Source organism: Saimiri boliviensis, chromosome 1, assembly GCF_048565385.1.
Source record: "Saimiri boliviensis isolate mSaiBol1 chromosome 1, mSaiBol1.pri, whole genome shotgun sequence".
Classification (NCBI taxonomy): domain Eukaryota; kingdom Metazoa; phylum Chordata; class Mammalia; order Primates; family Cebidae; genus Saimiri; species Saimiri boliviensis.
Genome location: NC_133449.1, coordinates 64755676 through 64895275, shown reverse-complemented (window position 1 = coordinate 64895275; position 139600 = coordinate 64755676). Strand labels below are relative to the sequence as shown.

The window sequence follows — 139600 nt, the reverse complement described above, 5'->3', positions numbered from 1 at the left end:
TTCTTAATTATCCAGCCTCTCCAGACAAAAAGAGGGTGGCATGGTAGGCGGAGGGAGCCCATCCTGAGTGTCCACCACACCGCTCTTGGGAAACTCATACCAGGTGGAGGAAACAGAGTAAGAATGCAGGCTACACTGTGACCAGGATTCCAAAGGCTACAGAAGTTCTGGGAGGGCAGCTGGCCTGACTGGCTGTGGCGTTCAGAAGCTTCCCAGAGGCTTCCCAGAGTGCAAGCTAACAGGTATGCACATTCAGGTGGGCCAGCCTGGGCTTGCTTTACCTGCACCAGCTGGGTCAGTCTTCTCACTCACCTCATGAGACAGGCCCCATGACAACCCCATTTACCCACAGGGAAACTAAGGCTCAGGGAGGTGAAATCACCCACCCAAGAGCACACCCCATAAAAGGCAGAGCTGCGCTCTTTGGCTAGGTGTGAAGGGATGGGTGGAAAGAGAGGAGACAGGAGGTGGGAGGGGGCTGAAGACCCTTCAGGTGAGGGCCCAGCAGGAGCAGAGGCAGCAGGAGGATGAGAGTGGTGAACAGGGAGAGCAGGAGGTCTGGTGGGGAGTGGGCAAGCTGAGGAGCAGGCAGACAAGGCGGGAGGCCGTGCTCAGGTGGGGACTTCCCGCTGCACACACCGTGAGGGGTGGTAAGGGAGCCCCGAGGGAAGGGCAGCTGCAGGGGCTGGCTTCAGGCAGGAGCACATGGGAACAGGGGAGGGACTGGGAGGCCGCACTGGTGAGGAAAACAGCAGGGCCAGGACCCAAGGAAGAGGCTAAGGCCAAGTGAGTACCACAGCAGCGGGGAGCTTCCCCCAAGTGGGAGCTGTTCTTTCCACCACCAAGTAAGCATCATCTCTTGGCTGACGGATAGGCATCTTCAAAGGGAAACCCCCTTCAAGGGGAACAGCTGTGCTGACAGCTATTCAGGCGCTGGGGTGCCTGCCTACGGCACCGCTAACCCCAGGGGCTAGCCCTAGTCAGCTGGAACCCTCCCCGGGGTCTCAGAAACCGCTCTCCTCACTCGAGAAGGGCTTCATTCCTCCTTCAGAAGGCCGCCTTAGGTTACCTCCACCAGGTTTTGAGGCTGCCCCTTAGCTGCTGGAGCTGGGCCAGCTCATGGGTGTGTGGCCCGTGCAGTGGCCTGGGCCCCGAGCTCAGAAGGTGCCCCTGTTTGGTGTCATAATGTTCCGCCACGACTATCTTGAAATTCTCCATGATTTTTGGACAAGTTGCCTTGCATTTCATTTTGCACTGGGTCCTGCAATTTATGCAGTGAACCCTGTCTGGAACAAAAAATAAGAAAGTTTTCCATGATTCTTGGGGGCAGCGGGTGCTCCCCACAGACCCTTCATGGAGGATGGATTGAAGGATATGAAAGGCATTTCTCCTGTTATTTCAAATTTCATGTCCTTCTACCCGCTGCTTCCCTGAGCCCCACATACACCAAGCATGTTCTTTATAAACCTGCCATTCTCCAGCTCCTGCGCCCAGTCCTGCTCTAAGCCCTGAGAAGCAGGGACTGTGTCATCTGTTTAGTGCACATTGACCCTCAAGCCTCTGCAACTCTACAAAGGACCATGCACACAGAAGGGGCTCCATGGGGTGTGCTGACGTCAACCCGAAGGCCAGGCTGGGTGGAAAGACTGATGGCCCTCGCGAGGGTTCCCTTCTGCAGCTGTGTGTATGTGTGTGTGTGTGTGTGTGTGTGTGAGAGAGAGAGAGAGAGAGACAGAGACAGAGACAGAGGAAGGGGGGTGCATAAAACAGAAACAAATAAAGAGTTCAAATGTGAAGCGATTAAAAAAATAAATGGAAGGGAGTGAGATAAGGCTGTGGAGCCTCTGCTCCCTAGTTAACATTCATTGGATTGAATAATCAGGCTTCATTATCTCAAATTGTCTGCATATTTGCCCTCAAAATGCTAATTTACAGTTGGCTGGGAGCAGTCTCGGCCTATTTTGACTAAAATATTATTTCACTTTATTGAGCATTGTTCTTAGCTGTCGGGCATCTTGGTTTGCGAGGGGAAGAAATAGAGAGAGAGAGGAAAACATTTTCTATCAAAGCTCTGCCCCGCTCAAGTCTGATTATGGGCTCCCTGTTTTGCGTAGAAATGGCATTTCTAAGCCTCCAAGTAAAATTAGAGTCTTTATCATTTTCTTTTAGGGGATAGACAGTTTATCATTAATCTCAGAGAAGGAAATAGGAGAAATAATTTTTTTTTTGTTTTACTGAAAGGGTGAAAAACCTTGCTTATCACTTCCCCTTCCCTCCTGGGTGTGGAGGCATCAGCTACCTCCTCCTCCTCCACTTTCTCTGTGACCTGTAAAGGCTGTAATTCTCTGCCTCTTGCCCTTGTCTGTCCTCTAGACCCCAGTGACCAAAAAAAAGGGTCCCATGCTGCTTGCATCAGCTCTGGAGTTTGGCTGAGTTTCCCAGAATCTTAGTCCTGGGAATCTTTTTTTTTTTTTTTTCTTTAAAGATGGGGTTTCTCCATAATGGCCAGGCTGGTCTTGAACTCCTGACCTCAGGTGATCCACCCACCTCGGCCTCCCAAAATGCTAGGATTACAGGCGTGAGCCACCCCTCCTGGCTTTTCTTTTGTAAGTGATGGGGGTCTCACTATGTTGCCCAGGCTAGTCTTGAACTCCTGATCTCAAGTGATCCTCTTGCCTCAGCCTTCCAAAGTGCTGGGATTACAGGTGTGAGTCACCACACCCAGCCAAGCTCCTAATTTGATTCTTCCATTGAGTGAAGAAAAACATAGCCCTTCGTGGAACTAAATGTCTACAGTAGTCAAGCATCTTTGCTCACACCTGAACATGGTGTTTCAGACAGTAATGTGTGGGTCTTGACCTGGGTTTCTGGTCTGAGGATGGACTACACGAAGTCGTCCACACTCTACCCCTGACCCAGCTCCCCTTGGGAATGAGGACAGGAGTTGGTGAAAGGCCAGCCTGGGTCAGTCCTAGTCAAAAGTAGAGACTTAAATTCATTTTATTTCAACCCTCATAGTCTGACAAAAGTGAGGCCAGAAAGTAGTAGTTGGAGGTTACACATACAGCTGGTAGGTTGCTGCTACTACTTAGGAGCTTCTCTCCTCTCTTTCAAGCTTCTTTCTGAACACTCCTTTCTGGTCTACCCACCCCCTGCTGTTTTGTCTTCTCTTCTTGGTAGTCATTATAGTCCTGTTGTGGCTGATGAGTGGCCGTTCTAGCACTCTGTGGAGCAGGAAGGTTGTGGCTTGCTGGTACAATTTTGCCCTGACTTTGCTGTCAAGACCAGCCCAGGATCCAGGAAGCAGGATGCCCAGCCAATAGGCCTCCAGCTATCCTGCTGCACAGCCAGTCCCTTCTGGCCAGGCCTTCCCTCTCCTCCAAATCATGGGACCCTTCTTCTCAGCCCCTCAGTTCTCTGCCAGCCCCAGATGAAGTAGAAGATCACGGGTTCCCAGGCCAACATACAGGGTCACCAGGTACAGTTGGGCTCCTATAAGAGGGCACCCAGCCAGGGCGGCAATGGGACTGAGGTCCAGCTCTTGTTCCCCTCACCAAGTCCTGTGCCCTGGCATGGAGCTGCCTCTGCCCAGCAAGGTGCCATATGGATTAGCCTGGCCATCCAGAGCTGGCTCACTTCTTTCCCCACCTGCCCCCACCATCTGAGCTCAGTCTTCTCCCAGGGCTCCTCTCCTTCTGAACTGTCCTGAGCCTGAATATGTTGTCTGGATTGAGACTCAGACTTCACATGTCCATCCTTATCCCCTGCCTGAGATCTGTGTTGTGCATGCAGCCTTGCCATCTGTATTCAAATGGATTCAAGGCTTCCAGGCACTAGCCTTTGTCTACCTATTGTAGCCAGCCCCTGTCCCTGCCTAGGTCTCCATGCCCCTGGGCATAGCAATGACTGTGGTCCCTCAGCTTCCTGATAGCCTGAGACAGTGGACTTCCCAGACCCTCCCTGGTTGCTTCTAAGGGGCAGCAGCCTCTGGCTGGCACAGAGTCCACTGGGAGGGGGATTTCACCAGGCATTTTACGTCATTATGATGCAGCCTGCAGGCACCCCAGCCCCCTACATGCACACAGAGCAGACATTGCATGTAAACATCGCAGCCAGCACCACATACCCTGGAGACATGCCCCACAGACACCACTTACTCTTACCCTTAGCAAACACTATAAAGACACAGACACAGTCCAGGAGAAAATACACACACACCCAGCACACCCTCACAAACCTACACTCATATCCAACAGAATCCACACACACCACTCACATGCACACAACTCCCCAGGCACACACATTTGAATATAGCAGACAACACACACACACACACACACACACACACACACACACACACCAACAGATAGGCACACCCCTGCCCACTCATATGTGTACTGTCACATTCATTGAAGTTGGGCTACGAGAAGGGCTGAGAAACTTCTGCCAGCCCATAACTACATATGTGAGTCAGAGAATATTGCATCTTCAATATTTTTTTTTTTTTAAACATGGAGTCTTGCTCTGTTACCCAGGCTGGAGTGCAGTGGTATGATCTCGGGTCACTGCAACCACCGCCTCCTAGGTTCAAATGATTCTCCTGCCTCAGCCTCCTGAGTGGCTAAGATTACAAGTGCCTGCCACCACAATCAGCTAATTTTCATATTTTTAGTAGAGACGGGGTTTTGCCATGTTGGCCAGGCTGGTCTCAAACGCCTGACCTCAGGTGATCCACTGGTCTTGGCCTCCCAAACTGCGGGGATTACAGGTATGAGCCACTGTGCCTGGCCTAATTCTTGTATTTTTAGTAGAGATGGGGTTTTACTATGTTGGCCAGGCTGGTCATGAACTCCTGACCCCAAGTGAACTGCCTGCCCCAACCTCCCAAAGTGCTGAGATTATAGGTGTGAGCCATAGAACCTGGCCTCATCTTCATAATTTGCCTGATGTAATTACTGAGTATGAAGAGATCTCAGTCCATGCACAAAGACAGAGGCTTCTAGGACCCAGAACCTTGGCTTCCATCCAGCTCTGTCACTAAAGACACATGACCTGGATCACCCTCTCCTCAACCAGAAATAGGCATTAGGAGGACTTGTCTGAACAAAGTCTTCAGAGGTGGGTGAGAGGGCTTCAGGAGGCCGGGCGCGGTGGCTCACGCCTATAATCCCAGCACTTTAGGAGGCCAAGGCGGGTGGATCATGAGGTCAAGAGATCGAGACCATCCTGGTCAACATGGTGAAATCCCGTCTCTACTAAAAATACAAAAAATTAGCTGGGCATGGTGGCACATGCCTGTAATCCCAGCTACTCAGGAGGCTGAGGCAGGAGAATTGCCTGAACCCAGGAGGCGGAGGTTGCGGTGAGCCGAGATCATGCCATTGCACTCCAGCCTGGGTAACAAGAGCGAAACTCCATCTCAAAAAAAAAAAAAAAAAAGAGAGACGGCCTCAGGATTCATCATACAGGGCAGATAAGGAGTTCCAGGACAGACTTGGTCCCTGCCCTCAGGGAACTCAGCATCCAGCTGGAAAGAGAAACAGGACTGGCCAGGTGTGGTGGCTCAAGCCTGCAATCCCAGCACTTTCGGAGGCCAAGGCGAGAGAATCACAAGGAGTTCAAGAACACCCTGACCAACATGACAATGCCCTGTCTATACTAAAAACACAAAAAATTAGCTGGGCATGGTGGTACATACCTGTAATTCCAGCTACTTTGGGAAGCCGAGGCAGGAGAACTGCTTCAACCTGGGAGGTGGAGGTTGCAGTGAGCCAAGATAGCACCACTGCACTCAAGCCTGGGCGACAGAGCAAGACTCCATCTCAAAAAAAAAAAAAAAAAAAAAAAAAACCGGGCACAGTGGCTCACGCCTGTAATCCCAGCACTTTGAGAGGCTGATGCGGGTGGATCACCTGAGGTCAGGAGTTCGAGACCAGCCTGACCAATATGGTGAAATCCTGTCTTTAAAAAAAGAAAGAAAGAAAGAAAGAGAAACAGGGCTTAGAACCAGAAGACATAACAAGCACACACCAATTGTGCAAACTTACACTCAGGCTGAGGGGCTGAGCAGAGGGTGGGAGACATAGGGTATTTATTTTATCCGATATTATTCAGCACTCCACTGTCTGAATAGAACCTAGCTTTGGGTCTGAATAACACAGGTACTTCTCTTGGCAGTGACTGCAAGGCATGAGGTCCATGCCTCAGGCTGTTCCACCTAAGACATAGTACCAACCAAGTGAGTAGTGAGGATGACAGCTACTTCTAGGTGGTGGGGCGGGGGAGGGCTCTGACTCCCAAATCAACAGGCTATGGGAGTGACTGGAGCTGCCTCAGGCCAGGGGATAGCTCTCTTAGGCAAGATGAAGGCAGGCTGAGGATGAGAGTGAGGGGAGGAGGCACCCAGGGTACAAAATTTAAAGAGGCACTCCTTCAGGTGCTAAGCCTGCATTTACAGGGCCTTGAGAGGGAGTGCCTCCTTAAGACATGTGCCTCAGTGGAACGTTACTTGCCTTACCCTAGTCCAGCCCTGTTCAAGGGTAATAAAGGGGGGGTCACAGGCATGAGAGTCTAGATTGCTCTAATTCCTCTTAGCCAGAAGCCTGATTTCTCTCCTGTGTCTGTGCTGTTGTGTTCTTACATTGGCCCAGCCTCTACCCCCAACCCCAGCGTTTGTTCCCAGGTCTCAGGGTGTCAGAAGAGACCCCTGCTCACCAGACCCCAGAGGGCCACAGCAGCAAGCCTTGTCCCTGCACAGAGAAGTCAGGCTTTGAACTGTGGGCCTAGACCCAGGGAGGTCAACTCAGTTAGCAAACGCTCTGTTTTCCTGACCTGGGGTGGCTATTCTGGGAGGGGACAGGGGTGTAAGCTTAGGCCCAGATAGGAAGCTGAAAGGTGGGAGGGAAGAAACAAAACTCACCCCAGATGGCAACTGGGTCTTGTCCCTGTGAAGCTATTACCCAGTCATCAGTGGGTTTGCCCTCAAAGGCTCTGTAGAACCCTATTTCTCTCCTCACCTGCACTGACCTCTATCTTGTGGAATGCAACATGTTTATTTCCCAGCTCGGGGCACTTGGCATTCCACCCCGGTGAGGCCTAGGTTCCTCTGGGCAGATCACAGGTAGCAGGATCAGGCCACTGCAGAAGTACCGGATCTTGAAGGTGATTTGCGTTTGGGTGGTTGGGGACCTCCTAACCTGGGCTCCACAGTGAGCTCTCAGGGGTGTCAAGCCCAGCCGCGCTCACCAGCTTTCCGCACTGTCTCCTTTACCAGGACAGCGAGGTCTGGGGTCCCCCCCTTCTCGGCCTGGGCTCTATTGCAAGTTTTTGGACGTCCCCCTTCTCCCCAACCCTATCTTTTCCCAGGCAATCTCGCTGCCCTTTCCAGGGGCACGCTCCGGCTCCTGAGTCCGGAAAGACCCCGCGGGGGTCCTGACAGCCTCCCGGGCCCAGGGTGGGGGTTGTGGCTGCCCCTCGAGGGCTGGGCTGAGCCGGCGGCTCCCGCGCCAATCAATGGGCCGCAGCCCGCGGGAGGGGTCCAGCCCTGGGATTAGGAGCTGAGAAGGGCAATTACGCGGGTGGGCCGCGCCCCGCTCGCCTTCGCCGAGCTGCTCAAATGCCGCATTTCGGATGCAGCGCCGCGCTCGGCCTGTTTGCCTGCAGAGCCGGGGCCCCGGGGCAGGAAGCCAACTCGCAAGTGTATCGGAGATTAGGGCTCGCGGCGGCGAGGGCGGGCGCTGGGCAAACACGCGGCGGCTGCCTCAATCCCCAGTGCTCGATTCCGCCCGCGGCGGCGCCTGCCGGGGCGTGACTCGGTGGTGGGGGAAGGAGACCACGGCCCCAGCTCCCGGGAGCCCTTGGCGCCCGCCCCGGGGGAGACTCGGGGAGGCAGGCACCGGGTGCAGAGCGACGGGTTTTTCCTTCGGGAGAGGCCACCTGGGCACGGTCTTCTTTCGCCCCACGCTCCGGCACTCCTGCCGCGCCCGGGTTAGGCCTGGCTCTAACCCTCCGGTCTCCGCGCCCCTAGTTCCTCATCTGCCTGGTGGGGCGAGGGGAATGGGGAACTGGTTGGGGAAAGGAAGGAAAAACACCCAAAGGCGGAGGGGTGACGACTGGAGAGTGGCGGGGACCCGTCCGATGCACACTTAGGGGTCAGTGCCCGCGGCCGCAGGGCGGGGCTGCGGGCACGACGCCGGTGATGTCCAGGGAACTCGCGGACCGCAGCCACAGGGCTGAGTCCTCGGTTGCTCCGAGAAGCGAGACTTCGGCAGGCGTCCGGCAGCCCCAGAGTCTGAGTCCGAGTCTTAAACCAGGTCTCAGGAACCCCAGAAGTCAGAAGCACAGCCTACAACTCCAGAACCAGCTCCTCTCCTGGCTGCACCGCAGCTAGAGTTCCTCTGGCCCTGGCCTTGCCCTCCCGCCCCGCAAATCGCAAATCCCAGCTCCCTCGCGTTCATTCCCCAGGCAGACTGCTCATTCCTACAAACAAGCCTTTGCCCGGGCTTCTCCAAATCCTGCCCACTATCGGGGCTCAGCTAGCTCCCAGCTTCTCCCTCCAGGAAGCTTTCCAGTTTTCCAGCTCAGGTGCTGTAAGCAAATTTAGCATGTGATTCTATCTCAGGGTTCCTCTGTGAAGGCCTTTAGCCTCGGCCTTTTCCTTCAAAGAAAGGCGGTATGTTCAGTTTGGGCTGGGAGGTTTGGCCTAGGATAGGATCCCCATCTCCTAGAAAGACGCAGGGGATTGAAAGGGCAGTAGGCTGGTCGCTGGGGCGCCTGTGCCCAAGTGGGCCCCCTCTCTGGAGTCACGCAGGGACTCCCCACTCATGCCTCACTCTGACTGGCTTCTGGGACACCCCCAACCCAGCCCCTGGGAGGCGATGACGCTTTGCAACCAGCCCTCTTCTTGGGAGGTTATGAAGTCCTATGCTATTGGTACTTCCGAACTGACCAAGCCACTTCCCCGCTCCACACCCTCTTCTTCACCCTCCCCTAAATTCCGTAATGAGCTGCCGGGACTTCCAGAAGTGGCCGGGTCTTCCTCCCGGGAAGAGGGACAGGGAAAGCTTATTTCTTCCCCACAGTTAGCAAGCAGTGACTCCAGCAGCCCGAGCGCAGCGATGGTCATCGCTAGACACTGCGTCCCCTTTCCTCCTCCCGATCCATCCTTTCTGCCCTCGGGGCACAGCGCCCCTCCCCTCCTCCTCCGCTCCGGCTTCATTTCCCGTAGCTTCCAAGCTCCTGTGTAAGGAGTTAGGATCATCTTGGCGTCCAGATTCCTTCAAAGCACAGATCCCTCCTCTCCTTCCCGGCGCAGCCCTTTCCCGCGTGCTCGCCAGCTCTGCGGAGACCTGCCTGCTGGATGCGTCCCGGCCGGCAGCCAGGAGGTCAGGCGCCAGCATCGCACGGTTTGCGCGCGCCCCCTGCTGCCCGATGCGAGAAATGACGGCCTCCGTCCGCTAGGCCCTTCAGCTCCTGGGTCCCTGGAGCCGCCCATCGCTTACATCCCGGCGCGTTCCTGCGTCCTCTCTGGGACAGCGCCCTGAGGCACAAGCATTTACAAAACAAAATGCTGTCTCCATCAGTGGGCTCAGTACCACCTGACACTATCACCCCACTTTTCAGGGGGACTCCGTGACGTGACGTTGCTGCATGAAGCAGCAAGACTGAAGCCCAGGTTTCCCAACAGCAAGTCCAGACTTTTACAAACCACTAACCGAGGGTCTAAATTCTCCAGGGCACTGGACCCCTCGTACAGCTCTATGGAGCCTGAGAAAATGGGGTTTCTGGTCAGATATCTCCACTAGGATGTTTCTCAGAAAGCTCAGACTCATCACATAAAAAACTCGATTAACTACCCCCTCCAACTGCCTGTTGCCTGCCGCTGGAAAAGTATGTTCAGAGAAGATACACACCCAATCATCTTCCTGAAACTTCTGAATACTGATGATGATAAAAAAAAAAAAAAAAACCTTCCGAGCTTTTAAAATTTTATTTTTATTATTTATTTATTTATTTTTGAGACGGAGTCTTGCTCTGCCGCCAGGCTGGAGTGCAGTGGTGCGATCTCGGCTCACTGCAACCTCCGCCTCCTGGGTTCAAGCGACTCTTCCGCCTCAGCCTCCCGAGCTGCTGGGCACACAGTCGCGTGCCACCATGCCCGGCTAATTTTTGTATTTTTAGTAGAGACGGGGTTTCACCGTGTTGGCCAGGATGGTCTCGATTTCTTGACCTCGTGATCTGCCCGCCTCGGCCTCCCAAAGTGCTGGGATTACAGGCGTGAGCCACTGTGCCTGGCTCTTCCAAGCATTTTTTTTTTTTTTTTTTTTTTTTTTTTTTTTTTTAAATAAAAAGACTGGGTTTCACCATGTTGGTCAGGCTGGTTATGAACTCCCGACCTCAGGTGATCCGGCCGCCTTGGCCTCCAAAGTGCTTGGATTACAGGACTGAGCCACCACGCCCAGCCTCTTCCAAGCTTTTTAACAACAGAAAGGTTTTCTACAAATAGTCAACCTGACAGTAGACTTTTCTATTTTTTTTTTTTTTTTTTTTTTTTTTGAGACGGAGTTTCGCTCTTGTTACCCAGGCTGGAGTGCAATGGCACCATCTCGGCTCACTGCAACCTCCGCCCCCTGGGTTCAGGCAATTCTCCTGCCTCAGCCTCCTGAGTAGCTGGGATTACAGGCACGCGCCACCATGCCCAGCTAATTTTTTGTATTTTTAGTAGAGACGGGGTTTCACCATGTTGATCAGGATGGTCTCGATCTCTTGACCTCGTGATCCACCCGCCTCGGCCTCCCAAAGTGCTGGGATTACAGGCTTGAGCCACCGCGCCCGGCCGACAGTAGACTTTTCATCTGCAACATGAAATACTAGAAAACAGCTATTAGAAGCAATGAAACTTCCATGCATACAGCACCAGAGAGACTTTAAAAATAGTTTTAAAAAAGAAAAAAAAAATTATAATGATACCATTTATGTAAATTAAAACACGCATACAGAACAGCCATGCACATTTTACATGGATCCATAACTAATCAATAGCAAATATAGAAGAGACGGGCTTGCTAGGAGAGGAGGAGGAAATGGGGAGACAGAGGACAGAGTGAAGAGTGGGGTCTGGTGTGGATCTCTGATAGTAATGCCCACGAAAAAGCACGGGAGATTATCTCAGCCCTCTGCTCCTGAGATCCAAAAGAAAAAAAAATCATTTAAAAATCAAAGTAGGGCCCGGCGCGGTGGCTCACGCCTGTAATCCCAGCACTTTGGGAGGCCGAGGTGGGTGGATCACGAGGTCGAGGGATCGAGACCATCCTGGTCAACATGGTGAAACCCCGTCTCTACTAAAAACACAAAAAAGTAGCTGGGTGTGGTGGCACGTGCCTGTAATCCCAGCTACTCAGGGGGCTGAGGCAGGAGAATTGCCTGAACCCAGGAGGCGGAGGTTGCGGTGAGCCGAGATCGCGCCATTGCACTCCAGCCTGGGTAACAAGAGTGAAACTCCGCCTCAAAAAAAAAAAAAAAAAAAAAAAAAAAAAAAAAAAAAATCAAAGTAGGGACTTTAGTCCTGCGACGGCACAGTCAGGTTGAGCAGAGCTGGTCGGCAACGACGTTGGACACGACCTTTCTTGGAACCATGTCCCAACATGGAGAAGCTCCCAAGGCCTCTACATGGGTCGTTGCTGGCCGATGAAGTTTGACAGCGTCCCGGGCACCAGAAAGGAGGTCGAAGGAGAAGTTGATTCAAAGACGTCAGGAGGGATATAGGGTCGTCAGAGGTGGCTGAACTAGATGTGAGAATGGGAGAAAGAGTATACCCATGGATGACTCTGAGTTTTCTGCCCTGAGCAGCTGGAGGATGAAGCTGCCATTTTCTGAGGTGGGAAAGGCTGTTGGAGGAGTAGGATGGGGACAGATGAGGAGGATGTCACTCTTACAGGGTGAATGCACACAAGCCTGATGCAATCCTGTGTCTGCCTGATGTCAAAGATCTTCCTTCCTTGGCTTCTTCAAGTTGCCTGCTCCAAGGAAAAGGCAGAGCAAGAGTGGCAGTCCTATCCCTGCATTCCTCTCTCTTCAGTGAGGGCAGTGTATTCTGGGAAATTTACACATTCAAACACTGAATTATAGTTAGTTCTTTGTTCTTTTTTGGCAGGGGGACAGAGTTTTGCTCTGTTGCCCAAGCTGGAGTTCAGTGGCGCAATCTCAGCTCACTAAAGTCTCTTCCTCCTGGATTCAAGCGATTCTCTTTCCTCAGCCTCCTGAGTAGCTGGGACTACAGGTGTGCACTATCACGACTGGCTAATTTTTGCATTTTTAGTAGAGATGGGGTTTCACCATGTTGGCCAGGCTGGTCTTGAACTCCTGACCTCAGGTGATCCACCCACCTCAGCCTCCCAAAGTGCTGGGATTACAGGCATTAGCCACCACATCTAGCCAAATTATAGTTAGTTCTTGAGTCTATTGCATTCTGTGGACTGTCTTCATCTTCACAGATCTGGAGATTTAGTGAACAAGTATTATCATTTACTAAGAGACTGGAATTTGGCCTATAGTTTGAGATTCCCAAGTCATTGACCTGTCAGGACCTCCTCTCAGGGATCTCCCATTCTATAAAAGTCATACTATGTAATTTGTTTTTTTTGTTGTTGTTGTTGTGTTTTTTTTTGAGACAGTGTCTCACTCACTCTGTCGCCAGGTGCCAAGTTGGAGTTCAGTGGCACAATCTCGGCTCACTGCAACCTTCACCTCCTGAGTTCAAGCAATTCTCCTGCCTCAGCCTCCCAAGTAGCTGGGACTACAGGTGCACGCCACCACACCCAGCTAATGTAATTTGTTTTGGTTATCTACTGTTCTGTAAAAACCACTCTAAAACTTTGTGGTTGAAAACAACAACTATTTTAGTCACAATTTTGGGGGTCAGGAATTTGGGCAGGGCTCAGCTGGGATGTTCTGCTTCATGTGGTATCAGCTGGAATATCTTATAAGGTTGCAGTCAGGGCCAGCTTCACAGGCATGCAACCTGTGTAGCTGCAGAGGGCCCCACACTCAGAGGGATCCTGAAGTTAGTTTTTAAATACTTTTTGAACAATGGATTTTGCATTTCCATTGTGCATTGGGGTCTGCAAATTGTGTAGTTTGTGTTGGTTAGAATCAGATGGTGGCTGGGGCTATAATAGCCAGGACAGCTTCATTCACAAATCCAGGGTCTTGGTAGGGTGGGCAGGGAGACTGGGACCTCTCTGTCTCTCTCTCTGCATGACTAGCTTGGGCTTCTTCCCATGGTAGCTGGATCTCAAGAGTGAAAATCCCAAGCAGTGAAGGAAAGGTCAGGTCATAAGGGCCAGCCTCAAAAGTTACACAGCATCACTCTCTCCACATTCTATTAACCAAAACAAATCATAGGGCTGGCCCAGATCAAAGAAGAGGGGTTGGGGAAATGGCCAGGTCACTTTGCAACAAAGCATGTGGAAAGGAAGATTTTATCGCAGCCATCTTTAGAAACACACCCTACCACACAATGTTTATGTCTTACCTGCCCAGCAGGCCTGAGTTCCTAAAAGGACTAGGAGAAGATGTGCCTGCTACTTTTTATTATTATTTTATCTTTTAGAGTCAGGTCTCAATATGTTGCCCAGGCTAGTGTGCAGTTGCTATTCACAGGTACAATTATAGTACACCATGACCTCAAACTCCTAGGCTCAAGAGATCCTCCCACCTCAGCCTCTCAAGTAGCTGGGACTATAGGCAGGTGCTACCATGCCCTGCCCTCCGCCAACTGCCTTTGCTTCCACCCTTTGCCCCACTCTGCCACACTCCCCCACTGGGGTTAGTTGAATTGGTTTGTTTCAAGGCAGGGTCAGAGATCTTTTTTGTCCACTTAGACCTGGAGAAGGCCTACAGGACCAGCCTTGGCCCAAGAAGCTATGAGGTCTGTTGATCACTTTATCAAATAGGTGAATAGGTGCAGGACGCCTGGAGACATGGCTCTATTCCCTACCCCCTGAGCAGTGAGGACAAATGGAATAAAGAGTCCAAAGCAGGGCAGAGTCTTGCTGCTTGACAAGTGGTCCCTGGACCAGGAGCACAAGCATCCCCTGGGAGAGTGTTAGAATGCAGAACCTAAAGCCCTACCCCAGACCTTCTGGGTCAGCAGCTACAACTGAACTAGATGCCCTGGGGATCTGTGCTCACATTAAGGTTTGAGGAGCTGGCAGCCTCTAGAGCAGTGGTTTTCAGCCTTGGCTGTACAGTGTAATCATCTAAGAAGCGTTTCCAACTCCCAACACTCAGCCACACCCCAGACCAACTAAGTCAGAATCTCAGAGGTGAACTCCACCATTAGGGTAATTTGTTCCTCACTAAGGAGTTCCCCTGGTGAGTGGGGAAGCCGAACTCTAAACCCTTCCTGACTCAGGACTCCTCATGGGACTAACCCCACATGGTTCCTCTCTGGAAGAGAGGAAGTCAGGTCGGAGGCCTTCACCATATTATACAGCTTCCAGTGGGGTCCAACCCTTTATTCTCTTCAAGAGCTTGTATTCACATGTTCTAAAGATTGGGTGGAGAGGGAAAAGAAAGGGAGCTTATAGATATTGACTTTCCCTGGATTCTGGGGACTCTTGAGTTCAGCCCATAATCCCCCTTCCCACACTCATGCCTATGTTTGAAGCCCGGCCTCCAAGGGGCAGCTCTCCCTGCAAGTGTGAACAGCAAACAAATCCGTCTGGACACAAACTTCCTAACAGGAACCTCAGTTCAGTGCTGAACAAACAGCCAACTAGAGCCCCCATCCCACTCTTAGACCCCCCAGTGGTGGCAAGGTCCAGCCTCTGTGCTTGGCCGGGATAATGAGGTTTCCCAGGACTTCCAGTGCCCTCCCCCACCTATTTTCTCCCAACCTTCCCTCCTCCTGGACTCAACCCCTCTAGCCTTAGTGGTGAATGGCAAAGGCTCAGTGACAACCCTTCATTTGTGAAGGAGCTCTGAAAAGCTTACCAGGGGAGGAGGGAAGGTCTGAGCCGGTATGTAAGGCTGACAGCAAGACTGTCCTCTTGCCCCTGCCTCACACTATCTACCTGTAAGACACACACGTCACCACCACCACCACCACCACCACCACCTGCTTTTCCTGAGCACAGAAACTTATTTCTAGGTGGTTCTTGCATCCTCTCCCCTCTCTGACTCCATCTATTTATGGCACTTGGAGAGGTTACACACATTGCAACCTAACTCTCTTTGTGTCTGTCCATTTCAACAATACCCCTCAGATCAGGTTCAAATGGTAAAGATGCTGAAAAAGGAGCTGAAGTCTAAGTCAGGTAGTGATTTTTAAAGAACTCATATCTTTGTCTGCCTCTCCTATGGGAATTGGAAGTTCAGTCAGTTACGAGTAGTTAAAATTAACTGTCTCCCTCTGGGTACAGTGGCTTATGCCTGTAATCCCAGCACTTTGGTAGGCTGAGGAGGGTAGATCATTTAAAGTCAGGAATTGAAGACTGGCCCGGGCAACATGGGGAAACTTTGTCTCTACTAAAAATACAAAAATGAGCTGGGCTTGGTGGCGGGCACCTGTAATCCCGGCTACTCAGGAAGCTGAGGCAGGAAAATAGCTTGAACCTAGGAGGTGGAGGTTACAGTGAGCCAGGATCACACCACAGCACTCCAGCCTAGGTGACAGATTGAGACTCTGTCTCAAAAAATAAAATAAAATAATGGCCTCTTAAAATGATTCTCTCCCCCTTTTACAACTCCATCTCCCACTTACCCCACAAAGGAAATAAACCTCCTTCCTCACACTCTTATTGTGGGATTTGAGTCCACAGAACTATTAGGTTGGTGCAAAAGTAATTGTGGTTATGCTGGGCGTGGTGGCTCACATCTGTAATCCCAGCATTTTGGGAGGCCAAGTGGGGCAGATCACCTGAGGTCAGAAGTTTGACATCAGCATGGCAAACATGGTAAAACCCCGTCTCTACTAAAAATACAAAAAAGTTAGCCAGGTGTGGTGGCATGCGCCTGTAATCCTAGCTACTCAGGAGGCTGAGGCAGAAGAATTACTTGAACTCAGGAGGTGGAGGTTGCAGTGAGCTAAGACTGGGTCACTGCACTCCAGCCCGAGTGACAGACAGAACCTTGGTTTCAAAAAAAAAAAGAAAGAAAAGAAAAAAGTAACTGTGGTTTTTGCTATTAGTTTCAAAAGCAAAAACTGCAATTTCTTTTGCACCAACCTAATAGGTTTGAATTCTGGCAGGTCACTAGTTGTAACACAAATCTCATTACTGTTCAAGAGCCAGTTTCCTCATTTGTAAAATGGGGATAACACTATGATTGTAGGGATCAAAAAGAATGCACAGGTGTGCCCCTTGCAGTATGCCTGTGGTACAATAGGGGGTCACTGGAGGACCATTCCTCTTTCTTGTCCCTTTTTTTTTTTTTTTTTTTGAGATGGAGTCTTGGTCTGTCACCCAGGCTGGAGTGCATTGGTGTAATCTCAACTCACTGCAACCTCTGCCTCCCAGGTTCAAGCAATTCTCCTGCCTCAGCCTCCTGAGTAGCTGAGACTACAGGCGCATGCTACCACGCCCGAATAATTTTTGTCTTTTAGTTGAGATGGGTTTCACTAGGTTGGCCAGGCTGGTCTCGAATGCCTGACCTCATGATCTGCCCGCCTCAGCCTCCCAAAGTGCTGGAATTTTAGGCATGAGCCACTGTGCCCAGCCTTCTTGTCCCTTTTTCAGAAACTAGAGTGACAGGGGAGAGAGAGAATTCAACTCAACCAATATGTGCTAAGCACCATGGAAGGTATGACTAGTGGATGAAAAGTTGAATAAGGTGCAGAAGCAGGTCTTGGATTGTCACAGGGGTGTGCAGAGTGACCTGGAAGTTCACAGTCCTGGACTGAGTTTTTTCTTGGGCAAATCACTCCACACTTCAATGTCTTCCCTTTTCAGTATAAGAAAGGGCAGGCACACAGTGGCTCACACGATAATCCCAACACTTTGGGAGGCTAGGAAGAAGATTGCTTGAGACCACGAATTTGAGACCAGCCTGAGCAACATAGCAAAAGCCTATCTCTGCAGACAAACAAACAAACAAACAAACAAACTTAAAAAATGAGCCAGGGCCAGGTGCGGTAGCTTACGCCTGTAATCCCAGAACTTTGGGAGGCTGAGGCGAGTGAATCACCTGAGGTCAGGAGTTCGAGACCAGCCTGGCCAACACAGTGAAACACCGTCTCTACTAAAAATACAAAAATTAGCCAGGCCTGGTGGTGGGCACCTGCAGTCCCAGCTACTCGGGAGGCCGAGGCAGGAGAATTGCTTGAACCCGAGAGGTGGAGGTTGCAGTAAGCCAAGATCACACCACTGCACTCCAGCCTGGGTGACAGAGTGAGATTCTGTCTTTAAAAAAAAAAAAAAAAAAGGGAAGGGCTTTGACTAGTTTGCTGCTAAAGTCTCAACCAGCTATAAAGTACTCCAAGTGAATAGAAAACATACTCATCTCAACGTACAATGGTTATTTTCCCTGGCTTTCAACCTTCCTCTCTGACCCATCCTTCTTCCTCTGTCCTTGCTGTCCTTAAACATAGCAGTCCCCAAGGGATCCATACAAGACCCTTTCTCTTTTACTACAGCATTTTCTTTCTGTGTCATCTCATCCACTGTCATCCCTTAACAGGCCTCTCTCTTTTTGAATGTTTCTACAGAGGAAAATCTCCTCCCCAGAACCCTCCTGGACCTATGAAGTTACTACTTTTTAAAAAAATTATTTATTTATTTTGAGATGGAGTCTTACCTACTGCCCAGGCTGGAGTGCAGTGGCGCAATCTTGGCTCACTGCAATCTCCACCTGCCAGGTTCCAACAATTTTCCTGCCTCAGCCTACCAAGTAGCTGGGGTTACAGACATGCACCACCACACCTGGCTAATTGTGTATTTTTAGTAGAGATGGGGTTTCACTATGTTGGCCAGGCTGATCTTGAACTCCTGGCCTCAGGTGATCCACTCTCTTCAGCCTCCTAAAGTTCTAGGATTACAGGAGTGAACCACTGCACCCAGCCTATGAAGTTATTACTAATCTCTCCATCCTTTGTACTCCCATAGAATCTGTCCCTTTAGTTTGGCAGCATTAGCTAGTTGTTGACGAGTCTTTCTGTCCCCTCCCTTCACCCCCACCGTAAGACTCCCATTGGGCAGGAATTGTATATTTCATTGCTCTTTGTACCCCTCATAAAACCCAACACATAGAATAGGCCTCAAACAAGTAAATGCTTGTCGACTTCAGTCTAATTGAAGGGCATAGGATTTCAGAGAAAGTCTTAAAAGCAGCATACATAATAAAAAGTTGGGAAACACTAGGTAACTGCAAAGTGCAATGTGTTAGCTGTGCATTCCGGGGAGGGAGGAACAAACAACCAACCTTGTTTGCTCTTGGCCTGTCAGGTGCAGGGGAAGAAGGAGGGGCAGGGGAGGGGAGAAGCAGGTGTGGGCTGAAGCTTTGACAGCCCGGGCAGGGGGCAGGGGGAGGAGGCATGGGGCTTCCCCAGGGCAGCTCTGAGGCCCTCTGACCCTGCAGGCTGGGCTTGACTTAAGGCACAATGCCCGGCAGCCCTCCACCCTGTTCCAACAAACTGCGTCATCACCATTTAGCACCTTTCTTCTGCAAGAAAAGCTTCCCTTTGGAAAGATAAGAAAGAAGAAAAGAGAGAGAAAGAGGAAGCAAGGGATAGAGGGAGAGACAAAGAGAGGGGAGGGAAGAGAGATCACGAGAGAAAGAGATATGAAGAAAGACCCTATAAAAGGATAGTGAGAAAGGAAAAAATGGACAAGGATTCATGAGGGCGTTGGGAGAAAGGGCAGCAAAGGGACTTCCTAACACATCTTCCTCAGTGGCTCTGATATCTCAACCAGCCCTCGAAATGTTCTTCCCTTAGCTGGGCGTGGTAGCTCCCACCTATAATCCAAGCACTTTGGGAGGCTGAGGTGAAGGGATCAAAAAGTCAGGAGTTTGAGACCAGCCTGGCCAACATGGTGAAACCCTGTCTCTACTAAAATACAAACATTAGCTGGGCATGGTGGTGCAGGCCTGTAATCCCAGCTACTCAGGAGGCTGGGGCAGGAGAATAGCTTGAACCTGGGAGGCAGAGGTTGCAGTGAGCTGATACTGTGCCACTGCACTCCACTCTGCAACAGAGACTCCATCTCAAAAAAAAAAAAAAAAAAAAAATTTCTTCCCTCAATCCAGAGAAGGAATCCCATTCTCTACTTGAGATAACTCAAGCGCAAAGCTTAAGTGATCTGTAAATATTACCCATTAGTATTATTACCATTTACCCCTCCTTCTCCTCCTTGAAACCCAGTTCACTTGCATATTAATGGATTTAGACAAGAAAGGAAGAAGAATCATTTAGTGGGGAGAAAGGTTTGGAAAGTGGGAAGGAATTAGGTTGGAGGATAGTTTGAGAGATTCTGGACAAATTTATTTGTTCCTTTAAAACGTTTTGGCCTGGTGCGGTGGCTCAAGCCTGTAATCCCAGCACTTTGGGAGGCCGAGGTGGGTGGATCACGAGGTCAAGAGATCGAGACCATCCTGGTCCGCATGGTGAAACCCCGTCTCTACTAAAAACACAAAACATTAGCTGGGCATGGTGGCACGTGCCTGTAATCCCAGCTACTCAGGAGGCTGAGGCAGGAGAATTGCCTGAACCCAGGAGGCGGAGGTTGCAGTGAGCCTAGATTGCACCATTGCACTCCAGCCTGGGTAACAAGAGCGAAACTCTGTCTCTAAATAAATAAATAAATAAATAAAATAAAATAAAATGTTTTTACTTTATTTTGGCTGAGTCCCTGCCATGTTATGTCCATTAATACTATTTCTAGTTATGTTCATTAATGCTATTTCTGTCCATGGTAATGGTTTCTGCCCATTAATACTATTCAGGGATCTTTTTGCACAGAAATAAAAGAGCCAGTGTACAATATATGTTTAAAATAATGCTTATTACCAATTCTGTTTGTAGGGCAGAAGTGGGAAACAACATGAATGCCTTTCAGTCCAAGAAAGGTTGAATAAATTGTAGTCCACCCCTACTGTGGAACATTATGCAGACACTAAAAAGAATAAGTTAGATCTAAACTGAGTAGCTTGGAGGAATTTTCATGATTAAGTGAGAAAAAGAAAACTGTTCAAGGTGAGTGCCAAAATTAATTTCATCAGAAAATTCTGGGTTGCTTCTAGGCATTAAAGATCTACGGAATGCTTAAGTTGTGTCTAGACTTTTGCTACTATAAGAGGTGCCAAAACGTACATCCTTTTTTTTTTTTTTTTTTTTTTCAGTGCCTATTGTAAATTGTTCTCCAGGCTGGGCTCAGTGGTTCACTCCTGTGATCCCAGCACTTTGGGAGGCTGAGGCAGGCAAATTGCTTGAGCCCAGGGGTTTAAGACCAGCCTGGGTAACATAGTGAGACTCCATCTCTATTAAAAAAAAAAAAAAAAAAAAAGGCCAGGTGTGGTGGCTCACGCTTGTAATCCAAGCACTTTGGAGGCCAAGGCGGGCAGATCATCTGATGTCGGGAGTTCAAGACCAGCCTGACCAACATGGTGAAAACCTGTCTTTAAAAAAAAAAAAAAAAAGCCGGGCGCGGTGGCTCAAGCCTGTAATCCCAGCACTTTGGGAGGCTGAGGCGGGTGGATCACGAGGTCGAGAGATCGAGACCATCCTGGTCAATGTGGTGAAACCCCGTCTCTACTAAAAATACAAAAAATTAGCTGGGCATGGTGACGCGTGCCTGCAGTCCCAGCTACTCAGGAGGCTGAGGCAGGAGAATTGCTTGAACCCAGGAGGCGGAGGTTGCGGTGAGCCGAGATCGTGCCATTGCACTCCAGCCTGGGTAACAAGAGCGAAACTCTGTCTCAAAAAAAAAAAAAAAAAAAAAAAAAATGCCAGGCACAGTGGCTGATGCCTGTAATCCCAGCACTTTGGGAGGCCAAGGCAGGTGGATCACGAGGTCAAGAGATCGAGAGCATCCTGGTCAACATGGTGAAACCCCGTCTCTACTAAAAATACAAAAAATTAGCTGGGCATGGTGGCATGTGCCTGCAATCCCAGCTACTCGGGAGACTGAGGCAGGAGAATTGCTTGAGCCCAGGAGGTGGAGGTTGCGGTGAGCCGAGATCGCGCCATTGCACTCCAGCCTGGGCAACAAGAGCGAAACTCCATTTCGGAAAAAAAAAAAAAAAAAATTGCTAGGTGTGGCGGCATGTGCTTGTGGTCCCAGCTACTCATGAGGTGGAGGTAGGAGGATGGCTTGAACCTAGGGACAGAGGTTGGAGTGAGCCAAGATCACCCCACTGCACTCCAGCCTGGGTGACAGAGCAAGACCCTGCATCAAAAAAAAAAAAAAAAAAAAAAAAAAGGAAAAGAAAAGAAATACAAATTCTAAAAAATTCTTCAAGCGCTGGGCGTGGTGGCTCACGCCTGTAATCCCAGCACTTTGGGAGGCCGAGGCGGGTGGATCAGGAGGTCAAGAGATCGAGACCATCCTGGTCAACATGGTGAAACCCCGTCTCTACTAAAAAAAATACAAAAAATTAGCCGGGCATGGTGGCACGTGCCTGTAATCCCAGCTACTCAGGAGGCTGAGGCAGGAGAATTGCCTGAACCCAGGAGGCAGAGCTTGCTGTGAGCCAAGATCGCGCCATTGCACTCCAGCCTGGGTAACAAGAGCGAAACTCCATCTCAAAAAAATAAATAAATAAAAAATAAAAAAATAAAATAAAAAATAAAATTCTCCAAAAAAGTGGAACTAATTTACATGCCTACCTGTAATATATGAGAGAGCCTATTTCCCTACATTTTTACCAACACTAGATATTATTAATCTTTTTAACCTTGAGACTCAAATAGTCAAAAATATCATTTATCATATTTATATCAATTTAAGCATCTTAATGTACTTACAATCTTTTAAGCACATTAAGCATCTTTTAATGAGCTCCTCATAATCTATTTGTATGTCTTCTGCGACTTACGTTGCTCATTTGTCTTCGGGGCTATCTGCTTTTTCCTTATTGATTTGTAAAACCTTTTTTCTTTTTTTTTTTTTTTTGAGTTGGAGTCTCACTCTTGTTCCCCAGACTGTGCAATGGCACAGTCTTGGCTCACTACAGCCTCTGCCTCCTGGGTTCAAGGAATTCTCCTGCCTCAGCCTCCCGAGTTGCTGGAATTATAGACACCTGCCACAGTGCCCGTCTAATTTTTATTTTTATTTTTATTTTTATTTTTTATTTTTTTGAGACGGAGTAGCTGGGATTACAGGCACGCACCACCATGCCCAGCTATTTTTTTTGTATTTTTAGTAGAGACAGGGTTTCACCATGTTGACCAAGATGGTCTCGATCTCTTGACCTTGTGATCCACCCGCCTCCGCCTCCCAAAGTGCTGGGATTACAGGCTTGAGCCACCGCGCCCGGCTAATTTTTATATTTTTAACAGAGATTTGAACTCCTAACCTCAGGTGATCTGCCCATCTCAGCCTCCCAAAGTGCTAGGATTACAGGTGTGAGCCACCGTACCTGGCCATCAGAACTTTTTTATGCTAGGGAAACTTGTCTATCAACTGGTTCTTCTTTTGTGACATTTTCTCAAGTTGTATTTTGTCTTTTAAAAAATATAGTGGTTGGCTGGACAGGCTCATGCACCAATCCCCGCACTTTGGGAGGCCAAGGTGGGTGGATCATTTGAGGTCAGGATTTTAAAACCAGCCTGGCCAACATGGTGAAACCCTATCTCTACTAAAAATACAAAACATTAGCCGAGTGTGGTGGCACATGCCTGTAATCCCAGCTACTCAGGAGGCTGAGGTAGGAAAATTGTTTGAACCTGGGAGGCAGAAGTTGCATTGAGCTGAGATAGCGCCATTGCACTCCAGCCTGGGCAACAAAGGTGAAACTCTGTCTCAAAAAACAAAACAACAACAACAACAACAAAAAATACAGTGGCAAGGAGGCTAGGGCGAGGGAGTGGCCGGGCTAGGTGCCTCACACCTATGATCCCAGCCCTTTGAGGCCAAGGTAAGAGGATCACCTTTGGCCAGGAGTTTGAGACCAGTCTGGGCAACATGGCAAGGCCCCATCACTACAAAAAAAAAAAAACACTTTAAAAAAATTTATTTTGGCCGGGCGCTGTGGCTCAAGCCTGTAATCCCAGCACTTTGGGAGGCCGAGGCGGGTGGATCATAAGGTCAAGAGATCGAGACCATCCTGGTCAACATGGTGAAACCCCGTCTCTACTAAAAATACAAAAAAGTAGCTGGGCATGGTGGCGCGTGCCTGTAATCCCAGCTACTCAGGAGGCTGAGGCAGGAGAATTGCCTGAACCCAGGAGGCGGAGGTTGCGGTGAGCCGAGATCGCGCCATTGCACTCCAGCCTGGGTCACAAGAGCGAAACTCCGTCTCAAAAAAAAAAAAAAAAAAAAAAAAAAAAAAAATTTATTTATTTATTTATTTATTTTGAGATGGAGTCTCACTCTATCGCCCAGGCTGGAGTACAGTGGTGCAATTTTGGCTCACTGCAACCCTCACCTCCCAGGTTCAAGTGATTCTCCTGTCTCAGCCTCCCAAGTAGCTGGGATTTTAGGTGCCTACCACCATGTCCAGCTAATTTTTGTATTTTCAGTAGAGACGGGGGATTCACCATGTTGGCCAGGCTGGTCTGGAACTCCTGACCTCAAGTGATCTGCCTACCTCAGCCTCCCAAAGTGCTGGGATTAAAGGCGTGAGCCACTGCCAAAAACTTTTTTTAAATACAAGGCGTTAGGGAAAAAATGTGAAACATTTCAAGCCTATAGACAAGTATAGAGAATAATAAAGAGGATATCCATACACCCCACTATTCAGTTTTATCAAACATTTTTACAACATTTTACATTTGTGTAAGGTCAAATTCCCAGTATGGTTGTTTTGTGTTAAGAGATAAAACAATACAGAAAGTTGACAGCCCAAGTGACCCTCCCTAATCCCACTCCCTTCTCCCACCCCGCTTTAGATAAAAGTCTAAAGGCATTCTTTAGGCATGGTAAATGTAAACGTCTTTATTTTGATTGTCATGTTTATCACGCCTAAGAATGCCTTTAGACTTTTATCAAGGTATTTATGTTTTATGTTATACATGTTTAAACCTTTTTATACATGACTTTGTGTTGTGTCAACTTATCTAAGCTGGAAGGACATTTCCCATAATTTCCTTCCCTGCATGGTTTTGGGCATGATGCTCAGGACCTGGAAGTGAAGAAGCAGCCATGTTTTAGCAGTTCTGGGGAGGTGCTATGGCGGCTCATATGCCTTATGGCAGATCTGCTGGCTCATTTTGCTGATGGGGGCAACGGCTGGGCATGTAATTCCTTTAGCTCCCAACAGATTCTCTTCAGTTTCCCCAGCTCCTGGGCTAAGTGTGTACTTAGTTTCAAAATGAAGGACACCAGACTTCCTTGCATGTCACCTGAATGAACAAAATGAGAGGCTTGGAGGTGGTATGAGACTGAGGCAGGTTTTAGCTCATTCTTGCTTTTCTTCCTGGGTGCCAGTGTGTCCTCGTTCTCCCACTTCACATCCATCTTTCCCTCCCCAATGCCTGCCTGTGGACTTTATTCCCAGATCCAGACAAAAAAGTAATCCTCACAGAGACCTATTCCCAGTTCCCACAATTGTGTAAGGTCAAATTCCCATAATAAAATCCTTTTTTCTTTGGGGTTGAATATGATGAAAAAAATAAAAATAAATCCTTTATTCTGTCAGGCACAGGAATACTTTATTCTGTGTGCACCTGTCATCTCAGCTACTCAGGAGGCTGAGGCAAGAGAATCATTGAGTCCAGGAGTTTAAGATGCACCTAGGAAACATAGCAAGATCCTTATCTTAAAAACATATCCTTTATTCCTTGTCACTCCTAGTTTCTCTGATTGGATCATGACTAATAAGAGAATATGCTATTGGACATGGTTCTAAGAGGAACAGAACCCTTAGTGAGTGATGAGTTCAGTCTGGTTCACCTAGAATTGATTCTGTCACCTAATTAGATTTAAAGGCATAAATAACCCTTACCAGAGGTTGCCAGGGGTAAAGAGATCACTTGTTCTTCCTTGTGTGCCACAGAAAAAAAAAGTTATTTATTTATTTTTAATTAATTATTTATTTATGTTTGAGACAGAGTCTCGCTCTTGTTGTCTAGGCTGGAGTGCAGTGGCGCAATGTTGGCTCACTGCAACTGCCTCCTGGCTTCAAGAGATTCTCCTGCCTCAGCCTCCCAGTAGCTGGGATTACAAGCGCCTGTCCCCATGCCTGGCTAATTTTTCTATTTTTAGTAGAGATGGGGTTTCACCATGTTGGCCAGGCTGGTCTTGAGCTCCTGACCTCGAGTGACCTGCCCACCTCGGCCTCCCAAAGTACTATGATTACAGGTGTGAGCCACTGCACCCAGACACATATGGTTTTAAGCTATTCAGATATTTCCTTTTATAAAGTGCCTAGTTCATGTACTATCCTGTGTCGGTGGTCATTTTAAAGTCTGCTATAGGGCCAGGTGCAGTGGCTCACACCTGTAATCCTATCACTTTGGGAGGCCGAGGCAGGTGGATCACCAGAGGTCAGGAGTTCAAGACCAGCCTGGCCATCATGGTGAAACCCCTTCTCTACTAAAAATACAAAAAATTAGCTGGGCATAGTGGCAAGCGCCTGTAATCCCAACTACTTGGGAGGCTGAGGCAGGAGTATTGCTTTAATCTGGGAGGCGAAGGTGGCAGTGAGCCAATATGGTGCCATTGCAGCCTGGGTAACAACAGCAAAACTCTGTCTCAAAAATAAATGCATAAATAATTTTAAAAATACAGTCTCTTATTAGTTTTGCTTCATTTTTGGTATACTTTCATTTTGTGTCTTGCAATCAATGAATATTTTCCTTTATAGCTTCAGATTTTGACTTATCCTTAAACCGTCCTTTCCCTAACACCTACACAAAAATCATTTATAGACCTAAATGTAAAAGGTAAAATAATGAAGAATCAGAAAAATGCCTGGAGAATATCTCCATGACTTGGGGTAGGCAAATATTTCATTTAAAAGACACAAAAGCAGATTATTAAATTTCATAAAAATTAGGCTTTTTTTGTTCATCAAAAGGACTACTAGAGCTAGGTGTGGTGGTAATCCCAGCACTTTGGGAGGCCATGGCCAGTGGATCACTTGAGGTTATGAGTTCCTGACCAGCCTTGGCCAACAAGGTGAAACTGTCACTACTAATAATACAAAAATTAGCCTGGCATGATGGCAGGTGCCTGTAATCCCAGCTACTGAGGCAGAAGAATTGCTTGAACCTGGGAGGCAAAGGTTACAGAGAGCAAGATTATGCCACTGCACTCTAGCCTGGGCAACTCCATCTCAAAAAAAAAAAAAAAAAAAAAAAAAAAAAGAAAAGAAAAAAAGAAAAGAAAAAGAAAAAAGACTACTAAAAGAATGAAAATGCAGACCACAGAGTGACAGAAGTTCTCTGCTTCTATATATATTACAACAAAGGACTTGATTCCAAATTATCTATACATCAAACTCTTACAATAGGAAAAAGATACTGACCCAATACAAAAATAAGCAAACCAGTTGAACAGGCATTTCACACAAAAGAGGATCTCCAAGTAGCTGATAAGCATATACAAAGATGCTCACATTGAAGGGTCTTTGGGAAATAAATGCAAATTAAAACCACATACCCTAGGGGGTTTGAATCAAGGCAGTTCTGTTAACCTCTTTTACTGTATTTACTAACATGTAAATTGGAGATGTTAATTCTTTTTTTTTTTTTTTTCTGAGACAGAGTTTCACTCTTGTTACCCAGGCTGGAGTGCAATGGCATGATCTCGGCTCACCGCAACCTCCGCCTCCTGGGTTCAGGCAATTCTCCTGCCTCAGCGTCTTTTTTTTTTTTTTTTTTTGAGACAGAGTTTCGCTCTCATTACCCAGGCTGGAGTGCAATGGCGCGATCTCGGCTCACCGCAACCTCCGCCTCCTGGGTTCAGGCAATTCTCCTGCCTCAGCCTCCTGAGTAGCTGGGATTACAGGCACGTGCCACCATGCCCAGCTAATTTTTTGTATTTTTAGTAGAGACGGGGTTTCACTATGTTGACCAGGATGGTCTCGATCTCTTGACCTCGTGATCCACCTGCCTCGGCCTCCCAAAGTGCTGGGATTACAGGCTTGAGCCACCGCGCCCGGCTTCAGCGTCTTGAATAGCTGGGACTACAGGCACGAGCCACCATGCCCAGCTAATTTTTTGCATTTTTAGTAGAGACAGGGTTTCACCATGTGGACCAGGATGGTCTCGATCTCTTGACCTCGTGATCCACCTGCCTCGGCCTCCCAAAGTGCTGGGATTACAGGCTTGAGCCACTACACCCGGCTGGAGATATTAATTCTTATGCTCAGGAGTTACAGTCTGAAGAAGGAATAAATGAGACAACAGAAAACTAACAATTACATATGGAAACACAGAGAGTTATATACTAAAAGTCCAGAGCTAGAGACATAGTGGCCATATTTTTTACCCTGAAATCAAATCAAATCAAATCCTGGGCTAAAGTGATCCTCTAGCCTCAGCCTCCCAAAGTACTGGATGACAGGCATGAGCCACTGCACCTGACCAAAAGGTTTTTTTTTTTTTTTTTTAAAAAAAAAGAAAGAGCCGGGCGCGGTGGCTCACGCCTGTAATCCCAGCACTTCGGGAGGCCGAGGCGGGTGGATCACGAGGTCAAGAGATCAAGACCATCCTGGTCAACATGGTGAAACCCCGTCTCTACTAAAAATACAAAAATTAGCTGGGCATGGTGGCGCGTGCTTGTAGTCCCAGCTACTCGGGAGGCTGAGGCAGGAGAATTGCCTGAACCCAGGAGGCGGAGGTTGCGGTGAGCCGAGATCGCGCCATTGCATTCCAGCCTGGGTAACAAGAGTGAAACTCCGCCTCAAAAAAAAAAAGAAAAAGAAAAAAAAGAAAAGAAGGGCCGGGCACGGTGGCTCAAGCCTGTAATCCCAGAACTTTGGGAGGCCGAGGCAGGTGGATCGTGCCATTGCACTCCAGCCTGGGTAACAAGAGCGAAACTCCGTCTCAAAAAAAAAAAAAAGGAAATTGGTAACCATATTGGTATCTCAAGGCAGGGAAATTAAAAGGCTAGGGCCAGGGTAGGAAATTTACTTATCACCGTGCTTATAAATAAAATATTTAAATTAAAAAAAAAAAGTCTGCGTGAATCTGGTGAATTCACCTAGGTGAATCTGGCGGAAGCTTCTGCGTCGAGCACGGCGCAGATCAGCTGAGGCCAGGACCCGCAGCCACTGCACTACCTCTCGCCATATCACAGCTCTGCGTCTGCAAGGCCCCAGGGAAACGAACATCCTGCTCTCCTGATCGAAGCTGGGTGTCTCGTCCAGGATCACCAGCAAACTCAGGGTCCTTCCCCTGACTGCCCCAGCGTGGGTATTTTAAAAAGCGGCTGAAGGGAGGGAACACACTCTTTGGTGCCCTGCCCGCCTTGCCTCGCCCAGGGCGGGCGCTCAAAGGCTTTGGGGGCCCCGCCCGGGCCGCAGTGGGGAGAGGCCACCCCATGCCCCGCCCCGCCAAATTTAAGCGCCTTCGCCCAGCGCCGGACGTTCCCAGACAACCGGTCTTGCTCCAACCGTTTGCAGAATCTTCTCACTCCTCCCGAGCTCCTCTCCTTGCTCCCGTCTGGGCATGGGCCGCGCCAAGCCCAGCCCCAGGCCGCCAGGCAGCCTGCCGCCCGCTCCCTCAGGCACTCGGGTCCGGCCTCCGCGCTCTGGCCCTAGCCGTTCTCCGGCGCTCGGGTCCCCCACGGCCCAGAACACGCCCCGCACTCCCGGACGGTTCCAGTCCGCCTTCTCCGTCGAGGCCATCCTGGCGAGGCCCGACCCCCTCGCGCCGGCTGCCGTTTGGCTGTCAGGCTCCGCCTGCGCCCACCCGCACCTCAGGTCGGCGTCTTCTCCGTGCACTGCCCAGGGTCTGTCCTGGCCGTGCCAGGCATCGTGGCTGCCTGCCTATCTGAGCGTGAGTCTCTACCCGCTGTGCTCCCCGCGCCCCATGCCGGGGCCGCGCGTGGCTCCCGTCTGCGGCCTGCGGGGCCTCGGCGTCACAGGTACTGCGCGCCCGGTGCCCACGTGCAGGAGACTGGGTGGGGACTGGAGGGCCGAGGCCGCCACCGCCGGCGGAGAGGGCAGGAGGGGGCACTGGGTGTGAGTCACACACAGCTGGAGTGGGAAGGGGCTCTGCCACCACTGACCTTGCAGCTGAAGCAGAGGACCGAGACAGTCTTGCCGAGAAAGCCTCCGGTGCGAAGCTTCCCTTGCACGCTGCTGAGGTGGGAGAGGATGGGTGTGAGGGCGGCGCAGTGCGGCAATGCGGTGGGCAGGAGGTCAGCGCTGGAGCTGCATGGGGACCCAGCCCTGCTTCCGTTCCTTGACTGCCTCGCACACCCAGGGGTAGCGCTTGGTGGCACACATGCTTCCGAAAGCGGCTCTCAACGCGAACCGACGGCCCTGTTTTTTTGTTTTTTGGTTTTTTTTCCTCGGGAGAAATGGACGCTCGGGACCGTGCTGTTGAGCGAATACCACCGCCACAGCTCACGTCTGTGAACTTGGGCTCCACTTCTCCGCTCTGAACCTGCATGGCTGCAGTGCTCTAAAGTGGTGTTTAAGGGCCAGGCACTTAAATCTCAGGAGAAAGCAACTGTAAAACCGGGTACGGTGGCTCATGCCTGTAATCTCAGCACTTTGGGAGGCCAAGGCGAGTGGATCACCTGAGGTCAGGAGTTCGAGACCAGCCTGGCCAACAAAGTGAAACCCTGTCTCTACTAAAAATACAAAAATTAGCTGGGCGTGGTGGGGCGCGTTAGTAATCCCATCTACTCAGGAGTCTAAGGCAGGAGAATCGCTTGAACCTGGGAGGCAGAGGTTGCAGTGAGTGGAGATTGCACCACTGCACTCCAGCCTGGGCGACAATGTGACTCTATCTCAAAAAAAAAAAAAAAAAAAAAAAAAAAAAAAAAATACTGTAGAGGGAACTTTGCCCTCTAGCATTAAACATCCACCTTACATGTGCTTTTGCCATTTTTGGTTGCCAGGTTCATGTTTCTCCATGGCCCCATGAAGAAAACAGGAGCAAAGTCAGTCCAGGCCTTAACCTATACCAAGATAGCTGTAACACAGTTTTGCTGGATTCCTACTCAGGGCTCCAGCCTCAGTCCTGCATTTCCTCACCCCATTTCAGCAGTGCATTAACCCCTGGACTGCCAGCCCCATCCAAATTCAATACCACTGGATCTGGGAGCTGTGCCAATCACTCCAAGTCACCTTTCTCTGAACTCTTCACACACCTGAGGACTGAATTACAGTTTGCTACTTCATACTACAGTTGTGTTGTCTCATTTTCAAGTTAGTTTTTTTTTTTGTTTTTTGTTTTGTTTTGTTTTGTTTTGAGATGGAGTCTTGCTCTGTCTCCCAGGCTGGAGTGCAGTGGCGAGATCTCTGCTCACTGCAACCTCCACCTTCTGGATTTAAGTGATTCTCCTGCCTCAGCCTTCAGAGTGGCTGGAATTACAGGTGCCCACCACCATGCCTGGCTAATTTTTGTATTTTTAGTAAAGATGGGGTTTTACCCTGTTGGCCAGGCTGATTTTGAACTCCTGACTTCAAATGATCCGCCCACCTCAGCCTCCCAAAGTGCTGGGATTACATGCATGAGCCACTGCACCCCGCCTGAAGTTAGTTTTTGCATGGGTATTATATCTACACAATCCAAATGTCAAAATTTATATTAAGATATATGAAGAGTACTTTCCTCTTTTGCCTCTGTCACCTAGCCACATACTTCTTGAGCTTTTTTATGCATATTTATTACCTGAATACAGATATGCACACACATGTCTATTCTTTCATTTACCCACACTCACCATACACTCTGAACCTTACTTTAGTCACTTGATCATATGTCTTGGAGATTTGCTTCTTTTACAACCACAGAGTAGCCCATTGTAGGAATACATCATAATTTGTTTAATTAGGTCCCATTGATTGTTTTTTGTCACTGCTATTATATATAGCACAGCAATGAATAACCTTGCACATAGGCTATTCTAGCATGGCTGGGCTTGCGGTAGTTTTGCCAGATTGCGCTCCACAAAGATTGTAGCCCCTCTGCCCTCCTGGAATTCAAAACCAGCTGTGTGAGAGTGTTCCCTTCTTCAATCTCACCTGCATAATGTATAGTCCATCTTAGTTTAGCTAATCTGATAGAAGGAAAACAGTATCTCTGTGTTAGTTCAATGTGCATTTCTGTAATATAAGTGAAATGGAGCGTATTTTCATGTTTAAGAGCCATTTGTATTTTTCTGTGAACTATCTGTTCTTTATTTTGCCCATATGTATAGTTGGTCATTTAAAACAATCTATTTATAGATGCTCTCTTCTATTGAGGAAATTAGCCTTAGCCAGGTGCAGTGGCTCATGCCTGTAACCCCAGCACTCTGGGAGGAGGTCAAGGTGTGTGGATCACTTGAGCTCAGGAGTTGAGACCAGCCTGGATAACATGGCAAAACCCCATCTCTACTAAAAAGACATAAATTAGCTGGGCATGGTGGTGCACACCTGTCGTCCCAGCTACTTGCAGGGACTAAAGTGGGAAGACTGCTTGCACCTGGGAGGCAGAAGTTGCAGTGAGCCGAGGTCAAGCCACTCCACTCCAGCCTGGGTGACAGAATAAGACCTTGTCTCAAAACATAAAAAAATAAAAAATAAAAAATAAAGAAAGAAAGAAAGAAAAGAAATTAGCCCTTTAACTGTAATGAGTTGCAAAATTTTTCCTGTTTATTGGCCTTTGACTTTGATTATGGTGGTTTTCTTTCATTGCATAGAAAAAATTTTAACTTTTTTATGTTTGTTGTATATTTATAAATGAGTTCTGTCTTTTTTTTTTTTGAGACAGGTTCTCTGTCACTCAGGCTGGAGTGCAGTGGTGCACAGGCTTAAGCACTCCTTCTGTCTCAGCCTCCCAAATAGCAGGGACCACAGGCATCTGCTACCATACTCAGCTAATTAAAAAAAAATTTTTTTTTTTTTTTGGTAGAGATGGAGTCTCACTATATTACGCAGGCTGATCTTGAACTCCTGAGCTCAAGTGATCCTCCCTCCTCAGCCTCCTAAACTGCTAGGATTGCGGGCATGAGACATTGTGCCTGGCCCTGTGTTTTATATGATACTTGGAAAGAGCTTCCTCACTGTGAGGTCATAAAATAACTTCCCCGTTTTTTTTTTCAAAATTGTTGTGGGTTTACCTTTCTACATTTAAATATTTCCTTCATTTGGATTTTATTTTTAGTGCAAGGTATTGGATGTGGATCCAGCTTAATTTTTCATAGATCTGGAAATAATCCCTCTCTTCCCCATTGCATTATCACTTCTGTTTTATTTTTTATAATAGCTATTAACTTTCTTCTTGCTCTGTGCCTGGCACAGTGCTAAGGACCCTGTAAGCATCATATGTTTTTGTTTTTGTTCTGCAGCAGTAGTTGAGACAGAGTCTTACTCTATTGCCAAGGTGTGATTTCTACTCACTACAACCTCTGCCTCCCTGGCTTCAGTGATCCTCCTGCTTCAGCCTCCTAAGTAGCTGGGACTACAGTTGTGCACCACCATACCTGGCTAACTTTTGTAGTTTTTACAGAGATGGAGTTTTGCCATGTTGCCCAGGGTGGTCTCGAACTCCTGGCTCAAGCGATGAACTCCCACTTCAGCCTCCCAAAGTGCCAGGATTACAGGGGTAAGCCACCGCTGTTAAAGGCACCATGTTAAAATCCTTCTGACATTTCTGTGAGTAGGGATGATTATCACCATTTTACATATAAGGAAATCAAGGCTCACAGAAGCATACTGGCTTGCCCAAGGTCCAGTGGCTGGTAATTGGTGGCAGAGCTAGGATTGCAACTAGAGCTCTTGTTTTTTTTTGTTTGTTTTTGAGACAGAGTCTCACTCTATCACCCAAGCTGGAGTGCAGTAGCACGATCTCAGCTCACTGCAACCTCCACCTTCCAGGTTCAAGTGATTCTCCTGCCTCAGCCTCCCAAGTAGCTGGAATTACAGGTGCCCACCACCACACCCAGCTAATTTTTGTATTTTTAGTAGAGATGGAGTTTCACCATGGTGGCCAGGCTGGTCTTGAACTCCAGACCTCAGGTGATCTGCCCGCCTCAGCCTCCCAAAGTGCTGGGATCACAGGCATCAGCCACCATGCCTAGCCTCAACTAGAGCTCTTAAGGAACACATAATACAGCCTACTTTCTTCTTCAAAGGTCAACTTCCAATTCTGAAACAAGGCAGACTAGGTACACCAGGCTGCATGTCTGATGGGCTTTTCCTGATCTTTTAGTCTACCTTGGCAGGCACATGGTTAGCTTAGTGGGCTCGGTGGTTGGAATTCTGAGCAGCCAGAACCCCAGACGCACTCCCTTCGTTGGGGCAGTCTGTCTGCCAGCCCTGAGGCCTCCCCAAGGTTAGTGGGGGCTGAGTAGTGTTAGCATTGCACTTGCCATTCTTCTGCCTAGAATACTCGCCTCCCAGATAGCCCAATGGCTCACTCCCTCATCTCCATCAAGCTTTGACTTAGGAACTGCTCCTGGTTGATGTATCTCCACTAGCCCACAGCTTGGTCTCATCTATTTCCATGGCTTAAAATACCATCTATATAAGCTGATGACTCCCAATTTTTTTTTTTTTTTTAATTGACACAAAGTCTCGCTCTGTCACTCAGATTAGAGTGGAGTAGGCTCGGTCTTGGCTGACTACAATCTCTGCTTCCTGGGTTCAAGCAATTCTCCTGCCTCAGCCTCCCAAGTAGCTGGGATTATAGGTGTGCACCACCATGCCTGCCTAATTTTTGCATTTTTAGTAGAGACAGGGTTTCACCATGTTGGCCAAGGCTGGTCTAGAACTTCTGATCTCAAGTGATCTGCCCACTTTGGACTCCCAAAGTGCTGGAATTACAGGAATAAGCCACTGTGCTCAGCAATGACTCCCAAATTTGTGTCCTCAGCTCAACCTGACTTGTATCTCTTCTGACCTCACTTCTAAGATATAAGCTCCATAAAGACAGAGATTTTCTATTTTGTCCTGAAACCATGCATGACACACAGTAGACATTCAAAAAGTATAATATTTGTTCACTGAATTAAAAGGGTGAACCCCTCGGGGGCTCCTTTCTCTGCTCATCCTTTGGCATTGCCAGAAGCAGTCAAGGAAAAGAGAGAAAGGCAAAGAGAAGGGAGGTTTGGCAACCCTTATTTGGGGCCAGAAGTTAAGCCACTTGCCTGGAGAGCAGTGGTGGCAGACAGTCTCATTGCGTTGTCCCTTCTTTTCCATTTGTTTCTTGTTGTTTCTGCACAGTCTCTTCTCACGGTCATCTTGCCCTGTTACCTAGCCAAGGGGAAGGCTAGGTAATGGAGCTGGGTGTGCCTCTCATTCTGCCAAGATGGGTGCGCAGGGGGCTTCTGGCTAACCTCTTCTGCTGCTGGTTGTTCTTTAGGCTTGGAGCTGGCTCATTGCTCAAGACTCTGGGCCTTCCCAGGCTGGGCCCCAACGGAGGACCTACAGGACACAGAGAGACAGCAAAAGAGAGTCCGAACTATGTTTAACTTGGAGCAGCTGGAAGAGCTGGAGAGAACGTTTGTAAAACAGCACAATCTGGTGGGGAAGAAGAGAGCCCAGCTGGCAGCTCGGCTCAATCTTACGGAGAACCAGGTGGGAGCAGGGACTCCTGTTGGGCCTGCACTGCACCTGGGGATAGGCACTACCTCAGCAAGGCCCTAAGTAGAGGGTGAGAGGAAGACATGGACCCTCTTCCCTGTGCCAGGCTGTTGTGGGGGCAGGCCCTGACTTTTTGCACTCTATATAATGAAAGAAACAGTCCCACTTGAAGTTATTATGTGAACAACGTAAGATGTTAACTTAGGTTATTAGTCTAAAACTTGAAAACAAAGTGTTTCCATGCCAAATAAGGACCTGCTAGTAAAATTAAGTAGACATTCAAGAGACTAACTATAATCAATATTTCTTTGACCTCTATATTCCTCTCCAGCTATTATATCATTTCCCTGCTCCTTTCACAGGCAAACTTCTCAAGAACTTGTCATGTTCACTTTGTCCCTGTCCTCATCTCCCACTCACTCCTTTACACATTCCAACATGACTTTTCCCTACCATTGCATCAAAACTTCTCAGCAAGGTCCCAAATAAACCTCCATGTTGCCAAAGCCAACAGACACTTTCCTTTCTTCAACTTAGTCCACCGCTCAGCAGCTGTCAGTACTGGACGCTCGGCCACCCCATCCCTTATTGAAACATGTACCTCACAGCCTCCAGACACCATGCTGTCTTGGTTTTTCCTCCCAGCTCTGTCTCCTTGGCAGGCTATTCTTCCCTTGCGGACCTTGAAATCTCTTCCCAGCTGGTCTCATCTATTGATTCCCATGGCTTAAAATACCATCCATAAGCCAATAACTCCCAAATTTGTATCCTCAGCACAACCATCTCATCTGACTTTATCTCTAACTACCTTCTTGGTGACTCCACTTAGATGTCTCATGGGCCCGTATCTCAGACCCAGATTTAAACCTCAATTTCTGACTTTTTTCCTGCCCAAATCTGTTCCTTTCCCATACATGACTCCACCATCTACCTGGTTACTCAAAAACCCAATCTTCCTAGATTCCTCCTTCTTCCCCACTTCCAATCATCAGTGAGCCTTGTCATTTCTACCTCCAAAATACAGCTGGAGTGGCTTCACTTCTCTCCATCACCCCAGCTCTCCCTGGGCTGCTGTAGTGGCCTCCCTCCTGTCTTCCTGCTTCTGCTGCCATCCATGCTTCACACAGCAGCCAGGTGCACAGTGCACTCCATATGTAAATAGGATTATGTGGGCCCACGTAAACTCCCCACAGGTAACACTCCTTATCTATGGCCTTCTAGGTCCTGGGTGATCTGGCACCTGCTGACCTCTCCCATTTCCCTCCTTTGACTTTTTCCTCTCTCATCCATGCTTTGTTCCTTCCTAGACCTCAAACACTCCAAGCTTGGTTCAGAGCCTTTCTACAGGTTGTTTCCTGCCCTGCGGTCCTGCTCTTCTCTATCCCCATCAGGTGGGCCTCCCTTCCTTTGAGCCTCAGCTTTAGTGCTGGTTCCTCAGGGGAGGACTCCTATACCCAAAACCCTGTTTGTACCCTCTTTTGTGTTTACATAGCTCTTTGTTTGTTTACATGTTTGTTGCCAGTGTTTCTTCACTAGCTTGTGAGCTCCCTGAGGGCAAGCAGCTTGCCTCTGTTGCTCACCACTGTATCAACATCACACTCAGTAAATACTCGGATGAATGAATGTTGTCTGGAATTATAGAAAGGGGTGTTTTGGAGAAGGTGCCTTTCTGAGAAGGAAGAGCAAATATTGGCCAGGCAGAAGGAGGTGTTTACTCCAGGAATTGGGAAGCAGTGAGACCTGTTGGTCACATTCTGATCTTTGCCCCACTGTCTCCAATTATAGGTGAGAGTCTGGTTCCAGAACCGCAGGGTGAAGTATCAGAAGCAGCAAAAGCTGAGGGCAGCAAAAGCTGCTGCCGAGGCTGCCTCCCTGGATGAGCCTTCGAGCAGCTCCAGTGCCAGCATCCAGAGTGATGATGCCGAGTCAGGAGTGGAGAGCTGAGGACTGGGACAGAGGCCCTGGCCAGGCTGTCTGGCTAGTTGCTCCTGAGCTCTCTGCCTCAAACATCAACAAATAGCCTCCTCAACCAGAGGAATCTAAGCTGTCAAACAGGGACCCCCTTTTTTATATATTCATACCCCTGGAAACTGGAATAATAAAATGATTGGAGGTACAGACTTTGGTCTCGAGCTATGTCCTTGTCCAATCTATGGAAATTCTGAGTCTTTTTTCTTTTTTCTTTTTTTCTTTTTTTTTTTTTGAGACGGAGTTTCGCTCTTGTTACCCAGGCTGGAGTGCAATGGCGCGATCTCGGCTCACCGCAACCTCCGCCTCCTGGGTTCAGGCAATTCTCCTGCCTCAGCCTCCTGAGTAGCTGGGATTACAGGCACGCGCCACCATGCCCAGCTAATTTTTAGTATTTTTAGTAGAGACGGGGTTTCACCATGTTGACCAGGATGGTCTCGATCTCTTGACCTCGTGATCCACCCGCCTCCGCCTCCCAAAGTGCTGGGATTACAGGCGTGAGCCACTGCGCCCGGCCCTGAGTCTTTTTCCTTTATCTGTATAATGGGTGTGTTCATAACTTAGACCACCCAGGGGTGAGATGATGTCTGTAAAGCAATAATGTGCCATGCACAGTGTGAAGTGTGTACTGCTAAGGCTTGTAGGCCCCTGAGTAGAGACCAGTTGGAAAAAACAGTGTTTCTTCTGCTGTCGCCCCATAACAACACAAAAGACTTGTGACCAAATGTATAGGGGTTTTCCCCAACATTCCAACCTCTAATTCAGTCAATTCTGACATGATCTACCTGCAGGTAGTGTCTGACCCCATAGATTGAGGGCTCATTCCACAAAGCAGCCCCTCACTTTTGATGCCAATCACAAGCCCCAGGTTTTACCTGTGCTTCTGACCAACCAGCTATAAAGTAGGGTTCTCATGACCCCCTCCTTGGGTTTGGTTAATTTGCTCAAGTGTCTCACGGAACTCCAAGAAACTCTTTTACTGGCTTAATATTATAAAGATAGAGATGAAGAGATGCAGAGGAATGGGTGGGGAGCTTCCATGCCTTCCCCAAGCACTCAGTTCTCCAGGAACCTCCACGTGTGCAGTTATCTGGAAGCTCTCTAAACCCTGCCCCCCTTCCCCCGCCTTTTTTAAATGGAGTCTTAAGGGCTACCAGTTATCGGTCAACTCATTAGCATATGAAAAGACATCACTTCAGAGATTCTTGAGGTTTTAGGAGTTCTGTGTCAGGAAATTGAGATGACGACCAAATATGTATTTCATAATATCACAGCTTCCGTCACTTCAGGGATTGGTACCTGTACCAGCAATTAGTATTTTCCTGGCCTAGCTGTGGAGAAGGAACCTCCTTGAAAAAGCATTTGGGCATAGAAGATTCTTCCCCATCAGACGGAGTTGAGAGCAAAGAGGAGAAGGTAGACTGTTTAGCCCACTTTACAAGTTTCCCGTTTTCTTGTTTTGTCTGAACTGTTACCATTCTCAGGAGAAGCTCAGGCCCAGCTGCCAAAACAAGGTCTTGCTCTGTTGCCCAGACTGGAGGACTGCAGTTCAGTGGCGCGATCATAGCTCACTGCGGGCTCAACCTCTTGTGTTCAAGTGATCCTCCCACCTTAGCCTCCGAAGCAGCTGGGACTACAGGCATGTGCCACCATGCTTGGCTAGTTTTAAAAATTTTTGTAGAGACAATGTTCCTTTGTTGCCCAGGATGGTTTTGAAATCCAGGCCTCAAGTGGTTCTCCTGCCTTGGCCTTGTAAAGCCCCATCTTTTTTTTTTTTTTGAGACAGTCTCGATCGATTTGCCAGGTGCCAGGCTGGAGTGCAGTGGCGTAATCTTAGCTCACTGCAACATCTGCCTCCCGGGTTCAAGCACCTCTCCTACCTCAGCCTCCCGAATAGCTGGGACTACAGGCGGGCGCCACCACACCCAGGTAATTTTTGTATTTTTAGTAGAAATAGGGTTTCACCATGTTGGCCAGGATGGTCTCAATCTCTTGACCTCGTGATCCACCCGCCTCGGCCTCTCAGAGTGCTGGGATTTACAGGCATGAGCCACTGCGCCTGGCTAAGCCCTATCTTTTTATAGAATAATTTGTGTATGGCAAGGCTGGCATTTTGTCATAAATTCTGCTGTGTTTTCACAGGACAGTTATAGTTTCCCCCTTTCATGACTCTGACTCATGGCTCCTTTCCTCTCAGGAATGTGCTCAGTTTCTCTCTAAGAAGCCTGCTGCCAGCATTTTCAGAGCTGACTGCTGTAATACAGACCATTTAGATTCTAGAATGGCTCTTGGGGACTGAGCTGAGGGGTGGAAGGAAGCCTGCCCCTGCCACCTGGTGGTGAGTGAAAGCACGGCCCCCAGCTGCTCTAGGGGGAGGTTTGCCCCCAAGGAGGTGGACAATTTGCTCCCTGACACCAGGCTGGAGGCTTGAGGGAGCCAGAAAGTTTCAAGAAAGTTTCTCTGTCTTTAATTATTGTTGGAGTCAGGGTCTTGCTCTGTTGCCAGGCTGGAGTGCAGTGGCATGATCATGACACACTGCAGTCCCCAACTCCTGGGCTTAAGGGATCCTCTCACCTCAGCTTCTGTTTTCTGGTGTAGCTGGGACTACATGCGCATGCCACCATGCACAGCTAATTTTTTTTTTTTTTTTTTTTTTGAGACAAGGTCTCACTCTGCCACCCAGACAGGATTGCAGTGGCTTGATCACAGCTCATTGCAGTCTTGGACCTTCCCAGGTTCAAGTGATCCTCCCACCTCAGCCTCCCAAATAGCTAGGACTACAGGGACGCACCACCATGCCTGGCTAATTTTTCTATTTTTTGTAGAGATGGGGGTCTCACTACATTGTCCAGTCTGTTATTGAACCCGGGATCTGGAGACTGCAGTGAGTCGAGATTGTCCCATGCCAGTGTGGGCGACAAAAGCAAGACCCTGTCTCAAACAAAACACACAAAATCAGGGGACGAGGAAACAAAACAAGCCTTGATGGTCAGGCCCAGCTGTGAGGGAAGATGACATAGGTCTGTGGTTTGCAGCTTTTAGGGGTCCTGAATGAGAAAGCAGGCCACTCCCCCTTTTGATGACAGTGTGCATATGTACACTCACTTCTGTATCCAGTTTCAGAGGTTCTCAAACCTGAGGTCCACTATGGACTCCTCCAATACCCACAGGTTGCAAGGTCCCTAAGCCATTGAAGAATGCGAGAGAGGCACAAGTCCACCTTGACCTTTGGCGGGACTGTCTGCCCTGCTGCCAGAGGGATTACTGGGAAATAAAATCTTGTTCTGAACTCTTCAGGCGGAGTGAGTGAGCTCCGGGGTATAAGCTAGTCCTTCCCTTCAGGCTGAGAGGCAGAGAGGATAGGAGTAAGTTGACCTTCTGCTGTCCCACTCGAGGGCTGAGTCCAAAGAGCGCTTTACTCAGTGAAGACAGGCCACTGTGTGGCCAGAGACAACAGACATAGAAACATGCATCGGAAACACTTTGGGAGGCCGAGGCAGGCGGATCACGAGGTCAAGAGTTCGAGACCAGCCTGGCCAACATGGAGAAACCCTGGCTTTACTAAAAATACAAAAATTAGCTGGGCTTAGTGTTACATGCCTGTACTCCCAGCTCCTCGGGAGGCTAAAGCAGGAGAATCACTTGAACTTGGGAGGCAGAGGGTTGCAGTGAGCCGAGATCGCGCCACTGCACACCAGTCTGGGCGACAGAGTGAGACTCTGTCTCAAAAAAAAAAAAAAAAAAAAAAAAGCCGGGCGCGGTGGCTCAAGCCTGTAATCCCAGCACTTTGGGAGGCCGAGGCGGGTGGATCACGAGGTCGACAGATCGAGACCATCCTGGTCAACATGGTGAAACCCCGTCTCTACTAAAAGTGCAAAAAACTAGCTGGGCATGGTGGCACGTGCCTGTAATCCCAGCTACTCAGGAGGCTGAGGCAGGAGAATTGCCTGAGCCCAGGAGGCGGAGGTTGCGGTGAGCCGAGATCGCGCCATTGCACTCCAGCCTGGGTAACAAGGGCGAAACTCCGTCTCAAAAAAAAAAAAAAAAAAGAAAATCATGCAACGGACTCACAGATACATCAAAACTATGTACGCGCACACAGACTCCGATGCAGAGGTACAGACACAAAAAGGTACCGACGTAAAAACACAAAGGCAGGTCCAGCCACACTCCCATCAACGAACCACAGGACCTAAATTCAGACTCGCTGGAGCGCAAAACCTCGCAGACTCAGGGACACTCACGCCGGGGGCGGCGCTAGAAAGGGGTGGGGCCTCTCAGGTCGAGGCGGGGTTAAGGGTCTTAAGGCGGAGGCGCGCCCAAGATGGCGGCCTCCATGTGCGACGTGTTCTCCTTCTGCGTGGGCGTGGCGGGCCACGCCCGGGTCTCCGTGGAAGTCCGTTTCGTGAGCAGCGCCAAGGTGAGGTAGGGGCGGGTTCTGCCTGGAGCCTCAGCCCGGTCCGGCCATAGAGACAGCCCCACAGGACCCCATTCCCGGAGCCTAGAAGCTCCTGTGTCACTCGGACGCTACGGCCCGGCCCCTGCTCGCGGCCCGGGGGCTCCCAGTCTGTCCCCGCGCGCAGGCTCGTGGCGCAGTCACGCGATGGACCTGGGCCTTCGAAGTCTCCGTGCGCGTTTCCTCCCGGCGGAACCCGGCCAACCCGCCGGAGGCCCCGCCGTGGCTGCTTGGGGCGGGGCTAGGGGGCTTTCCTGCTGGGTCCCTGGAACGGTGGGCGGGGACGTGCTGGGCAGAGAGAACTGAGGTAAAAAAAGAGTAAGTCCTCATGAACTCAGTGTGTGAGATTTGGGTGGGGGTATGAGGAGAGAGGCCAAGACCCTTCATGAAGGTCCTTGGAGTCCTAAGCAATCTGGACCAGAGTCCAAAGGCCATGGGGGCATTTGTAGGGTTTTTAGCAGGAAGGTGACATGATTTTGTCGTTTTCAAAAGTTCATTGTAGAAAAAAGTAGAAAATGCATGTAAGGAAAGAAAAAATAAAAAGTCACTCATAACTCTATACTTCTGCAAAGATGTGTACGTTAACATTACATTTTTAGAAACGGCTTTTTGATGCAGCAGTGAATCTTTAAATATCAAGCTTATTTCTACATGTCAAGTTTTTTTTTGTTTTTTTGAGACGGAGTTTCGCTCTTGTTACCCGGGCTGGAGTGCAATGGCGCGATCTTGGCTCACGGCAACCTCCGCCTCCTGGGTTCAGGCAATTCTCCTGCCTCAGCCTCCTGAGTAGCTGGGATTACAGGCACGCGCCACCATGTCCAGCTAATTTTTTGTATTTTTAGTAGAGACAGGGTTTCACCATGTTGACCAGGATGGTCTCGATCTCTTGATCTCGTGATCCATCTGCCTCTGCCTCCCAAAGTGCTGGGATTACAGGCGTGAGCCACCGCGCCCGGCCTTGCAGTGATATTCTTCATCTTTATCTTCATTAGCCCCCAGTCTCCCAGCCCCTTCATTTCATTTCTTTGCTCTCACTTCATCACTTCAGCCACTCTCCTTCCATAGTTTTCCTTCCAGCCTTCTATCAAGGCCCCAGCTGATCACTTTCTCCTTGCCTGCATCTGAATCTGCTGCTGGGGAAAATAACATACCTGCCTGGACTTGGTAACAGCATGGATTATCCTGGGCTTTTTGCTTCTCTATTCAAATGAGATTGGTTTGTGATTTTTTTTCTCTGTATTATTTCCCTCAAGTTACCACACGAGGGTTATATGTGTTGTTTTTGGTAAAATAGAAAAGCTTTCCGTGTTGTCTGTCATTACATTGTTTAAATAGCATAAGCATTATTTATTCTTTAAAGAGTTGAGAGAATTGGCTCATGAAACCATATAGACCAACGGCCTCAAGTGGGAGTCGTTTTTGACTACTTTTTATTGCTTCTGTGGATAGGAATGACTTTTAAAAAATTTAGCAACTATTGTCTGGGCGTGGTGGCTCACGCCTGTAATTCCAGCACTTTGGGAGGCTGAGGTGGGTGGATCATCTGAGGTTGGGAGTTCAAGACCAGCCTGACCAACATGGAGAAACCCTGTCTGTACTAAAAATACAAAATTAGCCGGGTGTGGTGGCGAATGCCTGTAATCCCAGCTACTTGGGCAGCTGAGGCAGGAGAATTGCTTGAACCCGGGAGGCAGAGGTTGTGGTGAGCCAATATTGAGCCATTGCACTCCAGCCTGGGCAACAAGAGCAAAACTCTGTCTCAAAAAAAAAAAAAAAAAAAAAAAATTTACCAACTATTATGCCAGAGACATGACCAATCAGAACAGAAGCCCCACCAGGTCTAGTAGAAGCAGCTGGACTACCATACTGGTACACTAGCCAGATAGCAGCATGGTTTATTGTGGGTTTTTTGTTTTTAATCAAGATTTTTAAATCACTGTGTAGTCTGGCTGGGTGTAGTGGCTCATTCCTGTAATTTCAGTACTTTTGGAGGCCGAGGTGGGCTGGTCACTTGAGGTCAGGAGTTCAAGACCAGCCTGGCCAATATGGTGAAACCCTGTCTCTACTAAAAATACAAAACTTAAGCCAGGTGCAGTGGCTCACGCCTGTAATTCCCAGCACTTTGGGAGGCCGAGGCAGGTGGATCACTTGAGGTCAGGAGTTTGAGACCAGCCTGACCAACAGGGTGAAACCCCATCTCTACTAAAAATATAAAAATTAGCTGGGCATGTGGTGCATGGCTGTAATCCCAGCTACCTGAGGCCAAGACACGACAATTGCTTGAATCCAGGAGGCAGAGGTTGCAGTAAGCCAAGATCGCGCCACTGTACTCCAGCCTGGGTGACTGATGGGGGAGACTCCATCTCAAAAAATATATATATATGTATATATATGTATGTATATATATGTATATATATATATACACACACACACATCTATGTATATCACAGTCTTAGAGTTTTGCACCATCTTTTTTTATTTTATTTTATTTTATTTATTTATTTTTTTTGAGACAGAGTTTCACTCTTGTTACCCAGGCTGGAGTGCAATGGCGCAATCTCGGCTCACGGCAACCTCCGCCTCCTGGTTTCAGGCAATTCTCCTGCCTCAGCCTCCTGAGTAGCTGGGATTACAGGCACGTGCCACCATGCCCAGCTAATTTTTTTGTATTTTTAGTAGAGACGGGGTTTCATCATGTTGACCAGGATGGTCTCGATCTCTTGACCTCGTGATCCACCCACCTCGGCCTCCCAAAGTGCTGGGATTACAGGCTTGAGCCACTGCGCCCGGCCTTATTTTTATTTTTTGTTTTAGAGATGGGATCTTGCTATGTTGCCCAGGCTGGTCTCAAACTCCTGGGCTCAAGCGCTTCTTCATCCTCAGCTTCCCAAAGTGCCAGATTTACAGGTGTGAGCCACCACACCCAGCCTGCAGAATTTTTTCTTTAAACTTTTTTTTCACATTGGAAGTATGTACAGTGTGTCTCCTTTCCATTCAAGTTCAGTGCTCTCCAACCTTCTTTTTTTTTATTTATTTATTTATTTTTTTTATTTTTGAGACGGAGTTTCGCCCTTGTTACCCAGGCTGGAGTGCAATGGCGCGATCTTGGCTCACCGCAACCTCCGCCTCCTGGGCTCAGGCAATTCTCCTGCCTCAGCCTCCTGAGTAGCTGGGATTACAGGCACGTGCCACCATGCCCAGCTAGTTTTTTGTATTTTTAGTAGAGATGGGGTTTCACCATGTTGACCAGGATGGTCTCGATCACTTGACCTCGTGATCCACCCGCCTCAGCCTCCCAAAGTGCTGGGATTACAGGCTTGAGCCACCGCGCCCGGCCCAACCTTCTTAATATTAAGCATTAGAGGTCTGTTTTTCTTGAAATATGCTTATCTATTTTGGGAATGAGTGATTTTATAAAGGAAAACTCTGATTCTTTTCTCTTTGTTTTGATTACTAAATATTTTCTGCATTTAGTCTTCCACAGAGAGAGGGAGATCTACGTTTGTCCAATATTGAAATTTGAGATTGTCAGAAATAACATGAGTCCCTGTTCATATTGTCTTGTCCCATAGAGGAAGGCCAAGTTTTCAGTTTGCTAGATTGGGATGGGATATAAAGCATGGGGGGAAGGGCTTCCAGGAAGCCTGGCAAGGATGTACCCAGGACTTCTCTTGGTTTTGTTTCTCCTGTCCCATTCTACTGTGAGATAGAGCTTCCAGAGTTGTTCACAGGGTTGAGATTTGTGGCTCTGAATTTGAGAGGCAATCCTGTCTGGCCTTCTAAGGAGGCAGGGAGCTACCTGGGAGGCAACAGTGACAGGTCATTTTGCTGCAATATCAAGCATTTTTTTTCTCTCCTTTTGTTGTGGCAGTTCAGTGTTGGCAGGGGCACCCATATTCTTAAATGAATAATGGGAGTATGTACCCAGTAAGGCCAGTAACTGCCTGTATTCTGAAGCTATCTGCGGAGTCCTTTTGCATATTTGAGAGATGGCAGTTCAGAGGTTGTTTTCTCATCCTTCATCCTTTACATGATGTATATAGTGTTTTAAACCAGTGCTTCTCAAGGCCAGGTGTGGTGGTTCACGCCTGTAATCCCAGCACTTTGGGAGGCCAAGGTGGGTGGATCACGAGCTCAAGAGATCGAGACCATCCTGGCTAACATGGTGAAACCCCGTCTCTACTAAAAAAAAAAAAAAAAAAAAAAAAATACAAAAATTAGCTGGGCATGGTGACGCACACCTATAGTCCCAGCTACGTGGGAGGCTGAGGCAGGAGAATTGCTTGAACCCGGGAGGCGGAGGTTGCAGTGAACCGAGATCGTGCCTTTGCACTCCAGCCTGGCGACAGAGCGAGACTGTCTCAAAAAAAAAAAAACACACAAAAAAAACCAAAAACCAGTGCTTCTCAAACTAACATGCATGTTAATCACCTAGGCATCTTGTTACAATGCAGATTCTGATTCAGCAGGTCTCGGGTGAGGCCCAAGATTCTGCATTTCTTCTTTTTTTTCTTTTCCTTTTTTTTTTTTTGAGACGGAGTTTCGCTCTTGTTACCCAGGCTGGAGTGCAATGGCGCGATCTCGGCTCACCGCAACCTCCGCCTCCTGCAGGCAATTCTCCTGCCTCAGCCTCCTAAGTAGCTGGGATTACAGGCACGCGCCACCATGCCCAGCTAGTTTTTTGTATTTTTAGTAGAGATGGGGTTTCACCATGTTGACCAGGATGGTCTCGATCTCTCGACCTCGTGATCCACCCGCCTCGGCCTCCCAAAGTGCTGGGATTACAGGCTTGAGCCACCGTGCCTGGCCGATTCTGCATTTCTAACAGAGTCCTAGGTGATGCCCATGTTGCCAGTCCCTGTACCTCTCATTGAGTAGGAAGAAGCTACAGCTCATAAGGTACATTCATCTGTCCTATATCCTTGCACCCTGGAAAGTACCTTGTAGGTATTATTATAATGCTCACTTTTCAGTGGGAGACAGATGTAAAGTGAAGCATTTGGCTCAAAGGTTCATAGCAACTTAACATTAGGACTGGTGCTAGGATTAGCGCATTTCTTTTAGTGCAGTCCCCGAGGACTTGTTGAATAGCACTGTGCTAGGTGCTATGGGTATTCAGCTCACCAAGGAAGAGGGCACATTTTCCCCAAACAAGACTTCCCTGTCCCTTGGTGTAGGATTTCTCTACAACCCTGTGCAGCAATACCACTGCCAGGATCCTGGAGGGGCATGTGGCTGACTCAGAGATGGCCGTTCTGCTGTTACCAGCTCCTGTACAGGAGGCCCCAGCCTGCTATAAGCCTTGACCCTGCTCTGGCCATACTCAGAAAAATTCTCTGAGTAATCTGATATGGCTGCCATGATGGCTTCCTCCCTGTTCCAGGCCTTCTGCTCTGAATAGGCTGCTGCTCTGAATGGGCTGAAAGGAGTGCAACTGGAAATAGATCAGAGCTGCATTTCCAGAGGAAGCAGTTATGGAGGGTGCTGACCTCTCTCCATGAACTCGCAGAGGCAGAGGCCTCTCCTAAGAGTGAGGCTGGACAGCTTCCTGGAGGCTCTTGGAGCTATGTCCTCTGTTCCTTCTAATGGCCATCCTATTCCGCTACCCTCTTAGGGCAAGGGGCTGTTTGCCACACAGCTGATCCGGAAGGGGGAGACCATCTTCGTAGAACGGCCCCTGGTGGCTGCACAGTTTCTCTGGAATGCACTTTATCGCTACCGAGGTGAGTACATCTCTCATACTCCTCATGGCTGCTGGACCCAGTCGCCTTTGTGCATGAAAGTGAGCTGCATACATCACTACTGGCTGCCGTCTCTGGAACTCTGGGTGTTGGGAGGAAATGCTGTCTTCCCTTGAAGTACTGTGCCCGAGAACCATGCCTCTGTCCAGTGTTAGGTGTTTGAGGCTTATTCCTGTGGTAGGAGGCTCTTCCGATGTGCTCCCTGAGGGAGCACAGCAGGACTCAGTCAAGTATGACTTCATGGTATGATGGATATCATGCTGAAGGCCCAGTAGCAAAGTGGAGTCCTCCACCAGGAGAAGGCCACAAGAAGGCCTTATTCAAACAAGGCTGAGTTAGGGGTCAGCACAAGTAGGATGCTCTTAGCTTTGCTGGCCACATGCTTTTTTCATACTTTTCTTTTTTTGGGGTAGGAAGGGTGGTGGAGTTTCGCTCCTGTCGCCCAGGCTGGAGTGCAATGGTGCAATCTCAGCTCATTGCAACCTCTGCCTTCTGGGTTCAAGCGATTCTCCTGCCTTAGCTTCCAGAGTAGCTGGGATTACATGTGCACACAACCATGGCTGGCTAATTTTTGCATTTTTAGTAGAAATGGGGTTTCACCATGTTGGCCAGGCTGGTCTCAAACTTCTGACCTCAGGTGATCCACTCCAAAGTGCTGGGATTACAGGCATTAGCCACTGTGCCCAGCCCACACGTTTCTTAAGTTAGAGACACAAAATGAAAGAAGGGTCAGTTGGCCCCAGAGTATGGGAAAAGCCCAGTTTGGGGGTAGTGGGGGCGCCCCACAGAGTGAGTCTGATTAAGAAGCAAGGAGAGTTAGACAGTAAGGGCCAGGAGGTTCTTGAGAGGGAGGAGGGGATTATTTACCTTTGGATGCACATGAAATTCATTCATTCATTCATTCATTCATTCATGTAGTTATTCATTTACTCACTTCCCAAACTTTTATGGAATACCAGAATGGTGCCTGACACATAGCAGGTACTCCATAGGGCTGTGAAAGGGATAGCTGTGGCCTCTGCTCTCAAGACGTCATTGTGTCCGGTTCTCACCCTCAGCCTGTGACCACTGCCTACGGGCACTGGAGAAAGCAGAGGAGAATGCGCAGAGGCTGACCGGGAAACCAGGCCAGGTTCTGCCTCACCCAGAGCTGTGCACTGTGCGCAAGGACCTCCACCAGAACTGTCCCCACTGCCAGGTGAGTATTCCTGGGGAGTGTACCTGGAAGAGGTTGGCGAGGGAGGCCTTAGCTGGAGTCCTCAGTGGGGAGACAGGAGCAACAACGGACCTGGTCGTGGCCTTGAAAACGACAATGTAGGATAAGATATTGAAAAGGCTTGGTTGTTGTTCCAGTTCCATCGTCCCTGCTACAGTTACATTGTCTGGAAAATGGGCTTGGTGGGAGCTTACCTTCTTCCTTGGGACCTGGCAGGGGCTTTCCCCTCTACCTGAAAATTTCTCTTCCCTTTCCATGCTTTTGCAAGACGTGTGCCTTTTACATGCTCCCAGAGCACCCTGTGTTTTCTGTTCTCATGATATATCTGCGCTACTGTTCAGGGGCTACTTGTGGAAGGAATGCAGTTAGAGGAGGTGATCCTAGGGCCAGATCCTAGATCCTGACCTCTGTCCCACTTAACAGGTGATGTACTGCAGTGCAGAATGTCGGCTGGCAGCCACTGAGCAATACCACCAGGTCCTGTGCCCAGGCCCCTCCCAGGATGACCCCTTGCATCCTCTCAATAAGCTGCAGGAGGCATGGAGGTAGGTCTCTTTTCCTGTCTTCTTTCCTTTATCCTTGCCTCCCTGGTTGCCTGCTTGGGCTCATCAGATGTCATCTTTCTTAGGTTACAATTCCCTGGATTTTTCCTCCATTCTTAGGGTTAAACAGAAGTCATATCACCTTATCCCCTGCCTTTAATATGGGCTGTCAGTCCTAAGGACAACAGGACTGACATTTAACACTCTCCCAGAAGGAGCCCTATTAAGCCAATTGGAATGCAGAGTCTTGCCTAAGTCCTTGCCTATGACTTTCTCTCTTTGTAATTGATGCAATTGGTAGGAAGCTTTCTCTGTACCAGTCAGACTGGGGTTCCCTGAGCTCAGCTACTAGGGAGAGAATTTCTAGACCAAACTTTTTTCTCTTTCCCCAGGAGTGTTCACTACCCACCTGAGACTGCAAGCATTATGCTGATGGCCAGGATGGTGGCCACAGTGAAGCAGGTGAGCCCACTCAGCCCTCTCAGGGAAGCTGACTTTGACGCCATTCAACCCTTGGTCTCAGTCGTTTCCTCACCTCAAGGCCCTAGCTTGGATGCAAAGTTCTTCCTGGCCTTCCAAAGGAGAGCTCCTTGCTATGTAAAACTTTAGGAATGTGCTAAACGAATCAGGCATGGGGAATGGGGGGCTCGTTTTGCCTGTAGCCATTTTTTTTTTAAACTTAAAGACCAGTGTGATAGTATGCCTGTAGTTTCTAATCTAGGAGAAGATGCCTTGTACAGTAGCAATTCATGTATTTGATTTATAAGCACCACTTTTTCAGGATTATGTCTTATGTAAGGTGAGAGAAACCACTCTAACCTCCCCCCCCACTTTATTATTATTTCCTCAGCCTCTTTCTCCTGTTTTCCAAGTTTTGAATTGGCTAGCTCGGCTCCAGCTGGGGAGATGGCTAAGGGTGGGCAGCATGGGGAGGAACCCTCAGGCAGAGGAAGGGCCCCTAGAAGCTCCTGTGTGCTGGTATTTCCCGAGTGGGTGGGAGTGCCAGTAAGAAGGTGGATGTGTGTGACCCTTAAGTATGTTTGTTCACTGCAGGCCAAGGACAAGGACCGTTGGATCAGGCTCTTCTCCCAGTTCTGTAACAAAACGGCCAATGAAGAGGAGGAAATTGTCCATAAACTTCTGGGGGACAAATTCAAGGTTATTCTTGTCCCATGGCCTGTCTCCTTTCCTCCCTAAATATCCTAGGATGTCTCTGGCTATCTGTGGGGAGCGCCACATTTGATCACTTCTCAGCTACAGGAAGGAGTTAGTACCTGGGCCCAGAAATCAATTCAGAGGATTTACATTCCTGCCACTGTTTACTTCCTAACCTTATGTGAACCTACAGTTGGGAAGTGGGGTGACAACAGAGGAAGGTCACATCGGATGCCCTGCCCTGAAAGTGCTGTCTATACTGGTGTTAGAAGGCAGGACTTGTCCTAGGATAGCAGTGGGCAAATCAGATAGAATGGAGAGTGGAGGGTTGCAGGACCGCAGAGTCAGAGAGCAACGTAGAACTGCCCACGTCCTGAGTGCTCATTCCCAATCAAAGAGTATGGGTCCTCACTGAGGACAGTGGACTTCCCTGCAGGAGCTGCCTGAGGGTGGAGGCAGGTATGTGAAAGGTTTGCATCTGGGGTAGGCCCTCCTGCACTGAACTTACAGGAAAGGAATGGGAGAACCCAGCTGGTCTGGAGGCCAGGTCAAGGGAGATTTGACGGTGGTGGTCAGGCTGCCTCAGCCTTGCTGGTACAAGTGCTGGAAAATGGGGAGAAATTTCAGGTTCGCCACCCCAGGTTGGAATAGGCCAGCAGACTGCCATGGCTCTTTGGTGGTGGACTCTGTGGCTTCTTTTGCCCCCATGGAAAGCTGTGTCTACAGAGCTGGCCCTTTTTCCTTCCCTCCCTTGATCGTCTGGGCCCTGCCTAGGTGCTAATGGGAAATCCCCAGGGATACAAGTGTCTCCCTGCTTCCTCTAAACCAGGGCCAACTAGAACTTCTGCGGAGACTCTTCACAGAGGCCCTCTATGAGGAAGCAGTCAGCCAGGTGAGTGAGGAGAGGGTGGGACCAGTGGCCTCCTTGTTACTCCAGTTCTCCAGGAACAACCAGGTCAGCATCTCCTACTGGGACAGCTGAGCCAAAGCCAACTTGGTCTTCTGGAGTCGGGATGAGCCTGACTCACAGAAGGCTTCCTGAACAGAGATGAATTGGAGAGCGTGACTCACAGAAGGCTTCCTGAACAGAGTTGAATTGGAGAGCCTGACTCACAGAAGGCTTCCTGAACAGAGTTGAATTGGAAGAAAAGCAAGTGGCTATAACATGAGCACCCATCTCTTTTTTTCCCCCAACAGTGGTTCACTCCAGATGGATTCCGGTCCCTCTTTGCTCTTGTTGGGACCAATGGCCAAGGAATCGGGACCAGGTTAGAATGTTCCAGAGCTATTGAACTTCCTCTCAGGGGTGGGAAACGGATTGAGGAAGGTAGCCACAGTTGCTTTTAAGGCTGGGATGGGGTAGGGTGGGAATCTGGGCAGAGTACTGAACTGGACACAGTGGTGGGAGTCAGAAAGAATGAGTCATTGGTATCTGTTTTAGGGAGCCTCTGTCTATTGGGAAAGATGGGCCCCCACCCTGGAGAATGAAATGGGGCAGGGGTGGGAGACACTTCTTCCTGGGCTTAACTTATGTGGAGGTAGAGAGCCCTGTGACCTGGGCTTCTACCTCCCCAACCACGAGCTGCCTGGGACCTCCAGCTCCCTGAGCCAGTGGGTCCATGCCTGTGACGCACTGGAGCTGAAGCCTCAGGACCGAGAGCAGCTGGACGCCTTCATTGACCAGCTGTACAAGGACATCGAGGCAGGTTGGTGAGATAGGGCCTTGGCCTTAGCCAACCCTGGAAACCCCCCAGTCAGATGGTGGATACACAGTTTTTCCCCAGGGTGCTCTGAATTAATGGTGGGGGAAGGTAATCCCTTTGTGCCTATGGGGAGCTTCAGATCTGTCCACAGGGCACACAGGTGAGAAACGGCCCCAAGATTTATCCAGAGGCTTGATGCTAGGAGGAGGGGGAGTGCTGGACAAATAGGGTGTCTTGTAGACAGAAAAGGCTTGTGTCTCAGAGGCAAGTTTAGGTAAAATGGTAGGGCCTGGTACATTAGTGTGGTGGGGTGGCAGGACAGTGGAGTCAGTGCCTGTCTTTGTAAGCCTTGTTTCCTTTTCCTGCCTGTAAAATGGGTAGAATAATGTCTGTATGTTACTGTCTTACAGCAACTGGAGAGTTTCTTAACTGTGAAGGATCTGGCCTCTTTGTGCTTCAGAGCTGCTGTGAGTCATGGCACTGAGGAGGGATGGTCCCAGGCATTTCTGCCTTTACCAGGTGGCCTTGCAGCCACAGTTTCTTTCTCAGTTGGCCCTTTCTAGGCTGCTAGGGTTGAGTTTAGGAGCCCCATTAGGTCTGAATTCCCACAGGAATTCCCCTGGGCCTTTTTATTCTATCATTATTTCATTTGTTCATCCAACTGTTTGTGCTATAGTATGTACTTATATATAAAACCTTATGATAGGCCAGTCCCTGTACTAAGGCAGGCATAGAGCTCTGATTCTTGTAAAGGGAAGCATGGGCTTTATACCATCACTGCCCTGTGAGATTTGGGAGTACTGGGAGACCCTTTGGTTCCTGGGAAGAGGGAGCCCAGGCTAGAGGGCGAGTCACATCAACATCTGATGAGGAGGGGCAGAGCCAGCTCAGACAACTCAGCCTCCCACCCTCTAGTTTACTCACTGTGAACTCCTCCCAGGCTCCAGGGCCACTCTACCCTCCCAAACTGGATTCTCAGAGTGCCTGTGACAGCTGTTACTGATGTCCAGTAGCAGGCAGAACTGAGTTAAGTGGTCTGGTGGGTGTCCCTTCAGAGCCCTGTCCCTCCCTTTGTGAGACAGTGGGAACACGACAGAGAATGAAGTTGGCCAGTCACAGCGGGTTGGAATGGGAGTGCTGTGGAGTTCATTCGGTGTGTGCTTTTTGGTCTTTAGGAAAGAACGCTGGATGCAGAGTCAGGAAACTTGGGTTCCAAAACCTGCTCAGCCTTGGCAGGGATGAAAGAGTAAGAAAGGACCCAGAGCTCTGCAGAGTTGAGGCCATTATGTTTTTTAGTAAATAATCCTCATTACCTGCCTCTTGTGATCTAGGCAATCACAGTTGTGTGCCCAATGCAGAGACCTCTTTTCCAGAAAACAACTTCCTTTTGCATGTCACCGCTCTGGAGGATATTAAGCCAGGAGAGGTGAGGGGAGCCAGGAACCGTGGGGATGGGTGGGCAGCGGGCCTTGGAAGTTCTCTTTAGGGATTGGGAACAGCAGTGGCTAGAGCACCTTGAAGTTCAGGCTGTTGGGTGAAATCTGCACATACCCTAGGGCAGGAATCCCCAAACTACGACCCACGGGCCGCATGCGGCCCCCTGAGGCCATTTACCCAGCCCCCCGCCGCGCTTCAGGAAGGGACACCTCTTTTCATTGGTGGTCAGTAAGAGGAGCACAGTATGTGGCGGCCCTCCAACGGTCTGAGGGACAGTGAACTAGCCCCCTGTGTAGAAAGTTTGGGGACACCTGCCCTACGGTCTGAGTCTTTCAGCTTATGGTTATGTTCTAACCCTTCCTCACTTTTTCAAAATATGACTTCAGAGAGTCTCAAGACAGTGTTTGAGGGACACCTGTGTGCTCAGATTCTTGTCCCCAGCTATTTTTTGGTCAAATGCAGATCTGTAGTTTCTAAGAAAGTAGGAGATAGCTCTTTGTGGGTTTAGGGTCTTGTCTGTTAGCACAGGCACAGTGCCTGGTTGAATCTAATTGCCGGGCAAGTAGCGTCATACCAACACCTCTGATCCCAGCACAGACCTTGGCCATTGACTGGCTTCCACCATGGCCTGAGGCTAATCACAGTCTCCTCTGTCTCAGACACAGGCTGTTGGAGCCCTACAGTGGCCTGCCTACTGAAGGCACTGGGAACTGGATGAGGGCAGCCTACTACTCCTTCACTGAAGGGCAGCGCAAGCCTGGCTCCTACAGATAGGGCAGTGGTTAGAGATAGAGTAGGATTTGGGGAGAGCCTTATGCCATTTAAAAGAGCACAGACCATCAGACTGCACCTCTCTGCCCTACAGGAAATTTGTATCAGCTACTTGGACTGCTGTCAACGGGAACGCAGCCGCCACAGCCGCCACAAGATCCTCAGGTGCCAGCTGGGGACATGGTTGGGCAGCTGGGCTCTGGGGTCCTCTATCCCAGTAGTTGTCTGACTTTTCCCTCTCATCATTCCCTCACCGCTGCAGGGAGAACTATCTGTTTGTCTGTTCCTGTCCCAAATGCCTGGCAGAGGCTGATGAACCCAATGTGACCTCAGAAGAGGAAGAGGAAGAGGAGGAGGAGGAGGAGGAAGGAGAGCCAGAAGATGCAGAGCTGGGGGATGAGATGACTGATGTGTAATGTTGCTCTGCATAGAAAGGGCCCTGCCCTAGACCCTGCTGGAAAAAGGGGCTCTTCCGCCAGAGAAGGGGCTCAGCGGGAACTCCCCACTTCCATTGCCTGCTTTCCTCTCATTCCAGCCCTCTCTGCCAGAGGGTAGGACAAAGGCTGGACTCCCAGCCCCCAAACCCCACCAAACCTCATGCCCTGGACACTGCTGCTGAGTTGGCTCAGACTCTGCACTGCCACTGAGCCTTTCACAACTGGCTTCCCTGTGAGGTTCCTCCACTCTAGGGTATGAGGGGCTGGAATCAGGGCCAGGGCCTAACAGTGTTTCTTCCCCTTGGCCACATGGCCCATACTTACCCATTCACCTGAGGCTTTTCTCCTCTCAACTTGCTGTTGATTTCTTCTGGGGGGGTAAATCTGAGAACAGACTGAGTTCACTGAAGCAGAGAGGGGAGGTGGTGAGGCATCCTCACCTTCCTCACCTCCCCACTGCCACAGCTGTGGCTGGTAAGGCAACTGCTTGACCACTGGCTCGGCGGGGAGAGGCAGGCAGGAGGATCTGGGCCTCCTGAGCCCCTTCCCTGAGGCTGTCTGCTGGGAATGCTCTATTAGGGGGAATATTCCCCCATACACATACCCCCATTTGGACATCTGGGGAAGTGGAGATTAACCTCTTCCCCAGACTTCGGAATCTTTGTACCTTGTGCCTTGCCTCTCAGGCCCTGGCACAGTGGCTGGCCCTATGGAGTATGGAAAAGGCCTCTGCCTTCCTCAGGAGGGACACGTGGGGAATCATCACTCTTTCTCACAGCTTCTTCCCATTGTGCACTCAGAGGCATGGCTGAGACCTGGGGCTTAACAGGCCTGTGCTCCTTAAATTAGGATGTTCTGGCATTCCTGGGGCCAGTTAAAATGGATCAGTGAGGGGCTTTCCTGGCCTCAATCTCCATCTTTAGGATCTCCACAGAGGAACACTTAAGTTTTCCAGAAACCTCGAGGAGCTGGGCTAGATACTTGGAGAGTAGCTGTCTTATCCCTTCCTACCCCCAGATCAGCACCACTCCTCTCACTCTTGGGTTGGATGCTAATGGGAATTAGAAACCATTACTCCCAATGCCTCCCTTTCCTGGAGGTGCCTGCCACATCCCCCTGCTGAGGGATCCCAGAGAGGGCAGGTGCCCACCCCACAGGCCCTTCCCTGAACCATGGAGCCAGGTGGAACCTGCCTGTCTCCTTACCCACTGGGTTCTTACTCCTTCACAATGGCCAGCACTCCTCTTCCACTGCCCCCTGCCCACTGTTCTCAATAAAATATGAGTGGTAATAGGCCTCTCCAGGAATCCTTTGTGGCGAGTGGCTGGGCAGACTTCCCTGGCCATGCAGCAGTCACAGGTGGGTGCAAACGGGTATTGATTAGACCAGGCAACGGTAGGAGATGTGAGCTCCAGGCTCACCAGCTTGGGCTCACCTCTGTCCTTATTTACACTCTGCTATGCATATGTTCTAATGCCTAAGAGCAAGGGTCGTCTGAGGTCCAGTTTGGCTTTTTTTTTTTTTTTTTTGAGACACGGTCTCACTTTGTCACCCAGGCTGGTGTGCAGTGGTGCAATCATAATCACTACAGCCTTGAACTCCTGGGCCCAAGCGATCCTCCCACCTCAGCCTCCTGAGTAGCTGGGACTATAGGCTTGCCACCACACTCGGCTAATTTTTAATTTTTTTGTTGAGATGGGGTCTTGCTATGTTGTTGCTGAGGCTGGTCTTGAACTCTTAGCCTCAAATGATCCCCCGACCTTGGCCTTCCAAAGTGCTAGGATTGCAGGGATGGGCCACCGTGCCCGGCCCTGAGGTCCTGTTTGCATTCCCAGTTCCAGGCTATAAGATGAGTCTTCTCCTGAGGGCCTGAACTCTGGCTTCCCAGGGCTTCCTCAGCTCTCAGCAGGAAGCTGTGCTGGGATCTAAGACTAGTAGTCTGAGCACTGGTCCAAAATGACGTGGGCCTGTTTCCTTTCCTCAGAACGACTGTATGGGACCAGATGAGTGATTCGAAGGTCCTGCCCACCCCTATGTGCTCTTATTCTAGGACACAGTTGCAACCCTGATGAGAAGCTTTATTGCTAAAAAGTCAGTGAGGGTTTATTGAATCCCCAAATACCAGCTCTAAACCACTCCAACATCTGCTGTGAAGGTCACTGTGCAGAGACCCTGGGTAAGGGAGGCTGGAGCCAGGTGAGATGTGACAGGTTACAGATGGCTCTCAGGCCACCTACCTTCAGCTCCTTTTGTTTCAGACTCTAGCCGGAAGCCCTAGGGCCTGTCTCTTGCCTCCTCTTGTAGCATGAGACACCCTTTGGGGCCCTGGGGAAGGGAAGACCAGTGGTATGGCTCTCCTCTTTCAGCCTAGTAATGCCTAAACCTTTTTCCTATACCTGACTCCACTTGGCCCCAGATGCTATCCCCAAATTCCAAATAGCAAAAATTCTGGGTTTTCCCTTCCCAGCTCAGAGTCACTTGTGGCTGGAATGTGGGACAAACTCTTCTACCAGAAGGTCCAGGGCGGTTGCAGCAGCTCAAAGGTGGGGATGCTGGTGACATTGACTGGGATGGAAATGATGGCCCATGGCAGCCCATGCTGTTCCAGGGAGCGGCGGATCATGTAGCTGGGAGGGCATGAAGAGAGGTGGTGATGGTCACTTTCTTGGTACCCCATCATGCCCCACTGTCCCCATCAATCTGGGAGTCCCAAAGCCCAAAAACTTTTTTTGCCCTCTCACTGAAGCACCCCAAGTTGAGGCCTGCAAGAAGGGGCTGGCAATTAATTACCCCTGACCTCCCCAAGTCATGGCACCCAGCTGGTGCTGATAAAGCCAGAGGAAAGGAGCCCTCACCCATCTCGGCCGAGCAGGAAGAGGGCGGGGATGTCAGCTGTGCGCCGGGTACTGTCCTGGATCATCTCCACGTAGAAGCTGTCATTGTCAACCGCGTTGTCAGAGATGATCACTGCCCGCCCGCCATGCTCCTGGACCACTCGAGTCTTGGAGAGGAAGGAGCAGCCCCTGGAAGAGGTGGTGATGAGACCAAAGGAAAGACAGGTCCTAGCTCCCACTTTCCCCAGATCATCACCCTGGGAGTATAGAAGAGAGACTATGAAGAATTTGTTTTAAAGGCTCAAGTGAATAGCTAAAAGCATGGATAATTTAAATACATTTATTTTTCTTTTCTTTTTTTCTTGACACAGGGTTTTGCTCTGTTGCCCATCCTGGAGTGCAGTGACGTGATCTCAGCTCACTGCAGCCTCAATGAGGGCTCAAGTAATCCTCCTACCTTAGCCTCCTGAGAATCTGGGACCACAGGCATGTGCCACCACGCCCAGCTAAGTTTTGAATTTTTTGTACAGACAGGGTTTTGCCATGTTGCCCAGGCTAGACATTTCTAAAAGACCTTTAAAAAGATGAAATTTTCAAAAACAGCTGTTTCAAAGCACTACCACCAATAATGATCTCAGAATCTGCCCTATGCCTGGCCACCCCTCGTGTCTGTGCCTGCCCACTTCTTACCCCCTCTCTACCAGAGCGATCTGGTCCTGGATGAAGAAACCATTGCTGAGTTCCCCACAGGCCTCTGGAGGTTCAGCGGGGACAAGGTGAATCTGCTCATACCTTGTGTGCTGAAAAACATTTAACATTTGGAGAGGTGAGAGTGTAATGAGACACGCCTGCTTTAGGACTGGGCTGACAATCCCATCTTACTGGCATCTTATAAAGTGTGAAGGAAACGTGGGAGTGATTTCTGTGTTGCCAGACAGCTAAACATTTTTACTTAATTCTCACAAAGGCCTATCTGGCTGTCCTACCCCACCCTACCCTTCCATGAGATAGGCAGGGGAGTTGGTTATAGATCCAGAGAGGGGAAGTGACTTGCCTTAATTCACACTTTAAGAGGTAGAGCTGGCAGAGGAAGCTGATGCTCTTGGCTTTTCATTTAATGTACCCTAAAAAGACCGCTTTTGTCCCTCTCTGGTGCCCAGGACTATATTATACTCAGGGGAGTAGCTGGAAGAGCTTCCTTTCTGCACTGCAGCTCACGGAGGGCAGAGCTGATTTTGCTCCCTTCCCTGTCCCAGCACTCAGGTAGGATGAGAGGGTCACCGCAGCTCAGTGAGGGGAGGGGGAGGTTGAGGATCAGAGATCAGGGGTCTCCCTTAACTTACAAAGATACCACCGAAGTCCTTGGCTGGTGTGGCTGTGAAGATGTATCGAATGTCCCCAGGACTCAGCACTTGAAAGTACAAATAATCATGGATACGGAAGCCTGAAGGGTAAAGAGTACAGGTAAGAAGTCTCCCATAAAAAAGCTGGTTCAGGCCGGGCGCGGTGGTTCACGCCTGTAATCCCAGGACTTTGGGAGGCCGAGGCGGGTGGATCACGAGGTCAAGAGATCGAGACCATCCTGGTCAACCTGGTGAAACTCCGTCTCTACTAAAAATACAAAAAATTAGCTGGGCATGGTGGCGCATGCCTGTAATCCCAGCTACTCAGGAGGCTGAGGCAGAAGAATTGCCTGAACCCAGGAGGCGGAGGTTGTGGTGAGCCGAGATCACGCCATTGCACTCCAGCCTGGGTAACAAGAGTGAAACTCTGTCTGAAAAAAAAAAAAAAAAAAAAAAAAAAAAAAAACAAAACAAAAAAAAACGCTGGTTCAGGTTCAGATCACAGGCCCTGTGTCTTCAGCTGGGCTGGCTATAGTGTGGGCCCAGGGTCCTGGCTTCAGCCAAATGGGTCCCCTAGTGGCAGGGTGGAGGGATAGATGGCCTCTGCCCTGGGGAGGATAGAGTTGATGCAGGTTAGTAACCCCAGAGATTTATATCAGCTGCTGCTGCTTACACAGTGAGCCAGGAAAACTGAGTGCTCCAGGGTTAATTTATTTTTGCTCTGAAGACCTGGGAGTTTCAGGGTAGAGATGTAGTAGGCTGGGTACAAAACAGTTCTCACTAAAATTTAAAAGTTGACTTTCTGGTTCCACTACCATCCCCTTAGTCTAATCCATATCATCTCTTGTCCTGACAGCTCAGCTTCTTACCTAGCCTCTCTCCCTCCATTCTTGCTCCGTAAGGTTCATTCCCCAAACAACAACCGGAAATCGAAAACATCTTGGCAATTATGAGCATATCACCATAGCCAGGGTTTCAATACCTTTCAATAACTGCCCTTTGCATGTAAAATTTAAACTCTTTTTAAACTGTGGCCAACAAGACCCTGTCTGCTCTGGCTCCTGGCCACTCTTTCAACCTCATCTTCTCCATCCTATGTTCAAGCTACACTGGCCTTTCAGTTTCTTCACTTCTCTCAGTCTTTCTGCAAGTTGTCCCCTGAGCCTGGAAGGCCCCCTACTCCCACCCCACCCTATTTCCACCCTTTACCTGACTCATTCCTAGTCATCCTTCAGGTCATAGCTTAAATGTCACTTCTTCAGAGAAAGCTTCTGCCTCATGATTGCCCTCCTATATCCATTCAAATATGCTTTTTAAGAAATGAGGACTTTCAACATAATTTGTAATTATACAGCCTTCATAATTTTTCTTTTCTTTCTTCTTCTTTTTTTTTTTTTTTTTTTTTTGAGACAGTGTCTCATTTTATCACTCAGGCTGGAGTGCAGTTGTGCGATCTCACCTCACTGCAACTTCTGTCTCCCAGGCTCAAGAGATTCTCATGCCTCAGACTCCCGAGTAGCTGAGACTACAGATGTGTGCTACTATGCCCAGCTAATTTTTTGTATTTTTTTTTTTTTTTTTAGACAGAGTCTTGCTCTGTTGCCAGATGCCAGGCTGGAGTGCAGTGTTGAGATCTTGGCTCACTGCAACCTCTGCCTCCCGGGCTCAAGCAATTCTCCTGCCTCAGCCTCCTGAAGTAGCTGGGACTACAGGCGTGCACCATCACACCCAGCTAATTTTTGTATTTTTTTTTATTTTTCTTTTTTAAAACTTTTTTTTTTTTTTAAAGACGGGGTTTCACCATATTGGTCGGGCTGGTCTTGAACTCCTGACCTCAGGGGATCCGCCCGCTTCAGCCTCCCAAAGTGCTAGGATTACAGGCGTGAGCCACTGCACCTGGTAATTTTTGTATTTTAGTAGAGAAGGGGTTTCACCATGTTGGCCAGGATGGTCTTGATCTCTTGACCTTGTGATCTGCCCGCCTCAGTCTCCCAAAGTGCTGGGATTACAGGCGTGAGCCACTGTGCCTGGCCAATTTTTTGTATTTTTTAGTAGAGACGGGGTTTTGCCATATTACCCAGGCTGATTTTTTTTTTTTTTTAAATTTTAAAATAGGAATGGGGTCTTGCTTTGTTGCCAGGGCTCAAGTGATCCTCTCACCTTGGCCTGGAATTACAGGCTTGAGCCACTGTACCTACCCTGGATTCATCATTTTAAATATCTGTCTCTTCCACTTTGTAACTTCATTGCAGACTCCCCAGTGCCTCGCATAGTAGCTATAATAAAGGGGTAGCCCTGTAAATTCTGCTGAATGAATGAATGAACAACAACTATATCCAGCTCCATAGCACTGAAGAAGATAATTTCCAGACAACTAGATTTTTCTGGGGCATGGGAACTTCTTCTCAGCACCAAAGTTTAATGTTGTAACCGGACTTGAGTCCCTGGTTTCCTTAGCCCAGAGAGACTGCGGAATGCTGAAGGATGAAAACTGCTGCCACAAGTCCATTGGTCAATAGACAAACTACCAAGTCACTACTGTGATCAAGGCTGGGATTGATTATGGCTTTAGCTGTCCTTGTTTACCGCCCAAATCACAGGCATCAGGTAGAGCTCCCCTGGCTTGGCATTGAGCTATACAGTCCTGGGAGTGGGGACTCCCCATCGGATACAAATACACCCCCAGAAAGCCTTTCTGGACTAGCGTCAAACTCACTCCCTCCTCCCCCAACCCTTGCTTGCCTTTGCATGTGCTAATCTGTGTAAGTTGTGGGTATACATATGTGCTTAAGTGTATGCATAGATGTATACATTTAGGTGCTTGTGTAGGTGTAAACGGGTTGTGCGTGTGTGCCCACGTGTAGGAATGCATGCTCCTGTACATGTGAATGCTCACATACATATCTCCATCCTGTAGTATCTTTCTTTAGCTGTCCCTCCGCATCGCACCCTGTCACCTGGGTCGGCGCTAGTGGGCGGGGGTGTGTGTGGGGGGGACGAGTAGGGAGACCTGCTTTGTCGTGGGAAGCTGAGACTCAGAGCTTCTGCCTCAGGCTGCGCCCACCTTATGTCCCTGGACCACCATCCACTTACTCCGGCCGCCCGTTTCCAGACCTGCCCTGCTCTGAACTCGCAGGGTCCCCAAGGTGACCCGTGGCCCCCAGCCCGAGACGCGCGCAAGCTGAAGGGGCAGCCCCACCCTGGAGTGCAGCCCCACCCGTTGCTGCTCACCATGGGCCGCGACGCACGCGGGGAGCCAGAGCACGAGACAACACCAGCCGGCGGCGCCGGGGACCATCTCCAGGGTCCGGCCCCGCGCCGCGTCTCCTCCCGCCGCCCCGCAGCGCGTCGCTCGCCGGACTTTAGCCTGACAGCTGCTCCGGTCTCCCTCCCACATACCCGCTCTCGCCGCTGGTTGGACAACGGGAACGAGGCTCACGGCTGATTGGCTCTGACGCCTGCTCGTGTAGCCACACTTTCCGCCTCTGCGCCTTAGCCTACTTCCTATTGGTCGAGAGAAGTGGAGCCGGGGGCTGACTGGTTTAAACTCTTAACAGCTACAGCCGGCCCTTGCCTCAGCTCCGCCCCAGCATTTCTCAGTATGGATTCGACTCTCCCGGTCCTCGCTGGCGGTGGGCGGGCCGGGGTGGACCGGCACTAGAGGTGTGCCCGCAGCCGGACTCGCTTCAACTGTCGATAGTCGTGGCCATTAGCGCTTGCGATCTCAGTCCTGCCCACTCCAAAGCTGTCTTGCTTAACGATTAGCCTTCTCCCAGCTGCGCTTCCCTCCTCCCCAAGCCTTCACAGGAAGGTATCATCTTGCACCAGGGGGTCCTCCGCCCAATGCCACCAACGCTTGCGTGCTCACCGTGGATAGGCGCTGGGGCCGCGGGCTGGCGTACGCTATCCGCGAGGAGCCTCTGGCCAGTGCAAAGCCAGAAAACGGGCGTTGGGGCCAGCTTCCTACGCTCGCCCCGTTGCCACTGACTGTGTAATTGTGACATTAGACAGCTTGACCTCTCAGCCTCTGTTCTCGCATGAGTAAATTGGCCTTAATAATAGGAGCAACGCAATTGGGGTGTTTGGATTAAATGAGGTCGCTCACTTAAAGTGCTTTGGCACCAGCTTGTCCCACAACTGGCATTTGATACACTTTTGCCTTTATTGCATTCCTTGGTCTGGCGTCCGGGTTTGGAGGAGGGTGGAATTAAGGTTAGTAGGTGATGCGAGACGAACAAAGGCCCTCTATCCGCAAAAACAAAAGCACGACTGAAATGCGGTTACCCGCCTTTGATGAACACGTCTAACTGCAGCGCCTCCGAAGCCTGGCCTCAGGCCCTTCTAGCCGCACCGACTCGGTGGCAGCAAACCATAGAGCGGCGGAAGTGGTCCGTTCTCTTCCTCTCTCGGCCCAAGCTTCTGGGTATTTCTATTGCGCGGAGCATTGTGGGTTGCTCGGTGGCCGGGTCTCGGAGAAGAGGGAGAGTGGCGGGCCGCTGAATAAGCTTCCAAAATGATGGTGAGTGGCGTCTTGCGCATCCGTCGCCATCTACTGCCATCTGGTCGGTGGCCGGCGCCGCTCGGCCGGGGCCCGCTGTGTAGGGCCCTCTTTTGCTTGCCGCCTCTGTTCTCGCCCAGATCCCCGGCTTAATGGGCGACCCCGGCCCGCCGCAGTCTGGCTTGGCCGGACCACGGCTCTGGAGCCGTTGGCTAGGGCTGCTTGGGGCTTTAGGGGAGTTTCTGGGCGGGCCAGTTGGGTACTACAAGTCCCAGGGTGCTTCGGGCTCACGAACCCACGTCGGGGACCCCTTTTTGAGCCCCGCATGACCGGGACTTGCGTGAAACGAGTGCAGGTCGGGCGTGCCTACGCGGTCGGCAGGCAGGCTTGGAAGCCCGAGCTGCCTTGAGATTTGCGAGCCTTAAAGACGTGTGCTTCCTAGAACCGGCAGCGGCACACTGGGGACCTCATTGTGCCCGCCCAGGGACCCACTGTGGTCACTTGCAGAGAAGCAGACGCCTCCCCTAGTACTTTTAATTCATTCACTCGCTCAGTTATTAAATAAACGCGTCTTTAGTGCCTACTGAATGTACCAGGCCCTAATGGTTGCCGGGGGTGTACCTCTCAGCCAGGAGAGCGGGAAGGGCAGATGGGGGACACTGTATCGGAGGTGGGAAGACCCAGACTCGGACTCCGGTGACATTAGAAAGGCTTTTCTAGTTGGCCACCTAATTCTGGGTCTCGTTTTCTTAAAATTTGGTGTGAGGGAGTTGCTGTGAGTCTTGGAGCCACCTAAAGTGCTCCCTGCAGCCCTGCTCCCCACTCCCCTCCTCTCCCTCTCTGGAGCTTCAGATACTTTCCGTGGGTCCCAAGCCTCCATGGTATCTCCTGGGTTTTTTATTGAGCAGGATCAGCTTCCGAGGAGGTCTTTGATGGCAAAACCTTGACTGAGTACTTTCTGTGCACTTGGCAGTTCACTTATTCATTTTGACCTATCCGACCCAATCTGCTGTTCTTTTCCTGCTTCCTGCAGCTTCTTCCCCCTGTCCTGTTAGGGAGGCTGACTGACACCTTTTAGGTGTCACACCAAATGCCCTGTGAATCCCACTTGTACCCAGAGTAGAAGGAAATTGGCATTTAACTGTACTTCCTCTCCCCTTTGTGTCTCTAGCATTGCTCATTCTCGAAGTCGTCTTCATCTTCTGTGCAGAGGCAGCATAGTATAGAAGGTGAGAGTAAGGGCTCTGGAGCTACACTGAATGCTTAGGTTGTAACTTAGCTCTGCCACTTAGTAGCTGTGTGACTTTGAGCATGTTATTTAATTTCTGATTCTCAGTTTGTCAGTGTGCCTAGCAGATAGTAAGCACTCAGCAAATATTTGCTCTTAGTCGGCAAGGTGGTGTTTTGCTTCCTTTCATCTCTGTAATGAGACCATCCTGCTGCCAAGGGTTCTATAAGAGCTTTGGTTGACGTTCACACAGCTAGGGATCAGAACCGCCATTCTCTGTGCTGTGATAAAACTTACCAAGGGGGCTTTATGTTATTACCACGCTTGGCTTTTTCCTAAACTGATCCCTCCTCTGTCAGATTGACTGTTTCCTGGCTGTATTGGCTCTTTATATCTCCTCCCCGTTTTTGGAATGTGAAACTTCTATCTCCAAGAGTCTTCCTGTCTTCATTGTCCCCTGATGTCCTTCTGTGATCGAAAGAGAAGTGAAAAAGTCCCCTCCTGTCGGTCCTGTGAAGTTGGTACAACTTGTATAAAATGTATGTCCTTGCCTTTGAGGTGTTCAGCGCTGTGTGCCTCTGCATATACACACTTGTTCTTGTTTTGTAAACTATTAAGCTTAGTAATGCTTAGTGAAAGTTTTAAAGTAGGATGAAGAGGAAGATCATTAGCTGAAATTCCTAAACCTTTCATGATACCTGTGGCAGATTACTGGAGTCTGCTTTTGTGTTTCTTTTCTTTTCTTTTTTTTTTTTTTCCTTCCCGCAAGGCAGAGTCTTGCTCTGTCACCCAGGCTGGAGTGCAGTGGCATGATCTCTGCTCACTGCAACCTCTGCCTTCTAGGTTCAAGCGATTCTCCTGCCTCAGCTTCCCGAGTAGCTGGGATTACAGGTGTGTACTTGCATGCCTGGCTAATCTTTGTATTTTTAGTAGAGATGGGGTTTCACCATGTTGGCCAGGCTGGTCTCGAACACCTGACCTTGTGATTCATCCACCTTGGCCTATCAAAGTGCTGTGATTACAGGCATGAGTCACCATGCCTAGACTTGTTTCTTATTTATTAGAGGAATAAAAAAAAGAGAGGTTGAAAGTTACTAAGGTACAGAAGCTGGACTTTCCATACAGTGCCTGCTGCTGGGGAACTGTTAGAAGGGAACCTATCCTGCTTGCCTTGGCTTGACTCAGTCCTGCTTTGCCACTTTTTCCACCCCATAGACACTTTCCTCTACCCAGCCTGCCGTTTCTGCAGGGCCTACAAAGCATAAGGAACCTGGGGAATCTGTGGTCAGCTGCTTCCAAGCTCTTCTTGCTTTGTACTTAAGAACTCTGAGTAAATTTAGTGTTACTGTACTGCTAGTGCTTTTCCCCTGCAAAAGTCAAGAGGCCAGTGCTGTCAAGCACTTTCAAATAGCAGTTGGATTTTCAGCCCCCAGAGTTGCTGAATATTGCTTCATGTGTGGCCAATCTTGACACTCTTCAAATTAAGGTTATTCTGGTCCTTGTCTTTGGAAAGCTTATGCTTAAGATGGATGGTGATACAAAAGTTGTGAGCAAGGGGAGGTGAAGAGAAAGTTACAGGATTCCCTGTTCAGATGTCCCTGTTTATTGCTGTAGAGAAAACTTATTGGAAGAATTGGGCCTTGAGGAATTGCTGGCCTGGTGGTAAGAAAGTGGTTTTGGTGTAAGATGAAAGAGTGACTATTTTAAATGTGGGTACACTTTGCAGGTTGAGGTGAGAAGTGTACAAAAGCATTGGATAAGTTAACCTGTTAAGGAGGGGAAAGAACCTGTCGAAGGTGATAGGAAGTGGTTAGGACTCTACGCTGGTTTTTGATTTAAGGTATAAGACCCCATCCGTGGCAGGGGTGGGCCAGAGAGGACTTGGGGCTGCCATAAGGAATGATTTAGCAGGACTGGGAGATGGTGGGGCCTTTCAGGACACACATCTTTCCCTTGCAGAAGGTGCCAGGGACTGGGCTAGCTGAAGGACCAGAAAGAATGCTGGAGTATAGAGAAGCCATTTCTTGCTACCAGACCTGATACACTCCAGCAAAAGGAAGGAATTTTTCCTTCAGTTGATGCCTGACCCCAAATGTAGGGGTTTACATGACAAGCATTCTTTTTTTCTTTTCGGAGACAGAGTCTCACTGTGTCACCAGGCGCCAGGCTGGAGTGCAGTGGTGCGATCGTGGCTCGCTGCAACCTCCGTCTCCTGTGTTCAAGCAATTCTCCTGCCTCAGCCTCCTGAGCAGCTGGAACTACGGTCGCGCGCCACCATGCCCAGCTAATTTTTTGTATTTTTCAGTAGAGACAGGGTTTCATCATGTTGGCCTGGATGGTCTCGATCTCTTGACCTCGTGATCCGCTTGCCTCGGCCTCCCAAAGTGCTGGGATTACAGGTGTGAGCCACTGCGCCTGGCCAAGGACAAGCATTCTTTCTAAATTAAAAAGTAAAATGAGTAATGTATGATTATTTGACAAGCATTTAAAAAAATTTAATGAGGGCCCAGCGTGGTGCCTCATGCCTGTAATCTTAGTGCTTTAGGAGTCTGAGGCCGGAGGATTGTTTGAGGCCAGACCAGCCTGGGCAACATGGCAAGACCCCCATCTCTACAAAAATAAGAAGCAAAACAGCCATGTGTGGTAGCACCTGCCTTGGGGCCCAGCTGCTTAGGAGGCTTGAGCTTACTGAAAGCTATGATCTCACCACTGCACTCCAGTGTGGGTGGTAGAGCAAGACCCTGTCTCTTAGAAATATAAAAAGTATATAATGATTAATTTGCAGTAACTTTGAAGGTCTCTATAAACAAACAAAATATATGTGTGTGTGTATAAATAAAATGAATAATAAATTTCCCCCACTCTCTTATTCCATAGAGTTTATTGGGTATCTTTCATTTTCTTTTTGTAGACAGGGTGTTGCCATGTTCCCCAGGCTGGTCTTAAACTCCGTGAACTCCAGCGATCCTCTTTTTTTCTACAGTGGTTTTTGTTCTTATGTGAATCACAGTAAGCCATTCCTCTGCTGAAAGCTTCCCAGGGCTTTCCTTTGTAGTGATGAAATCTGAATTCCTCACCAAGTGTGTCTACAAGTGTGTATGTGATCTGGTTCCAGCCTGCCTCTTCTGCTTTATTCCAGTCTTCCTCTTGCTTTCTACCCTCCAGCTGCACTGGCTAAAAGAGTTGAGCTTTTTAAGGAATTGACCAGCTAATAAGGAATCAGCCTCATGGGTGGTTAGACTCTGTCTTTGGCAGGAATTCCTTACTCCTCATTGTTAGACTGGGACAGTCCTGTACTTTGCCGTGCCTTCCTTGCCCAGACATTTCATGTACCTCTAAGGACTAGGCAATGGCTTTCAAACTTTTTGTTGCATTCCACAGTAAGAAATAAATTTTTATAGTCTAGCAACAAATTTAATAAGACAATAAAAGTTTTGAAGTATTATTTATCCTTCCTACGTTCTACGTCACACACAAAATTAGAAACCCATGAGAAGACTGGATATAGTTAGTGGACTCGTCTCTGAAGGCTCAGATTTGAATGCAGAGAGAAAGTACTCTGATTTGCTAAGCTGAGAAATTACTCTCTGTGCTTGGTCACTGGAGCAAAGATATCTGACCAGGCCCTTTAAAACAAGCAAATATCCCTGTTTCTCAGATTTTCTAAAGCAGGTCTGCTAATGAAGCCCTTATAGGGATAGGGAATGTTCTGGAGACCAATGCAATATAGAAAGAAAAACTTCTTTGGAGTATCTGATTGGAAAGTAGTCACACAGAAGCTTTATTGAGCTAGCATGAGAGATGGAAATGTTGTTATATGAATTAGATTTGCCATCATTTTTCAAAACAAGGCGAAGGTGCTGTTTGTTTCTCTGCCTGTTTCCTACACTCCAGCTGAACATCACTGACTGCCTAGGCATCTCCAGGACAACACCTCAAGCTCTTGGCATCTTGCATTTTGCATCAGTGCCCCATCTGCTTCTCTAAGATTGAGCTGTAACACAGACAAGTGGATGTTTTGCTGTGGGATGAACACTTAGCAGGGTCTGCCTCTTCCTCCTGAGTTGTGACCTAATTCCTCAGCACAGGGAGTGAGGTCAGAAATTGAAAAGGCCATGGTCATTTAGCTGGGCATTAGAGAACTCATGATTCATTCTTTTAGACTAGGGCAGTGCTTCTCAAACTATTTTCCTGTCTAGCATACCTGCAGTGTATGCTAAATTTGATAGTGTCACTGGAGGTAAAGGCTGGTTGGGGAATGCATGTGGTAGACAGTTGGGGGAATGTTGTTTAAAAAGACCTCCAGCTGGGCGCGGTGGCTCAAGCCTGTAATCCCAGCACTTTGGGAGGCCGAGGCAGGTGGATCACGAGGTGAAGAGATCGAGACCATCCTGGTCAACATGGTGAAACCCCGTCTCTACTAAAAATACAAAAAATTAGCTGGGCATGGTGGCATGTGCCTGTAATCCCAGCTACTCAGGAGGCTGAGGCAGGAGAATTGCCTGAACCCAGGAGGTGGAGGTTGCGGTGAGCCGAGATCACGACATTGCACTCCAGCCTGGGTAACAAGAGCGAAAACTCCGTCTCAAAAAAAAAAAAAAAAAAAAAAGACCTCTAGATAATTCTGTTAAGGGAGAGATGGGAGAATTTTCCTTTTCCCCCTGCCAGTCTCATTATAATAGATGAGTATTAAAAGCAGTTAATTTCTCTTTCTTTTCTAGCCCACGCCAGTTATCCTGTTGAAAGAGGGGACTGATAGCTCCCAAGGCATCCCCCAGCTTGTGAGTAACATCAGTGCCTGCCAGGTGATTGCTGAGGCTGTAAGAACCACCTTGGGTCCTCGTGGCATGGACAAGCTTATTGTGGATGGCAGAGGTAAGTCTACAGAGCTCCTCAGGCTTATGTGCAGGAGAGGAGGCTCGTGTCGGGTATTTGGGACTAGTATAGCTTGGCATCAGAAATCCCACTGCTTTTAAGATAATTGAAAGATGACTCACTCTGAAGCAGTTCCATTTCTTATGTTGTTTTGACTGCTGAGCCCGTGTGGGAATATATGAGAGAACCTAGGCTCAGAAGCCCGTTGCCTCATAGGGAGACGTGGCCTCGTAACATGAAATAGAAGCATCTGGAGGTTCCTGTGGTCACTTCCATTTATCAAGACAGGAAAATTCTTCTTTATACCTTGGTATATTTTTTTTTTTTTTTTTGAGACGGAGTTTCGCTTTTGTTACCCAGGTTGGAGTGCAATGGCGCGATCTTGGCTCACCGCAACCTCCGCCTCCTGGGCTCAGGCAATTCTCCTGCCTCAGCCTCCTGAGTAGCTGGGATTACAGGCACGTGCCACCATGCCCAGCTAATTTTTTTGTATTTTTAGTAGAGACAGGGTTTCACCATGTTGACCAGGATGGTCTCGATCTCTCGACCTTGTGATCCACCCGCCTCGGCCTCCCAAAGTGCTGGGATTACAGGCTTGAGCCACCGCGCCCGGCCTATACCTTGGTATATTAATTGATGTGTGAGAGCGTCAACTGTGGTAAGAATGTCTAAGTGGTTACTTTTATTTAAAAAATATTTTCTGTATCCAGTTGAGCTGTATTGCTCTTCAAGGAAAATTGGGAGTCTGATCTTCAAAAGCTTGTGATTTTAGACCTTTTGTGTACAGAGCTAACACTGTATAAAAAGATCAGATTGGTATCCTTTCCCTTAAGCCCTGCTATGATCCCCTCTGCCCCGTGCCAGTAAAGTGTACATGGGCTCTAGGTTCAACTAGAAGACAGCATTTAAGAAAGGGGCTTTATATTTGTGTTTGTTTCTTTTAAGGCAAAGCAACAATTTCTAATGATGGGGCCACAATTCTGAAACTTCTTGATGTTGTCCATCCTGCAGCAAAGACTTTGGTGGACATTGCCAAATCCCAAGATGCTGAGGTAGGAAAATAGTCGTGTGTTTAAACGGAGGTTGAAACACATGCTTGCTCCTTAGTTATCCTCTCTTAAATTTGTATTTTATTACATGTATAAAATTTTAATTTTATAAGTAATACATGCTTATAAAAGTATTTAGAATTAATAGTCTCTTAAAATTCATACTATTTCATTACATCTAGCAGCAACAGTCTTTAGATATAAGTCTATTGCCTGAGATCTTAACAGCTTGTGGACTGTCATTTGTGTGAGTTGCTAGGTTAAATAGTTTGACCTCTCATCTGTTATAAAAATGGGGCTGTTAACTAAGGCTTCCAATCTGCCTTTTGTTTAAGAGATAGGGTCTTACTATGTTGCTCAGGTTGGCCTTGAACTCTTGGGCTCAAGCCTCTTCTCACCTCAGCTTCCTTAGTCATTGGAACTACTGGCATTCTCCACCACACCAGGCTTTTTATTTATTTTTTATTTATTTATTTTTTATTTTTGAGACAGAGTTTCGCTCTTGTTACCCAGGCTGGAGTGCAGTGGCACGATCTCAGCTCACCGCAACCTCCGCCTTCTGGGTTCAGGCAATTCTCCTGCCTCAGCCTCCTGAGTAGCTGGGATTACAGGCACGCGCCACTATGCCCAGCTAATTTTTTGTATTTTTTTTTTTTAGTAGAGACAGGGTTTCACCATGTTGACCAGGATGGTCTCCATCTCTTGACCTCGTGATCCACCCGCCTCAGCCTCCCAAAGTGCTGGGATTACAGGCATGAGCCACCGCGCCCAGCCTGGCTTTTTATTTTTAACTGATGGTAAGATTTATCCTTATAACAATTTTTCAAGTTTAAAATTCATGGCATTAGCTAACCTGTCTTTTATTTTTATTTTATTTTATTTTTTTTTTGAGACGGAGTTTTGCTCTTGTTACCCAGGCTGGAGTGCAATGGCGCAATCTTGGCTCACCGCAACCTCCGCCTCCCGGGTTCAAGCAATTCTCCTGCCTCAGCTTCCTGAGTAGCTGGGATTACAGGCAGGCGCCACCATACCCAGCTGATTTTTTTTTTTTTTTTTGTATTTTTAGTAGTGACAGGGTTTCACCATGTTGACCAGGATGGTCTCGATATCTTGACCTTGTGATCCACCCGCCTCAGCCTCCCAAAGTGCTGGGATTACAGGCATGAGCCACCGTGCCTGGCCAACCTGTCTTTTAAAAATAAAACACTGGAGTATTAATAAATGTGTTGACAGGTAGGTTTTGTATTTTAGAGTACTGCAAAATGTGTATACTACAGATATGTGCTGAAGTTATATTAAAAGGTTTATTAGGACCCACTAGCCTGTAAAACAGGTATAGCGTATATAAAAAGTGAGAAGAGTCTGGATTTGATTTGTTGTTGTCTTCAACAAGGGAATGATGCCTTTTTGTCCAGAAATCTGGCTGCTTAAACCCTTCTCTACAGGAACCTTTTTTTGCCCCTTGAGAATTTCTTACCTTACACAGTGAACATAATACGTGAAGTTAAAAATAAATTTCTGGGCTGAGCATAGTGGCTCATGCCTATATCTCATCACTTTAGGAGGCCAGGGTAGGAGGATTGCTTTAGTCCAGAAGTTCAAGCTCAGCCTGGGCAATACAGCAAGACCCAATCTTTACCAAAATAAATTTCTTCCAGTTTAGAGGTTATCCAATTTTCTTGAAAGTTTTCACCCTCATTAAATAGGATTTGGATCCCATCACAGCAAAACACCATCTAAAAAAGATTAGCAGACTAGTAATCAATCTGCTTATTCCTAGTAGGTTTTTTTTTTTTTTGAGAGGGGGTGTCATTCTTGTCACCCAGGCTGTAGTGCAATAGCGTCATCTCAGTTCACTGCAACCTCCTCCGCCTCCTGGGTTCAAGCAATTCTCCTGCTTCCATCTCCTGAGTAGTTGAGATTGCAGGCGCCTGCCACCATGCCTGGCTAATTTCTGTATTTTTAGTAGAGATGGGGTTTCACCACGTTGGCCAGGCTGGCCTCGAACACCTGACCTCAGACCTCCCAAAGTGCTGGGATTACAGGCATGAGCCACCGCACCTGGCCTTCTAATATTTTTTGAAACATAAAGAACTTTGGCTGGTCCTAGGAGGTTTGTTTTAGTGCACTTTGGCTGAAAAATACGTTTTTTTAAACTGGCCAGATGTAGCGCACATCTATAATCCTAGCACTTTAAGAGGCCAGGGTGGGAGGATTGCTTGAGGCCAGGAGTTTAATACCAGTCTAGGCAACATAGTAAGACCCTGTCTCTGTTTAAAAAAGAAAGAAAGAAAGAAACTCCTGCAGTACCTTTTGCTGCCTTTTTTTTTTTGGAGACAGAGTCTCTTGCCCAGGCTGGAGTGCTGTGGCGTGTGGTGTGATATTGGCTTACTGCAACCTCTGCCTCCTTGGTTCAAGTGATTCTCCTGCTTCAGCCTCCCGAGTAGCTGGGATTACAGGTGCCTGCCACCATGCCCAGCTATTTTTTTTTTTTTTAATTTTTAGTAGAGGAGGGGTTTCACCATGTTGTCCAGGCTGGTCTTAGACTTCTGATCTCAGATGATCCACCTGCCTCAGCCTCCCAAAGTACTGGGATTACAGGCGTTAGCCACTGCCCCAGCCACTTTTTGCTTCCTTTTTTTTCCCCCCCAGACAGAGTCTCGCCTGTTGCCTAGGCTGGAGTGCAATGGCATGATACTGGCTCAGTGCAACTTCTACCTCCTGGGTTCAAGCGATTCTACTGCCTCAGCCTCCCAAATAGCTGGGATTACAGGTGTGCGCCACCATGCCTGGCTAATTTTTTGTATCTTTAGTAGAGATGGGGTTTCACAATGTTGACAAGGCTGGTCTCAAACTCCTGACCTCGTGATCCAGCTGCCTTGACTTCGCAAAGTTCTGGGATTACAGGCGTGAGCCACTGTGCCTGGCCTCACTTTTTGCTGCTGCTTTTTTTTTTTTTTTTTTGAGACGGGGTTTCACCGTGTTGGCCAGGCTGCTCTTAAACTCCTGACCTCAGGTGATTCGCCTGCCTTGGCCTCCCAAAGTGCTGGCATTACAGGCATGAGCCACCGTGCCCAGCCACTTTTTGCTTCTTAAAGAATGTTTATCTCATGCTTCTTGGTACCGTGATTACTTTGTAAACATTGTATTATAGGCATGACAAGGACTGTCTTATTCATCACAATGCCTTGTATATAACAAGTAAGTTCTCATTTAATCAATTTGTCTGATTTTATACCCTGAAAAAAATTTGGTTGTCCATATCAGCCCTCTTTAGAGAATGGAGCTTTCTGGGGAATTAATTTTGTAGCCCAGGACTATTTGATGTGATGGGTATCTAACTACTATTACCTTTTATCTACTTGTTGCAAAAACCTGTGCTTCCGGAAAAAGCTTGACATTCATTTAAACAATACTCAAAAAAAAAAAACAAAAAAAACTCAATTTAAATGGGTAGTGTGCCTAAAAATGGAGTTTCAGGGCTTTATTCCTTGAATATCAGAAAACGTGTATTTCCTGTCATTATCTTCCAGGTGGGTGATGGCACCACTTCAGTGACCTTGCTGGCTGCAGAGTTTCTGAAGCAGGTGAAACCCTATGTGGAGGAAGGTTTACACCCCCAGATCATCATTCGAGCTTTCCGCACAGCCACCCAGCTGGTATGGCAGTACTCTTTCCTGGAGTGTGGAGGGACTGGGGAACAGGGTATTTTAGACATTTTCTGTTGTCTCCCTAGTAATCTCAGTTCTACCATTCTGTAGCTATTTGATGAGGTAGATTACTTAACCTCATTAAGCCTCAGGTTAGAGTTAGCCTGGCAGACCATGATGTTTCTTAGTAAGGTCTAGTTTTTGTTTTTGTCAAGTACCTCATGGTGCATATTGAGACCTAGTTATTATTTGCCCTCTAACCTTCATTTGTGATCTGGGGGCAAATCATTTACTCTCTCTAAGGCCTTACTTTCTCTCCTTGCTATCTCTATTTTGAGTGGTGACCTTAAAATGAAATAATATATGAGGAATACTTTGGAAAAGATAAAAAGTTTATGTATTTGTATGTGTATTTTATATGTAACTAATATATAAAGTGCTAGAAGTTTTCATAGGTATTTTTAGTAAACTAGGTTTGGCTTAATCTTGTGTCACAGCTGTTTCCACTCATTTGTTGTAGTGTGTTACCTGCAGACCCAGAGTGAAATCTTGGAAGCATCCTGATTCTTCAGAATTAAATACCCACTCTACGTTTCTGACTTTTGGAATTTTCTGAACTATAGAGGTTTACATTTTTCTGAGCAGTTACAAGACCTAGAAGTGTTGTTTCAGCTGTAGAGTAGAAATGCTTAGGATTTGGGAGTAAGTAGACTCAGGACTAATGAGAGATTGGGGTCCACTTCAGCAGTTTGTCTTTAGCATGAAAGACTCATTCAACTTTTGTTCTTGGCAGGCAGTTAACAAGATCAAAGAGATTGCTGTGACTGTGAAGAAGGCAGATAAAGTGTAAGTCTGTAGTGGTCATTTTTTTTTTTTTAAAGAGACAGTCTCATATTGCCCAGGCTGGTCTTGAACTCCTGGGCTCAAGTGATCTCCCACCTCCGCGTCCCAAAATGCTGGGATTACAGGTGCGAGCCACCAAACCAGGCATTTGTCAGAACCTTAACTGACTTCCTGTGGCCAAATTGGATGCAGAAGCATGCTGCAATCCCAATATGTGCGTAGGGCTATTTGGCTCATGCCAGACCCTTGGCTGTGCTTCAGCCTACAGAGCACAAAAGAAGCTGTCGACCATAGTTTAAAAGCTGACACATATGAGATCTTTGAAGTCACCATCTGTCACTGATAATCTGCCCTAAAGATACAGAAGGTGAAGTTGGAGGGGGCTGAGTTTAGAGACTGGAAGGGAACTACCTCCACACTGTAATATAATCAGATAGGAGGGGTTAGGTTTTCAAGACCTGATGCAGATTCTGCCCTTGTGTCCCAGGGAGCAGAGGAAGCTGCTGGAGAAGTGTGCCATGACCGCTCTGAGCTCCAAGCTAATCTCCCAGCAGAAAGCTTTCTTTGCTAAGATGGTGGTGGATGCAGTGATGATGCTTGATGATTTGCTGCAGCTTAAAATGATTGGAATCAAGAAGGTACAGGGTGGAGCCCTTGAGGTAAGCCTGCTGTGGTCTTCCTAGACAGCTCTTGCTTTCATATTGACCCTTCAGACAGCTTCATATGGCAGAAGGGTGCTCATTACAGGAGTAAAGAGAATGCATGTTAGGCAGGAGGTGAGACATTCTACTTCCCATACTGCCGTTAGAGGCTGTGACTGTAAATAAACTTGGTAACCTGTGTGGATATTATTTGTTAGCAGAATAGAAAATGGGACTGATGATTTTCAGAATCCCAGGTTCTCTTTGTCAGTGGGTGGTGGGGAGGTAGTAGGACTAGCTCAAATAAATTATCAATGACCTCCCAATTAATACAACTGTAAGGGATTTTTCAGTTCACTGTTTTCTCCTAAGTGATATTGTTAAGCTCTCCCTTCTTTCATTCATCTTGAATAGATATACATATTTCAAACTGTGAAGAGGCCTAAAGTTAAAAGTGTTTCATGAACTACCCCTGCCCCATATGCAGCCACTGCTAGTTTGTGTGAATCTTTGTGTGTAAACTGCTTTAGTAGCAATTTTTCATTTTCTCTTGGGCCTTCCTGCTTCCATAAATGCTTGAGATTAGATTGGCATCCACTAAACTAGAAATCAGAACTAATAATGTCATCTGACAAGAAAGCCAGGGACTCTAACCCACACTTGTGTTTTCCCCAGATTGTCCTACATTTGTTAAATACATACGTGGAGGTGTGCAGGAGGAGACTTGAGATTTGGGAGTTGGGGCATAGAAGAAAGGGGATAGCATTGCACTGCTTCTACCTTATTTGTTAACATCTGGCTCCTCTTCTGGCATGTTTATGTAAACATGTATAGCATTATCCAATGGCTATTGCTGCAGAGGCCAGTCTTGGAGGATAGCCCAGTAGGCCTTTATCATGTTTTGCCTCTGCTAACCAGATGATTTTCCTTATATTAAAGGGATACCTGAAACAATATGTTTTTTTAAAATTGATTTGTCTCAGATTTTATGATAACAGAAAGGCTTTGTTAGAACAATGAATAAAGACATGATTAACTCGGGTTCACAGGAATGGATAAGCACTATCCAGCAAACAACTAGCTTGATTTTATTTCATGTTAATACCAAACTGTTAAATTGTTTGTTTTTTTAAAACAGGATTCTCAGCTGGTAGCTGGTGTTGCATTCAAGAAGACTTTCTCTTATGCTGGGTTTGAAATGCAACCCAAAAAGTACCACAATCCGAAGATTGCCCTTTTGAATGTTGAGCTTGAGTTGAAAGCTGAGAAAGATAATGCTGAGATAAGAGTCCACACAGTTGAGGTAGGTGGGCCCACCAGTTGGTGGGGGCATGGAAATGGGCAACTTTCTGAGCTGGAACCCTGGGTCTTCATGGCTGGTTTGGGTCCCTTTCTCTTCCTGCCCCCCTCAATATTGATGTCTAAATACTAGGCCCACTTCTTGCTATACTCTATGTTCTCCCTGAGTGATCTTGACCTGAGGAAATTTGGATAGGAAAGACCTGTTGAAATATGGTCTGGCCCTGAGGAGGGGGTTGGCAGGGCCTCTCTAGCTACATAGCCTGCTGGTATTTTGGTTCCTCTTATTGGCACAGGTGTGAGTTTCTCCTCTTCTAGACTAGACCTCATGGTGCAGAGACAGGTGTGCTCTCATTGTTGCTATTACCCAGGCTACTTCTGGAGGTAGCCATGTCACCCACCTTTGAGCAGTTCTTGGGAAAGGAATCTTTATTTTTCCTTCGAGATGGAGTCTGTCTTTGTTGCCCAGGCTGGAGTGCAGTGGTGCAATCTCAGCTCACTACTTCCTCCGCCTCCTAGGTTCAAGCGATTCTTCTGCCTCAGCCTTCTGGGTAGCTGGGATTACAGGCATGTGCCACCATGGCCAGCTAATTGGTTTTTTGTATTTTTAGTAGAGTTGGGGTTTCGTCATCTTGGCCAGGCTGGTCTTGAACTACTGATCTCAGGTGATCCCCCCATCTTGGCCTCCCAAAGTTCTGTGATGGCAGGCATGAGTCACTGTGCCCAGCCAAAGGGCTCTTAACTGTTGGGAACTCCATGAGTACAGCACCTCAGAAGAGGCTAGAACTCAGCCAGGTTAAACTGTTTCTCACATCTTGACAGCACCAGCTCTGGTTCTCAGCCTTGGGGTTACTTTCTGCTTTCGTGTTAGGGGGTTTCAGGTGATTCCTAAGTCATCTCACAGGGTCCTTGTTTGCTTGAACTGAGGAGTGGCTATTCTGTTTATCCCTCTTAATTCCCAGATAAATCAGGATGTTTTATTTGCGGGGGGCAGATGGCTATATTTTACCCTACCATATATGTCAACTTTCACCCCAAAGCATTCTCATCCTTTTCTGGGTCTCCAGGATTATCAGGCGATTGTTGATGCTGAGTGGAACATTCTCTATGACAAGTTAGAGAAGATCTATCATTCTGGAGCCAAAGTTGTCTTGTCCAAACTCCCCATTGGGGATGTGGCCACCCAATACTTCGCTGACAGGGACATGTTCTGTGCTGGCCGAGTACCTGAGGAGGATCTGAAGAGGACAATGATGGTAACCAGATTTTCACAGCCTGTTTCTTGGCCTTTGTGGCCCTGAAGGGTTTTCACTGACCCTTGGTATAAAAGAGTGTACTGTCAGGTTGGCGTGTGAATTGAGCCCTGTTTTCTTTTAAGTCTCTTTTTTCCAGGAAGCACTCCATTTCCATGTGTGTGTGCCCAGTAGCACAAACTGCTTTAGTCTAAGCCAGGCGTCCCCACACTATGGCCCACGGGCCGCATGCGGCCCCCTGAGGCCATTTATCTGGCCCCCCGCCGCACTTCAGGAAGGGGCACCTCTTTCATTGGTGGTCAGTGAGAGGAGCACAGTATGTGTCAGCCCTCCAACAGTCTGAGGGACAGTGAACTGGCCCCCTGTGTAAAAAGTTTGGGGATGCCTGGTGTAAGCAAAACAAGTCCAGAAATATGGTTTGTGAGAGAACCTAGCAGTAGTGCTTATGATTAGCTGGAAAAGCTCAAATATTGATATTTCCAGCCAGATTTCTTCCCTTTCATGAGCATCACACAAAAGATACTTTTAGATTTAAAGTACCACTCCTGAGTTCAATTGCTGGACCCAAAGCCACCCTAGTTTAGGGTTGGGAGTATAAGCTGAATTGAAGGTGTCCCTGTCTCCTTTTAACTTGTTCTGTTTGATGTGTTTTGGTTCTATTTTGTTTTTTGCTCTTTCAGAGAGAGGGAAGGGTTGCCTAGAAGTCACGGGAAAGGGCGGGTTATCCATTGCAGAGGCTCTGGGGGCATGCATGGGAATTGGCTCTAAGACAAGGTGGCAGGAAGCTACCTGGCCTTGGGAACCTTCACTGCTGGATCTTGCCTTCTTTGCTCCCTAGGCCTGTGGAGGCTCAATCCAGACCAGTGTGAATGCTCTGTCAGCAGATGTGCTGGGTCGATGCCAGGTGTTTGAAGAAACCCAAATTGGAGGCGAGAGGTAAGCCGTGGGCCCAGGCTGAGCTCACAAACCTGCCTGAGTCTGACCTTCTGCCATCTTTCAGCCATGATATACAGCTTGTACTCTTCCTTTTACAAAGTGTTGCCTTTGGGTCATAAAGAGCTCAGATATATATAACATTACAGGAAGGTCTAAAGTTTTAACTCCACAATCCTTTATGCCCTAGTAGTACAGCTGCAGACCTTTCCAAGAAAATGTCTATAAGGTTGGGATTGGGCAGTCTGAGTGAAGAATGTCAGAGCGGCTGCTGAGTGTTAGAAGGGCTGGCAGTGAGGACAATACAGCAGGATGGTGGCAGACGAGTTCATGTGTGTACTGTTTAATCCTGGGCATAGGTACAATTTTTTTACTGGCTGCCCCAAGGCCAAGACATGTACCTTCATCCTCCGTGGTGGTGCTGAGCAGTTTATGGAGGAGACAGAGCGGTCCCTGCATGATGCCATCATGATCGTCAGGAGAGCCATCAAGGTACTGGGCTGATGGCCTCCTGCCTTCACAGCCTACTCTATCCTATCTCCCTAGCTGATCAGACCTTGGATTTCTGTGGTGATTCCTTCTCTATTATATAACCTGCCCTTTCGTGGGTGGTGTGGGGAGCCCTGATTTGCCCCACAAATGGTAGAGAAACTGAGCCTCAGTTTCTCAAAAAGTAGGTCATTCTGCCTTGAAAGCTAAGACTTGTTCTTTTAGCCAGGCATGGTGGCTCACACCTGTAATTCTAGCACTTTAGGAGGCGGAGGTGGGAGGGTCTGGAGGCCAAGAGTTTGACACCAGCCTAGGCAACATAGTGAGACCTTGTCTTGACAAAAATAAAAAAACATCAGCCAGGCACGGTGGCATGTACCTGTAGTCAGTCCTAGCTACTTGGGAGGCTGAGGTGGAAGGATCCCTTGAGCCAAGGAGTTGGAGGCTACAGTGAGCTATGATCACACCACTGCACCCCAGCCTGGGCAATGGAGTAAGCAGAAGAAAAATACTTGTTTTTGTTAGCAAACTGTGGAGTTAATGTAGTCAGATATTCTTGTGATTATTCCAGTGTCCTTGGGCTGCAGATGACCTTGAAAATAGAAACCATAGGCTCAGGTTGGGATATTCCAGAGAGGGGCCATGTCTGGGCTTCTGGGGTTTAGGATAGAGGAAAGAATGAAGAACCACTCTTTCTGGGCTAAAGGAACCTGCTGAGTGGCCCAGCATGGAATCCTGAACCAGGGGCTGTCTTACATTGAGAGGTGGTCTGATCTCTGCAGAATGATTCAGTGGTGGCTGGTGGTGGGGCCATTGAGATGGAGCTCTCCAAGTACCTGCGGGATTACTCAAGGACCATTCCTGGAAAACAGCAGCTGTTGATTGGGGCGTATGCCAAGGCTTTGGAGATTATCCCACGCCAGCTGTGTGACAATGCTGGCTTTGATGCCACAAACATTCTCAACAAGCTACGGGCTCGGCATGCCCAGGTGGGTCCTTTCTCTCCCCAGGGTTCAGGGTTTGGGTTGGTGGGGCTAGATTCTGAATGTGAACTGTGCTTACTTAAGCTGTGCATGCTTGGCCCAGGAGATAGGCTGCAACTCCACCCAGCCTGTCTGCCTGACCAACTGCCTTCTCTGAGGGCAGAGGGAAAGCCATGGTGCCAGCACTGGGGATCCAGGGTTTCTTCATTGCTTCTGCCAAGAGTATGATTGCTCCTCATGGAGCCACAGGAGGAACCCTGCAGGCACCTTCCTGGAAGCATGCACTGACCACAGGGAGTGGGCTTATCAGTATGGTGGTGAAGCTTTCCAGAGCCTTGCTGACCTGTGGCCTTGCTGGGCCTTCACCACCAAGTGTGACCTTGGGCTAATTACTTCAACCTTTCTGAGAGTTAAACTTCTTCATTTATTAAATAGATAGGTTTGTTAATTGCTCAGCACCGAGTGAATGACCCTGCTTCTGGCTTGTATTAGGACTTTTGCTTGAAGTCACTTTAACTCTGTGTCTCCCTTTCTTCATCTATAAAATTGGGCTTAATTGAAGCAATGAGATGAGAGATTGGATAGTAGTTTTGTTATTCTTGTTTATCTTGAGATCTCATTGTTTGATATATGTATAGTCCTCAGGTGACCTGAGGATGGGGCCACCCCAAAGCACAACAGCTTGCCTGGGAGGAGATCCCAGAGGTCTGGTTTGGTATGTCCAGGGTTAAAGGGAGGAGTTGGCGGGAGTAGGGGTGTTCCCAGGTTCCTGACATGCTGCCACAGGAAGATGCAGTACTCTTCGGGGAAATGCCACCAAGTTCAGACAGTCTGAGGGTTCCTAGCAGTGTCTTAGAGTACCAGTTTACAAGAGGAAAGTTGAGTGCAGTTCCATATTACCTCCTTTCTTTTTTGCTCTTTCAGGGGGGCACATGGTATGGGGTAGATATCAACAACGAGGACATTGCTGACAACTTTGAGACTTTCGTGTGGGAGCCAGCTATGGTGCGGATCAATGCCCTGACAGCAGCCTCTGAGGCTGCATGCCTGATTGTGTCTGTAGATGAAACCATCAAGAACCCTCGCTCGACTGTGGATGCTCCCCCGGCAGCTGGCCGGGGCCGTGGTCGTGGCCGCCCCCACTGAGAGGCACCTCACACATCACATGACTGGCTGGCTGCTGGGTGCACTTACTCTCCTTGGTTTGGTTACATGATTTTGCAATGAAGGGGTAGTAACTGGCCTACTCTCTTCTCACTGAGGGCTATTTAAATAAAATGTCAGACTTAGGATTAACTTTGTAAATTATTTTGGCACAGTACTTATAAATGGCTGTAGCTCAGATTTTTAGCTGTGCAAGCACTTGTCCAACAGGGAGACAAGAGCATCCTGGGGTGAGCTGCACTAGAGTGGCCCCTGTCTGGAAGTTTGACCATGGTTGCATTCTTCGTTCCAGAAGTGGCTGGACGATACAAAGTTGCTTTCCGGCATCATCTTATTTAGCCTTGGCCTAGTCAGGTACTGTTCCCAGGGTTTCTCTGGTTTGAGTAAATGGGTTACATTACCTTGTCTGCCCCTTCTACCTCCATATTCTTTTGGTTTAGTCTTTTGTTCCCTCTTATTCAAGACTGAGAAGGGTGTTTTAGGGAGGCCTCATGCTCTTTAAACTCTGGTGATCCCTTGGAAGTCCACTAAGGAGATGACTGAAAGCACCCACCTAGTCTTCTCAGTTTAGCTCCCAGTGATCTTGGTCTTTCTGCTTTCTTGTGGCCAGTGAGAGTTTGGAATGCCTGGCACTGATGACTTGGAAATCCAGCAGTATCTAACATCCTCCTTGTTTACATTGGTCCTGCTAGCTGGCCTACACCCAACTGTAGTTGGTCACTGTTAAAGTTGGAGGTAAATGATGTCACTGTCAGCCATTGAGACTTGCTAGCTAAAAGTGGAAAGTGATTAAAAAAAAAAATTCTCTGAACCTAGCCACTCCTGGTTAGATGGACTCAGAAGCATATAGGTCCAGGCTTTGGAGTCTGGCTTTCCTCCTAACTTGATGATCTTTGGGTAGACTAATTTTTCTGAGTGTCTGCTATTCTACCTTTATGACAGGGTAAGAGTAGCTGGCTCAAAGAGTAGTGAGACTTAAATTCTCATTTTACTTGATGTTAGAGATGCAGTTTAAGCCTGAAATACCTATTCTTTTTTCTGGTTTTAAGTATTTCAGGACCCTAGGAATCAAGTCAGGGGCACAAGGGCATTTTATAAAGTGGGAAAGTCAAGGCCAGACCATGATGGCAACTTGGTGTCCCCCAGTCAAAGCCTGACTGGCTGGCCAGAGCCTCCTGAGAAGGCAGCCAAACCAGGGAGGGGCTGGGCAGTGCCTGCTGCCCTGTTGTATTGCTGCTGGGTTTGCCCATGAAGACAGTCTCTCCCAGCTGAGAGGCAGAAATAGTGTATCCCAAGGCATTTCCTCTGGATTCACACACTGAAAACAGGGTTGAGCTGTGGTAGGGCAGTAACATAGGTGGCTTTTCTGCAGTCCTGAGACAAGTTTTTGTTGTTTTTGAGTTGGGGCTTCACTTGGTTACCCAGTGCAGTGGCATGATCTCAGCTCACTGTGACCTCCACCTCCCTGGCTCGATATCGTCCCACCTCAGCCTCCCAAGTAGCTGGCACTATATAGGCACATGTCACAATTTAAGTTTTTTGTAGAGACAGGGTTTCACTATGTTGCCCAGGCTGGTCTCGAATTCCTGGTCTTAAGCGATTCTCCCACCTCAGCTTCCCAAGTGCTAGGATTACAGGTGTGGGCCACCGTTCATTCCACTGGGTTACCTGCCTCTGTGTACTTAAGCTGCAGAAAGACTGTGGTGACACAGATGACAAGTGTGGCCACATCCCATTTACTTCCCTGGGGCAGAGATACCAGTTTCACCACCTTTTTTATTGGATACAGAGTCATAAATTCTCTGATGCCCATGTGAGTCCTTTTAAATACATACACTCAGGTACATTCAGCAAAGGGCATCTTATGGGTGACGTGGAGCAAAGTGCTGGGATGGCGATGCCTGGGTGGGGCAGAGAAGTGTGGCCAGGGAAGGCCCCCTGGGGGCTGGAGGTACAGGCACCACTTCAGAAACAAAAATAAAACCAAAAATTGCTCTCCACCCCGCTGCCTGTGCTTGGGGCTGGGGAAGCTACCCTCTCACCCTCAGGCCCTTTATAGCCTAGCTGTGCAGGAAGGCAGGGCCTAGGGGCCAGTTATGGAGGTCCCCACCAGTGGTGCTCACTAGAACCAAGCCTGCTGGCATCAGCCACAAGGCAAGCCTGGGTCACCTCAGGCCTCTGCCCTGGATATAAGACCCTTGCCAGGGTAGAGCTGAGGCTGGGCAAGCCCAAGGCCAAGCCTCCCTTGGGCCATGCTGGCAGTGGCAGAGGAGGCTTGGCCTCAAGGTGGGGAGCCTGCCTGATTGTCAGGGCAGCCTTGGGACTGGCAGAGGTCCCAAGGGGTTGGGGAGGGGTTAGTTGCCTTTGTTGGCCCTGGTACTCTGATCTTTACCCAATCCTAAACCTTATCCTCAGGCAAGGGCTGCAAATGAACACTTGTCCAGGAATACATACATACACACAATACACAGCAATATATACAGAAATGCAGGCCTGGCAAAAAGGCTGGGTGAGAAAGCATGGCCACTGGGGTAGAGAGAAGGGCCAGGCCCCCAGGGGAAGGAAGTTATACTCATCAGGGACTGACAGGCTGGGACAGGTCCCATGGGTTCGAGTTAACTTCTCTGGGCACTTGGGCCATACACCCACTCACCATCTCTCCTGTTTTTACCCCAAGTCCACCAGGAACTGGGACTTTGGCACCAATAGTCACTCTGGAAAGGTCTCCTTCAACTTAGCGCCTCAGAGGGATTGGGGCCTGGGCTGCTCCTCACCTGTGGCCCAAAAGATTAGAAACCAGGACCAGGGTAACAGGCAGGACCCAAAGGCAAGGGATGGAGCCAAACCTTGGAGTAGCAGGCCTTGGAAGGAGGCCTTTTTTTGTTTTGTTTTTTCCTTTTGAGGCAATTCCTGAGGGGCTGGCTCAGACTCTAGTGTTACAGGACTAAGAAAGCATGAGCTGCCCTGATACTTCGGTGGTCTCTCCTGGCTGGGGAAAGGCCTTGGTTTTGGGCAGCCCACCCATTCTTTATCCCCACAAGGATGCATATACATGCATCATTTTCTGCCAGTGCTGTGGGAAAGCAACCTGAATAAACCATGAAGTACTTAAGCCAAGTACACCAGCCTCCCAGGTAGGCACTGGGGCCAGGCTAGATGGCAGGGGGTGGTTGGAACACCAAGTGGCCACCCCCACTGGGCCTCAACACATACCTGGGACCCCTGGAGCAGGTTCTGATATTCTGATATTCTGCTTGTTCTGATAATCCTCTTTTTTGCATCTTACTGAGTATGAAATGTGGAGGGATCCCCTTTGGATGGGTAAAGACAGATGAAGCGCTTACAGGGATGGCCAGGCCCACTGTCCGTGTTTCCATCTTCAGCCTTGGCTGTATGGTTGCCAAAGAAATGAATACATAGAGCCTCCCAGGAAGCAAAAGCTCCCTACTCAGCAGCAGGGCTCATCCCCGAGGAGAGAACAAAACAGCATCAAAGGGCTGGTGGGGAGCAAGGGCTGTAAAGCTGCCAGTGCTCAGCATGCATGAAGGCTGGGGTGCACAGGCCTGTCAGCCCTGGGTGTGCATGTGCAATGTGATACTTTGACCTCTCACTCCTGCTGCAAAGGCTTGGGCCTGTGCAATATGTGCTCTCACACATCCTTCACATAGCCAGAACAGGGCGGAGGACTGAGGGGCTTTCCTGGAAATCAGCTAAACCCATGGGAAGTGGACGTCCCCCAGGCAGAAGGGTATCTTGTTCACCCTTTTGTCTCTAGCGCTGGTGGTGCTCAGTACTGTTGCACGAATGAATGAGTGAGTGAATGAAACTATGACTAGCATCAGTAACCTTTCAGCACCACCTTTCTGTCACCCTAGCTCACTGCCCATACACCCCAACCTCCTTTCCTAGGGCTGATGCTAGGCAATCTAGTGTGTACCACTCAGAAGTTGCCCAGAGCCTTGTATTCAGGGATGGAAGGTCCCTGGGGCAGAGAAAATCCCTCAGTTGGGCAGGCTCAAGCCAAGCAGGGCATCCCTTTGTGCTTTGTCCAGGAGACAGGGAAGGCAGCACCTCTGGTTCTGGGGTCACGGGGAGCAGGAGTTACAGGGGTGCAGTTGGCAAGGCAGGACAAACCCAAAGCAGCCAGACCCTTAGTGGACCTCCACCTCCCTTCCAGGCCTCTGGAGGAGAAGGCGGCTGTGCTGCTTTTTCCTGACCCCTGAGGACAGGGCTGGTGCAGGGAGGAAGCCAATGGAGTCAGCTGCTCTGGGGTAGAAGCAGGGGGTGCCACACACAGCCAAGGCTTCGTGCAGGACTAGGCAGGGAGTTGCCAGCATAACACCCTTGGAATTTTAGGTTAAGGGCAAGGACAGAACAAGCCACAGGAGGAAAAGTCAGCCATGATAGCTAGAGCTGGGACAGAGCTAGGGAGTGACGCTAGGGGAGCTGGGTGTGCTGCTGCGCCCGTGGGGTCCCAGCTCTGGAGGACTCTTTACAAGGTAACCTAGGGCTGGGTCTTCACGTCCAAGCTAGGTTGTGTTAGGAAGTTGGTCCCTGGAAAGGACTGGATAATGAGGGGACCCCATCCCCAGCCAGGCCTAATGGCTAGGGCTGGGAGCCAATTCTATCTAGGAGAGAAAGAAACCCTAAGGTAGATCTAGTTTAGATGTCTGAAAGAACTTTCCAAATGAAGGTTGGCAGGACCCCTAGCCTCTGAGCCACTATGGGAGTACTTAGAGGAGGAACTGGGGAGACCTGAGCCTTTGGAGCCTTGGTGCTGAGACCTGATACTTTGGGGACTGCAAAGGCCAGTGAAAAGCCCCACTGGCATCCTGTGGCTTCTAAGCCAAGTGGCTCCAGCCCAGGTTCAGCACTGCCCCTAGGCAGAAGACTCCAACGCAGCCCTCACTCAGCCGGCCGGGCCTATGGAGACTGAGGAGGGAGAGTGAGTCTGTGGAGGATGCTCTTCCTCTTCTTGGCCCCATGGGTCTGGCTCCCTGCCAAGGCCACATCTTCAAGCAAGCTAATTAGACAAGGAAGCAAAGCAAGCCACCCTCCTCCTGGCTTCCTCCAAGGCCTCAGCACAGAGGGTGGCCCCGTACCTCCCTCCCAGACAGCCCTGGTGACCCAAAGGCCATCAGGTTCCTGCCCAAGCACCTGGATTAGAAAGAAATTCCTTGAGGACAGGAACTACTCACTGTGACAAGGCTGCCTGGGGATGGGACCCTCACCCTCTGGAGGGTTCCTCAGAATGAGTGTAGGTATAGAAACATGCACCTTTCAGCTCTGAATTTAGCTCTGGTGTGCGGCGGGGTGTGGGGCTGAGAGGAAGTATCTTGTCTTATAGCAATAAATAGGTTTTTTCTCCCTGGCAATCCCCCACCTTGGAAGGGTGGTCTCATCCTGGGGAGAAGTTCTGGGTGACTGTTTCCTTTCCAAACCCACCCCCACTACCCCATTGTACTGCTGCCCCCAGCTTTTGGCTGACCACGTGCCCAGGCTCCTAGGTCTGCCTGTAGTATCGCCAGAAAATGTAGATCCAGAGCCTAGGCAGGCTGTCTAAAGGGGGTGCCCCCAGAAGCTGGGGCAGGATTGGGGAGAAGAGCCCTCCTTGCCAAGTCTGAGCTGCCTTGTGGAGCCCCCGCTGACCTTGGCCCCAGAGGCTCCTGACCAGGAGGCTGGGCCTCGGGAAGGAGAGGCCAGCCGGAACAGCTGAGGAGCCACTGGGTGGTTATTGCAGATCCTGCAGGTGATAACACCAGACGCTGGTGGTGACAGATCCTCACTGGCTGTGCCAGAGGCTGCTCCAGCTGGGGTAGGGTTGGGGTCAGAGGGCAGCTTCTGTCCGAGCCCCTGTACTGGGGAGGCAGTGCCCTGGGTCAGGCCTGTTGCTCCACTGCTCCAGGAGGACAGGAGACTTGTCAGTCTCCCCTGGAAGCCAGGGATAACACGCGGCCTCCAAAGGTCTAGTCCAAACCAGGGTCCCTCCAAGGTCCAAAGAGAGTGCCCTGATGTGGGGCTGGCAGGGGCCCTGCCGCCCCCTACCCGGGTTAGCAGCCGCCTTCCACCTTGATGTGCAGAATTTTAGAGAAGCCGGGCCTCCGTCGTAGGGCCTGTGGACAGAACCCTGGGTTAGTTCTCCCTCTGTGCCAGGCAGGTGGGTCCCTCCTGCCACACTCACCCAGGTCACCGGCCCCAGTCTAGGGATGCCACTAGGGGTCTTGGGCAGCCTCAGAGCTGACCCCTCACCTGGAGTTTTGTCACCATGTCTTCAAACAGCTTCTGGGCCTCAGGACTGCTGGGTTCTTTGAAATAATCTGCAATCCCAATCTGGACCACAATGGACTTGAGGTTCCGACAGATGCCTGAGAAAAGGTGGGCAAGGCAGGGGGCGTGTTGGGCTTGGACAATGGAGCTGCCTCCTCTCCTCTCACTAATTAATGAAATCAGACAATCATGTGCCAGCCACCAGGAATATGACAGGACAGCAGACCCATGCCATCTGGGAGCTGGCGACCGAATGCAGGGAGAGGTAGATGGGGCTGAGGCACCGGAGGGGCTGCAGTGGCCTCTGGGAGGGTGAGTGGGCAGTGGCCAGCTGTCGAAGGGCTCTGGAAACTTCCCTGACAGAGGGGGAAGCTGTACCATGGTCTGGTATGAATGACAAGGAACAGAGTGGCTGAGGTGAGGCTTGTTGGTCCAGGCTGGAGCACAAAGGAGGCGGAGGTGGGGCAAACACTGGGGAACAGAGGACTTAAGGGCATGAAGTAGGGAGAGGTGGAGGAAGGTCAGGTGGCTGAGAAGCACTGGGAGGTCCTGATTCTGGAGGCTGAGCAGTTAGTTCTGGTGGTCCAGGGCGTGCCATGTGGCTGAAGGGGGAAGAAGGTCTTGGAAAGAAGGTCAAGGCATGTTGGCGTAGTCGGCATGGGGTCCTCCCAGGAGCCAAAGGGTCCCGGCTGGTGGTCTCCTTGGGCAGGAGCAGCCCACACTGGGTGCCATGTCCTCAGTGCAGGTGGAGGAGTGACTGAGGGTGGAGTGGGTGGTTTGAAAGGTGTGGAAGCCAAGGAGACATGATCGGGAGTCCAGGGAGAGAGGAGTCCTCACCCTGAGAACTGTCCTGGGGGGGCTTCCACATATCATCTCATTTAATCCTCTCACGCATCCTAGAAAGTCAGCTTAGAAGATGGGACTTGGAGAGGTATAGTAACTTGCCCAATGTCACTGAGCTAATAAGTAGCAGAGCCAGATGTGGGACCTAGGTCAGTCGAGCTCCAGATCCGGTGTTTTTTTTTTTTTTTTTTTTTGAGACGGAGTTTCGCTCTTGTTACCCAGGCTGGAGTGCAATAGCATGATCTCGGCTCACCACAACCTCCGCCTCCTGGGTTCAGGCAATTCTCCTGCCTCAGCCTCCTGAGTAGCTGGGATTACAGGCACGCGCCACCATGCCCAGCTAATTTTTTGTATTTTAGTAGAGATGGAGTTTCACCATGTTGACCAGGATGGTCTCGATCTCTTGACCTTGTGATCCGCCCGCCTCGGCCTCCCAAAGTGCTGGGATTACAGGCTTGAGCCACCGCGCCCGGCCCAGACCCGGTGTTCTTAACCTGTCCCCTTGCCTCTGCCCTTGGCTGGAGGCCCTGATCCATCTGCACCAGTGATAGGCTACCTGCTGACAGAGCCCCATGACAGGTGACAGTCATACCCTGCCCTGCATTCCCCCATTGCTCACTGTTGAAGTGCAGCAGGGCCTTAGGGGTGACAGGGGTGGCTGTGAGCACCAGCATCTCCAGTCCCTTCAGGCCTTCACGGCAGACCTCTGCGGCCACCTCCTGGGTGATCTCTGACACATGGTCAAGCTCCAGGACCTGCAGCCGCATGCAGTTTCTCGCTAGAAAGAGGAAGCAGAGGGATCCTGCTGACAAACTCCCCAGGTCACCCCTGCGGGCAGCACCCTGGGTCCCCTGCCACCACCTAGGCCGCAGCCCTAATCCCCTGTGGGATTTCACAGGGTAGCACTGCACCCAAGCCTGCTTCTCACTACCCGACTCAGTCCAAGGAAAGACTCACCGAGTGATGCCAGGCCCTGTACCCCACAGCCGGCACCCCCGACCCCCAGGGCCCGCAGGTGGGGCCAACAGCGACCAATCATCTGCAGGCAGCGGTTACTGAAGCGCGTGGGCTGCTGGCTGGAGAATGGGAAGGGGGAGTTATCAGAGAAGTCTCTGGATGCCTGACACCCCAGCATGCTCCTCCTGTGGGACCCCTCCCTGACTGAGGCAAGTGTTCCTCCAACAACCCAGCTGGTCAAGTCAGAAAACCAGGATTATCCCTGACTGCTCTGCCCTCATCTCATCTGCTAAGTCCTGCAGATTCTGATTCCCAAGCACTCTTTTTTTTTTTTTTTTTTGATAAAGGGTCTCACTCTGTCACCCAGGCTTGAATGCAGTGGTGTGATTTTGGCTCACTGCAACCTCTGCCTCCTGGGTTCAAGCGATTCTCCTGCCTCAGGCTCCCAAGTAGCTGGGACTACAGGCGTGTGCCACCATGCCCGGCTTTTTAAAAAATATTTTTAGTAGAAATGGGGTTTCACCATGTTGACCAGGCTGGTCTCAAACTCCTGTCCTCATGAGATCTGCCCCCTTTGGCCTCCCAAAGTCCTGGGATTACAGGCATGAGCCACTGAGCCGACCTCAAATACTCTTGAACCCACAGTTCAGACCACCATTGGCATTCTCTGGGTTAGTACTAGTCTCCTTGTCATGTCATCCTTCACACTGCAGACCGGAAGCCCCTCATTCCTACATCCATTCATGCCACCATTCAGCAAATGGTTATCAAGTCTAGAACAACTGAGCTAGGTCCTGGAGGTGCAGTGGTGACAACACAGGCAGGGTCCCTACCCTCAAAGAGTGGACAGTCTATCTGGTGGCAGGAGTGGTGGGGGGCATAGAACATTACCAATCTGATCTTAATCCCTTTCTTAAAATCTAAAATCCCCCCAAATAGCTTCCAGTACTTTCTAGATAAAATGCAAAAAACCTGAAGTCCATAGCAAGGCCCTTCCTGATTGCCCCAACTTTCCTTCCCATTCACACCAAACTTGCCATTTCCCTGAATACTTCATCCCTCAACATTTGCCCTGGCAATAGATATCTCTCTGGCATCTATTATCCACTTGGTAGCAGGGATACAGAAATGGACATTCTTAGATTCTGCCTTGAGAACCACCAGTCTAGCGGAGGAGATGGAAATAAATTATTGCAAAGTAGTGCCAGGCGTGGTGGCTCATGCCTGTAATCCCAGCACTTTGGGAGGCTGGGGCAGGCAGATCACCTGAGGCCAGGAGATCAAGACCAGCCTGGCCAACATGGTGAAAGCCCATTTCTACTAAAAATACAAAAATTAGCTGGGCATGGTGGCCCATGCTTATAGTCCCAGCTACTCAGGAGGCTGAGGCAGGAGGATCACCTGAACCTGGGAGGTGGAGGTTGCAGTGAGCCGAGATTGTACCACTACCCTCTAACCTGGGTGACACAGCGAGACTCTGTCTGAAAAAAGGAAAAGAAAAAGAGTGCTTGGGAATCAGAATCTGCAGGACTTGGCAGATGAGATGAGGGCAGAGGAGTCAGGGATGGTCCTGCAAAGTCAATGACAGAGGGGTCAGGGCAAGGTGCAGTGGAGATGGAGGCAGGCAAGTAGTGACACACTCTCCCAAGGGTATTACAGAAGGCACACTGAATGACTGGGAAGAGCTGTCGTGTGGAGAGAGGCAAAGTGTGTGGAGCAAAAGAGCCTGGTGTGTTTGAGGAACTCCAGGCAGAGTGAGAAAGGATTTCATAAGCTGGAGTCTCCAACAACTGGCTCTTATACACCGACCTCCCTGAACCGCCTTTCATATGTCAAACAGTACTGGTGATTTTTAGCTAGTGTTTACTTAACAATTACTGTGGACTCTGCAGGCTTTGCGTACTTGATCTCATCTGGGCTAGTAACAGCCCTAATAAGGTCCACAGTTCCTAATACCACCTTTACTTTGCAGTTTGAGAAACTAAGACATGATTGGGATGCCCAAGGTGACACTGCCAGTAAGCCAGGACATAACCCCAAGTCTGATTTTATTTATTTATTATTATTTAATTATTATTATTTTTTGAGACAGAGTTTCACCAGTGCAATGGTGCGATCTCGGCTCACTGCAACCTCTGCCTCCTGGGTTCAAGTGATTCTCCTGCCTCAGCCTTCTGTGTAGCTGGGATTACAGGCACGCACCACCATGCCCGACTAATTTTGCATTTTTAGTAGAGACAGGTTTTTTCCCTGTTGGTTAGGCTGGTCTTGAACTCCTGACCTCAGGTGATCTGCCCACCTCAGCCTTCCAAAGTGCTGGGATTACAGGTATGAGCCACTGCACCTGGCCAACCAGGTCTGATTTTAAAGCCCTTCTCCTAAGGCCTCAATGGACAGATTAATGTGCATGAATCTGTCCTAATAGCTTGTGGAATGGGCTCTGATCTGCTCAGTCCTCAGCCCCAGACCAGGAACAACTGTGTCCCCTCTCCCACCCCACAAACCTGCCAGGGCTCACCAGGGGTGAAGTGGCGCCACTTGGAGGGAGACGATCTCTCTGCAGCCTGCTCCCAGGGCCCAAATGACCTCGTGGCCCACAGGGTCTGTGGCACTCCTGTGAAAACACAAAACTGCTGGTTGGCCGGCAGGGTGGCTTATACCAGTAATCCCAACACTTTGGGAGGCCAAGGCCAGGGTCGGGGACCACCAGAACCCAGGAGTTCTTGATCAGCCTGGGCCATACGGCGAGACCCCATCTCTATTTCAAAAAATAAATAAATAAATAAAAAGAAAAGATACAAGACAAAGCTGGAGTTGCCCACTCTGGTGGCCTCTGCTCTTGCTGAGGCTTCCTTCCCTTCAGCCATAGAGCTCTTGGGTCCCTTTGCTTGAGAACCCTGGCGGAGACTATGCAGCACCTTGGGATCTTGTAGGACCCTGGGCTGAGAGGGCATGGGCCATGCTTCTAGTCGGGTGGACCCACCTATAGGTGACAGCCTGCAGCGCACGGCAGTAGCAGCTGGCCAGCCAGAGTGAGCGGTCGGTGAGGATGTTTGGACAGTGGGAGATACGCAGGATCAGCAGGTTCCCCCCAGCTGCCTTCAGCAGGGACTCCAGCCCAGCTTCCAGGCAGCCCCTGGGGATGACAAGAAACTCAGAGAGCTGGCCACCTCCTCCTCTGGGAAACATCCTTACTTAACTCTAGGTCTGTGGCCCAACAGCACCCACCACCCACCCACTGCAGGCCTCACCGGGTACTCCGGGCATACTCCTCCTTGCTCTCCTTCTTTCCCCGCTGCCGGGGCTTCAAGTTCTGCAGTGTCAGAGAGTGAGCCTGGGTGCACCACTGAGCCAGCATTGCCAGGAACTGCAGGGGCGGGGAAGGGTACTTGGAGATGAAGGGATCTGAACTCGGTTGGCTGGAGGTGGGCCAGCCCCGGGATAGAAGGCCCCATGAGAGCATTTCAGACAAGCCAGGTTGGCACTAGTGTTGTAAGGGTTGCAAAGACCAGACCTTGAGGGGTCAGATTCTACCCGGGGGAAAGGTGGCTTCAAGCAGGGAACAGAAGACAGGCGGGGCAGGCACCTTGGAGCAGACACGGGCATTCTCAAGCAGCACCCTTGTCCAGACTGCAGGGTGGCGGGCCACGAAGCGCCAGTCCCGGCAGACCTCGGCAGCATGCAGCAGTGTGCGCGTGTCCAAGTAGGTGAAGATGCAGAAGAGGGCGGCTCGCATCTTCAGGATCTCGGGGCTGATGACCTCATTGGAGCGTGAGGGGCTGCCCCTCTCTGCTCGCCGACCCCGCCCACTGCCTCCCTCGGGGCGGGCTGCAGAATACCAGGGGTTCAAAAGTGAGAGCGGAGGGTCAAGGCTGGTGTAGGGAAGTGTGTGGGGAGCTGGGGCAGGGTGGGAGCTGCAGAGGAATGGGCATGCTGGGGTACCAGGGCCTGGGGGGGGAAGGAAAAGGGGCCTCTCCATCCTTGTCCTTGGAAGTACCGCATCTCTAATTTTACACATTACAAAAAGGTGTACCTTATGTAAACCTTCTTTTTAAGGTTATATATCACTCAAACTCACCCTCTACATGAGGTAATGCATCAGATTTGGAGAGGGAAAGGAGTTGGGGGGTGCTGGAGTATAAACCAGGCCTCTGAAAACAGAGGGCAGGCATGGGGCTGCCTAGAACATGGGGTGCAGCTACACCCCTGACCCTAACCCTCTCATCTCCAACCCACCCACACATATGCGGGGCCTCCCCCACTGCACCAGGGGCTTCAGAGTTTGGAGGCAACACTCAACTGCTCTCCTGTAAATGTTAATGAGCCTACCAGGTGAATGGACCACTCCCCCGGCTGGATGTGGCATCCTTGTGCAACAGACAATCTGAGTATACTTGTGCCACTGCAGCCCTGCCCTGTCAAAAAGTTCCTGCCCCAGGCTTGAAAGGCGCTATGTAGGAGGGTGGGCAAGTCTGGGGAAAGGGGGCGGTGCAGGAGCCCAGGAAATTCACTGTTTCAGTCCTGTGTCTCCCTGCCCACCCTTCCAGGACTTACCTGAGAGCCGGCAGCTGCTCAATGGTCCAGCCATAGCAGGCCCGGAGCGGGGCACATCCAGCGGGCCCTCGGCCTCTGACTCAGTGGTTCGGGAGCCCACGTCAGAGACATCACCCTCTTCCCCCTCGGTGCTGTGTCGGCGGGGTCTGCGCTGCCAGTTCTGGATGGCCTGGCGCCGCAGGCCTGAGCTGCGAGGGGGCTGGGACCGTTCTGAGCCCCCATTGGCAGCCTGGGCCCGTGTGCCCAAGCCCCCAGGGCCACTGTCCTCAGGGACCCCCTCCTCTGGTCTGGGCAGCTCCAGACTGTCACTGTCATAGCAGCCTGAGCTCTGGGATGCGGCTGGCACACGGCTGGAGGCCCTGAGGCAGGGTGGACCGCACAGTAAGGGGTGAGAGGCCCCAGGCCTGCCCAAACTCCCCACTCTGTCCCTACCATCAGCCAAGGGCAACCCACCCGCCCTGCTTTCCAAAAGCCCCCTCTGGGTGAGGAAAGGCAGACACAGGTGAGCCAGGGAGGGGAGGGGCAGAGGATGACACAAGCCCCAGACAGGCCAGCGGATCTTTCCAGGGCGAGGGTAGACTGCATGGGGTGGGCTGGGCCCGAGGCTTACCCTGTGCTGGGAGAGGAGCCATGCCGTGACACTGCATATGTGCTAGGCATGGCCGGGCCTGCGTGGTGTTCTCGCTGTGGGCCCCAAGAGTGGGAGGTAAAGGAAGGGGCAGAGGAGCCAAGAGGATGAGCAGGAATAGCAGGGGAAACGGTAAAAGATGGAGAGGAGGGGAGGAGAGAGAAGGAAAAAAGTTGGGAAAGATGGACAAATGGACAGACAGACAGCCCAGAGAGGCAGGCTCACCAGCCGCCTCCCCACATCCACCCAGCACCCTGAACCCCAGCTAGTGGCTCCTGGGCTCTCATTTGCAGGGATGGGCAGAGATAGCTGCTGAGGGCTGGGGCCACTGGATCACATCTCCCTACAGCCTTAGGGGCTGCCACTGGCACTCCTGCCGAATCAGAGGGGCTCCCCTGTTCCCAGCATCTGCTCATGGAGGAAAAGCCAAAGAAGGGGCAGATGGGGCATCATGGGGAGAGGTCTGGCCATGTGAAAGGTGAGGTTGCGGGGGGCCAGGTGTGCAGACAAAGGAGGGAAGGCATGTGGGCACTCACCATTCTGCCTGGGCCCCGGGCATTGGGGCCAGCGCCACCTCCCCCACCTCCACGGCCCAGGCTGGCGCTGGGCGTGCTGCCACAGCTGCTGCTGATGACCTGCAGCTGCCGCTCGGCACGGTCAGCCCGCTCAAGGAGCTCCTCAATGAACTGCTGCAGCCGCAGCTTGGCGCTGGCCTCCCGCGCCGCTGTCTCCTTCAGGAACTGGTCAATCTGCACCACCTCCCTGGGCCCAGAGCAGTCTCTTACCCCAGAGCCTTGGCCTGCCTGCCCACATCCCCTCCGAAGGAGAGCCCAGCCAGTGCAGGGAGACACCTGCACAGCTGCCTGCGGTGTCTGCCTATGGTCACATGGGTTTCTGCAGAACAGGCCAAGCACACGGCCCCACACGATGACACAGAACAGAAATGCACGCATGCACATTGTACTCGGAGCTACACACTCACACCCTACCCACCCAACACAAGACATGCAACTACACACCCTGCTCTCCACAGAAATACTCAGGCATACTCAGTTCCACACAATCACTCCAGGCACACACACAGCCCCACACACATGTACCCCATGTACATCCATATGCCATAACCAGACATCTCTCTCATAAACACAGACATGTTCAGACACACACACATGCCCTTCAGTACCCAGCATCCCAACACAGCACACTCCTAGGCACACACTTATGAGTCACCAGCCATGTCACATATCCCCACACAGAGCCCCATTACACAGCCCCAGGCACAGCCCCACACATTCATGTTTCTATACTCACATCATGTTCCAGCTCGGACACGTGCTCAAGTGTGAGACACGCAAAGAACCATGGGGGCACAGTACCACCGACATAGTCAAATACACTTTCAGGAACATTCAAAAATATACGCTAAGTCACATCAACACGCAGAGGAATACACTCAAATGTGGAAGCATACTGAGAGTTTGCACCAACTTGTAGGAGTTCATGAACACATGCACACTTAGAATCACATGTGTACTTACTCCCAATTGCATTCCCGGTTGTTTGTGTGTCCATTCAACATTTATTGAGCACCTTCTAGGTGCCAGGCACTGTTCTAGGTATTGGGGAAACAGCAGTGAACAACTCCTGCCTTTATGGAGTTTATATCACAATGGGGACATATAAATAATATCTATATACAAATGCTCTTTGGCTTACAATGGGGTTACATCCCCATCAGCCCATAATAAGTTGAAAATATCATCAGTCAAACGTGTATTTAATACATTTAACCTACTTCTGAACATCAGTGCTTAGCCTGGCTTACCTTACTTGTGCTCAGAGCACTTATATTAGCCTACAGTTAGACAAATTCACTGAACACAAAGTCTATTTTATGAAAAAAAGTGTTGAATATCTCATGTAATTTATTGGATACTGTACTAAAAAAAGTATGATTGTTCATACTGTTTTTCATTTTCATACAGTATAGTTTCTAATGACTGTGTGGTGCTTTGGTAGCATCAGAAAATAAAAAAATTGTGTCAAACCATTGTAAGTCAGGAGCCATCTGTAGTTCATAATCCTACATTTAAGGACCAGAGAAATGAAGAAGATTGAGACAAAAAGATAGGAAATCCAAGAGTGTCCCAAAAGGCAGGTAGAGAAGGCATGTCAGGGGTCATCTGTGTCAAACGCTGCCAATATGCCAAGTAAGATGATGGTTTGGCTTTAGCAACAGGAAGGTCTCTCTACCAGGGACCCTGGTAGAGGTGGGAATGCGATCAGACTGGGTTCAAGAGAAAGTAAGGAAAGAAGTTGGAGACAAGATGTATAAACAAATACATGGAGTTTTCTGTAAGGCGGAGAGAAAAGGGGCAGTAGCTTAAGGGGAAGAGGGTTAAGGCAGATGGGAGAAATGACATCATGTCTTTATGCTTTTAGGAATGATCTGCAGAAACAGAAAATCTCATGATGGAGAGGGGAAGAGTTGAGCTACGTCTTTAGGAAAGCAAAAGGGAAGAGGATCTGGTGCCAAAATGCAAGAGTTGGCTTGTCTAGGACAGAGAAGGAGAAAGGCACAGTCTTCACAAAGAGGCACAGGGTCACACTGCCATGTCCTCACAGTACCAAGCACCCATCATCGTGACACTCTTGGCCCCACACACCAACACTGCATGCTTGTGGCCATAGATCTGTTACAAAGCCATAACTACATACATAGACACACTCAGGCACGCCCACGGTGATTGTGGTGGCACAGTGACTGGACGGGCACAACCACCTACAGGACTCGAGGGTCTACTCACTGCTGCTTGCGGCTCAGCTCCTGTTCCTTGTGCACCAGGTCCTGCTTGAGCGAAGCCAGCAGCTCCACGCTCACGTCCACCTGGCGCGAGAGCTCAGACGCGCGCTCCTCCAGCTCCTCCTTCTCGCGCCCGAGCCTCGCACTCTCCTGCCGCGCGGTCTCCAGTTCAGCCGCCTTGCGCTCCAGCTCGGCCTGCAGCCGGCCCACCTGACCCGCGATCTTCTGCTCCACCTCCTCGCTCAGCCGCTCCAGCCGCCGGTCCACCTCCAGCTTCTCCAGCGCGCGGATCTTGAGGCGCGCCAGGCCCTCTTCATAGGCCACATCCGCAGGTGAGGGGGACGCGGGGGAGGCGGAGGCCGGCCCGGAGCAGGGGCCGGGGCCGGGCCCAGGTGGCGGCGTCGAGCACGCCGAGGACGCCACGGACTTGCGGGCGAACAGCTCCCCCAGCGGGATCTCGATCTCGCGCAGCGCGTAGCGCGCGGCGGCGGCGGGCACGAGGCCCGGCTCGGCCAACTCCTCGCAGGGCAGGCTGGCGGGCACCAGGTCTCCGGGGAAGTGGGCGAGGGGCGCGTGGTGGTGGTGGTGGTGCAGCAGGTGAGGCGCCGCGGGCGACGGCCCGGCCGCCTGCTCCTTGCCCTGGAAAGACGTGCTCTCGAAGACCTCGCGCCGGGCGCCGGGCACGGCCAGCAGGGCGGCGGGCTCGGGCGCCAGCGGGAAGCCCGAGGCGGCGGCAGCAGCGGCCGCGGCCGCGGCGGCGCCGTCGCAGATGCTGTTGGTCTTGGAGAGGATGTAGAGCGTCTCGTAGGTGTGGCTGTACTCCAGGTGCGCGCGCAGCGACGACAAGCTCCGGAAGCGCTTGTGCTCCCCGCAGCGGGGGCAGCGGTACGGCAGGTCTAGCGAGGCCATGGCCCCGCTGCCCCCGCGGCACGCAGGCTCCACCGCGGCCCCCCTCGCCGGTCAGCCGGGAGCGCTCATGGGGGGCCGCGGGCGAGCCCCACTGCGGGGTCAGGAAGGCTCAGGGCGGCCCGGGGTGAGGAGGCTGGAAGAGAGGATGAGTCTTAGGAAGAGGGTATCGCTGCTTCCACCCCAGCTCCCAGTCCGGAGCTCACATCCCCCAGCCATGAGGAAATTCGCATCGAGGGGGCAAGGGGAGACCTCCCAGAGGAGGCTGGGCTGCTTTCGCACCTGTGGGAGGGCCTGTATATGAGCAAGAGGGAGAGAGAATAAGATGTCGGTTTTTAAAGAGGAGGGTGCGTAATTACTTTTATTTGTAATGGTTCCAACCTGAAAACGACCCAAGTGCTCATCAACGGTAGAATGGTTACAATGATAGAATCTACCCAGCAATAAGAAAATGAACTATTGGTACACAGAGTGACATGGATGAGTTCATCCAATATTATGTTACATGAAAGAAGCCAGACCAAAGAGTGCATGCTTTAGGATTCCAGAGAGATGGAGTTCAAGAACATACACAATTGATAATGAAGAAGTTGGCATAGAGGTCCCCCGCTCGGGGCTACATGAAGAGGCAGGAGGCAGCTTTATGTGATGTGGAGAATGTTCTATATCTGCTCTGAGTGGTGTTTATACAGTTGTGTACATATGTAAATAATCATCAAGCTGTACACTTGAGTGTAAAAGTTGAAGAAGATGCTTATTTTCATTTTTTGCAGACTGCATCCCCACACAGGCTGGGACTATCGTTACCATGTTGCAGTGACCAAGACATCACTCCACCTAATGACATTGCATGTGTCACTGTTTGTTCTGTCCTGATTTCTGCATCACATCCTTCTATCCCTACTATTCCAGGCACTTAGGTCTTTTTCTCAGACCTATTAAAGGTGGGGTGGGCTTCCAGAAAGTGTCCCTGCCCCACCTTCACCCCAAGTGCTTTATTATCCATCCTCCCCACACCCCTTACGGCACAAGGTCCCCCCACCCCTCCACCAATTCGAGCATCCCAACCCTCCTCACCTTCAACTCCTGCTGCCCCTCCATCTCTGGCTTCCTGTCACCCTTCTCCTACCATGTGGGGTCTCCATCCCATTCCTCACTGCCATCCTCTTCCTAACTGCCTGCAGTAGGGCTTCTACTGCCCTGTGATCAAGGTCACAGATCACTTGCTGATCAGACAAGCCAGTTGTCATCAAGGGTCTTCCCCTTCTTGGTCCTGTGCTGATACTGTTGATCCCTCCATCTTCACAGGCTGCTGTGAGCCTTCCTGTATGGATTTTCACCTGGGTTCTGCAACTTCCTGTTCTTGCTGCCTTCCTAAACACCCTCATTCCCTGAGGTCTGCCTCTGTGGCCCTCCATCTCTACCTTCCCCCTAGGCAGGCAGTCAGCTTCCCTCTCATAGGTTTACTTACACCTCTAAGCTCTAGTTCTCCATCCTGACCTGCCACAGAGTTCTGCTGCCTTCTGGCATTCCCACAGGATGTATGGGTGGATGTCTGTTCCCTATGCCAGCCCAGCATCCAGTCCTCCTCCCGGTAACAGCACCCTGCTTTGACCATAGGGAACCATCCTTCCCTACTTTCTCAGTTCACAGGGTCTGGGGTATGTGACATAGACTTGGCAAATCAGTCCTGGGATAAACACAGAGCACCAAAGTTAAGCCAGTGAGCCCCAGGACTGTTCTGGAATGATTGAGGGAAAGCATTCTCTTTGGGATCAGGTTTCTAAGCTGATGGAGAAGGGCAGAGCTGCTGAGGCCATCCTTTCTCCTTTTGAGAGGAGACACCAGGGAATGAAGCCAACCCAAAGAAGCAAAACTTAGAGGGAGAAAGACATTCTCACAGACACTGAGAGCCTGGCCTGTTCAGTTGCACAAAGCAATCAATTCTGTCCCCCCCAACCCCCACCTTTTTTTTGAGATGGAGTCTCACTCTTTCACCCAGGCTGGAGTGCAGTGGTGCAATCTCAGCTCACTACATCCTCTACCTCCCGAGTTCAAGCGATTCTCCTACCGCAGGCTCTCGAGTAGCTGGGATATAGGCATGTGCCACCACGCCTGGCTAACTGTTGTGTATTTTTAGTAGAGACGGGTTTTCACCATGGTGGCCGGGCTGGTCTTGAACTCCTGAACTCAAGTGATCTGCCTGCCTCAGCCTCCGAAAGTGTTGGGATTATAGGTGTGAGCCACTGCGCCTAGCCCCCTATGCCCTTTTTTGCTTAAAGCTAGTTACAGTTAGGTCTGGTTACTTACACTTAGGAAGTACCCTAACTCAGAAATTAGAATCAGAGATGGAAATTTTTAATAGACCCACAAATGAAATTAGCTGAACTAAGGAGGGGGGCATAAGCTGGCACTGCTTTCCCCACTCCCCACTCACAGGGTTGGTGACCCTGTCACAGAACAGCAACAAAACAGCTGATTAAACTGTCTCCCGCCATCCCTGGAGCTCAGGCCATGTACCTACCATGCCTGCAACATTAGGGGATTTGTAGAAAAATGTCAGGATGTCGAGAGTGTCTTTCCCATAGCCTCAGTAAGGTCCAACAAGCAAGAGACACACTCTGGCTGAAAGGAGCCCATCTGAAAGCAGAGAGGAAGAAAATTTGGGCTTGCCCAGAGAGGTCCTTTCTGCCTGCGGCCAGTAATTCAATATGGCTGAGAGTCAGATAATTAAGAGCTAGCTCTTTTCTTCAAGCTAAAGTCAGCTCAAGCGAAGACAGTGAGGCTGGGAACTAAGAAGGAGACAAGCCTGGGGCCTGACAGATACTTGACTCCTCAGGCCCTGCTGAACCCCTCCTGCTGTGTTCTGCCAGCTGGACAGAAGCTTCTCTTATAAGCAGGCTTCTGTTGGGATGCAGCTTGAGTGAGAAGGGGCAGATTAGCTTTTGCCTCCCACCCCAGATTAAGAGTTTGCATTGCCCTGTGGCAGAGGCCCAGCTAGAGGCTGCAGAACCAGGGGCTCCTGGGATGCACAGAACACTGGGGCCTGTTGCTGAGAGATAACCCCTCCCCTCCTACACCACCACCAGGGACTTTATTCAAGAATCATAACTTTCATAGAGGTCTGTAGCTCTGGTTAATAGCTCTGGGGATGACCAAATGCAAACAGACTGAAAAGCCTCCCAATGATTAAGAGAACTGTATTGCCAGATAGGATTGCTCAGCCCCTATGGCTGCCCTGAAGCTCTCCAAACCTGCACCCCTCAGTGCCCCTCCCACAGAGACAGCAAAATCAGAGCAGCAAGATTGGTGTAACAGGGAACCTATTCTTCATCTTTGAGTCAAACATGTGGACCACAGACCAGGTTTTTTTCCTCACCTCTCTCTTCAACTAGGATGGCTTTTCTTCTTTCAGCGATACAGTTTTCTCTCCATCATTGTGGTTGGGCCATAAATGGAAAGACCATGAGCTTAGTATCTAACCAAACAGCCCGTTGCTATTGCCAAGATGTTAAATTGGGGATAGATGTGGTAACTGGGTGAAAACTTCGAATGTCTCCTCCCAGAAGTGGGAGAACTGTGCTTTAAGTTTGGTGAGGGATAGTTGCATTATGATAAACAGGGAAGTATTTTTTAAAATTACACAGGAAAGGGGGTCTGTGTCAATCTTGGACATCTAAGAAGTGAAATACAGTGGATGTTGATTGTTTTTGCTGCCCGGCTCTCGTCCCTCTTGGTTGTGAATTGATTTCCAATTTTCCCTTTGAGAACCATTCGCTGCACCTTTTTTTTTTTTTTTTTGAGATGGAGTTTCGCTCTTGTTACCCAGGCTGGAGTGCAATGGTGCGATATCGGCTCACGGCAACCTCCGCCTCCTGGGTTCAGGCAATTCTCCTGCCTCAGCCTCCTGAGTAGCTGGGATTACAGGCACGTGCCACCATGCCCAGCTAATTTTTTTGTATTTTTAGTAGAGATGGGGTTTCAGCATGTTGACCAGGATGGTCTCGATCTCTTGACCTCGTGATCCACCCACCTCGGCCTCCCAAAGTGCTGGGATTACAGGCTTGAGCCACCGCGCCCGGCCTAATTCGCTGCACTTTGAGTAGATTTGGGTAGGGCTGCCTGCATCCACTGGCTCCCAGGGAACACACATGACCTCAGTCTTTTCCATTAGAGTCACAGTGGTAGGGTCAGTAACAGACTCATTTCTCAATCTGACTGATACAGGTACTTTAGGAGCTGTGCTCAGTAGGTAGGATGTGAGCCTGTAGCTACTTGTGGACATTTTTGTCCTTTCTTTGGGAGAAAAGAAGTAAAAGACCCCTGATGATATCATTTGGGTTTCCACATCTAGATGTGCCTGAAGCTCTAATCCAGGACTTGATCATTAAGAAGGGCTGCAAATGTTTTTCTAGCTTTAATCATTTGGGTCAGTTGCCAGTCTCTAGTAATAAGACTGCAGACTAACACAGTGGCCCACAGTGTCAAAAACAAATCCCAGACTTCTCCTCACCTACTACCCAGCACCTGTTTCTTTTGGTGTCATTGTCCTCCCAGCCAAACCACTGGCCATCTTGATTTTTCTCTCTGATAACCATCAAGACCTACTGTTTTTTTTTTCCTTCCGAGTGCTTTCAGCTCAACTGTTCTTTTCTCATGCTTTGTGCTCTTCCAGACCACAGCCTTCTCACGCTGAGACTGCTGGCCCAGCCTTCAGTCCCACAGCTCTATTCCATCTGTAAAGGCGTCAGATTCCTATGCTCACACTCCTTCAAGGGTACCCCGTCTACTACCAACTGCAGCCCAACTCCTCAGCTTCATGATCTGGCCTCTGTGCTCTTGCCAATTTGAAACCGAAAAGTGGCCTGGCTGTTTCACTTGCAGTTCCTTGATTGTAATGGCTGGACATTTCTTCACATGTACACCAGCCATTTCTATCTCTTTGGCGGCTTGCCTGTGCACTACTTTGCTCATTTTCATACTGAACATTCACATTTTTTAATCGATTTATAAAAGCTTTTAATATTATTGATCTTTTCTCATTTCTATATTGCAAATATTTTTCTCAAGCGTGTTGATTGGCATTTACTTTTGTTCATGGTCTTTATTAACATACTAAAGTTTTAAATTCTGCCGCAGGAAAATCTGATTTTGTTATTATGCTTAGGAAATCTCTCCCTACCCAAAGATTATATAAACAGTTACATATGTTTTCTTTTGAGACTTGTGATTTCCTTTTTTAAAAAATTACAGAATATTTTTTAGAATTAAGAGCTTTTTTAGAATTAAGGATTTACATACTACCAAGTCATTGCCACTTACTTTAGGCTTTATGATTTCCTTTTGGATATTATTTTTTTCTTTTTTTTGAGACAGGGTCTCACTATGTTGCCCAAGCTGGTCTCAAACTGCTAGATTCAAATGATCTACCCACCTCAACCTCCCAAAGTGCTGGGATTATAGGCATGAACCAGTGTACCTGGCCTACATTTGGATTTTTTTGTTTTTTTTTAGACAGAGTTTCGCTCTGTCACCCAGGCTGGAGTGCAGTGGTATGGTGATCTTGGTTCACTGTAACCTCTGCCTCCTGGGTTCAAGTGATTCTCATGTCTCAGCCTCCTGAGTAGCTGGGATTACAGGCACACACCACCATACCTGACTAATTTTTGTATTTTTAGTAGAGATGGGGTTTCACCATGTTGACCAGGCTGGTCTCAAACTCCTGACTTCAGGTGACCTGCCCACCTCAGCCTTCCATAGTGCTGAGATTACAAGTGTGAGCCACCATGCCCAGCCCATTTGCATTTTTTAAACCCAGCTAGAAATTTATGGTATGCATGGTGTGATAGGAATTTTTTTTTTTTTTTTTTTTTTTTGAGACGGAGTTTCGCTCTTGTTACCCAGGCTGGAGTGCAATGGCGCCATCTCGGCTCACCGCAACCTCCGCCTCCCGGGTTCAGGCAATTCTCCTGCCTCAGCCTCCTGAGTAGCTGGGATTACAGGCACGTGCCACCATGCCCAGCTGATTTTTTGTATTTTTAGTAGAGATGGGGTTTCACCATGTTGACCAGGATGGTCTCGATCTCTTGACCTCGTGATCCACCCGCCTCGGCCTCCCAAAGTGCTGGGATTACAGGCGTGAGCCACCGTGCCCGGTCTAGGAATTTTTTAAAACCAACTTTCTTTTATAGACATTTTCACAAATGTTAAAAAATAAGAGTATTATGATGAACTCGTAGGTACTCATCATCCAGCTTCAAGAATTCTCAACTCCTGGCCACTTTTCCTTCATCTGCGCATTACTTCCCTGCTTCACACTTGCCCTACCCCCTCTATCGGATAATTTTGAGCAAATCCTAAATATCATATTATTTCATCCATAAATACCTTAGTATATATATGAGGCAAGACTTAACTTTCTTTTTTTTTTGAGATGTAGTTTTGCTCTGTCTCCCAGGCTGGAGTGAAGTGGTGTGATCTCAGCTCACTGCAACCTCCATCCCTCACCCACCCCTGGATTCAAGTGATTCTTCTGCCTCAGCCTCCCAAGTAGCTAATATTACGGGTGTGCACCATCATGTTGGCCAGGCCTACATTTAGATTTTAATATTAAAATCCAAATGAGCCATGGCACCTGGCCAAAACTTAACTTTCTTTTTTAAAAAAATGATATGTAGTAGGCTGGGTGTGGTGGCTCACGTTTGTAATCCCAGCCCTTTGGGAGGCCGAGGCAGGCGGATTACCTGAATTCAGGAGTTCAAGACCAGCCTGGCCAACATGGTGAAACCCTGTCTCTACTAAAAATGCAAAGATTAGACAGGAGTGGTGGCAGGTACCTGTAATACCAGCCACTCAGGAGACTGAGGCAGGAGAATCGCTTGAACCTGGGAGGCAGGGGTTGCAGTGAGCCAAGATTGCACCATTGTACTCTAACCTGGGCAGCAAGAACAAAACTCTGTCTCCAAAAAAAAAAAAGAAAGAAAGAAAGAAAGAAAGGTGCCAGGAACAGTGGCTCACGCCTGTAATTTCAGCACTTTGAAAGGCTGAGGTGGGTGGATCACGAGGTCAAGAGATCAAGACCATCCTGGCCAACATGGTGAAACCCTGTCTATACTAAAAATACAAAAATTAGCTGGGTGTAGTGGCATGTGCCTGTAGTCCCAGCTTCTTGGGAGGCTGAGGCAGGAGAATGGCTTGAACCCAGGAGGCAGAGGTTGCACTGAGCTGAGATTGCACCACTGCATCAGCCTGGCAACAGAGTGAGACTCCATCTCAAAAAAAAAAAAAAAGATATGTAGTAATTGTTACAACATCACCATCATTTAGCCTTTAGGTTTATTAAAACCCAAAAAGTAGCCTTCAGAAGTAAATCCAAAAGATGGTTCTTTGAAAAGAGCAAGAAAATAAATAGCTCTCTGGCAAATTTATTCAGAGAGAGAATATATATATATAACACATGGGGGATAAAAGAGATATAACTGCTGGCACAGAGAAGATTTTCTTAAATTACTACCAGGTACAACTCTTGGCCCAAATTTTTGAAAATCTGGGTGAACTGAATGCTTTTCTAGGAAAATATATAGTATCAAAATTGACTCAAAAAGAAATAGAAAACTTAAATAGACTAATAACTATAGACAAAACTGAAGAAATTGGCAAAGTGACCAGAGATATTCTAGAGTTCATACACATACACAACTGTTCAAGAACAAAGTTATTCCACAACGTATAGTGAGCTCGGTATCAGGACATCTGTGTGTATCTGTTCATCCTAACTAAGTAGTGGCCCTTCTATACCTTTCAGGGCCCCAGAAGTAGCCAGCCTTCTCCCTGCTCTGCCACCTCTCACCATGTACTTTTGAAGTGCCCCTTTTTGCCTCACAGCATCCTGTTAGCCATGCTGGCAGAGAGCAGGGGAAGGGGAAAGTCTGGGATGAATGTGTCAGGTGGAGGAAGAGAGGGGCTTCTGGGATCCAGGTGCCTCTTCACCCCAGGCCAGTCCACTTTACAGTTGCCCTCCATCTGCTGGAGCTGAGGAATGACTATGAATCTTAGGAAAATTTTTGTCTAGATTTAAGCACCTCCTAAGCATGGCCCCAAAGCTTTGCTTGAATGCAGGTGAAAGGGCAATAAAGGCAGGGGGAGGAGGGACAGAAGGAAAAAGGAAAACAGAAGTGTTGTTCAAATTTTATCCCAGGTCTGTACTATGAGCACCATGACAGAACAGTTGGAGATTTTCCTTTGCATTCTAGTCTCCCCAAATCAGCAACCTCTGCAAGCCCTAACACTATCCTCCTTTTTCAGCCTGGCCCTGCCTCTAGCCCTGTGATTCTCGTCGTATTTGAAATGCCTATCTCAAGCCTACTTTTTCTCAAATCCCCATCAAGGTTTTGTTTGGATAGAAGGATTCTACAGGCTAAACTAATCAGAGATAATTTTTTTAAGGCCTTCAGGTATGTGAGTCTTATCTCTTCAAACAAGACCAACCATCTCAGGATGTGTGTCTTCTCTAGCTCCTGTCTCCTGTCGCATTCCCACACATTGACTCTGCCAGTAACACAGATCATCTTGCATTTCTATGGCTTCCACCATCACGTGGTCACTGATAGTCCCTGCATTGGGCATTATGATTTTCATCTGCTCAGCAAGTCTTCTTCACCTTCTGCTAATAGCAACATCTCATCCTTTCTTTTTTTTCTCTCTCATAGGTAGTAGGAGATTTCACCTGGATCATCCTTTCTTTAGTGAGCTGCCCCTCTGTACTTTATGTGGTTCTGGCCAGGTTGTCAATCCTAGTAGGATGGGCACATGACCCAGGCCTGGCCAATCACAGTATCTCTATGTTCTTGGCCACAGTGATTGACCCAGGGTTGAGTACATTCCTTAAGCTGAGCCAACAGAGTCCTATTGGGAGTTTATATGAAAGATCAAGTAGTCCTCTTGTCCCTCTGGGATCCCATGCTAGGATGGTGAAGCTGTCTATGGACTTGTGCAACCTCCACCCACTACATGGAGAAAGCCCATGCACAGTGGGGAACAAGGTGGCAACACTCAGAGGAAAGCTGGGCCAAGAGCTAGAGAGTTCTCACCACAACTGTGAGCACCTGGGTGTCTAAGACCCATTCATTTCCCTTCTTCCTAGTTATATAAATTGGCAAATTTGCTTAAAGTAGTTTGGGTTGAATTTCTGTCCCTTGCAATCAAGCATCCTAACTAATAGTCTCCCAAATCTGCATTTCTAGCCTAGACTTCTCTCCTAAGCTCTATTCAAACACAACTTATTCTATGTCTGTTTGCTGAATACCTTGAATTACACCATGCCAGGTGCTGTGCTAGGTATGTTGAGGACACAGACAAACAAGATCCAGTCCTGGCCTTCACGCAGGTTTGTTATCTCCCAGGGCAGACTGAGGTGTTAGAGGATACAGTTATGAAATAAACTTATGCAAGAGGCAGGCACAGGTTTCTACACTTAACCTAGCTTGAGGAATTGAGGGACTGGGGAACTCCCAGTGTCAGTAGCATCTAAGCTAACTCTTGAAGAGCAAAATATAATTGCCAGGTGAGGAACAGCAATTATGAGGTTTGGGGAGGAGAAGAAAGGCATTCGGAGCACATGAAACAGCATGTATAAGGGCGAGGAAGTGAGAAACGGTATTCCTCCTTCAGGGAACTATAAGGGTAAGCTCCATGAGGGTAGACACATTGTATATCTCAATCACTGCTATTTCCCCAACACTTATACCAGTGCCTGGCATGGGGCAGGTGCTCATGGGGTAGTGTTTGTGGACTGAATGAATGGCAAGGGCTTGATCAGATTTACAGTTTAGGGAATGAAATACAGGCAGCCAAAGTCAGGAAGAAGGTTGTTGGAACACCAGAAGTGAAATTATTAACCAAGGTAGCAGAAGTGCAAATGGTGAGAAGGATGGATATGAGAGCAATTAAGGAAGGAGAGTTGAGAAGACCTGGTGACAGAATGACTGTGGCAGGTAAGAAAGGGAAGACTCAAGGATAAGGCTCAGGTTTGGGTCTTAAGCAACTGGGAGATGGGGACGTGACTCAGTAAGGAGGAGAAATGGAGGAAGGCAAGTTTTGAAGGGAGATAAGTTTGGTTGTGGATTCCATGAGTTTAAGGTTCCAGTGGGCCATGGAAGTAGAGATGTTCAGTACATGGATTGCAGCATGGAGCCAAAATACAGTTTTGGCAACTTGAAGGTAAAAAGGAAAGTGCTTAATAAATGAGCAAGTTCAGGGAGAAGGTGTAGACAGAGGGGAGCTGCGGGGGAAGATGAACCGTCAGAGAGGTGGAAGAACCAAGAGGTTCCTAAGAACCAGCAGCAGAAATGGGAGTTCTGGCAAGGAACCTTAGGCAGGAGAGGATGTCCAGGAGACGAGTGGACAACAGTAGAAATAATGTTGACAACACAAATAAAAGCAGAAGTGGGAAGGGCCTACTGGGGACTTTGAAGAGGTCTGCTTTGATGGGCCTGGCTCATGTGGGCTGAGGAGTGAGTGAGGCAAGGACTTGAGAAGAGAATGAATGAAAACTAGAAGCTCAACTGTGAAGAGGAGGAGGTAGCATGGGAGAATCCAGAAGCAGTTTCTAAGATGGGAGTGACCTGAACATATTTAAATGCTTCTTAAGGCTAACCTCATTCTACTCTATATCTTCACTTCCGCTGGCTTGAGGCATGAATAATTCAATGTCTTAGACCTGAAATTTATAGCAATGCTTTTTTAAAAAATGCCTCTTAGAAGCAGCAAATAGAGAAGGAGAGAATGAAAAGGGTCTTATTTCAATGTTGGCGGCTCAAAGCTTAATGTGACAAATGCTGAACTCACAATACCACAACACCTACCTTCAAACCTTTTTTCTCATGGCTCCTAATCCAACCAATACCCTTGTTATTTATTCAGCACCCTGGATAGCAACCCCCTAAGCCATCTCTGAATTCTCAGTCCCCACTCAGATCTCATCAGTCACTGATTTTTGGCAACACTATCTTCTAAATATTTGATTCTGGCTGGGCGCGGTGGCTCAAGCCTGTAATCCCAGCACTTTGGGAGGCTGAGGTGAGTGGATCACAAGGTCAAGCGATCGAGACCATCCTGGTCAACATGGTGAAACCCCGTCTCTACTAAAAATAGAAAAAATTAGCTGGGCATGGTGGCACGTGCCTGTAGTCCCAGCTACTCAGGAGGCTGAGACAGGAGAATTGCTTGAACCCAGGAGGCGGAGGTTGCGGTGAGCCGAGATTGCACCATTGCACTCCAGCCTGGGTAACAAAAGTGAAACTCCATCTCAAAAAAAAAAAAAAAAAAAAAAAAAAAAAATTTTTGATTCTGTCTACTTTTCCTAAAGCCACTTCCCCAGTTCAGGCCTATATCCCCTTCTATCGGAACCATTGACATTGTCTAACTGGAGTCTATAAATCTTCCAGCTTTGAATTCTCATGGCTTCCAAAGTTGTTTTTTTTTTTTGCCTATATTGATCCAGTCATGTAATTTTTCTAAAAACATCTTGGAAGGGTGGCCACCTTCTGAGAGGTGACATCCACCCTCAGTTCAAGCTGAGCTCTAAGGCTTAGGGCTTGTCTGCTTTTGCCCTAAGTCAAGACTGGCTGGAATCTAACCATCCCTGAGCTCTGCCAGCTCTAGCTTTTGTCCTGCTTCTCTCCCATGTGCATCCTTAGTGTGCCCTACAAGGTTTTGCTCCATGGGGAAATGCCATGTGCTGTCACATCCCCAAGTCTAGGCTCATGCTGGTCCCTCTTCCTGGGACTCCTGGGCCTAAATTCTGCAGGCCCAGCTCAAATGCCACCTTTTCCATCAAGCCTTCCTTGACCTCTCCCTCTTCAGCTCAAATCACATCACTGCATGAATCACTCCTTACTGTACCTCTTCAAGGATGTGGCAACAGGCATCACATACTGATAATCATGGACATGTTTGTACCTCATATACCTCCTAATACACACAATGGAAGCAGGGACAATACAATTGATTCATCTTCACACACAGTCGACATCAGTATGTTGTTAGAAGAATCACCCTGAATAATGGAGAAACTGATTTTACATAACCAAAGCAGTTCCCACCACTCATCATCATGGAACTGGATGAACTAGTTATAATTAAATAAATCCAAAAATCACCTTGAATAACAGCTGACTTCCTGATTCTGCTGGTGACTTACTGGGAGGTTAAATCTTGCTGTGTCTTCTCAGTGCTGCTGTTTTGTTTAAGATGAGCTCTAAGGCTTAGGGCTTGTTTGCTTCATTCCCTTTTATCCACCCAGCAAATGATGTCCAGCACAAGGCCCATGTTAGGCACTGGGTACACATAAATGAATGAGAGTTGTGCCATTAGGGTGCCTGCAGTTTAACAATCAAAACAGTGAATACTTATCTACCAATGATTCTGGTCAGACATCATGCTATTCACTTGGTCCTCACAACAATGCTGCCAAGTAGGTGGTACTGCCTCGATACTAGGATGAGGAAACTGAGGCTCAGAGTGGCCAAATCACTTGCCCAAGGAAAGTCTGTAATGGGACTGTTTGGTGGTCCCCAATGAGACATGCCTCTCAGTATTCCTGCCCTTCCTTATGTGCTCTCTTCCCACATTGACTCAGGGATTGGCCATGTGACTTGCTTTTGCCAACTGGACATTAGCAAGCCTGATGCAGGCAGAGGCTTGATCAGCAGTTGTAACTTAGGTCTTGTCCTCTTGGAATACTCCCTCTTGGGATCCAGCTGCCACATAAGAAACTTGGGCTAGACTACCAAATGATTAGATGCCATATGTATCGAGACCCTGGAGAATGAGAGGCTATTTTGATGTCCCTCTCCTGCTAGTCTCTCAACATAATGCAGATGTGTGAGATTCCATGTGAGACCAGCAGAGCCCACACCCACAGTCACAGCTAACGCCAGACCATGAGGAATAATACATCACTGTTGTTTTAAATCCGGAAATTCTGGGGTAGTCCGTTACACTCTAATGAATAACTAAAACCATGACAAACTAGGATTTGAACCCAGTACTACCTGACTACCAAAGCTTATGCCCTTGGTCTCACATTGTGTTCCTTCTGATTGAGTGGAATGTCATACTAACATAGGTTGGCCCATGGTAGCATGCAATAAATACTTGTTAAATGAATGGATAAAGGGTGTGATAGGTCACCAGGGAGGTAAAGAGATCTAGGGAATTCAAAGGCAGGATGGCAATTACTTTTCAACAATCATCACCCCCTTCCCATTACAAATATTCCAAAACAAGGCTGGGCACAGTGGCTCATGCCTATAATCCCAGCACTTTGGGAGGCTGAGGCAGGAGGATCACTTGAGCCCACAAGTTCGAGACCAGACTGGGCAACATAGGGAGACCCTGTCACTACTGGAAAAAAAAATTAGGCAGGTGCAGTGGCACATGCATGGTCCCAGCTATGCGGGAAGCTGAGGTGGGAGGATCACTTGGGCCCGGGAGGTCAAGGCTGCAATAAGCCATGATCACGCCACTGCACTTCAGCCTTGGTGACAGAGTGAGACCCTGTCTAAAACAAAAAATATTCCAAAACAAAAGCGAAACCATTTAGGCATCCCTAAATCTAGAAACAACTGTCTGGATATTGCCAGACTCCCTCTCTGTGGCTGCCTCTTTCTCTGTTAAATTCAGATCAGGCAAAATTGAGATGGTAATAGAGTTTGTTTTCTGATGGCCCTGCCTCCCTGCCCCCAACTCTCCATTACACCCATGGCATCTTCTCTCTTACTCCCACTTGGCCTTGAGGGCCCAACAGTTCTTTCTCTCTCTTTCCAAATAAAATCCACATGCAGAAAAGAGGCTGAGAAGGTGGAGATTATAGAAATGGGAGAGGAAGGTTTGGATGTTAACAGATGGATTTACAAGCCAAAGAAATGAAGCTCTAAACTCAGTACTCTTAGGAGGCATCTGCCAGCAGGTGGAGGTATCCTAAGGATGGGGGAGGCAGCTGGAGTTGTCCCCATTATACCCCTATTAGGCCCCTGTGGGTGGGGAGTAAAGGAATGCCCACTGCCTCTATAAATCCCTCTGAATCCCCCAAGAAGGCTGGGGCTATGGCTCTCCACACCTGTGGCTGTGGCCCCAACATGTATACCTCCCATAATAGTCACTCCAGTCTGGCGAAGACCCATGGGGGTCAATGCATCCAGTCCTCTGCCTTCTTGGCAGCCCTGGCACTGCTTTTTCTGTTCTAAGCCCTCCCTCACTCTCCTGCTACTGCAAACAGGCACACACCTCCCAAGGTCACACACAGGCTCCAGCACCTGGATCCCACACCCAGAAAACCATCTGGGCCCCGTTCTGCAGAGAGACCTAAGGACAGAGCAGGCCCACACTGTACTCGCCAGCAGAATGTGGGCAGTGCACACGGGCCCCATGTCACACACACATGCAAAGCAATGCGGAGGGGCGCACATATCCAGAGACACTGTGAGCACTGTCACCAGTGCAGGAACTGGATGTGGAGACAGAAACATGCGTGCACACACATGCACACCTCCAGACTATCACACGTGCACACCAGCACGCACAGACACCCGCACAGGTGCCCAGCCAGGCCTTAACACCAGGCCCCTCCCCCAGCCCCTCAGAAGCAGGTGGGGAGGGTTGGGGTTTCAGGGCGCTTCCCCTTCTCCTTCCCTCCGGCCCCCTGCTCTCCAAGGTCCAGAGTCCCAGTGGGGTTCTGGAGCCCGCCCCTGCCCCAACACCAGGCTCGGGGAGCGACAGGCGAGAGGGGGGAGGGGAAGCCTGGTCTTGAAACGTTCTGATTTTAATTTCTTAAATTAACCCCTTCCCAGCCTCTGGCCTGGCCTGCCCAGAATCCCTCCCGGTTGGGCGGCCTCGCGGGCCTCCGGAGGGCGGTGGGGGAGAAGGAAGGCGAAGAAGAGACAGCGGCTGGGGTCCTCCCTCCTTCCCTCTCCGGGAGCAGTCCCGCAGCGTGCCCGTGACTCGCCCTTACCTCCTCCACCCCGCAGCGAGGCCAGGCCCAGCGGCCCAGGGCTGGGGGTGCAGAAAAGCCCCCGAGTGCCGGGTCCGGACGCAGGGCCGCCTCGGGGCCTCGGATCTCGTTCCCGTCCGCAGCCTCGGGTGGCCGCCGCCGCTAGCGCCCCCGCCTCCCTCTCGGGGCGGGGGCGGCCAAGCCTCCCAGCCAGTCGCAGCGGGAGGGGCTCACGAACCCTGCGGGAGGAAGGATGGAGGAGGAGGAGGGGGAGGAGGGGGCGCGCGGCCCGAGGAAAGCAAGGAAAGGGGGAGGGAGGCAGCGCGGAGGTGGGGCGGAGCCGGCTCCTCCTCCGGGGCGGGCTCTCCAGTAAGCTGGGGAGCGGCAGAGGAGGCCAGAAGCGGCTGCGCCGGGACCCCACGTTTTCCGCTCAAGGTGGTTTCGACGCGGGAGGGGTCTTCGGCGCTGCCTTGGGGTGCAGGGACGGCTCGCCGCCGCGCCCCTCCCGGGTCTCAGCCTTCCCGGCTCCCGGCACCGCCCAGTGCACTCCCGGCCCTGGGCACCTCCAGCTGTGGCTTCTGCTGGCCACCTTGAATCGGGGCCTCTCCGCCCTAACCCTACCACTCTGGTTTGGGCCTGCTTCCACTCGGGGGCAAATCGAGGGTAGGAGGTTCTGTGAATCCGGAAGGGGGCGGGCGCGGGCACTACTCCTGAGACATGCGCCACGGTCCCTAAGCGGCCTCCTGGGCAGCGCGCCTGGGTCGTGCACTCGGTGACCTAGGGTCAGACGCTTGGTCTCCGCGGAGACCGCCTGGGATGATCCCTTCTTGGCGTTCTTAGGGAACCAGCAGAGTTCCTGCTGGACCCCATCCGGGAACCCAATTCTGCTCTTAAAGTGCCACCTAGGAACACGTGTCCCCATCACAAATCCCATCCCGGACCTAGAGGAGTAGGAAAAGGGCAGTGGCCTCCAGGGCCCTGGTTCCCTCCTATCCACTCCCTCCACTTGGCTAGGAGAGGAGCCAGGCTTTTTGGGACTGGAGCACCTGGAGGGTCCCACCTTTGGCCTAAGGCCTATCTGGATGGTGAGGCAGGAACCATCTGGCTGTCGTGGGCTTGGATGAAGACCCCAGGGCGGCAGTGAGGCTGAGAAACCACACAGGGTTTGGAGGCTACCAAGGTCAGAGCTGAGCTGAGTTTTGGATGATAAAAGGGGATGTTATTTCAGCCTGAGGGTGGTGCTTGTGCAGGGCTGTGCACATGTGCCTTGAGGGGCAGTCTGGTTGCAGCAGAGCAGAAACCCAACTTAGTCCCAGGATTCCAGTAAATCTGGGGCTCATGGGAACTTTCTTTGATCTCCATCCCATTTCTGTGAAGGCAGAGGCATTGGCACATTCAGTATTAGGAAGGACAATTTATAAACTTGTCAGTAGCTTTGGGGGAATAGCAAATTTAATAAGAACAGAGGCTGTACAGTGGCCAATCAGGTTGAATTCCCCCTCTCTTGATCTTCCCTTCCTCTCTGTAGCTCCTGAATTTCTTTCCTCCTCGAATTCTTCTGAGATTGGGCAAATAAGAAATCACTTTTCCTAATACCTAAACAATAACAGCTCCTGTTAACCAAGTGCCAAGCATCATGCTAATCATTTTTATGCATATCAGTTACTCTTCCTAATATTATTATCCCCACTTTGCAGATGAAGAAGCTAAAGTTTAGCGCTCAACAAATGGCTTAGTCAGGATTTGAACTCAGGTCATCAAACTCCAAAATCTGTGCTCAGCCACAGTGCCCTCCTGCCTTCTGTTTGCTATAATAAAGTCCACTGGACCTTCACCTGATTCCCTAAATCCAACTGTTCTTGCAGATGGCTAAAAATGTCTGTATATTGTCTTAGTTTTACCTTTGTTGTGATGTTTCTCCTCACTCTGTGCAACCTGTGAATGTGTCAAAACAATCTGGGACAGGCATGGCTATGTATGTGTGTGCTTTTTTGCATGTGTGCATGAGAATGTGTACACATGCATGTGTACATAGGACATGTATCCATGAGCACATACATGCCAGTGTGCATGTGTGTGTGGGTATGAGTTCATGCATGTGTATTTGCACATGTGTGCACGTGTGTGTGCATATGTCTATGACTGTATGCAAGTGTATATGTACGGATGTGTGCCCATGCTACATTTCACAGACAACGGTTCCTGCTTGGTTGTTATGGGAACCACAGTTCTAAAAATGTTAAACTGAATCCCACTCCATGTGAACCAGAGAAACCAAGAGAGAGAGAGAGCTTGGTGACAGAGATACCTTTGGGGTCCCAGAGCTGAGGGAGAGAATTGTGGGCTCAGCAAGAGCTGGAAAGGCCCAGACTAGCCAGAGGTGTAGTCCCACTCATGAGACCCACGGCATCTCGCTGGGTCTATCAGGGCCCCTTGCTGCAGACTCAGTCCTGCTTTTCCCATATCTCCCTTCTTATCCTTTCTCCTCCCTCTTCTCTTTGCCAGCTTCATACTTTCCAACCACCTTCCTTCCCTCCTCCTTCCCCTTTCTCTTTCCCTTCTTCTCCTTTTGGGTTTTTTTGTTTTAACTAATTGACACAATAATTAAGCACTTTAGTTTTAGGCTTGGTGGTATGGGGACCACAAATGTGGATCAAACAAGGTTTCTGCCCTTGAAGGTGCTCAAGGGTGGGAGCATTTGGATAAACTGATAGGGGAAAGGGAGGGGGCAGAGCAAAGCACAAAGGGAGAGATGACAGAGGAGGCTGGAAGGTGAATTTGGATCAGATATGGAGGGCTTTGACAGCAAGGGTGAAAAATAGGTATTTTTTATAGGAGTGTGGAAAGCTTGGTCAGTTTGGGATAAAGCGCTTGTTTGTTGTAAATGGTGTTTTAGGAAATTTTCATTAGTGCTGGGCAATGTGGAATGAAAGACGGATAATGGAGGCAGAGGGATCACAGGAAGCAGTTTTGGCCTAGTGTAGCCTATCTGAAATAGGGTACATGAGTTAGGGTGGAGGGAGAGAATAGAGCAAACATACTGGGTTGCTTTCTCTAACTCTCACCCATATCCCATCTCATCAAGATATGTACTATTCTTTCCCATCTTTCCAGTGTGAGAATCAGGACTTGAGTCAGCCACCGTTACTGATATGTGTTGTAGTTCTTAGGTGCACCAGAAGGTAAAATAGTTGGGAACCACTGGCCCAGCATGTAATAGCACTCAGTATTTGTGGAGTGAGTGGATATTTAGAAATGTACTGGTCTTGGAACTGGAAGGCCCAGGTTCAAGGCCCATTTCATTCTCTTACTATCTGTGTGCCCTTAAGAGACTCCCCAAACATCTTGGGCTTCAGTTTTCTCTTCTATAGAGTGTGGATTTGGACATTATGTTCTTTTAAAAAAATATTTAAAAAAACATAGAGGCCAGGTGTGGTGGCTCAAGCCTGTAATCCCAGCACTTTGGGAGGCCGAGGCAGGTGGATCATGAGGTCAAGAGATCGAGACCATCCTGGTCAACATGGTGAAACCCGTCTACTAAAAATACAAAAAAATTAGCTGGGCATGGTGGCACGTGCCTGTAATCCCAGCTACTCGGGAGGCTGACGCAGGAGAACTGCCTGAACCCAGGAGGTGGAGGTTGCGGTGAGCCGAGATCGCGCCATTGCACTCCAGCCTGGGTAACAAGAGCGAAACTCCGTCTCAAAAAAAAAAAAAAAAAAAAATAGAGACAGGATTTTGCTCTGTTGCTTTGGCTGGTTTGAACTATCAAGCTGTCTACCTGCGCTGGCCTCCCAGAATACTGTGATTACAGGCATAAGCCACTGTGTCTGGCCTGGACAAGATGTTCTTATAAACTCCAACTGCAATGTTATGATGTGATTCTATGAAATTGACATAGCCAAGGTATATGTTTACATGGAGGGAGTGCCATGGACTAAGGTGCTGGCAACAGGCACAGAGAGGATAAATGTGGGAAATACTTTAATAGAAGAATTAACATCATCTGGTTTCTGTTTTCAACAACATCGTTGACTAGATAGCCCAAGGACTCTTTGTTGAGGGAGAACCCCGTAAAAGCTGAGGCAAGGGTCTGAAGCCTCAGCATGTTTTCATATAAACATAGAATTAGAAAGGAATTAGAGATATAGTTACATAGTTATTCCTATATATAATCATAATCACATAGCTATTCATATGTAATCATAAATATATACACATGTATAATCGTATAATCTTTAATCTTACTAATAAGTCTCAGGTCAAGAAGTATGGGACTGAAGTGGCATTGGAAAAAAGGTGACCCTAAGGCAAGATGCTCTAAGCCTTCTGTCACGCCCACAGAAGGGCTGCTGGAGGACGCCTCGGCTGCGTGGCAGTGTCAGTTCTGTGATAGCGCCCGTTGTTTAGCCAGCTAGGGAAGGAGATGTCCAAGATGGCTGAGACATCTCCTTCCTCTGGGGAATAAGGAGAAAACTCTGCTCTCCCAGGCTCTTGTAGTAGGGCTGATGGCTGTCAGGGAGGCCCACAGACATCTGGGGACTTAGTTGTCTCTATGTGGTGCTGTGCTTCAGCAGTCACGTTCCATAGCTACTTTCAAGTTCTGCTTCTTCTGCACCTGGTTCCTCTTTTTCTTAGAAGATAAGAATTAGTAATAGTAACATAAATCTTAGTGACCTTGTTATTTCCTGACAAGTTTGGAAAAAGTGCTGACGCCTTAGGTTTTCTCCTAGCCTTGGCTTCTTCAAAGTCTTGGGCCCCCTATCTCCAAGATACGTGATTTACTTGACCCTATCACTGACCACCATTACCTCATCCTACCTGCCCTTCCCATTGGTTTGTATACTTAATAAAAGTCAGAGCATCCAGGCACTCAGGGCCACTGCTGGACTCTGTGCTTTGGTTGACAGTAGACCCCTGGGCCCAAACTCTGTTATCTCTTTCTTGGTGTCTTGTGTCTTTTATTTCCACAGTTTCTGGTCTCCACACCTGCAGAGAGGGATTCACAGAACCCTGTAGGGCTGGCCCCTACAATTCTTGCTACAAAGTATATGGACTGCTTCATAAAATGTAACAGACATCTCCTGAAATTCTTAGTTGAGCTTGCAAAAAAGGGAAAAAAATCTACATGGACCAAAATAAGGGGATCAAGACAAAGAAATATAAGCATGAGATATGCTATGACTAACCCCAGCAGGTATGGGTAGGGAGGCATATGGCTTATTTGTCCTGACCTGGGTCCTGGTTAGAGAAGGGGCAACTGCCTCTGAGAATGTATGGCTACTTAAGTTGGACTCTAAACTCAAAACATCTGCATGTTACAAGAACCTCAAGCCAAGAAATTAACAAAAGATTTGTCTGTCAGGTGATACTCTTGGAGTGGCTGGTAGAAGCAAATAGGAAACTGCTCAGGAGAAACATACTGTCACCCAAGGCCACAGAGTATTGCTGCCCAAGTAAATCACCACTGAAGTTGAGCTCACAAGCTAATGATTATGATACATAACAGGAAACAATGTACCATGAATCAGAGTAGAGAAGATCCTGAAGAATTACAATAAGATACAGCAAGTCTAAGTGACAGCCTGGATGCGTGAGGAGGGAAGAAGCAAAAGTGAAACCTACAGAACTGTAGTTACTTGGGTGAGTCCAGGGAAGCAAATAACGTTGCTTTACCAGAAATATGGAAGGGTGATTTGATTTTAGATAGACTGTATTTGGAATGGTAGTGGGACATCCATATGGGGGTATTCATTAGAACCATGGGGCTGTTTGACTTAGAAGCCGTCTCTGTAGGAATGATAGCTGAAGAACTGGCAATCAATGTACTCTCTAAGGAAAGTGAAGAAACAAGAAGAGGGTTAAGAACTGGTCTAGGAAAACACTCACATTTTGAGGACCAGTTGAAAAAGAGGAGCAAATAAGGAAAATGAGCTCTTTGACAGTCCCGATTCTGGTTGGGTCCTGTGTTTGGATTGAGTTTCAGATTGTGTAGTTTTAATGTTTTCCATTTCTTTTTTTTTTTTTCTTTTTGAGACAAAGTCTCACTCTGTTGCCTAAGCTGAAGTGCATGTGGCATGATCTTGACTCATTGCAACCTCCACCTCCCAGGTTCAAGTGATTCTCCTGCCTCAGCTTCCCAAGTAGCTGGGTCTACAGGCACACACCATCATGCCTGGCTAATTTTTGTATTTTTAGTAGTGATAGGGTTTCACTATGTTGGCCAGGCTGGTCTTAAACTCCTAACCTCGTGATCTGCCTGCCTCGGCCTCCCAAAGTGCTGGGATTACAGGCGTGAGCCACTGCACACGGCCCGATTCTTTCCATTTCTAGCCGAACATTCTCTTCCCTCAGAATCCCTAGGGGAAGCTCCAACAAATGGGAGCAGTGTCCCTTAGGACATAGCAGGACCTTCTCAGCTAGAAGTTATAGAGCCAGACTGGGCTCTGGTACCAGGACTATTACCAAGTCACTTCTTTGAGGTTCAATTTTCTCATCAGTGATGTGAGGCCTAGGTGGATGTGAGGACAAGGGGTACAATAGAGCTGATAGCACTTGCTGGAATGCTGCTGGAGAGGGCAAGATTGGGGTGATCAGAGGCCAGCCACCCACTGTCTGCATTTCCTCCTTTGTTCAGGTTGTGTGGTTTGAGACTAGTTGCTTGAAATATGGGCCATTATGCTTTTCCTTTCCCTACTCTGCATGAAAAGTGAAGCCAGGTGGCCCATGCCTAATAAGTGAAAGGTGTGGTCACTTAAATAGTAAGACAATGAGGGTCACCATTATCTTGCATCTCCACAAATCTACCACTTACTTATCACAGTGCCTGGCAGTCCATCTTTTGAGCCTCTTCTTAGGGTTAAACATTGCCCTCTGCAGGCTACTCTTCTAAAATGTTAATTCTTCTAGATGAAGGTAATATTAAATCCTTTACCACAAATTAGTTTCCTAGATACATGATAACTCGGTCACATGAAAGCACTTAACACCTAGGGAGAGAAAAGGAATGAATTCTCTGAGTTGATCATTTTATCTCTGGTCAGCTGGACTGTGGGGTGGAGTGTGAGCATATCTGAGAGTGAAGCCATGAAGAAAGAAGCAAGAGGATAAGAAGCTGGTTTGATCTGGCATCATAGGGCTGTAGGCTCTCTTAATTCAAGAACAGCTCAGCTCAGAAGAGAAAAGAATGAAGTCCTAAGACACAGGCACTCTTTCTTCCTTATCAGAGAGGGGTCATTTGAGTAGAGAGATGGAGAGCACAGCAGCCTTTTTATGCTCCAAGGTCTACCCAAGGTGGTCAGAAAGAGTGGAAAAGCTTTGGGTAGGGAGTTCAGAGTAAAAAGGGGCCACCTTCGCCATTACAAGGTCATGCTTCCTCATCACCCTCCTAGCCTTCCTCTGATCCCAAAGCCATGAAGGGTTCACTTGGAAGGACAGCTGGAGAAAGGTGGCTGTGGCAGGTGCATGGCTGAATGGTAAGTGGGCTGATGCCTCCTGGAGAGGATCCTTTTTGTGGGCAGAGCAGCTAAGGTGATCATGAGTCTCTGGCAAGGGCGTGCTCCTTGCTATATTCAGGTGTGCTCTAGCTAAATGCTGAGACCCATTCTGGCCCTAACACCATGTGACTCTTGAACAGATGCATAGATACTGTCTGAAGCCTCTGTGACACTGAACACTCTGGGTTTTCACAAATGGCACCAAAATACTGACTGCAGCCTTTTGCTGCTGTTGCTACTGCTTGGAGCTCCCTCTAGCTGCCAAACCTGTTTCTCACCTTATGGTACGAAACCTTTTTAAACAGTGCTATTTAAGCTTAGGTGCCTCCATTCTGGGGTTGAAAAATGAGGGTTGGCTTTGAAGTTAGACAGATTTGTTTGGCCTGTCTGTTCCTAGCCTGGGTTAACTACATTGTTCCAGCAAGCTATCTACATTGCTGCCACATCTTTGAAATGAGGTCTATGCCTGCTTTATTTGGGAATGTGAGGATTAAGGAGAATAATATATACATAATGTTGAACACCTATGCCTTCTAACCACTTTGAAGTTCCAGAAACACCTCCAACCCTCAGGTCAGCTGTGATTAAATTCGTTCATTAACCCAGCACACATTTATCGAATGCCTACTCTGTGCTACAATGCCTGCCAGGTGTGCCTGACAGTGGGTGTGTAATGTGTTCAGAGCCTGTACCCCATGAACGTGGGGATCTCCTTTATCTTCTGGCACATGTGGTCCTGAGGGAGAAGTTGGGGGTAAGGGTCAGGAGCTTACATGGCAGATTCAGTAAGCTTTTAGCACAATAATTTTAATTGCAAAAATAAACAGTTTTGTCAACTGCTTGAGAGTAGCGTCTGCTTTACAAAAATTAACAACAACAAAAGGAAGAAAACCCCAAAGCAAAACGTTACATCCGATGGCTGCTGGATAAGACACTGCTGTACAAAATCCTGCGCGAGACCAGCTCGGCGCTGCCCCAACCTGTCTCTGGGGGTTATAAAGGAAGGCGTGGGGCGTGCGCCAGTTATAAAAGACTGTCTCGAGTCCCACGGTAATGCCTATTCATTGGGTGGTCTCAGAAGACTTCCCTCAAAGCGCGGCTAACGGGAGACAGCGCCTGGACCGCGGGAGCTGTCCGCGGAGCTGGTGCTGAATAGGGCGTGTGCGGTGGGCGCTTCAAGGAAACTGGAAGCGGGACCGGAGGCCGGCCCTCGGGCGTGCGAGGAGGTGTTGGAAGAGCGGGGAGGGGAACCGGCCGGATCTCACGCGCACCGAGCGGCGGCGCTCCAACCCATAAACCCATCTCTTGTTCAGAGGGCTGCGAAGGAAAGGCCTAGCGAGTAAAAACCGAGGCCCTTGAGCCGCTCCTCGGCGCGTGCCTTCTGTTTGAGGTGCACCTTGCTGTGCCGTTTCTTCTCATCGCTGCGCGCGAAGCGGCGGCCGCACACGTCGCAGGCAAAGGGCTTCTCGCCGGTGTGGGTGCGCACGTGCGTGGTGAGGTGGTCGCTGCGGCTGAAATTGCGGAGGCAGATGCGGCACTGGAAGGGTTTGTGGCCCGTGTGGATGCGCAGGTGGCGATTGAGCTCGTCGGAGCGCGCAAAGCTCCGCACACAACTCTCCACCGGGCACGCGAAGGCCTTGGCGTGCGGCCGGGGGCAGAAGCAGCGCGTGCTGCATTTGCCGCCCCGGCGCCCCTTGCGCCGTGCCTTGGCCGGGGGGAAAGGGGTGGGCTGCGGTGGCGGCACGGGTGGCGCAGCCACGCCACTGCTTCCAGGGATGTCCGCCACCAGAGGTTTCGGGAAGTCCGCCGCGGAGGCGCTGCGAAGGCCCAGCGGGGAAAGCTGAGGCTGCTTACCGGCCAGAAACTCTCCGCCGTCACCGCTACTCCCTCCCTCCCCACTAGGAGGGGTCAGGAGCCCAGGGAGGCCCTCAGCCCCCTCCCCTAAGTCACCTGGGGCTAGTGGGAAAGCATCGTAGGCCCCGCTGGGGTACAGTCTGTTGGCTGGGACGGCCGGCAATTCCGCAGGGCAGCTGATGGACAGCAAGTCCTCAATCTTGGTCCCTACTGCGGGAAAACGAGCCTCGGGGGCGGCTTGGTAGCCTCCTTGTGACCCACAGTTCCCTGGTGCCCCCACAGAGAGCAGCTCCCAGGGCGCATAGGGACCCTTAAAGGCAGAGGCAGCGTCCAGCGCTGGCGAGGCGGGAGGCGCCCGGAGGCCCGGCTTGACGTCGGGCGGGGAGAGCTGAGGCTCATACAGGCACTGCGAGGGGGCCCCCGCGCAAGGCGAGGACTCCCAGAACGCCTCTGGGAAGGGGGCAGCGCCCAGATCCGGGGAGTAAAGGTCTGGTGGACCTGGCAGCAAGGCATCGGGCCCCGCGGGAAAAGGGGCATCCAGCGGGGATCTGGAAGCTGCTGCCTCTGGACCGGGGAAGGGTGCCAGCCCTAAGATGCCCGACATGAGGTTGAAGAGTGCCTCCGGGTCGTGCGGGTGTTCGGGAACTGCCTGAATGAAGAAGCTACCGCTGTAGCTGAGGCCGGGAGGGGGTGTGGGCGCAGGCCCCTCCAAGAAGCAGGAGTCGGCTAAGTCCCCACCTGCGCCGCAGCTGTTCAAAGCCCAGCTCAAGAAGTCGCCTGCTGAGGAGGGAGCAGGAGTCAGCTCTGGGTCCATCAAAGGGTGTACCTGAGTCCACAGCCCCTACCCATGAAACTCTTGGTGCCCACAGATATACACAAAGTGCCTTTTGCACATTCTGATTCAGCAGGGGCCCACATATGTCCCAAGAAACGCATACAAACATGCACACGCAAAATACACGTGCACAGGCAAAAGGGCGCTCCGATATCCGCACAGGTTCCTGCGGAGGCGCTGGCGGCCCAGTGTGGGTGGGAATGGGGGTGCGCACCCCAGGACTCCTGAGCCTCCCATTGCCCTTATTCTCATAGCTCCAGTGTCCCCATCCCTGCTGGTTCCCAGGTATTGTGTGCCCCTGCGCTGCGCTGTCGTCGTCTGAGCACCCCTGCTCGCCCTCCTTACCTCCAGGGTAGCCGGTGGCCGCGGGAACGTCCCTGGCGGGCAGCCGTGGCAATTCACCGCTGGGTTCGGCGCAACAGTCTTCAGTGGACTTGACGAGGAGCGCGTCCGGTTCAGAAAACTCGCCAAGGTGGAGCATGGCGCGGAGCCGGCTGTGGGGCGCCCGGGGCCTCGCCAGCTGGGCTTGGGGGCGCGCAGGTAGCGGGGAGGCCGGCGGTAGGGGTTCCCCTCTGCGCGCAGACCTAGGCGCCCGGGCTCCTGGCTTCCGGCAGTCACCTCTGGGAAAGGAGTTTGGGAGCCGCGGCGCTCTTGCTCGCCCGCACCGGACTCGGGCGGCGGCTCTTCGCCTCTCCAGAGCACAGCCGGGCTCCCCCAACCCACAGCCCCCCCACTTATATAGCTGCAGCGGCGCTGGCTCCGGGCTTCCGACTCCCCGGGCCACTGCCATTTTGGGAGGCCCCGGTCCTGCCGCCGTGACGTAAATGCCCAAACATGGACACAGGATGTGTGCCGGGGACTCCCGAAAAGGAAAGCTCGAGCTGTGACGTTGTTGCTGCCGCAGCCGCTGCGTGCGCGCGCGCTCCCCAGCGTGGAGCTGTGTGTGCGCCGTGGCCGAGGATGCGCCGGTCTGGAGCGTTGCACCGCGCAGGGCAGACCGTCCAGTAGATGCGCTTCCCGCCTTACCGTGGCTTTGGGTTTCCATGGTTTGGGGTTCGAATCCGCCCTCTGCCACTGACTAGCTTGACATTGAATCCCCCTTAATGTCGATTTCTCACCTGTGCATTTGCTATGGAGAAAAACTGAGTTAGAGCACATAAATGACCAGGCACACTCAGTAAACCATGGAGATTATTACCATTCATTCATTTCTTTTGTTCACGCCTCTGTGTTTTTCCATTTTAAGTTGTGTGTGTGTGTGTGTGTGTGTGTGTGTGTGTGTGTGTGTTAGGAAAAATAACTTATTTAAATTAAAAGGGACTGTAATACTTGTTAATAGTAGGAGGAAAGTCAACTAGCACAAAAGGGTATATTCTAAATTGAAAAGTAAAAGTCCCTCTTCTCTCCACCCACCTTCATTCCTAACTCCTGAAGTAGCCACATTTACGTTTCTTGGGTATTCTTTCAGAAGAATTTTATGCATATCCAAGCATACACATGGTTCTGCAATATTATCATTATTTTTCACTTAAAATAACTTAGAGATTGTGCCATGTCCTAACATAAAGACCTTGTCCTTCTTTTCCAAGGCTGTATAGTACTCCATTGTAAGGGAGGACCTTGAGTTAGTTGATTTGTCCCCTGTCTGTGAGCATATAGGCAGTTTCCAACCTTTTACTTTTACCAAGGTTGGAGTCAACATCCTTGACTATATATATATGTGAATGTCTGTGGGATAAATTTCAATGAGGGTAATTATGTGCCACATTATATGTAAAATTTTGATAGACAACTGGCAAATTGTCTTCCAGGAAAGTAGGGCCAATTCCTGCTCACTCTTCTCTCACCCACAGGAGATGAGATACTTCTGTAGACCATTTTTTCTGCCTTCATACAAATGACTTTCACTCTAAGAATGTTGTTCCCAGCAACACAGAGAGAATCCACGGGAAATATCTCCCTGGAATCAGTACTTGAAATAATTGGGCTTCTTTTGAGGAAAAAAAATAATCCTAGCCTTAAGGAGGCTGTGAATCTTGGCTGTAGAAGCATCAGAGCCAACTCCAGCAAAGAAGCTAGCCTACTCTCCTAGTCTCATCTCTCTTCTGCTGTGGTTTTCCCTCTGTCTCATTCTCTCATTCTCTTTTTAAAATGTTTATTTTATTTTGTATTATAGCTCGCTTAACTCCCTTCTGGAACCAAATTAAATAAACACATGGGAGGAAAGATTAAATAAATACATAGAATAGCATCTTCTTCTTTATGAAGAGCATTAATTCCTGGGACTCTGTGTGCTGGAGGATAAGGGGGGCAGGTCTAGGGCTCCCCGTTCCTTCTCCACTTGAAATAGAAGCAAAGCTCTTTGGGGGTGGCGGACTCAGCATCATGGACAGTATAGCTCTCAGCTTCTCCTCCCTCCATACTCTCTTTTTCAAGAGAGAGCCCAAGAATGCCCAAACCCCACCACAGTGTCAGTCCTTTCACCCTATGTCCATTATCCAAACATCCATTCATTCAGTTTCTCAATGTTCATTCATTTGGTATTCATTTCTTAAGGGCCTATTACAGGCCAGAAAGTAGACTTTGGTTTTATGTCTTCTGGGACCCTGAGCCCCATCTCCAGCCCTAGGTGCCCACTCCTCATCCCACAATGACCCCATAAGTGTTTTCACAGAATATGTCCCTTCACAGAATCATCTGCAAAACATATGCTGACACACTTGTATGTGTCTTCAACAATCATACAAAGGTTCTCGCAGGGTCATGCACTTGCAGCATGTCTTACTAAATGGCTACACAAATGGTTCTGTGTTAGTAGCACATATATGAGCATGTAGGAAATGCAGAAACCCACCACATGTCTGTAAAGATTAGACACACCAAACACAATTTCCCTTCTACTCTAGTTCAGATCCAGGGTTTGATTCTAATCCAAATGCATTGCCAAGGCCAGGTGAGCCCACACCAGACACGCAGGGCACACATGTCTCAAATCCACTCTGGCATCCCACTGCCTGGGAGGGAGGAGGAGGGGAGGAGTTTGGCTGGGCTGGTGTCCAGGGCTCCCCAGGTTGCGCCGTCGGGCCAGATTGGTCAGCCCCAGGTTGCCAATCCCTTCTGCTGTTCTTCCCTCTGCCACAGCATTCCTCCTTCTTAGTCACAGATAATTCCCCTACTCCCTTGGTGAGTTGCCAGGCCTTTGCTACTCTCTGTCAAGGGCTGTTGGACTAGGTCTGTGTTAGGACAAGGGTCCAAGTCACCCTAATTTTCTCATGTTAGAGGCCAGACCTGGGGGCAGGGCTCGGGGATGGGTAGGAGTGACTAGGAGAGGAGATAGAGAAGAGACAGCTTGTACTCTGGGTGTAGGCTGGCTCACACTCCCATGTCTGTGCCACTCACCTCCAGTGGACACACATACACACACTCATGGTCACACAGGATGGCTACCTCTGGAGGGCAATTTGCAACTGCATTTGGCTCCTTGAGGACTGGCAGGAAATATAAAGGGGGCTGAGCATTTTGTAGCCCTTTCCAGCTTGTCTCTTCTTCTCCCTACAAAAAGATTCTTGGCCCAGGGAAAATAAACGTCTTTGGGAGGGGAAGGAAAAGAGAGGAGCTTAGATCTATGAGTCTTAATCACACTTCAAATATAAATACACAAATGTACCCAAGGGAAATAAAGGAAATCACATACATTGAGCACTTTACAAATATTTTATGCTTCAATCTGCACAAAAGTTCTATGGAGTAAGAAATTGGAGACCATTTTCACAGATGAAGAAACAGACTCAAAAAGGTTAAATGACTTGATTGACACCACACTTCTATTCAATGGGAGGGCTGGGAGTCAAGTCCAGGCTAGCCTACTCTATAAGACAATTTAGGAAAAGATAATTAATTTTATAAAAAGATTCACTGTAAGATGGCTTTAGATGGAGAATCTCCCTGTAGCTTTCAAATAGAATGTGATGTGCAAACTTGAGCTGGCTGGTTCCCATCCCTGCAAGAATTTCCTGGAGTGATGGTCATGGATAAAAAAAAAAAAAAAAAAAAAAAAACAGTGGGTCACAACTAGTACTGAGGAATAGCACATATAAGGTTCTTCGGATCTGTTGTTTAAGTTGTTGGGGTGTGTGTTGGGGGGGGGGACCTTGGGGAAGGTGAGAGCGAATTTCTGTTTCCATGGGAAAAGGTGCGAAGGAGAATTCACTTTCTAGACAAGCACCAAACAAACATTTACTGAATGAACTAATGAATGCAGAAATTGATTCATCAAATGTTCATTGAGCACAGCCCAGTGCCAGGCTCTGGGTTGGCCCTTCAGATGCTGATGCCGCAGTGCCTGAGACTGGAAGCTTTGAATCCAGGGAAGGAGGTGGGGAGGGGCAGAGGGAGGGTAGAGGGAGCCTCCCTGCTCTCTCTTCCGGGGAGGGCTCAGCCCCTGTCATAGTTCTGGTTATGCTACTGCTCCCTCCTCCACCCCTACCTTGATCTTTCTGCTCTAAATATCATTGTGTTCAAATAATAGTGTATATATTTTAAAAGACTCCAAGAAGACAGCTGCCTGGGAGTATTAATCATGAAGAGGCCAGCACTCGGTCTCCATGGCGACTCCTGACAGCGAATGCTGAGGAACAGCTCCATGTCCCACTTCCTGGGGCCATGGAGATGCGGGGACACTGCATCTCTTATTCTTCTTTTCTCTCTGCCTCTCCTTTCTTTTCTCTTCCTTTCCTTTCATCTCTTCTTTTCTCCTACCCTCTCCTCCACTCCCTCTTTTTTTTTTTTCTTCCTAAAGGATTTAATTAAAAGCAGGGACAGAGGCAGGGTCAGCCATCAGATTAACAAAAAACATGGCCAATGAACCTGCTGCAGAGATGAAGTCTGCATCCAGCCTCAGTGTCTGCAGTGCCCAATTCCACTCCCAAGACCTCTGCAGTGCCCGAGGGCTTCCACAACCAGTAGGGCAGAAGTAGTCTGATCATCTGCCCCTGAGGCAAGAGTAGAATGTCAGGCTCCTTCTCTGTCCCTTTTCTCTTCCCTGCTCATAGCCCATCATTAGTTTGTGGTTTGGATCATTATTTTGATTATGAGTATGGCTATTATTTTTAATGCCCACCAAAGTAACAGGCTTATTTAAAAAAAGACAAATGTTAAAAATTATAATGCAAAGAATGAGAATATCTTTCACTATCCTGTACACACACACACACACACACACACACACACACACTTTTAGGTTGATTCCTAGAGATTTTTTTCATGCATATTCAGGCAACATCCATTTAGTCAATAATCATATTACCATTATCATTCGTATTTACATCCATGGGTTCATACTATACACAATCTTGAAACTAGCTCAACACTGTACCTTGAATTTTTAAATTTTTCCCATAATGATACCCATCTATAGTGTTGACCTACAGTGTTGGTAACAACTTCACCAGAATATTTCATTGTGTAGATGTATATAATTTTTTAACTTGATAGTTTCCTGTCTTTCTTTCATTATTATAAAGAATCTGGCTATCTGTAGCCTTTTATGTATACGTGGTGCATTGATGGAGTAATAATACTACAGTATTCTAGCTAACATTTGCATATCACCTACTATGGGCATTATCTAACAGGTGTTGAGAGCTTTACACGTACTCATCATTTAATCCTGACCACAACCTGATGAGTATTATTATTACCTCTATTTTACAGATGGAGAATTTAGCATGGAACACTAAGAAATTTGTCCAAGCTTACCAGGTTAGTGATGGTGCCAGGATTTGAACTCGCACTGTAGCCAAAGGCTAGATTACAGAAAGTGAAGTTTCATGCTCACTTTAGGAGCACATATACTAAAATGGGAATGATACAGAGAAGAGTAGCATGGTCCTTAAAGAAAGTGAAATTTTTAGGACAAAGGTACAAACATTTAAAATTATTTATATTGTTAAATATTCCTCTAAAAAGATTTTTCCAATCTCAGGGCCAACTAGCAGCATATGAGGACCAATTGGTAAGCAGAAAGAGGCATCCTGATGATATTTTAATTTGTACTGTAAAAATTATCAGTAAGGGCGAGAATCTTTTTACGGGGCCTTAGTATTTCCTTTTCCGTGATATAGAGGCTTAATGCCTCACCTAAAGACTTTTGAGTGAAAGCCTTCCTTATGCTCCTCACGTTCCCGCAGTAGACACTGAAGGTGAGGCTGCTCTGGCAAGGACTGGGAGGACTGGGTGGGGACATTGGGCGTGGGGGCTTCTGTACCCTCCTTACTCTTGTTCTTTCTATTTTGAATTCTTTCTATTTTTATTTATTTTTTGTAGAGATGGGGTCTTACTATGTTGCCCAGGCTGGTCTCTTAACTCCTGGGCTCAAGCAATTCTCCCACCAAGGCCTCTCAAAGTGCTGGGATTACAGGTGTGAGCCAGCACACATGGCCTGTTCTTTCTATTTTGGATCATGGGGAGAGGTGGCGAGAAGAACCAGGTGGCATCATGCCATTAGGAAAAGTGGATTCTTCCAAGGTGGCTTGGCTTCTAAGCTGTTCTCCTACAGGAGAGAGGGAGGTTATTCTTTCTCTCTTCTTCCGTTCTACAGCCTTCCTTTGGCAACACTGGACAGAGCTGAGAGGTGGATGATCACAGAAGAGGTGTGTCTAGGGTGGGTTCTAGGAGGGTCAGAAGTAGGGGGACAGTTACAATGACTTCACACTGCTCCTGCCCTGTGATTTGGAATCGGCCTCTCATCAGCCCTTTGGATCTAAGCCTGGTTCTCCCTTTGTGGGCAATAATGGCCTTGGATCTTGTTAAATGTTTTTATTTGATTAAATAATGGTGTTCAGAGCACTAATTTTCCATTCATATGTTGAGAAAGTGAAAAGGAGGCTTAGTGAGGAGACTGAGAGACCAATAGCTCTAGAATAGAATTGGAATCAGAAACAAGCCTTCTTAACTTATCTATCTGGCATGTTTCTCTCTCCCTGGCCTCCTTCTGTTTTCACTTATCTGAGCTCATCTCACTGTCTTTTTCACCATCTCTCCTCCCCCGTCTTGCCATAGTTTTCTTTTTTTTGAGACAGAGTTTTGCTCTTGTTACCCAGGCTAGAGTGCAATGGCGCGATCTCGGCTCACTGCGACCTCCGCCTCCTGGGCTCAGGCAATTCTCCTGCCTCAGCCTCCTAAGTAGCTGGGATTACAGGCACGAGCCACCATGCCCAGCTAGTTTTTTTGTATTTTTAGTAGAGACGGGGTTTCACATGTTGACCAGGATGGTCTCGATCTCTCGACCTCGTGATCCATCCGCCTCGGCCTCCCAAAGTGCTGGGATTACAGGCTTGAGCCACCGTGCCCGGCCATAGTTTTCTTTAAACTCTTTGATGTAGATTGGTCATTGTACTGAGATTGGACAATATAACTGAAATGCCGAGGCAATTTGTCTACAGCTAGGTCCATTGGGCCATAGCCTGGGTCCTCTATGTGTCCTTGAACCCTGTCCATCATCATCAAGCTGGGCTTCTGGTTGCACATGACAGAAATGTAACCTCAATTAGTTTAGACTACAAAATAAAAAAAAAAAAAACAAGGAAGGAAAGAAGAAACTTATCACATATCCAAGAGAATGGGAAATCCAAGGAAGTGTCAAACAACCAATCTGTGAGGGCATCAGGGACACATTGGGTGTCAGAAGCTGGGTATCAGAGGCTAAGAGTTTTCAGAATGCTCTCAGCTCCTCTTTTTTCTCACTGATAACTGAAAACCTGGCCATTAACAGATTGTGTGTTCTACACATAGCTGCTGTGATAAATGGATTTTCATTCCCAGTTCCAGGTAGGGAATTCCAGAAAAGACCTTTGCTCTTTTCCCTAGGACAATTACATGGCTAGCAGGCAGGGTAATATATGGTTGACACCACTAGGGTCTTGCGCTTGTGCTTTGAGGGCCAGTCCCAGAGAATAGGAAATCACTGTGAGGCAGGAAGCCTCCCTTGTCCTTGAGGTGAGAGCTGGGCAGCAATGAGCTCTGGCAGGTTCTCATAACCAGGGGCAGAAACAGTTCCCTCTGCTTAACAATGCCCCTAGAGCAAGTTGCCTACTCCATCTGTCTGCCAGCTCCAAGGAACACTGCTCAAAATAAAAATCCCTAATTAGCAATTCCTTCAATCCCGAGCAAAACAATTTATTTGTTTCCTAGAATAATCTGGAGCCACATTTGGCTTGGCAACCAGTGGGTCCCACATGTTCATGCAGTGTGCCATGTGAAGACTCCCGCAGGGAGCTTTATTCAGCTAAGGCATGAGGGGGAGTGCCCTAGGGGTCACCTTCCCAGGGAGCAGCAAGTGGGGGCCTAGAACAGAACTGGTTTTTATCAATGTTGTGCAGCGGGTTTCTGGTGCAAGGTAGGTAGCAAAGGAAGGAAGTTCAACAGGATTTCTAAGTACCTGCTCTCACAGAGGCCAAACCAGTCATCCCTACATTTGGTAGGGACACTGCAGGGGACATAGAGAATCTGACAATAGAGTAAAACCTCAAGCCAGGGAGTCAGAGGAACTGATTCTGACCCAGTTCTGCCACTGGCTTGTTCTGTGACCTTGAACAAATTACAAATACTCTCTGCTTGTGTTTTCTCACCTGTGAAATGGTAGTATGTTATCTTCTCTACCTACAGTCTCAGGATTAAGAGTCAGAATTAACAAATTAAGTGGTGATTGAAGCACAGGTAATTGCTACCAAAAAAAAAAAAAAAAAAGGTCGGGGATGGTGGCTCACATCTGTTAATCCCAGCACTTTGGGAGGCCAAGGCAGGTGGATCACCTGAGGTTGGGAGTTTGAGACCAGCCTGACCAACATGAAGAGACCCCACCTCCACTAAAAATACAAAATTAGCTGGGCATGGTGGTACATGCCTGTAATCCCAGCTACTCTGGAGGCTGAGGCAGGAGAATCACTTGAACTGGGGAGGCAGAAGTTGTGATGAGCCGATATCGCACCATTGCACTGGGCAACAAGAGCAAAACTCTGTCTCACACACACGCACAAAAGGGCAATGTTAGAAACAATAAATCCTGTTAATAAATAGTGAGTAATTCTTCCTGCCCCAAATGTGTGCCCTATGTTTTCTGGGTGTCTACTCATATGCGGGTGGGACTGGTCACTATGGCCTGAATTTCATGACTAGTTATTTTCTTCCAATCCTTGCTCTCATTCATTTATTATTCATTCATCTAAATATTTGTTGAGGGCTTAATACATCAGCCAGTTCAACAACTTATTACAGAAAGGTGTGATGCATGTGCCAGTAGGAGAAGGACCGGATGGGTTGAGATCACAGAATGAAGCAGGAGGTAGTTAGCTAATCAAGATATTCTGGGAAGGCTTCCCCAAGGAAGTGACATTTGAATGGAGACTGGAAGGTTATGTAAAAGTTAGCCAGAAAAGGGAGAGGTTGAGTGGGGATAATCTAGGCAAAGGGGACAGCATGTACAAAAGCCAGAAGGTGAGAGAAAAAAGACAAGGGAGGAGAAAAGGGCTCAGGGAACTGGCAGAAGTCCATGATGGCTGGAGCATAAGGAGGGAAAGAGGCTGGAAAGGGCAAGTGGGGTCAGGTTAGAGAAACTGGTGAACTCAGGATCCTGGAAGACTTTTTAATCAGCTTTAGGGATTTGGACGTTTTTTTCCCCCACCTATCTGATCACAAGCTTACATGCATAGGCATTCAGACTTTATCCCTAGGGTAATAAGATGCCATTGAAGAGATTTAAGCTGTATAAGTAATGCAATTTTTATGTTAGAATGACCAATGTGATACAGTGTGGAAGGTGACCTAAAGGGGAGATTGGTTAGGAGGCCACTGTGGTAAGTCAGGTGAGAGTGGGCCCTCAGACTGAACAACAGGTGACAACAGGAAAGGAGAAGCTTTCAGAATCAGCAGCCATTTAGGACCTCTTTTATAATGGACACATGGGGGTGAATAGCTACTTGAGGAGCAGAAGAGAGAGTAAGGAGTCAGGGTTGACTCTTGTTTTTTTTTTTTTTTTTTTTTTTTAAACAGGGTTTCACCATGTTGGCCAGGCTGGTCTTGAACTCCTGACCTCAGGTGATCCGCCCGCCTCAGCCTCCCAAATTGCTGAGATTACAGGTGTGAGCCACCACGCCTGACCCTTGGGTTTGATTTAGACCATGGGTTAGACATTTTTTTTTTTCAAGACAGGCTTTCATGCTCTGTTGCCCAGACTAGAGTGTAGTGGCATGATCACGGCTCACTGCAGCCTCAACTTTCCCCAGCTCAGACACTCCTCCCACCTTAGCCTCCCAAGTAGCTGGGACCATATGCATGCACCACCACACCCCACTAACTTAAATTTTTTTTTCTGTAGATATGGGGTTTCACCATGTTGCCTAGGCTGGTCTTGAACTCCTGGGCTCAAGCAATTCTCCTGCCTTGGCCTCCCAAAGTGCTGAGATTGCAAGCATGAGCCACCATGCCTAGCCAGTGGTCATTTATTTAGGTGGAGAAACAGAGACTTCCTCTGACCCATCATGTTTTATTTATGCAGCTGTAATTTGCATACAGTAAAAGGAGCAAATCTTAAGTGTACTTACCATGTGGTGACTTTTTTTTGTTTGGAGACAGGGTCTCTCTATGTTGCCCAGGCTGGAGTGCAGTGGCTATTCACAGGCGAGATCCCACTACTGATCACCATGGGAGTTTTGACCTGCTTTGTTTCGGATCTGGGCCGGTTCACTTCTCCTTAGGCAACCTGGTGGTCCCTCGCTCTTGGGAGGTCACCATATTGATGCTAAACTTAGTGCAGACACCTGATCAGCATAGCGCACTACAGCCCAAAACTCCTGCACTCAAGTGATCCTCCAGCCTCAGCCTCCCTAGTAGCTGGGACTACAGGCACATGCCATGGCGCCCGGCCATTTGATGACTTTTTAACACAAATCAAGATATAGAACATTTACATCCTCCAAAAAGTTCCCTTGTGTCTCTTTCTGGTCAGTAGATACCCCCTCTTTGGGGTAACCGCATTTCTCAGTTATATCACTATAGATTAGTTTTGCCTATTCTTGAACATCATATACATGGAATAATTCAGTATGTACTGTTTTGTGTTTGACTTCTTTTGCTGAACATAATCTCTGTAAGATTTACCCACTCCATGTTTTTCACGCATCAGTATCAATATATGTTTTGTATGTGTCAATTCTTTTCTCTCAGTCACTAACTTTCCATTGTTTAAATATACCAGTTTTTTCATCCATTATCCTACTGATGGAAGTAGATTGTTGTTGTTTGCTTCTATGTTTGTTTTTAGGAGATCAAAAGGAAGACCATTTAGAAATGAATGACAAGGTGATGATATAACAGATATAGGCCAGGCACGGTGGCTCACACCTGTAATCCCAGCACTTTGGGAGGCCAAGGCAGGTGGATTACGAGGTCAGGAGTTCGAGACCAGCCTGATCAACATGGTGAAACCTAAAAATACAAAAAATTAGCTGGGCGTGGTGGTGCATGCTTGTAATACCAGCTACTCAGGAGGCTGAGGCAGGAGAATCGCTTGAACAAGGAAGGCAGGGGTTGTGGTGAGCCAAGATCACGCCATTGCACTCCGGCCTGGGCAAAAAGAGCAAAACTCCGTCTCAAAAAAAAGTTATAAACCCTTATGATCTACTACATAACTTTAAAATATATCAGTATGAAGTGTGATTGACATATTTTATCATACTTTAAAGATCTCATTTACTTCAGCAAAAAAACCTTTAAATAATTGAGTAATTACTAGTTATAAACTTAAGACTGTGCAAGAAGAACATGAAGAAAATGACAAAATTTTTCTGAAGGACATTGAACAATAGACGAGGGAGAGATAGTTCTTCTTGGATGGGAAGACTCAATATTATGAATATGTCAGTGACAGTGTTGGTGGGTTCTCTGTGAAGCAGACATTGAGAGAGAAGGCTACAAGGAGGTTATTTGGGAGTAACACATGTGAGAGATAAAGGCAAGATTGGACAGGAGAGCCTCACACTGCAATGAGCATCTGACGGTCTCAGCCAATCCAGTGACGAGTTCCAGAGCAAATTACCCAATAGAAGAATCTTGCATTGGGAAAAAGTGGCCAGTTCCTATGTCCTCTTTGTTCTCAGTAATTGATCAGGGACCTAGCTGGAAAGAGCATGGTCTTGGCCTGAAAGCAGAGGTGAACCTGAAAGGTGCTAACAGTGTAGGCTCATCGGTAACTGCACTGCTTGCAGCTGAATGGCAAATTCTTTGTTGAAGGGAGATTTGAGTGGCCACACCTCCTTAGCTGCCACAATTTCCCAAATCAGTCCATAAGTTTCATGCAATTTCTGTAAAGATGCCAGTAACACCTATGGGTTTTATTTGTGGAATTGAGGTGCAGTTTGACAAATTAGTTCTAAAGCATGTTTGGAAGAATATGAAAAAATAATCCAGAGAATTTTGAAAATGATGACTCTATCAAATATCAAAACCTAATAACATAATGTAGCATTAGTTCAAGGGATACTCAACAGTGGAAGAGAGTTGAGAAACCAACCCACATGTATATGGAATTTAGAATATGATAAAAAGCAGCTTTTCACAGTAATGCAATATTTGATTAGTGAATAAATGGTATTAAGATAACTAGGTAGACCTCTGGAGGAAAAAGTAGTATATATATTTTACACAACACTCAAAAGTAAATTCCAGATATATCAAAATATAATAAATCCCAAACTATAAAATAACAAAAAAAATATCAGGTAATTTTTATAATCTTGGGATGAAGAAGACCTTTGCAAGAATGAACTAAGGGCCAGGTGTGATGGCTCATGCCCGTAATCCCAGCACTTTGGGAGGCCGAGGCAGGTGGATCATGAGGTCAGGAGATAGAGACCATCCTGGTCAACATGGTGAAACTCCATCTCTACTAAAAATACAAAAAATTAGCTGGGCGAGGTGGCACTTGCCTGTAATCCCAGCTACTCGGAGGCTGAGGCAAGGGAATTGCTTGAACCAGGGAGGCGGAGATTTCAGTCAGCCAAGATCATGCCACTGCCCTCCAGCCTGGCAACAGAGTGAGACTCTGTCTCAAAAAAAAAAAAAAAAAAAAAAAAAAAAAAAAAAAAAAGAATGAACTAAAACCCAGAAGTCATATTGGAAAAGAATGGTCACATTTCCATTAAGAGGGGATTAGTTAAATAATTATAGTAATTCATGCTATTGAAAAAACTGTAGCTATTTAAAATGAAATAGATCCATAATTACTGTTAGAAAGTTGTTTTGATATATTCTAACATAACAAAAACTAACTGCAGAACAGTTTATTTTTTGAGTCCATTAAATTCTACAGTAAGTATAAAAATAATGTGTAGAAAATGAGCTGGATGGATACATTTCAGACTAATAACCATGGTAATTTTGTAGAGTGAGACTGAGGAACGGGAGTATGCTAGACACAACTGGGGCAGTCAACCTTAAGGACTTGATATCTATTAGGAGACACCAGATGAGTGCCACAGGTGCATCTGGAGACAGAGGTTTTAAACTTCCCTGCTTGTAGTGTGCAGTCTCTTTGGTGCTGTCATCATTACACCCACTAATTCTGCTAGCCAGTATAAAAACAAATCATGAAAAATGAAGTAATAAATATGGAAAAACAGTTTGAAAAGATGGTAGTTAATATAATCAATTGGGCAGAAGGTATTTTTTGTCTAATATGCTTAATCTTTATTTCTCCTTGCTTCTGAAAGCCTCTTGGTATTGCAGAGGCTGGAAAGCGGAAAACTAGGGTTCTCAGATTCCTTTACAGCTAGAATTCTGAATGCAAATTAAGTAATACCCAGCAGATGCCTTGTGTGAGACTTAGAAGGGGGGCACAGGGCAGAGTCATCTCCCCGTCTCTTTGGGTGGTTTTTCTGCTGTAGAGCCATTTCAAGCGACATGAAGTTTTCCACAGCAGTGCTCCAGTGCCCACTCCCTGGCTTTTTAGGTGTTGAAAAGTGGTTGTGTTGGCCAGCAGGGACTTCCTGATCCCTGCACTATAGCGTAGTTTTGAGTTTAATAATTTTACATTCTGAGATTCATTCCAGCCCTTCCAAAGATTTTGTAAGTATTTGATATGTTCTGGTAAACCTCTTCCTCTTTAAAATCGATAGTTTCTGTTTCCTAGTTTCAGTTATCTTGTTGCTGTCTAACAAACCACCCAGAATTTAGTGGCCTAAAATAACAACAATAATTTATTTTGCCCACAAACTTGCAGTTTGGGCAGGGCTTGGCAGGGAAGATTCATCTTTGTACCACATTGAATAAGTTGGAGGGGCTCTACTGAAGGCTGGAAGGTCTACTTCCAAGAGGGCCCATGCATACCGTGGGCCAGCCGGTGCTGGCTGTCAGCTGAGTTCCTGGGTTCCTGTCCTTGTGGACTTTTCCAGGTGACCTGGGCTTCCTCACAACATAGTTGCTGGGTTCCAAGGGAGACCTTTTTGAGAGAAAGAGAAAGATAAAAAGAGAGAAGGAGAGAGATCATCTTTATGTCTTAGCTTCAGAAGTCCCATAGCGTCCCTCTGCCATACTCTAGTAGTCAAGGCAGTTATATAGACCCATCCAGGTTCAAGGGAGAGGACTTGGACCCCACCTGTTGATGGAGGAGGAGCAAAATTCTGGAAGAGCATGTGGGATGGAAATGTTACAGCCGTTTTTAGGAAGTATAATCTGCCACATACCTGCTCTGAATCATGACTGATACAGTTAATAACAAGGATTTAAAGCCCCAACAATTTAAGCATAAAAGGTTGAATTAAAACTAAATACAATAGAAAGTATTAAATCTGTAAATATCAAAATAATATTTTAAAGGAATATACGAGTATTTGATACAAATATTAAATCTGTAAATATCTAAACAACATATTAAAGGAATATACAAGAAAATAAAAGTGAAGGCCAGGCACGGTGGCTCAAGTCTGTAATCCCAGCACTTTGGGAGGCCGAGGCGGGTGGATCACGAGGTCAAGAGATCGAGATCATCCTGGTCAACATGGTGAAACCCTGTCTCTACTAAAAAAAAAAAAAAAAAAAAAAAAAAAAAAAAAAAAAAAAAAAAAAAAAATTAGCTGGGCATGGTGACATGTTCCTGTAATCCCAGCTACTCAGGAGGCTGAGGCAGGAGAATTGCCCGAGCCCAGGAGGCGGAGGCTGCGGTGAGCCGAGATCACGCCATTGCACTCCATCCTGGGTAACAAGAGCGAAACTCCGTCTCAAAAAAAAAAAAAAAAAAAAAACCAAAGTGAAGAAATATTTTTTTTCTTTTTTTCTTTTTTTTTTTGAGATGGAGTTTCACTCTTGTTGCCCAGGCTGGAGTGCAATGCCACAATATCAGCTCACCACAACCTCCACCTCCCAGATTCAAGAGATTCCCCTGTCTCAGCATCCCAAGTAGCTGGGATTATAGGCATGGCCACCATGCCTGGCTAATTTTTGTATTTTTAGTAGAGACAGGATTTCTCTATGTTGGTCGGGCTGGTCTTGAACTCCTGACCTCAGGTGATCTGCCCACCTTGGTCTCCCAGAGTGCTGAGATTACAGGTGTGAGCTACCACACCCAGCCAGGAAGATTTTTTTAAGGTTAAATTTTTCTTAAATAAGAAGGCTAAAATATAGAAGCAAATAGTTTAAAAAAGAATAAAGTTTAATACATAGGATGGGAAGGTAAGGGAAAATAATAGAAAGAAGGTGGAACTGGAAGCCTGAAAATTAGGAAGAGAAGCAATGAAATCGGGGTGAGGATAGTATAAGAAGAATGCTTAAAACAGCCCTTATTGAGTCAACAAAGTATGTTTAAATAGCATTGAGACAAAAGCCTATTAAATCAAATAGATCTTTGTTAAAATAAGAAAAAAATGATCAGAGGCCAGTTAGAAGTCATTTCTGGTCCTAGGCATGAAGGGTCCCTCTTCAAAGGCCCTCTGGGACCAGACTTACCTTACAGGGTTGCTGCTGGTAACCCTGCTACATCCTGGCTTGGAGGTCCCATCTCTGATCTCTCTCTCTCTCTGTCTCTGTCTCTCTCTCTCTCTCTCCTTAACCATTTCTCCTCTATGCTAGTT

At 48.8% G+C, this 139600-nt stretch overlaps 6 protein-coding genes and 1 non-coding gene across 10 annotated transcripts; 4 read left to right on the top strand and 3 right to left on the bottom strand.

Moving 5' to 3' along the window:
• The first annotated feature begins 28734 nt into the window (after positions 1-28734).
• On the top strand, positions 28735-36797 carry NOTO (notochord homeobox). The gene is made up of 3 exons (XM_003922851.3): positions 28735-29186; positions 34622-34836; positions 36628-36797. Exons 1-3 carry the CDS (start codon positions 28769-28771, stop codon positions 36784-36786), a joined length of 792 nt encoding a protein of 263 aa, XP_003922900.1. The 5' UTR covers positions 28735-28768; the 3' UTR covers positions 36787-36797.
• Positions 36798-41108: 4311 nt separating this feature from the next.
• SMYD5 (SMYD family member 5) lies at positions 41109-55559 on the top strand. The gene is made up of 13 exons (XM_003922609.4): positions 41109-41230; positions 46881-46989; positions 48066-48205; positions 48647-48768; positions 49158-49227; positions 49819-49923; positions 50750-50812; positions 51118-51188; positions 51520-51626; positions 52034-52090; positions 52955-53049; positions 53926-53996; positions 54094-55559. Exons 1-13 carry the CDS (start codon positions 41135-41137, stop codon positions 54245-54247), a joined length of 1260 nt encoding a protein of 419 aa, XP_003922658.1. The 5' UTR covers positions 41109-41134; the 3' UTR covers positions 54248-55559.
• A 770-nt stretch (positions 55560-56329) lies between these two features.
• PRADC1 (protease associated domain containing 1) lies at positions 56330-61842 on the bottom strand. Its single transcript, XM_003922608.3, has 5 exons — positions 61677-61842; positions 58446-58546; positions 57793-57902; positions 57124-57291; positions 56330-56895 (listed from the first exon to the last, which is right to left on the bottom strand). Exons 1-5 carry the CDS (start codon positions 61840-61842, stop codon positions 56775-56777), a joined length of 666 nt encoding a protein of 221 aa, XP_003922657.1. The 3' UTR covers positions 56330-56774.
• Positions 61843-62844: 1002 nt separating this feature from the next.
• On the top strand, positions 62845-81482 carry CCT7 (chaperonin containing TCP1 subunit 7). Its single transcript, XM_039474671.2, has 12 exons — positions 62845-62964; positions 68893-69046; positions 69992-70098; positions 73629-73754; positions 74539-74591; positions 75076-75247; positions 76368-76532; positions 77596-77784; positions 78620-78717; positions 79074-79206; positions 79986-80192; positions 81111-81482. The coding sequence occupies exons 1-12, from the start codon at positions 62959-62961 to the stop codon at positions 81330-81332; spliced, it is 1632 nt and encodes a 543-aa protein (XP_039330605.1). The 5' UTR covers positions 62845-62958; the 3' UTR covers positions 81333-81482.
• A 1624-nt stretch (positions 81483-83106) lies between these two features.
• FBXO41 (F-box protein 41) lies at positions 83107-113713 on the bottom strand. 3 transcript variants are annotated; one of them, XM_039474677.2, is made up of 14 exons: positions 113319-113713; positions 110467-110643; positions 97407-98444; positions 95136-95361; positions 94582-94655; positions 93972-94330; positions 93004-93245; positions 92669-92784; positions 92401-92553; positions 91936-92031; positions 89418-89536; positions 89080-89238; positions 87600-87715; positions 85692-87463 (listed from the first exon to the last, which is right to left on the bottom strand). In XM_039474677.2, the coding sequence occupies exons 3-14, from the start codon at positions 98309-98311 to the stop codon at positions 87401-87403; spliced, it is 2628 nt and encodes an 875-aa protein (XP_039330611.1). In that variant the 5' UTR covers positions 98312-98444; positions 110467-110643; positions 113319-113713; the 3' UTR covers positions 85692-87400. The 3 variants fall into 3 exon arrangements, with proteins under 3 accessions (XP_039330609.1, XP_039330611.1, XP_039330614.1); XM_039474675.2 differs by lacking the exon at positions 110467-110643 and having other exon boundaries at positions 83107-87463; XM_039474680.2 differs by lacking the exons at positions 110467-110643; positions 113319-113713 and adding an exon at positions 100833-102235.
• A 3458-nt stretch (positions 113714-117171) lies between these two features.
• Positions 117172-124276, bottom strand: EGR4 (early growth response 4). Of its 2 annotated transcripts, none has more exons than XM_003922606.4 (2): positions 123828-124276; positions 117172-123427 (listed from the first exon to the last, which is right to left on the bottom strand). In XM_003922606.4, exons 1-2 carry the CDS (start codon positions 124270-124272, stop codon positions 122103-122105), a joined length of 1770 nt encoding a protein of 589 aa, XP_003922655.1. In that variant the 5' UTR covers positions 124273-124276; the 3' UTR covers positions 117172-122102. The 2 variants fall into 2 exon arrangements, with proteins under 2 accessions (XP_003922655.1, XP_010331759.2); XM_010333457.2 differs by having other exon boundaries at positions 117172-123424.
• A 5034-nt stretch (positions 124277-129310) lies between these two features.
• LOC120362177 (U6 spliceosomal RNA) lies at positions 129311-129414 on the top strand. Its single transcript, XR_005578150.2, has one exon. It is a non-coding gene; the product is annotated as a U6 spliceosomal RNA (small nuclear RNA).
• The last annotated feature ends 10186 nt before the right edge of the window (positions 129415-139600 follow it).

Bases quoted from the DNA above. Each gene is read 5' to 3' on its own strand.
- NOTO (XM_003922851.3), top strand. From the start codon at position 28,769: ATGGGCCGCGCCAAGCCCAGCCCCAGGCCGCCAGGCAGCCTGCCGCCC. The intron at 29,187-34,621 runs GTACTGCGCGCC...GTTGTTCTTTAG, and splicing joins GCGGGGCCTCGGCGTCACAG to GCTTGGAGCTGGCTCATTGC. The intron at 34,837-36,627 runs GTGGGAGCAGGG...CTCCAATTATAG, and splicing joins TCAATCTTACGGAGAACCAG to GTGAGAGTCTGGTTCCAGAA.
- SMYD5 (XM_003922609.4), top strand. From the start codon at position 41,135: ATGGCGGCCTCCATGTGCGACGTGTTCTCCTTCTGCGTGGGCGTGGCG. The intron at 49,924-50,749 runs GTTATTCTTGTC...CCTCTAAACCAG, and splicing joins TTCTGGGGGACAAATTCAAG to GGCCAACTAGAACTTCTGCG. The intron at 51,627-52,033 runs GTTGGTGAGATA...ACTGTCTTACAG, and splicing joins GTACAAGGACATCGAGGCAG to CAACTGGAGAGTTTCTTAAC.
- PRADC1 (XM_003922608.3), bottom strand. From the start codon at position 61,842: ATGTGGGAGGGAGACCGGAGCAGCTGTCAGGCTAAAGTCCGGCGAGCG. The intron at 58,547-61,676 runs GTGAGCAGCAAC...TTTACCCTTCAG, and splicing joins CGCGTGCGTCGCGGCCCATG to GCTTCCGTATCCATGATTAT. The intron at 57,292-57,792 runs GTAAGAAGTGGG...CACCTCTTCCAG, and splicing joins ATCGCTCTGGTAGAGAGGGG to GGGCTGCTCCTTCCTCTCCA.
- CCT7 (XM_039474671.2), top strand. The intron at 73,755-74,538 runs GTATGGCAGTAC...TGTTCTTGGCAG, and splicing joins TCCGCACAGCCACCCAGCTG to GCAGTTAACAAGATCAAAGA. The intron at 77,785-78,619 runs GTAACCAGATTT...TTTGCTCCCTAG, and splicing joins ATCTGAAGAGGACAATGATG to GCCTGTGGAGGCTCAATCCA.
- FBXO41 (XM_039474675.2), bottom strand. From the start codon at position 98,311: ATGGCCTCGCTAGACCTGCCGTACCGCTGCCCCCGCTGCGGGGAGCAC. The intron at 92,785-93,003 runs GTGCCTGCCCCG...CCGCCCCTGCAG, and splicing joins ATGCCCGTGTCTGCTCCAAG to TTCCTGGCAATGCTGGCTCA. The intron at 87,464-87,599 runs GTGAGGGGTCAG...TTCTGTCCACAG, and splicing joins ACATGGTGACAAAACTCCAG to GCCCTACGACGGAGGCCCGG.
- EGR4 (XM_003922606.4), bottom strand. From the start codon at position 124,272: ATGGCAGTGGCCCGGGGAGTCGGAAGCCCGGAGCCAGCGCCGCTGCAG. The intron at 123,428-123,827 runs GTAAGGAGGGCG...CTCCCTCCTCAG, and splicing joins GGCCACCGGCTACCCTGGAG to CAGGCGACTTCTTGAGCTGG.